General features: G+C 46.0%; 2 protein-coding genes across 3 annotated transcripts; one reads left to right on the plus strand and one right to left on the minus strand.

Annotated features, from left to right (window-relative positions):
* The first annotated feature begins 43,864 nt into the window (after window positions 1-43,864).
* fancl (FA complementation group L) lies at window positions 43,865-67,141 on the plus strand. Its single transcript, XM_070915581.1, has 14 exons — window positions 43,865-43,954; window positions 44,562-44,620; window positions 44,792-44,852; window positions 45,452-45,508; window positions 46,177-46,274; window positions 51,550-51,646; window positions 53,704-53,772; window positions 61,147-61,297; window positions 61,453-61,536; window positions 63,300-63,345; window positions 63,929-64,010; window positions 64,776-64,892; window positions 65,739-65,810; window positions 66,243-67,141. The coding sequence occupies exons 1-14, from the start codon at window positions 43,868-43,870 to the stop codon at window positions 66,276-66,278; spliced, it is 1,116 nt and encodes a 371-aa protein (XP_070771682.1). The 5' UTR covers window positions 43,865-43,867; the 3' UTR covers window positions 66,279-67,141.
* Window positions 66,140-84,282, minus strand: vrk2 (VRK serine/threonine kinase 2). Of its 2 annotated transcripts, XM_070915578.1 has the most exons (13): window positions 84,148-84,282; window positions 83,285-83,419; window positions 82,768-82,823; window positions 79,925-79,994; window positions 79,003-79,090; window positions 77,925-78,126; window positions 77,571-77,703; window positions 72,699-72,819; window positions 72,017-72,075; window positions 69,915-70,135; window positions 67,985-68,128; window positions 66,851-67,033; window positions 66,140-66,642 (listed from the first exon to the last, which is right to left on the minus strand). In XM_070915578.1, exons 2-13 carry the CDS (start codon window positions 83,412-83,414, stop codon window positions 66,322-66,324), a joined length of 1,728 nt encoding a protein of 575 aa, XP_070771679.1. In that variant the 5' UTR covers window positions 83,415-83,419; window positions 84,148-84,282; the 3' UTR covers window positions 66,140-66,321. The 2 variants fall into 2 exon arrangements, with proteins under 2 accessions (XP_070771679.1, XP_070771681.1); XM_070915580.1 differs by lacking the exons at window positions 66,140-66,642; window positions 66,851-67,033 and having other exon boundaries at window positions 67,985-68,124.
* Window positions 84,283-112,500: the final 28,218 nt, after the last annotated feature.

Consider the following 112,500-nt stretch of genomic DNA (forward strand, 5'->3'; position numbering starts at 1 on the left):
AACAAAAAGAAGAGCAAAAGAAGAAGGGGGGGGGGGGCGTTAAGCTGCTAGTCAAGAGAGCCAGATTTACAGTTTCTATTTCTACATTTTCCCCGCGCGGATCGATGGAGGAGTCGGCTCATTTTCTCCCACGTCAATACTGCGGAGCCCGGCGCAGTCCGCTCCCCTCCAACCCGCCTTTCATCCCGGACGCCACGCTGGAGCTCGTGGATGTGCTGGTTTGATGCTCGAGGTGGCGGCTGCCCTCCCCAGCACAGGAGCAGCTCAGGCTCACCTTTCCAATGGTGTAACCTCAGCCGCGTAGAAGGGAAGAGAAGGGAAGGGAGGATGTTGGGGGGGGGGGGGGGGGGGGGGGGAGTGGTTTGGGGCGATATCTGTCTCATTTGTAGTCAGTTGGTGGAACTTTCGAGGACCTTTTTCCCAACTTCCAGGAAGCTAAATGTTGGCCGGCTACTGCCTTTTCCTGCCCCGGTGTCTTGACTATGGAGGTGTCTCGCAGAGGGAGGATGCCTTTTTTTTTTTTTTTTGCCTCGGGAGGTGCACGGTGCCCTCGCCGGCAGCCCTCAGCGCCCCCCACACCCCCCACTCCCTAACGTCGGCTTTAAACCTTAAAAACAGAGCAGGGAGAGGAAGTGGAAGAAAACTGCCCGGCCTGAATCTCGGTGCTCAGGGGCAGCACCCTGACCTCATCTCCTGGGGAGTGAGGTGGTCGTCGAGTCAGGCTGTGGGGGGAGGATGAGCGCGGGGGGGGACTTGGCACGCAACTTTGAGAGTGTGGGTCCAAGGTGCTCACTGGAAATCACGCCCCAGGGCAGCAGCACTACACTCTGTTCACAGGTCTTTCTCTTTGATGCTTGAGCTCCTTTTTGTTTTGTTTTTTTTGTTTTTTTTATTTGATTTGATTTCTTTTATTTATTTATAGTCGGTGAAACCAATGTGTTAAATAAGTTTGAAGGGTCTTTTCTGGGTTAGGGTATGACAAAATCCAAGGATGGAATATTTTATTCATATTACAATGACTTACAAGTAGGTAACTTAAAGAACAAAGTCATCACGCCGCAGAGCCCCTTGTGTCCAAACCAACAGTAAATTCCTTTTCTATAGACCACGCTGACCTTCCTCAGTGTAGCCTCACTAGAATCAACCAGAAGAAAGACATAACACAACTCAGGCAGTTAAACAACAATGAATAAATAAGAATAAAACAATCTACATTAGGCTGCACAAATGAAATAACCTGCCACGTCTTACAGAATTAACAGCAGAGTAAAACATCACCAGGGCAGACGACATGCGCTGCACAACTTTTGGTGCACACGTGTCACTGCGTTGCCTAGCAACCTCGACGCCCTCCTGCACTGTGAGCTACAACCATCGGGGAGTTTGTTTTGCTCGACACAGAAGAAGACACCACTCGAAAGTTTAGGTTCAGGCAGCGAAACGACTCTGTTAAGGTTCGGAAAAGATCACGAGGAGTCACGCTGACTTCCGTAAACTCAAGTGAGTAGTAGGTTCAGAAGGCTTAGGCAACAAAACTGCTTGGTTAAAGGTCAGGAAAAGCCGCGGTGGGACCCACGTAATGTACGTAAGCCACGTACGTAACGTTGCGTGGCTTAAAACTTTCAATAAGACAATGTTGACTTTTTGTTTCAAGCGGTAACAGCCTCCTGGACCTAACTAGTAGGCCTCCACTGGCCCATAGATATATATTTATATATATATGTTTTTCCCATAATGCACTCCGCGGCACCGCAGAGGCGCATGTGCAACATATTGTACTCAGACCCTGACCCCGGATGTCTTCCTAATTAGGCATAAGTGAAGTGTTGTTGTTGTCTCCGAGCGCACCCCCCCCACCCGCCCGCCCTCACCTGCAGCTACCTGCTCAGACGTGGACTCCGGAACAAACCGCCAGCGCTGCCGCACGGGCTCCGGCATGTTTGTGTCTGCCTCCACGCTCCCGTGTGGCCCCCCACACACACACACATACGCTATGAGAGTCTGCCCCCACCTCCAGGCAAACAGATGTCCCCTTTAGCTAGCATGTCCACATTAACACACAAACACACATCCGAGGCAACATGGACGTTCACAAATGACTCTGGAGTGAAGTCCTCCGTCTGGCTCTGTTCTCACCGATCTGGTTCTTTCCGAGTCGCGTTTTTCGGACTCCACGGATGCAGAATTCCAACACGCGACAGTTTGTTACGTTTGCCAGTGTAAGAAACCTAAACCTGACACACACACACACACACCGCAGTTTTAGTGAGCAGGACAACACGGGGCTGGTGTTTGGGAAGAGATACCGTCCGTCAGAACCAGACAGAGCTTGAGAGCACAGCGTTTTCTTTGCCTTTTCAACGTCGCTGTCAGTTCACAGCGATATAAGACAGGGGGGGTTACGCCCTAGAGAGCGACGAGAGCGTCTCCTATAAGAAGCGGCAACGCGTTCCCCAGGTCCCAGGCCGTCAAATACCGACGCTGCTTCGTCACGGCCTCTCAGGGCCTTGAAAGGGCTTTCTGGCAGAAAGGCCTCGCACAGACGTCGAAAGGTACCGCGTGGGTCTGTGCGAGGCCTTTCTGCCAGAAAGCCTTTTCAACACGCGGCTCACGTTGTGAAGCAGCCGCCATTTGGTCGGCTTTCGGCGCCAAAAGCTGCTTGGTTCGGGTTAAAACGAGTACGTTGCGTGGCGCAAGTCGTAACGCAAGTCACCTACGCAACGCTAAGTAACTTCAAACTCTAAATAAGTGGATTGTGTGTCACCAATCCATCCAACCCGCGTGGGCTTTGTCGCTCTTTATACTGCGTCACCTGACACGTGACAAAGCGTCGGCATTTGGACGACCCGAGAAAGACAACGTTCCGGACACAAATATGCTTTTGCTGGAAAAATGGTGCCAAAGAACCTTTTTGCCACCAGAAATGGTATGCATCTCTATTTAAATACACACATTTTCCCTGTCACACACAGAGCCACACTTATTCAGCCCCCCCCACCCCCCCTTCATTTGTGATTTTGCCATTACTGAAGGTTTTATGTGTGTGTGTGTGTGTGTGACAGAGAGAGTGCATTTGTAAGAGAGGCTCGACCTGACAAATGTATTCGGCTCCCAGTAGCCCCGGCCAAAAAAAAAATTCATGTAAAACACCGGTAACTCCCGGTGCTTTTTAAAAAGGGATCGGCAGATACGGGATAATGACGGAGATTTCAGCTTGATTATGGGAGCCCATCCCCATCAAATATTCCGTTCCCTTTTTCACATTCGGGCTTTATGGAAGAAGGAAAAAAAAAAAAAGGAGAAAAAAATCAGAGCAATGTACCTGGAGCTGCAGGAATTCAGGCCCGGGCAATCTATGGAAGAGGCAGAGGAGAAACGGAGGTGAGAAAACATATCTGTGAAGATGAAATGGAGCTCTGTAGTGGTGCAACCTGCAGAAACAACAAAAGAAAATCATTTAGTCTCAAGTTCAGCCTTTTCAATCTTTCGCAATGTGCCAAGTCTTTTGTTGTTCTGGCTCGTACGTCTCACATAAGAGTGGCTCTCGCTCAACCTGGAGGTCCACTGAGAGTTACGATTAGTGAAATACTGGAGAATCTCCGGCCTCTTTGCGTCTCGGAAAATAAAACGTGATAAAAAAAAAATGAACTCTTGTCAAGTTAGGGATGCTAGGTCGTTATTAGAGCACCGCAGCATTAGGAAACGGTCGTACTCAAAGAAACATCTCTCAGCGGCGCTGCTTCTCCTGAAAACAATTATACCTGCCAGTCCTTATGGAGAGCTTCCATTTACAGCCATTTACAAATGGAAGTAAAGAGGCTAAATTCTTACCTTGAGCCACAAATCGCCGCCCTTGGAATGCAGACACGCAGCTCAAATCTGTTGCAGGAATCATTAGCAGTGACGTCTTCAACCGAAGCGAAGTGAGACAAATAGCCCTTCTACAGGTTCTGCAGTCAAAGCAAACATTTGCACTTTGAACCCTCTGGTTCACGACCATATCATTCAATACACGGCTGAATGTTTCTTTGTAATATCTCTTTAACAAAATGGTGTCCAGGATTTTGAGAGATAATTAATTACTTTATGACTGTTTCTATTATTATTTTTATATTCATTTCTCCGCCTTGCCATGTAGTGAAAAGAAATGTTTACCCATCGAACTGAAACGTGCAGACGAGGGTCGGAAGGACAATTTATTTTCTGAAAAAGAGAGACAAAACGCAATCGCGCCGTCGTCGAATTTATTTGTTTTTTGCAGAAATTCTGACACGAACACTTCAAGTGTATTCACTTGTGACTTTCAATGGGTGTCCTTGCACATGCGCCTGCTGCACAGTGCAGTGAACTGCACTGATAAAAAAAAGTTCTGTTCGGGTCTGAAACACCACAGGCCAGCAGCTAGCTAGCGCATGCGTCAAACAACTCGTTTGAGAATACGTGCGGGTCGTTTTTTTTTGGGGGGGGGGGGGTAGTGACAGAAAAAATGCAAAAATAACATTAAAATAGCAAAAACTGTGATGTTGTGATGTTCAAAAAAACGACTGAGCGGAGGAGTGCATCAAATATTGAATGATAAAATACATAATACATAACATAAAAGGGGACTTTTGCCCCATGTTGCGCATCAGAGGGTTAGAAAACAGACAAACACCATTTTTAGGACTCAGTTTGTAATAAAGCACGTTCTGTGTGGGGTGAGAAAGTATCAATATCATCACAAAAGCATAGAAAAACAAAACGACTCCAGTTCATTCTTTAATCGGGAGCTAAAAAACTTTTCTGGTGTTTTAATATGATTTTTTGTTTTGTTTTGGGTTTTTTCTCCCCCCCACCCCATCGTGGCCCCCTAATGTATTCTAAAAATTTCGCGCTCCACTGGGTAGGCGATGAACTCGGCCACCTCCTGCGCGTCACTGGCCCGTCAAAGCGGCGGCGGAAGCTTCCGAGGCTTGATTCACTCCAGGTAAAAAAATTAAGTTCGGTCCTCCTGTATGCAGAGCCCAGACACAAAGGTGGTAAATGGAGTGGAGGTCAACAAGAAGTCAAGGCGACCATCTCCTTTTTATTTCCCTCCGAGCAATTTGGAGCGACACAAACGTCTGCCGCGGGAACCTATTGGATTCATGTTGATAACCTGCAAGATAAATATGCTAAAACATGCCGTCTGCGGGAAGGAGAGGGCGAGCCGAGACAGGGAGAGGGCGAGGGAGGGAAGGGGAAGGGGGCGCAACAGGCACGCGCGTAATCAGAAGTTGCTCGGTAATGTGCAGGCATTCACCCATTGGACGAACATCTTTCACTTTATTAGCATGACAAAGAACACAATCATTTTGGATATGCCTGAACGCCGTTTTTCATTAACTTCCCGATGATTTATTAACAGAAAGTGTCAGGAATGCTGCGAAAGCCTCGGCCAAAAACCAAAAAGAGAAGAAAGAAATTGAACACGAAACAGAGGGCAGGAATAATGCAATCCAAATAAAGAAATGTCATCGTTAGGAGTGGATGGAGAGAGAAAGAGAGAGCCAAAGAGGGGGCTAAAAGAGTAGGGGGGTGTGTGTGTGTGTGGGGGGGGGGGGTGGTGAAGAAGGGGTTAAAAAGGTAGTCGGTTTTATAACAGCGGATCCCGCTCTAAATGTAAAGTATATCCAGTTAATTATGACATTCATTAGGTTTTAACACAGCGCATTCAAACCCGAGACTCCCAGCTGGGAAACATTCTCCAGTCTCCAGCTAATAGGGAACTCCATCAGCCATGTGGGGGTGGGGGGGGGGGGGGGCTTGCATGGTTTTATATGCTGGTATTTTACATGTGGAATTACAGAAAGAGATCAGTGGAGAGTAGAGACTCCGACCCTCTGCCCTCCAAATCAATGTTTTAACTGGTCTTAATTGTTGCTGCCGCTCCCGTCTGAAAAGCTCCATCTCATTCATCGAATTGAAACTCTGCCAGTGACGGACTTGAGAGGACCCTGACTGCCCCCCCCCCCCCCCCCCGACTGCACATGTTGGTGGTACGCAAATAGCGACCCACTGGGCCAAAACCCGGGCCCTCCAGGCCCCCGATGAGCAGTTTCCTACGTGCTTTTCCCCCATAAATCTACTGCAGATGACGATGTCGTCACAGCACTGGATCCCGCGCTTCCCATGATGCATCTTGAGAGTGTAGTCTTTCGTTAGAAGCTCTCTGCCTGGTGTCCGAAGACAAGACAGCAACAAGGGGAGAAAAAAAACAAAACAAAAACCAGCTACGGCTAAACAGCTCTCCTATTGTGAGCACTTGTCTACCGTCTCTACAGTGGGCTGAGGTCACGCCGTGGGATATATATATATATATAGATATATATATTCAGGGTGAGGGCAGGGGAACATGAGCTGAAAACCATATCCATTCCGTCCAGTGTCTCCTGCCGTACAGCGCGAGTAAGTTACGAGCAGGAGGAGGCCTGTTTCGTTTGGATCCCCGTTCGACCGCAGCATGCTTCTTTTTTTTTTTACGAGTACATTTCTCATCGAGTTTCTTGGCTGGTTGCAACAGCTCGTTTCGGTATCCAAAAAAGGTTCCTCCCTCTGCCTGGGAGCCCCCCCACCCCACCCACCCACCGTCATCGCCACGGAAAGAGGGGGAAACTTGACTCTGAGAAGACAAGTGTTTCAAAAAAAAAAAAAAAAAAGGCCGAGCTGATGAACGCCCAGTCCCTCCGAAAGCAAAGAGAAAAAAAAAAACACGGCCAATGGAAATAAGCTCAACAGTGCAATTTAGAGAGCCTTATAAATCAATCCTGGCGAGTACACATATTTCCGCGTGGGGAGAATTTATATGTTTAATTACCGAGCGCAGGTGCCGGGCCCTGGCTTTACTCATTACAGTAAGATATATGAACGGCAGGCAGAGAGAGAGAGAGAGAGACAGAGGGAGAGAGAGAGGCCCGGATAGTGCAGGACAAAAGGGAGGACAAAGTAATTAGCCGGCTCTTATTTAATGGGACCCTTCCTCAAGTCGTTCGCGGCTCCCGTCGCGGCTCCTCGTCCATATGCTTCAATTCAGAAGTCATTTCATAAAGGACCACTGGTGGCAGGTAGCACAGCGGCAATTAACACTGGCGGCGGAGTGGAATCGGCTGGGATTGAAAATGAAGTGTTAAACACTGTGTAATATTTGATTGTCCAGCTTTTCTTACCACAACCCCCCCCCCCCGCCCCCCCCCCCCCCTTTCTCTTCCCTCATAGATGGATTTTCCCAGAGAGATGGAGAGCCAAGCGCTGGGATTCCCTGCTGAGCGGGACTGTGTGCCGCAAATGCCTTTGGCCACAGAGTGGTCGAGGTTGGTTTTGGCCGCGCATGTGTGTGTATTTGGCCAAAGTGTGTGTTTATCCTCCCATGGCCTGTAAGTGGACTTGGCGGTAGACTCTAGCTTTGGCTATCCTGAGCCCGTGTGTGTGTGTGTGTATATGTGAGTATATCTGTGTGTGTTTAGCCCAGTGGCACCTGTGCTGTGTGTAGCGGCCACTATAGACGCTCGCCACTGCACAGCCAGTGTGCCAAGCACAGGCCTGTGCCATCTTACCTCAAGGACTCTGGACTTGTACCAAGCAGGGCCGCGCCAAGGGGGGGGTCAGCACTGTTTCATCTACAGTATGTGTGTGTGTGTGTGTGTGTGTGTGTGTGGTTGCGCCTCAACATGTGTCAGTAGCGCGTGTTTGCGGTGGAGGCAGCACACACACACACACACACACAGCAGAAAGGTGCAACAGCTGTGTGCACCAATCAGTGATGACACACAGGTTGATTGACAGTCAGCAACACACTCTGGAAATAGTTCAAATAAATAAATAAACAAATAAAGAGGAAATGACGGGAAAAAAAAATCAACAAGCAATAAAAAGGAATTCACGAAATGAAAACACAAATGCAGTAAAACAATAAAAAATGACACGAAACCGAATGAATCACTACAAATGTTGATTTAATCAAACGCTTTGTTTCTTTTTAAAGAAAGAAATTAAAATGAACACAAAAATAAATTAAAATGAGAAAACAAACATTAAATGATATTTCTTTCTAAACACACACACACAGTACTGTGATTAGTCAAACACTGTACATCCAGCGTGGGGGCCCTGAGGTGGATCTGGGGCCCTGTCAAAAAAAACTGCTGGCTGTCAATACGAGCACAAAAAATATCAGTAACACGGCGTCAATGTGAGCTTTTATACCCCCCCCCCCCCCCCCCATCACACACTGTGGCCAGTAAACAGCAAAGCAATCCCAAAGAGGACAAGCTTAGCATTCTCTTCCTCCTTCTGTCTACACACACACACACACACCAGTCGTGTTGAGTCAGTCCAGCCAGCCTGGGGGCGTTGCTTGGCCGACACTAAACCAGGGTATCCCTCACTGGACGCCACTTGGCTGCTCCTGACCCCTGTGCACCCGCCGTCTGGCCACAGGCTCGCAGCAATTGGCAGGCCCGCCGTTTTCCCTGGCACATGCCCACCTCTTGAGTTCATAGCTTTTCCGACCCGCGCGTTGAGGGGAATGCAAACATCAGAGGGTGTTAGGCGGGGGGCCACTTTGGCCCGAGGCGGCCGCGCTTCGCAGGCAGACGCCGGTTGTATTACAAACACCTGATGTTCCCAGTCTGTCTCCGAGGCGGGTTGCAGCCGCTGTCCTTTGGCGGTCTGGGCCCACGGTGGACGGCACGTGGATGGCACTGTACACTTGCGCGTCTGTGAAAACAAGCAAATGCTCCGTCATAAGCAGCTTCATCGTTGGGGAAAACTCAAACCGCAGCTGATACGGTAGATGAAACCCTCACTCAGCTCTGGGTGCGTCCACATTGAACCCATCTTTTTCCGGCGGGTTTTTTCGGGGCCTTCCGTCCGCACGAACGAGGCCAAAAAACGAAGCTTTCTCCAGAGTGGGTGGAGCTGAAACTGACGGTGGAACCTTCCGCAGAAGCCCTTTGTCTGTGCAGGTACGACGTGATTGGCAAGTTACGTGCTAGCTCACCCCCTGATTGGTTGTTTGATTCAGACCGGGTCCAGTTTCTTTAAAAGACTAAATACAAAATTTTAAAGGGGCCCTTCAATTAGATACTGTTAGTGACATGCAATGGTCCAAATGAGTTATTTCAACTGAAATTACAATTCAATAATATTGCCTGCTGTAGCTTTAATTTGGAGATTCCTATAAGTCCAAAACTGGGTCTAACTTTCGTTGCAACAACGCTCTTTGCTGTACAGTTAATCACTGATTTGCACTTCACTTGAACGTTAAACCCAACTGTCAACTGCTTTGTCTGTCTTGCTCGTCCCGTCAGCGGCACACACACTTGCTTTCCTATCAGGTGGCCACGCAGTGACCGAATCTCCAGCACGTAGGTAAGACCGAGAAGCGCAGTGGACATCGGCTCAAGCACACACCCACAGCGCTACATCCAAAGAGGCTATTTCCTGGAGGAAATCATAAGTTCGGTAACTTATTATAGTTCGCAGTTCGTAGTTCGGCCCATTCGGTCCTCGCAGCAAGGTCGTGATTGACTTTCACGCAGGAATGCAGGGAATGGACGGTTTCCAGGCTGAAATGCCGATGACGCAGCTGGAACCCTCGCCATTAAGCATCAATATTACGGCTACAGTAGCTCCCCATCAAGCAAAAAACAACGAAACACATTTGAAATTGTTGGGAAATTCTCTCGACAGAGTTCTTGGAATGCCTTTTTTACACACACACACACACACACACACACACCTGCTTTTAACGCTCCGTACTCACCAGGGGAGGGGTGACAGATTAAAGTGATGGAAACAAAGTAGTGAATCTTTACGGCGGGGGTGGGGGGAGGGGGGGGACTTTGAATGTCAGCGAGCATGACGGCCACTGGTTCAGACAGACAGAGAGAGGTGGAGGAAGAGCTGGCACGCATCCCCACCTGGTTGAGAGGGCGGTTGGCACTCCTCCAGTCAGCGTGCACACCCAGGCCGCCATCTCTCCTCCCAGGCCCGGGCCCGCCCAGGCTCCATGCCCCACTTCTTCTCACGCCGGGAGTGGGGGGGGTCAAACAAAGGAGAGGGAGGCCACTTCATGCCTGTGTCAGGTGGTGATATAAGCAACAGACTTAAGTTGAATTACACCAAAACGGAAGTGGAGGTGCAACTTTGTGTGCAAGCCCTGAGCAAGCTTCTGCAAGCCTTGCCGAGTAAAAAGTGAAGGTCAGTGACTCTGATACCTCACCGTTGCTTCCCAGCCGAGATCACACGTTTCTTTTATCGTATTTGTCTCTTGGTCCGCGTTCACCACGTGGCGTCTCTCACCGGCAACTGTGGACTTTGTGGACGTCTAAATCCCAGACGCCTGTGCTCTTTATTTCTCGGGCTTCTGCGCTCACAGAGGAGGCCCGTGACAGGAACGCCTTGTCTGCAGGAGAGGAAAAAGCAGGTACCTTGACATCTTCATTTCTTTCAATACATCAACTTCTCAGCCTCTGTGTAAAAACTGTTTTTTTTTTTTCTCTCTCTCCCCGATACACATTGAAAAACGTGCATGCGCGTGGATGAAAACATGCCTGTTTGATTCTCTTCGGTTTATTTTTGAAGGGAAAAGAAGTGGAGTAAAAAAGTAGGTAGTAAAAGGGTCCAGGGAGACATTGTTTAACTGTTTAAAAGCTTTTTAACTTGTGGTATATTTAAAAAGAAAAAGGCGCCATTTACGCCTCTGAAATTTACATCAGGAAAAGAGAATAGGAAAAAAAAGAAGGCAAAGGTCGAAATCATAAAAGAGAACAAAAGTGATGGAGTATGCAGCCCAACATGGTTCAAGAGATCCCAGAGTTTCCATAGAACTTTAAGGAAACATTTAGAAAATGAGAATGCCCTAGAATATTTCCATTCGATGGAGTGACGTGGTCATAAAAATACTGATTCTCAGGTGGAAATGTTTCACAATATTTCCTAATCACTACCACATAATATAAACCGTCTGACAGTGTGGAGTAAGGTGACTTTAACAACCTTTTTGGGGGGGAAACAAACAGGGATAACTTCATGTTGATGGGGTTGGAAGTGCTAAATCATTTTTGTTCTGAGAAAAGATGTGAAAACATGCGATTACCATCACACACAAAAAAACACACACACACATAAATGATATTGTGCTGAAGCGAAGGAGGGAGGGATAGGGAGAGAAGGAAGGAGGGACAGAAGGAGAAGAGAAAAAGTAGGGGGGGGGTGGGGGGGGTAAAGCTCAGGAGGAGGAGCGATGAATTCCCAAAACTAATCTGAGTATAATCAGGGCACTGCCCCAGTGTCCTAACCCCATCTACACGCACACACACACACACACACACACACACCGGAACGCTTCTGCCTACCCATAACCCCCAGTGTGTGGGCGGTGGTGTTCCCATGACCCACTTAACACATCTGGGTCAGCTGTATTCAAACACCGACTCACACACACACACACACACACACACACACACACACACACGCCTAGCCAGGTACATTAAGACAAATGAACACACACACACACACACACACACACACACACACACAGGTTCACACAAGGCAGACGGACTCCAGTCGTTTCACACCGCTCTCGCACTACTTTGCACTACACGTGCTGTTAAACCGCACCACCGTTCGGGCATCTACATCCCAGAGTCCTTGTTGTTTGTTTGTTTGTTTGTTTGTTTTTGTTTGTTTGTCCTGAGCATTTAAACCAGAGTTGAAATACCAGCAGACTCTTCTAAAGGCCCCCCTGCTTGAGCCGGAGCAAGGGGGCCCCCGCGTACCGCTTCACACTTCACGCCGCACATAAAGAGCACTGCGAGACGAACACCTTGGAGAGCCGGAACGGTTGTTGCTGGTTGTAGCCCTGGATGTAAACTAGCAAGTTTTGTGTCTGTGTGTGTGTGTGTGTGTGTGTGTGTGTGTGTTTTTGTATTTTGGCGCGGTGGGGCCTTTTTTTCTTCTTTTTTTTTTTTTGCAGAGGCAGGAAGCAAGGAAAGGGCACATGAAGAGAGCGGTTAGGCTCTTTAAACGCAGGGTCTAGCGCTGCCTGTATCGCTTCCAAAAATAAAATAAAAAAATGAAAAAAATAAATAAATAATAATAATAAACTTTTGAAGTGTGTTTGTGTTTGAGGCGAGGGAGCAAAGGTGTGCTTTTGCGTTTGAGGCAAAAGGCTGGAGTATCTTAAGTATGTGTGTGTGTGCGTGGAAGTCCCTCTTGCCAGTTTTAAAAACCATCCGTAGCCCAGGTAAATGGCATGCTGTCCTCTGCACATGCCCGGTGGCTTTCTCTTTCTCTTCACAGGGAAGAGTTCAGAGGGCCAGTTAGCACCGTTCACAGCGGACCCCGAGGCTTTACTCAAACACACACACACACACACTGAAATTCATGCACAAATATTTCTTTGAGCACACACACACACACACACGCAGCGCACACAAGGCCACAAACACATTCACACATGCTCAGAGGCTCTCGTAAATTCATGCAGCGGCAGCAGTTGCACATGCATACGCACACATGTGCATACACACACACACACACACACACACACAGAGTTGGCCCGTGGCTAGAGTGTTCAAAAAGGCGTGATATTGAAATCCAGCAGTAGGGAGAACAGTGGGTTTTGCTGAGGTCCATAGCAGGTTATTGATCAAGGTTAGTTTACTGTGAAAACTCTGCCTGTGGCCAAGGGCCATTCACACCAGAGGTGTGTGTGTGTGTGTGTGTGTGTGTGTGTGTGTGTGTGGAGGAAATCTGTGTGTACGGACACATGAGTGCAGATGTCCGTGTGAGAAAGCGTGTAGACGCGCGTGCGTGCGTTTGAGGGTATTTTTGCACTTACATGTATTGAAAGTTTATGAATAAACAGTGCTGCCGTGTTGCATGCAATGTGCCTCCTAACGGAGTTGTTTTTGTGCAGGAGCTCGCTTCCTTTTTCCTCCCAACTGAGCTTGTGCACTGTTTCTTCATCCCAGGTATAAAAGTGTAAAGTACGTACCGGAGAGCGAAGGTCAGACGACTTCATCAACACGCAACCACCGGTCCGTGGTGGTCGACGCGTACTCTGTGAAATTCGTCACAAAAAAAACACCAAACAAACTCAAGGGAACATACGTTTTCAAGTAAGTCTACAGAATCTATCCATGTGCTGTCCTGTCCACCCGTATAGTGTGTGTGACCTTCAGTACCCCTCTCCTGCTAGCTAGCTAGCTAGCTAGCTCCCGTACGTTCTTCAGTCACGTTTGACTGCTTTGAGGGATTAGCTTCCCGGAAAATGTCCACAGTGGAAGAAATGTCAGACATATCTCCAATGGCCAACGAAGTATTTACGCTGTATTACCGGTCTGCAAAAGAAATGGCGGTGGTGTAATAAAATATGCAGGTGGCACCGCGCGTCTTGCCAAAGCACACTGGCCCCCGTAACTCCCAGTTGAAGGCAATTAGCTACTGAAACCATATGTTTTTTTTTCTTCGTCTTCTTTCTTTTAAATTACATATGCCAACAAACCGCGGATGGAAATACCAGATTTAGATGGACGACAATGACAAGGAAACCTCTTTAGGGACTAGCTAAAAAAGCTAACCAGCATTATCACGGACCGTGTTTTTCTATTATCAGTCTGACTGTAGACAAAATTCACTGGGGTATTTTTGATTCAGTACTAAAGAGTAATAAAAAAAAATTGGGGAAATATTTGGGGGTTTTTTGTGCTAAGTTACTCAAAATGTATTGAATCAAATGTGTCTTTGAATCGCAGTGTATCGTATTGTTACACATTTGTAGAATTTTTACATCGGACATGGACCGCGCACTAGAAACGTCTGAAATCATCAAAGACAGAATGTGTTAAGTTTAGTTAATATCATGATGAGTTACAGATGTTTTCACAGTAGTGTCTCAAGCAGTCTTTTTCCGTGGTGCCTCATACATGACTGTGTAAACCCAGAAAGTAAATGTTGGGCTTCCTATGCAGTAGCTCTGGCTCCAAAAAGAAAAGAAATCTGAAGAGAAAAAAAAATCACTATCCAGGCTTCAAATATTCAGTGGTGGCTTTGGGTCTGTCAGAGGTTTAAAGGTCAGAGGAGATGTCTGTCTGTGATGTCTGGAGGAAGAAAGTCAGAGATGCTTTCCCCTCTCTAAATAGTTGCTGCCAAGACGCCCTTGAGCAAGGCTTTTAAGAGCTAATTGCTCAGTATGCACCAGTGGACGACGGGCTGCGGCTGTCGTGGGTGGCTGCAAGTTCACTGCATTAATATGAAGTGTGGACTAGCCGAGTTACCTGACGGACGCCTGTGGTAGTATCGCCAAGCAAGGTGGGGACACAACTTGGACTGGTCAATCAATTTTGCAAGGAAAAACTGTATAGTACATACATACATATATATATATATACATATACACATATATACATATATATTCATATATACACATATATATACACATATATACATTCCCATTCCAATCAGAAGATACAACATTTTGTTGTAATACTGTGACTTTATTCATATATTATAACTTTTTTTTCTCTTGAAATACTGATTATATTGAGCTATAAGTTCACTTGTAACATTATGACTTTCATGTCTTTTTACGCTACTTTATCCTCAAAATCCTAACAGTGAATCTAATACTCAAGGGGTATAAAAAGACAGGGATTGCATATATACTGTATATATTATATGCCAGCATGGTGTGTTTGAGTATCTACTGTACAGTCAAATACCACACACAGATTTACTGCATAGTTGTCCTGTAACTGATACAATAATAGAAACAGATTGACGTGGATATATTTCTAAGATAACACAAGAGTCATTTACGTGAATAATAAGTGGCACTGAACACAAAGCCATATTATTATAGAGTCTTTGAAATGAAAAGGCTCAGAGTTATTTGTGATCTCGAGTGCAGTTGTTTGCCTCATGATGATAACCTGCTGGAGGTCACTGAGCGTCTCCCAGCTAATTTGCCAAAAAAAAAGCACTGTTTATATACCACAAAGCACAAAACCAATTTGGCCTCAACATGGCAAGAGAGGATCAATGAATCCAAGATAACAAATAATCCCATTTTGAAAAAGCCATTCAATCACGGGCTCACAGTGTTATAACAAGTCTCAGTGAAGTCTTTGTGGTGCTGTTAGTCGCCTCCGGAGTTCAGATGTGAGCTTTACGAGCAGAGAGAGGTTCTCCTTCACTGGCGGTGTGGGACTACTCGTGCTTTTTTCATGTTCTGTAAAACTACAAAACTTGGCTGCTACCCTGCTAATCTCTCTGACATACACTACGCACAGAGAAACACACACACACACACACACACGTGTTGGCGTTTCTCTAGCGCTAACAAAAGCAGATGTATGAAATGCGTCTGTTCAGGGCCTCGGAGGCCTGGCATCAAACGACCATCTTATGGAGATTCAACACAAGCACACACTCGCACCTATATACACATCCATATACAAGTGTGTGAAACGGGAGGGGTGGCTTCAGCATGATCTCACACAAGCAGTCAAAATGCGGTTACGTTTACCGCGCACACATCGGAGAAGTCCTCTGTGAGTCCATTTATACACACACACACACAGCCTCATCCATACACATGCACCGCCTTCACAGGAAGGCATATATATGTATGCGGGCTGCTTTTTTCTTCATAAAATGGCACAAAGGTGTCAACGCAGCAAAAAAAAAAAAAAGTTGTGGCCTCCTCTTTCTCTTTTTTTTTTTTTCCACCCCCTGTTTCCCATCCGTTCAAAAAGTGCTTAGATACATTTTAATGTGTAGGCAAGCAACTGTGATGCATGCTCGCCTGCGTACTTTGTGTTGTACCTGGAGGATTAAAAAGTATACCTGCACGGGAGCATCTTCCTCAAGGACTTTCAATTTTGCACAGTCTAAACATAACTAAACATGGCGTCATTTGTTCAGACGCCCCCCCCCCCTCCTGTAGGCATGTATCTTGGGAATACATGGCGTTCTTTTCTTAGGAAACACACAAAAATGCTCCAATGAGGAGTACACCGGGAACCAAACCAATCTTGCGAGCTCATGTTTCATTTGCTCTGGCAGATGCGTCTGATTGGTAGAGTTTACACAAAAAACATGAAACTACAAACCATGCTGTTTCATGTCATCAAAAGCAGAAAGACTGGCAGCAGTCTGGCCGGGCCCAAAGATTGTTAACATTTGCGCAGCATATGACACAAACGCAACAAGGTCTGCTGCTGTGAACAAGCAAGAGTCTTGCACTGGATCACGATTGCTAAAAACTAGGGCTAAAAAAGCTTAATATCAATTAGAAAGCCCCCTATCTGGGAATGCTAAAGAGTTAGCACAGAGCCTGTTCTCAATGTATGCGAAAGGCTTAGCATGGAGTTGGCGGGATTGGCATACAAAAGGAATTCTTTACCTTTATGTGTTAGAAGTTCGGTTTGAAGTTTGCCCAAAGACCACCTGCTGTCTGCAACTCTGATCCACTTGCGGCCGCAATCTTTCCCCCCATTTCTGGGGGCTGTTCAAATGTAGATGACTTTCTCTGGACATCTTGCAGCTGCTTCACGAAGGTCTTCAAGCGGCTCGCCGGTGGAAGGCTGTCCTGCAGGGCAGAGGGAAGACACACTTTATTATGTTATGCAACACGATTCTATGGCTCAAGTGTGCCATTCCAGGCCAGCAGGAAAAGGTCCCTCTACGTAGCGGGCTCACTACTTTTAATCTTTAGGATACACTATCACTCAACACAGTTTGAGCTAAAAACAAGTGTCCACGCAGTGTACTATTGCCCGTGGTCTACCAAGGATGATTTCCTTATGTATGTTTTCTTGATTTTGCTGAACACGTAAGTCGACCTTTGGACCTTGGGGGAATTTCTTTCACCCTGAAGCCGCAACTCAACCACCGGTCTCCTTTTGCAAGTGACAAACAGCCAAAATGTCCTCACTTTGCTGAAAACGCCCTCCCTCTGAAGGTCTGAAATTTAAAATCGTTCTCACAAGGATGGGAGCGAGCGAGCACACGGGCACGCACACACACATGCAGTCCCTCCACCAGCCCCAGCCCACCCCTCTCTCTTCCCGCCTTCCTCTGTCCGGTCAGTGTAATGGATGGTGAATCTGTTGCTTACTCATGCATACAGCTGACAAATTGTCCCTCTCCGATCACGGCCCGCTGCTGTGTGATTTGTGAAAGATGGGACGCGACAGGATGAGTCGGCAGCTCAGATTGGAAAAGGGCACCGAGGATACAAACAAACTAGCCCACGAAAAGGTGCATTTGAAGAAAATTATATATCTGAGGGCTTACAGGCCGCCGCCGTGTGGATGAGCTTGCCTCTGTGTGTGAGTGTATGTATGTCTGGGTAAGACTAGAGATATGCAAGACACGTTTTGGCAATGACCTTGCTGCGTAGTGGACTCAGAATTTCTGTCGGGTGCACGTGTATGTTGGTATATATACAAATTCACAAACACACACACACACACACACACACACAAAAAGAGCTTCACTAACAAAGGCAGAATCTCTGAGGTGCATCGCATGTAGTGGGCTACGATCTGAATTCATTTGACTGGATTCAACTGTGAGATGAGACCACATGATGTGCACCAGTCCCCATTTAAAGTGCATAATGTGACCCACATACAGTCCAGCGGTCCCTGCTTACAGTATGACTTAACCCACATACTACTCACTGCTCCCTGGACCTATTATTATAATTTAACCCATATTCTCTCCAGCAGATTCCACTGTTACCTCTGTTACCGGGAGTTTAGTGTGTACACCAACAACCTGCCCCCCTCTGCTCAGCTCAAAATATCTCTTAAAAACTACACTGAAGCTTGTATGACAATAAAACACAAATGCAACGATGTTAAATGGCCCGCCAGAACGCATACGGTCCATAGCCCAGCTTCCTCTACGGGCCGGTGAGTAAACAGAGTTCTGTGGATCACACGCGGGTTCCAGAACAAAGCGGGGATGATGAGGTCAGTTTGTATTGTGTGGCTACAAAATCCTTAACGTTGCACGAATTATTTAGAGCCGGAAAACGTGGCATGATCAACTTCGTTATTCGGGGTGACTCTCTGTGTGTTTCGGTTTTCTTGGGAACCCCAGGGACTGTCCTCCCGGGAAGCATGACCACGATCCTCATGACCTTAAAAACCTGGTTATTACTGTAACCATGACGAGGAAACTCCCCTAACCTTAATGAAGTAGTCATTTCAACCCAAACCACAATATTTCCCTCAACCTAACCAATAATGTCATACTGTGATTCCTCAGTGATCCTTCCCGGGAACTCCTCTATATTCTTGCCCCCCTTGACAAGGGAGAGTCAAAGGACAGTGGGCCTGCACGCTCAACCTGTGCCCCTGCCTGTGCTTGTGTGCCCCGTGGACTTCTTTTCTGAAATGTCGCCAGTCGCAGCTGAAGGACTGTCCTTGATTGGAAGTCCGCATTTAGCCAAGAACAGTCTAAACGTCCGGAGATGTTCTTGCCCCACCCCAACTTACCAAGGATGTTTTTGCCACTGACCGCCGTGGACTTGGGGCAGACGAGCAACCCAGCGTGAATTCCATCTCAACCAGCGCCCATGGCCGAGGACACGAGCCAAACCCACAGCTGTTATAACGCCTGAAAAGGTGATGCGCGTGGCCTTTAGTTATTTTCAGCGTCTTTAGGCAGCACACTACTGACCCGTGGAAACAATCGCACATACTTTTTTTTTCGCGGGCACGTGATCCTTGAACATCACAGGCCAGCACAGTAGAGCTTTCATAAATTAGCCTGCTTTATGGCGAGCCGCTAGCTGTTAGGAGGAAGTTTAAAAGAGTGTATCACAGATGAAAAAAGACAAAGAAAATAAAGGAGGGAAGGTACAGAGTACAGAGGGGGCGGGAGTGGGGGTGAAAGGGACCCTCGCTAATTCAGAACACTAGACTAGAGCGCCGTGCCAAGTCTGCCTCTCCTCTCTAACCACCCCCACCCCCCCAACAGCCCTTTCCCTTTCAAAGGACCAAAGGGAGGCTGCAGCTTTCTAGTCATAAACATCTCGCGGGTAGGTCTGCACTGGGCCTTTGCCACGTTACACATTTGCTTATTTGAAAAACGGCAATTCTGGCACAAAAATCGGCCTGTCTCCCTCCTCTCTCATTCTCTGTCTGATCGTTCCTCGAGGCCAGAGAGTCGGGGGCTGTGATAGAGATTAGGACAGCAGCGCTCCTGACAAGGCAGCTAAATCTACGCCGGCTGACAAACCTGGCAGTGGTCGTGTTTGGGGAAGGATTGTTTAAAATTAAATTTTTTTAAAAAAAAGAACGAGGGGCTTTGACTAATGGCGAGGAGGAGAGAGGCGAGGAGCCGGGTCAGGAAATGGAGAATTTTGGACGGGGCCAAAATGGTTGATTGGGGAGACTGATCAGTTGTGATTTAAGGCAGATGTAGGGCTCTCGCAGGGCTGGTTCGGGTTTATGAAAGAGTGTGTGTGTGTGTGTCTGTGCCTGCATGCTTGATATATATGTGCGGCGAGTACATCTGCATCTGCATGTGTGGCTGTTTTAAGGCTGACTACACAATTTGTGTACATAAGAGGGTGTCAGTGGTGCGCAGTCCGCAGGGACCCCTCGCAGACAAACAGTTTGCAAAATGCTGAATTCACAACACCTCCAAGAGCCACCGCTTTACCGCGGCGAAACCACGCGCCACCAGTCGCCCCTCGCAGACGCAATATGGTGCCCGCATGCCCGTGACGGGATCCGGATGAGAGCCATGTCGGGTCGGGTTAAAACCTCTCAGGGACAGTTCACTTTGGTTTTGTTGGGATAGTTTCCTCCCCACCGGACGTCAGGAAAAATGTCTTAACAACTATTTTGCTGCCTGCCCCTCACCTGCCTTTTCATTTCCCCCAGTTTCCAGTTTATTACGACTTGGCACTTGCATCTGTGGTAGTTGCCATCGCTTTTTTTTTTTTTTATCGGTTAGGAAAACATTGCTTTGAGCTGGGAACGCGGCGCTAAAACGATCAGCCGGGCGATCAGACGGGGCTGTAAACGAGCCAACAGATTAGCCAGGACTACCTAAAACCACTTTATCTGGAGGCCTAAATGAACGTGAGGGCCCCAAAAGACCTTTTCCCAACTGGTGTTTTCAACCGCATTTCGCGTGCATTCCATCCACTGACGAAGACCGCGAGACCTTGAAAGCATTGGGGGGAAAAACTCGCCAGCGAGTGGCCCTTGGGTTTGTTTGTTTTTGTCAACCGACCCCGGGTGTGATGAACCAAAGTTATACTTAAACTTTGTGGCGGTGGCTGTTGATCGGGAACAGTGTTTCCGAAGCGATGTGCACAGAGAAAAGTCGAGATCGTTTTGGTTTGAAAGCATTTATGATAGAACAAAAACGGAGAAATGTAGCTCTGCAGATCACTCAAAAGCAAAAACAAACCTCTATATTATCATTGGATGTGTTCTGCGTGTGTGTATTGTGACTCTCTCTGGGTCTGTCGTTCTGTCTCTCTGCTTCTCTAACACCCACCGCCTCACAGTTGCAGATTAGGCCGCTTAGCGCTCACCACAGGGCGGGCTAATCACCAAGGAAAGCAAGGGGTTGGGGAGAAGGAGGGGGTTGGGGGGGGGGAAAGGGAAGGGAAGTAGCGCTTAACTGCCCCCCACCTCCCCATCCAACCATCCGACCCCCGCCAATCCCGCCCCCGTACTGCCCGCGGGGCACCGTCACGGTGACAGCGGTGTGACAGTAATCTTCCAGTGACACTTTTCTGTTTTTTTTCCTTTCTTTCTTTTTTCATTTTTTTTAATGGGGTGGGGGGTAAGATGGGGGGGGGGGTCATTGTCAAACCCAGCCCCCCCCATACACACACACACAACACCCCCACCCCGCCCCTACCCAGAGGTACCGTGACACTTAGACGATTGCCCCCCAGGAGAGAGGAGGCAGCAGCGCGGCGGCACAATGCGAGCGTTGCCGGCGCCGGGCACAGCCAGCCGGGAGCGCGGCGATGCCTTTCCTCCCTCGCCTCTAAAAATACTTCCACACAATGCATCTGATAATAGGTTTATGCAATGATGCACCGGCGCATCGGTAATGCTCCCACCCCGACACCACCCGCCACCACCGAGGGAAGAGAGTCAACATGGACAAAGACTGGAGGCAAACGCCAAAGACTGACTGGCAGTGGAGCCGAAACATTAGTGCGTTACTGCACTAATCAATCAGTGCGCACCAGGCCCCTGTTTTTCCCTCTGGGAGTTCGCTGCCCTCAAACTGAGGAGCACCTGATTCAGCTCCATAGCCTCAGCGGGTGGAGACACATGCAAACAGTATCTAAACTCACTTGAACTCTTAAACTCTAAACTGTCTTGAGTATCAATGATATCCAAAACAAGGACCAAATAAGGTTGAAGTCTGATATTGTCAGCAAATCCCCTGTTAGTCCGTCTTTCAAGTCTCTCTGACTGGCACTCAGGCCCCAGGCCCATTGGCTCCTACTTAAATCTTTAAATATGGGTCACAAAGATGTAGCTTAGGTTTTTTTTTTTTTAAAAGGCTCAGTAATTTCCTTAAACAGCCGGGTACTGTCGTTTTTTAACAGACGGTACTCAAACAGGAGGAGAAAGTGCATTTGCTGGGGACTATTTTCAGGTGCGGATTTGTATGAAACATTTGGTGGACTGGCAAGACGTATATTGCGGACCATAAGAAAAATAAACATTAGGGCTGTGTGAAACTGAGAGCATGCAAGGAGAGGGGTCACGGAGAACACACACACACACACACACACACACTGCGCCGAGGAGGAGTGGGAAAAAAAACCACCTGTTTATTGTGCGCGTTTGAATTGTGGCGTGCGCCTGATGAATCCCCCCCCCCCCCCCCCCCCACACACACACACACACACACACACACAGCCGAGCACAATGAGGAGGCGGTGTGTCCACGCATGTGTCGGCAAGCAGAAGGTAGCACACTCCAGACAATAGGACAAGAGCCAGATTTAAGAGCACTGTCGCTCGGTGTGCGCCAAGCATCTCCATAAATCCTAATACACAGTCGTCAACCCCCCCCCCCCCCCCCTCCGTGGAACAAAAAGAAGAAAAGAAAGGCAAAGAAAGGGAGGGAATGAATGCGTTTTCTTCTTATCTATCTGTCTTTCACTCTCCTTCCCCAGCGAGAGAGACAGAAGGGAATAGATGGCTCCCCTCTCCTCGGTGTGGGCTGACAGGGCAGCAGATGGTGGTTTAAGCAGTGAATTTATGAGCGCCACAATCTTAATGTTGCAGAAAGAAAAGAAAAGGACTCGCATCAAACGCCACTGACAAATGCACTTGCTAATATTAATGCACTCCTCATTCATCCAATATGCTGCCTAATTGCTTTTCTGTACACAGTAATATGGCACCTGCTGCTCAAGTCCGGCGCTCGCCGTCAGGAGAGAGGGGGGGGGGGGGGGCGTAGAGACGTGGAAGTGGAGAGAGATGAGAAGGAAAGTGTCTCTCTCTCCCTCTCTCTCTTTCTGCCCCCCCCCCCTCCCTTTTTTTTTTTTTCCTGTGATGGATGCAAGGCTGTGGATCATGCGCCAGACCTGTCAGTGTTCCTAATTAAAATTTTATACTTACAGGCTCGGGGTAGGAAAAAAAAAAAGGTGGAAAGCACTCAGTAAACAATCAGTTATGAGAGGAGAGAGGAAGGGAGAGGCCATCACACACACACACACACACACTCACACACACAAGGTGCGACACACTGAGGCGGCAGCGTCATACCACTGGAAATCTGCGGACTTTATTAGAGCCTGACGAGGCCATCTTGCTCCGCTGATCGAGCCCCCGGATCCAAAAGGGGGGCCTGAAAAGCAGCGAGCCGCCCACCTTGTGCCGCAAAAGAAAAAAAAAAAAGGAGCTCTTTCATGGGCTCTACATGCCAAATGTAATAAAAGCACAAAGGCTGTTAGGCTGCGCGGCTATGTCACCTTCAAAGGCTCCGGCGACTGAAGCGGTTTCGCAGAAATGTTGGGCCGAGCCAGAAAAGTCACAATGTGACCGTAAATATCCTCCCATTGCGGGCAGCGAATGATAGCCACGGCACGCCTAGGCAGGAGTCGGCCGCGAGCTCGTCATTAAACATTAAAAACGATATTTCGATCAGAACTCTATTAAAAACAATCGATGGCGTGCGATTGCACGTGCCGTCATGAATTATTCAGAGCTGACATCTTGCACCATCATCTCCCATCAGGTTGTAAAAAAAAACAAAAAAAAAAACACACACCATCATCTGCCTTACCAGAAGCTGATGTCAACTTTCTTTGGCGCTATTATTATTCTTCTCAGCCGAAAACGGACTGTTTTGTTTTGTTTTGTTTTGTTTTAAAGTCAAGACAGATGAATATCATCGTTCTGGCGCTTTGCATCATGTTTGGGGGTCCATCTGGGGCCCGTGTTCGCCCCCTATAGCCCCACCATTATCTGCCCTCCAGCTGCCGTTAAATGCACTAAATTGTAAAATAATGAGTTTGGAAATTGGCACGCAATTACGGATGCAAATTGAATAAATCCTCCCAAACTATAGATTGTCCCTTCTCCTCACATCAACGCTTAATTGATGCATGTTTGATGGAGACTAGCAGGTATTTCCTCGGGCGGCGGGACGAGAAAACTGAAAATGCATGTTGTTGTTCTTCGAGGCGTCGGAGGCTGCGGGGAGGAAAGAGAAAAGATGAATTGTGATTCGATGGAACAGGAGTGTGCCACTTATGGAATGAAAGGTGCGGCGCGCAAAGCCGCTTGGTGGGTGAGTGATCAATGCGTGTGATGAAGGAGTGCAGTAAATTAAACCAACCAGTCGTGTGAGATCTGATGCTGCAAACATGACCTAACCTCAAAACATGTTTATATATACATATATATACATACATATATATGTATATATATATATTGAGCAACTGTGCCGTAGGTAATGCACGTTTTTATTTTCACAGACTACTAAAAAGGGTGCTGAAAACGTGAAAAATAACAAGCAATAGTTACCGTGTAATAACTTTTAGAGGGAGACGACTCAAGTGCCAAAATGAAAAGGATGAAACATAATAATATCAACACTGAATCATTATTTATTTTGCACCCAATAGGTTAGGAATATGTCGGAAATACAATAGAAACCACCACAAATTTTGAACCATTTGACCAAAAAAACCCAACATTATATTAATGTATAATAATAATGACTTGTATTGTTCTCTACTTCACTCAATCAGATATCTGTTCAATTATACTTTCTGTAAAAAAGAAAATGTATTTCCCAACAACTATTTTTATTATTATTATTATTATTATTATTATTATTGTGATGGCCTACAAATACTCAAATTTAAACATCATTGAGTCTGAAAATTACCGGAAATGAACTTGTGTGTGTGTTTTAACTGTAACATAACCCCCCCCCCCCACACACACACACACACACACACACACACACACACACACATTGTGCAGTGTGTGGCAACCAACGTATTATATATCATAATGCATCCCATGTGAGGCTGGTAACACATTCATATGATAGTATCATGCATTATAACACACTGTATGAGGCTACTAACACATACATGCCGTATAATAGCTCCATTAATAATCACAGTAATTATAAACCTGCCGTATGAGCTTCGTCCGAGAGATGATTATTGTTATTCGCTATACATAAATTCTGATGCTCTGCAGCCTGATTGCAGGGTTCCCCGACGTTCCCCAGCTAAAGGGGGATCAATTATTAATCTCAAAAAACAAAACAGCAGATGCAAGTTGCAATAATGAGGCAGCAGACACTGAAACGTCCGACGCACGGTCAATCACACGGGACTCACTTTGAGCATCTGAGACACACACACGCCTGCTTTTACCTCTCCTCTCCCTGCTGTGTGTGTGTGTGTGTGTGTGTGTGTGTGTGGGCGGATGTTTTGCATGCATTTACCTTGTCCCCGTGTATGTGTGTTTGCGTGTGTGCGCCAGCTAACTCTTTTAATGCGTGAAATGGAGAACACTGTGCACCTGAAGGCACGCGTCAACACGCCGAGTAGCGCGCGTCAGCCCAGGACTTGAGTCACATCCAGCTGTTTTCTCACACACACACACACACACACACATATATTTTTTGACATTTCTGCATGTGAACACAAAAACACATTTGACATAAATAAAGAAATAAAACATTACATTTGCCACCGCCATTCCACCCACTCATTACAACTAACGCAATCAAGTGTGATTTCCCCCATGAGACAAATAACTGGCATTAGTTTAATTATTTCGAAGTCTAAACGGCACCATCACACATTCGGTTTGAATAAAGAATGTGTTCACAGCTACTGAACTGGGGCTGATTCAATAGTGTGATCATAGAAGAGGCTTTCTGTAAAGAGATGAAGCAAAAGGGGGGGAAAAAATAGATTGGGATTAGGTTTGACTTGATGTCTCTTAAATGTACAATCGCGCTTGCAAAAATAAAACATTTTATAACAGTAAGGGGGGGGGGGGGGGGGGGTCACTGCAACCCACCGTGTTGTATAGTTTTTGTAGTTTTAAGGGAGAAACGTAAAAAAATTTTTAAAAAAAAAGGCTCCCTGAATTAATCACCGGCACATTTGCAAGCCGCAGAAAGACCGGGGCATCGGCATCATCATCTTCTTCTTCTTCTTCTTCTTCTTCTTCTTCTATACTACCCACAATCCTTTTCCTGCAAGCCGACTAATTAGCCGCAGAAAGGTCAAGTAAAGTCAGAGTGTGATTAGAGGGAAGGAGGGGAGAAAGGGAGTGAGGGGGAGGAGGGGGGAGGGAAGGAAGGGACGAGAACAGACGAGAAGGAGGCGAAGAAGAAGAAGAAGAAGAAGAAGCTCACATACATCTAGTTTTGGACCTGTGCCAGAACGTCTCCTCTTTATTTTATTTTTTTCATATATTCGCACCCCCCCCCCCCCCCCCTTCCATTTCTCTTCCTTCTTTTGCCCGACTGCGAGCCTTTTTCCTGCAAAACGTTGGCTTCAATTTTTAATGAAATGCTTATGTTGCCGCACCTGGACGCGCTAAGCTAAGCTGGCCCATCAGGTAAGGGTTCCCAGGAGGGTCATTAAAAAGGCAGATCGGACCTGCCTGGGTGCCAGCCTGTGGATGCGTGGGGGGGGGGGGGGGGGGGTTGAGAATCAAGCGCGGTGAAGACGGGTTTGTCTCGGTGCTCTCAGGGAAGGTGTGTGTGCACTTTACAAGTCATATTACATTACGCTTTTTTTTTTTTTTCCCTCCCCACTTTAGCTTATATTTGTAGTCATTATTGCTCGACGCTGCATGATTACCAACTGGAGGTCACGGATAAATTAACAACCACTCTCTGTGTGTGTGTGTGTGTGTGTGTGTGAGTGTGTCAGATGCACATCTGTATGAATGCATTTGTGGTTGTGTGTATGTATGTGTGTGTGTGTGTACGGTTGAGTGCCAAGTGAAAACACGACGGTAGATGCAGGACCGGTGCTATTCCCAGTGAGCCTCCTACGGTGGTCTTGCCGCAGGCTTCTCCCCTGGCTCAATGTTGAGTCAAAACATCTCCTGTGGTAAGAAAAACAACAAAAAAAAATAAATAAAAAAATACGGTAGCGGAGTGCGCTTCCCTGTCAAACAGCAAAACACAGCAACGTGCTGGATGACAATGACAGTGACACTGCACTCCCAACCTTTGGGAATACACTGGAGTGAAGAGCCGGTGTATACTTAGCGTCACAAATCCAAATGATGTACAGTGCGTGTCATTCTGCAGGCTTTTCTAAAGCTAAACATATGCTCTCTCACACACACACACACACACACACACAGACAATGGCTGTACACTTGCCCCTCTACCTGGAATAGCCTGATCCCCGAGGGGAGTGGGGTTTTAAGACATTCAAACACACACTCGCTCTCTCTCTCTCACACTCACACACACAGAGAGAGAGAGACACACAGAGACGCAGGGTAAGTGGACCCGCAGCCTAATGTAGTTTAATCACTCCCAGCACATCCATCAGGGGCTCCAGTAGGGGAGTGGAGTATTTTATCACCACTTTTAAGGGTTATTAGTACAAATACACTGTCACCCTGCATTACCACTGCAGCGCTTTAGGGTGCCATGCCCTCACCACATTCATTACAATCTCTATCAATATCTATCAGAACTAAACGCTCCCTCTTTCTACCCTCCACCCCTTCCGCGTCCTCTCCTCGCACGCCGGCTGCCATTAAAAGATGAAGACTGACTCCCCCCCACCCCTCACCCCTATCCTCCTCCTCCTCCGTCTCCCTTCACCTCCTTTGACGCACACCTCTAAAAGTTTCACTCCATTTATCGTCCGGCGCTCTTCCGGCCCGAGCTGTCGGGAGCGACTTGATGGAGTTTGGCGGCTGGCAAGGACACTGCCAGACGGTGACTTTAAGAGCCCAGTGGTCACTCCCCCAGCCCCCCCCCCCCCCCCCCAAAAAAAGAAAAAAAAAGGAGAAAATTCCAGGATTGGATGACTTCTTTTCAGGCAGGCTGAACACATTATTCACTCCGCGCCATTACCAGGCGTGCAAAGGTGAGAGGATTAAGAGAGATTTGCTTCCCTGTTTTTGATGTGTAAAGTTACTTGAGGAAAGGGACAGTTTGCAGTTTCTGGCCCGGGAAAGGGGGAGCGGGGGATATCAATCAAACAGTATCCGACACCTATGGAGTCCATTACTGACTGGCGAGACTGACATTTTGACAAATTTGAAGGGATGTTCTTGTTCAGGTCTTTTAGGCAATGATAATGTGTAGGGCGTATCTGTGTGTGTGTGTGTGTGTGTGTGTGTGTGTTGCTATGTACCTCAAGGTAGGGCCTATATCATCATTAGACCTTGTGTAATTAGCTGTATATGACAGCTAATGTGGAGCTTAGCACTAGAGTTATAGTTAGTCGCTGCATGTTTTCATACTGTATACAGCTCTTTGTCAATCACAACTCAATCATAAAAGCTATTTAGCAGCCTTCACACTGTAGCAGACTTTTATTTATGCAAACATTTCTCAAAAGGCCAGGGTGGAATGCGTTATGTTTTAATTAATGTCGCTTTGATATCCGTCTTTATGGTGAGGAGAAATGTTAACAAAGACTCCGTGGCTGGAGATGCACTCCACCACTGAGAAAATGTTAATGAGGTTTATCAAATCACAACAGCTAAAAGATGTTTTCAGTTTAGTTGTTAATTACTGAGTTAAATATATATACAGTCAAAGGGTGCAAAAAATAAATAAATTCAAAATCAAATAAAACCCCGGGTTAGCCAAACTTACTTGGAACAGAAAACGAAGGCAAAGTTATTGCCATTGTACGTTACGTCACGTTAGCTTGCTAACCTGGCTGACATTCAAAGTTCAAACTAGCGACAATAGCATGAAACTATCAAAGGAAAAAAAAAAAGTTAGTTAACCTGCTGACCAAAAAAAAAAAAGATAAAGAAGTTATTGCCATTGTAGCTCTTCCCCTGCCACGTTATCCATTAGCTAACTTTCTAGCTTTGCCTCCGCAGTTCCGCTGGGCTACTACGTTAGAAAAGTTAGTCATATCACCTTAGCTAGTTAGCCTGGATGATTTTCCAAGTTCAAACTAGCAACATTAGCGTGTAACTATCAAAGGAAAATAGTCAACTGGACTGCTGACTGTGAAAGAAAAAGAAAAAATAAAGTTGCTGCCATGATAGCTCCTCACCTGCCATTCAAGTGCAGCCGTTAGCTAACGTTCCAGCTCTGACTCCACAGTTCAGCCACTGAAGTTTAGCAACCAAGAGCAGCTCTGCCTCAAAGAAACGTATGTACAGGGGCTATCCAAAATATCTGCCTTTTTTTTTCATCTGTAAGCCTTAACGTTGCAAGATTTGATTCTCCCCACCTACGGGCATGTTAAATACAGAGCTCTGAGTCCTTACTACGTGGCAGCTGTTGGCCACAGGTTCCATGGCTGGGGAAGGTTATTTGGAGGTAAACCCACGCAGCTTTGCTCGCTAAGTGGCACAATTATCGTGCTTACACAGTGTTTACGTCCGTGGCACACACCTGGCACCACTGCCTTGGTGTGCATTACCGTACAAACCAACCTCCAGAAAATGCATACAAGGCCCCAACCTACCCGGAAAAAAAAGAATAAAGGGGAACAATATAAGTTTGGGGTTGATATATAGCAGCTAGCTCCAAATTAAAAAGAGATTACGGAGGGGAACATTAAAATCCCGCTGCCGAAACGGCCTCAAAGCCTGCAGGTAATGAGATTTTCCAACAACAACAAAAAAAAAATCTAGAGTGCCTGTAAACTGTCGGCATGTGTGTACATCTGCATTTACATTCAAGCACGTACACGGAAAGATGGTTTGATGACAGCCTCCACCATCACATGAACTCCATATGTTGTATCCCCCCCACACACACACACACACACACACACAGACAAACATCAGTAAAACCCAACCACTTCAGTCATTTATTTTACAGTTCCTGTGTGTCACTCCCCCCACCCCCCACCCCCATCTGATCAGGTGGCTGTTTATTCTCCTTTAATTATTTTCTTCTTCTTCTTTTTTTTTTTTCTCTCCCAGGATCGTGAAATAAAAATCTATACTTGGATTCCCAGAGCTCTCGTTATCCATTTGCACATATTTTATAGTGCGGTAAAACGGCAGCGTAATGAACGTCGGAATTTGACCCCATGCTGTTCGGGCCATGCAAAGGTCAGGGAAATTAATTTTGCCCACTGTTGCAGGGGAAAGATGGAGAGAGGGAGTCGGAAACAGAGAGGGGCAGCAAGGTTATGGATGCAAAGAGACATCCTGTGTAACTTGAACCTTTTAAACTCGTTATTCAACAGTTGACGAGTTAGTTCGGCGATTCAAAGCGCCCGTGTGTTGCTGCCGCGCATGCATTGCGAGGTTTGAACTTGCAGCCTCACAGACGGGGGAAGTGGATCTTTTTGGTGCTCTCTAAATTCAATTTACCTCCAAAAAAAAAAAAAAAGCGGTTAAGGATGTGTTTTGTGTGTTTTGTGTGTTTTGTGCGCGAAGCACCTCGAGCACTGCTGTCATCCTTTTGAGAACAAAAGCACTCGACGTTACAAGCCGGTCCAAGCCGAGTTCTGCCCTGTTATTTATGGAGAACGAGGAGTGTATGGATTAAACAGATGATGCCAAGACGAACAACAACAACAAAAAAAAAAGAAAAAAGAAAAAAAAAAAAAAGAAGAAGAAGCCATGATTCATTTCCCAAACCATGGAAAAGGGCCAAAGGACAAACAAATCAATGGCAGTTTGGATGATATCTGGCCCCAAGCATTGACAGGCCCTGGAGTGTTTGGCATGAATGTAAATGTGAAAAGTGCAGTTTTCTTTATGTGCAGCGAGGCAGGCCAAAGCTACAATATATGCCATTTTGTCCTGATTAACGTTGCTCAATACGTGCATTTTGAGGCAGCTGTAGTAGTAGCAAAGCTCCGTGTGCTAAATGCATATATTTCCCTCCTCTTTCGGACCGAACGGATCGAGCAGCGGGGGGGGGGGGGGGGAGTGATGCTGATGATTTTAAGAGACAACAGTGAGATCCATCAAATTAGAAACCAGCCAAAACAATCAAATAATGCACTGGATAAATGATGTCATACTGTAAAATCTATGGCTTATTGTCTGGGCAGAGGGCCAACTCGCATTGCTACACTGGTTATGCAAAGCGGCAGGGACGCTTCGAACGTGAGCCAGTCGTCAATACGGGCCCGCTCCCGTTATTCGATGTAAATGTGATGTGTGTTTTGTGTGCTCACGGCGGCCCCCGTTGAAAGCCACATGTGAAGGGGGGGGGGGGGGGGCGAGGAAGAGGAGGAAAGAGAGGAGAGGGGAGGAAGAGCGGCAAGGAGACGAGCCCTGGCTGGCTGCCACTCATCTGGGCACCTTCTCTAAGCGGGGCAGAAAATCAAACACGCCAGGAAAGAATTAAAGGAGAAAGAGAGGGAGAGAAGGGGGGGGGGGGGGTTAGAGAGAGAAAGAAAAATGATTTTTTTTTTTTTTTTTCTTATAAATAGCAGGGCTTGCCAGAAGGCAGAGGAAATGAGAGCAAGTGAGCGCTGGAAAAGAAGGGCTTGAGCTTGACACGGGGCTTAAAATTGAGAGGGGGCGGGAAGAAGGGACCTACTGCGCGAAAATGTCTCCAACCAAAGCAAGGATTAGTGTTCCAACCTCCTCCACCGCCAAGATCCGCCAGTACAACTAATCACCTTCACAGCTTCTCTCCCTCTCTCTCCCTCTTCTTTTCCCTCTCTGTCCTTTTTTTTTTTCACTCTTTGCAATCCCCTCTTCTTCTTCTTTTTCTTCTTCTTCCCTCATTTTTTTCTTCCTCTTCCTCTCCTTCCCTCTCCCCTTGCCTCTCCACTCTCCTCTGCTCTTTTAAAGTATCACTTCGCCCCTCTCATCGTCATTATGGCTAAAATTAAAGCAGAGTATGTTCTGCCAAGAACGATTAGCCACCGCAGCCTAACCGGGTGCAGTGAGGTGCTCTGGGTTTTTTATTTTTTTGTTGGGGGGGGGGGGGGGGGTTCGGTCGATGCAGCGCACAGGGGTGCACGGCGCATTACCAGGCGCAGGAACACACTGCGAACTTCAAACGGCATCTACATACATACATGATGACAAGGGATGTCGCAGATAAATCCCCCCCACACACCCACACACTCCTCACCATCCTCTCCCTTGCTTTTCTGTCTGTCAATCCCCCCCCCCCCCCCACCACCACCACCTTCTCCACCTGTCAGTCCATCCTTCCCCTCCTTTCTCCTCTCTCTTCCTTCCCTGTCGCGCCGCCATCCATTTCCTCTCCCCCGACGAGGCTCCTCACAAAGATGGCGACGGCGACAAGAACGACGGCGCATAAACATAAACAAGTCAAATTGATCACACAGGAGATGAGCCAGGCGCTGGATTTTTTTTTAGGGGGGGGGGGGGGCATGAAATAGACAGGAGCGATTAAGCTCCTTTCTTTCTCTCACTTCTTTCTCTCTTTCTCCCAAGCTCGATCTGTCTTTCCCTCTTGTAGAAGGTGGTGGTGGTGAGGGGGGGTGGGGGGGGGGGGCGCAGTTGCAGAACCATCCTGAAGAAAGAGCCACTTCATAAGCAGATGCCTGGCATACGATTGCAGCCGGGGGAGTGTGTGAATTCATTCTCCTCCGCTATAAATACACGCCGTGTCTCTGTATAGGTGCAGGCGCAAAATGTAATTAGGCAGTGAGGCAGAAAAGCAAGCTGCCTTTCTCCGTGTTTGCATATTTTGTCCACAAATAATGCACTACAAAGGCAGCGAGAGGAGAAATCTCTCCTGAATATTCATTTACAAAATAGCGGTTTGCTGATAAGGCCGAGGTATGTGATAATCAATTAGCTAAATGTTCTGCAAAATAAAATAAAAAATTATTTAAAAAAAAAACCCTGGCAAAGGAGGAATCAAGGCGGCGATGTTATAAAAGAGAGACGCGTGCGTGCAACAGAGTGTACGTTGGCGAGGCGGAATGGCGAAGTCTTTCTGCGCGCGAATATCCAATAGCGCATTAGCCTAGATAAAATGTCACAAAGAGCGGGGGTGGGTGGGTGGGGGGGTTGGGGTTGTATTCCTAATGAGTTTGTTTGTTTTTCGAATGTTCGTGCAATGAGGAGGAGTTCGCTTCACATGCGGTGCGCCTAAACGTACCTGCTGCTGCTGCCCGCGTGGTGCGCGTGGGGGTTTGGAATATTAAGATGCAGATAGTGCAGATGGAGTCGAGAGCTGCACAAACGAACTGTGTGTGTGTGTGTGTGTGAGAGTTGGGGGAGGTCAGCGCGGGGGTGTAGGGAGGATACCCCGTACCGCAAGTCCGTTTTGTTTTGCCGAGCAACAAATTGGAGCGGCTCAAAATCACGGCGACGGCTGGATTCTGAACGTTTTGTCCCTGCGCTCCGTGGACTTTGAAGAACCAAAGCCAGTGTTTTCTTAATTCATTGATTAGACGTCGATAGGCTGACAGAACTATGAAACGTGCCCATCACAATTCCCAAAAGCCACGTCTTCAGTGTGTGTGTGTGTGTGTGTGTGTTTTATCCAGCCAAGAGTCCAGAACCTAAGGATATTCGGTTCATAATGCTCAATGTTTGAGCCCTGCGCTGCATGTACTTTGCCGAACACGAGGACGCGTGCAATGCGAGCGATCTCCGTAGCACCGATCTTCCCGATTCATTGATTTATTGTGTGGAGAAAAAAAAAAAAAAAAAGCCCAAACAGCCCCAAGGTGATGCCCAAGGATATTAAACACACTGGAATCGTTTGAGAGGCAGAAAAACTAAGAAAGTTTTTTGAAGCTTTTGCGCTTCACTAGTGTCCCAAGCGGTCGATTGATTATCGCGATGGCTGCTGACGAACTTTCTGTCGATCAGCTGATTGATTGTTTCTGCTCTGCACATGAATGCGAGTCATTTCCTGCTGGGCTCCACCAGTCTAATTGTGCAGCATGTCCAACGTAATTAAATTGTTCTACAGGCGGTGTGACAGTAATATGCATTGCAGTTGTTGCCACCGAACTAATCACAATACATGTAATTAGGCCCTGTGTCTGCTAATAACTGCTAACAAACACTAGTGTTGAGATATGAGCAATAAGAGGACTTAATGTCACCACCAAGGCTCTCCTGTCTCTCCTCCGGGCCTGGTGGCCCCCTGTTGCCGTGCAGGACACGTCGCCCTCTACTGGCCAGAGCGTGAATTACAGCTGACCCTGCCTCCTGCAGCCGACCTGGCAGGGAACAAAGAGGCAGCGCTGTGCCAAAGAGGCCTATCACTCGCTCCTGCGGCGGGGAGGAGAGCGAGGAAGAGGAGGGAAGGTTTCCAGAAGGGGGGGGGCAGGGTTAAGAGGGCTCCGCTGTACTGGAGCAATGCAGCTGTGCTCTGCGGTCGACTCCCAGCCAAACGGGGGCAAACTGTTTCAGCGTGTGTGTGTGTGTGTGTGCGTGTGGGGAGGGAAGAGTAGGAGGGGTGACGAGGTGGGGTGGGTGGTGGTTGTTGGCACCGAGGGGTGGGCTGGTAAGACATCTGTCATCCTATCATCAATGCTGTCACATCATAGAACAAATGGGCTGTGGGATTTTAACAGTCCCCCCCCCCCCCCCCCAAAAAAAACCAAGGAATGGCAAAAGGTACCAGTTAGCATGTGATCTATTACTGCTCTTTTGTGCCTTTTTTTCGATGAGCGTCGGCCACCGTGCCTCACCTCATCAAAGGGGGTGACGGCGAAAAGGGTGGGAAGCAGTTCCAAAGTGTGTGTGTGTGTGTGGGGGGGGGGCTTGTCTTGCCGAATCGAAACCAGAATTTGAAAACCAGCTCAGCATCATGAAGCCGCTCTGCGTGCGAACGTCCCTGGCTGAGGCCCAAAGCAGCGACGAGGGGGTTCCGGAACTCCCACTTCCGAGCGAGGACGAAGACTGAGAGAAGGGAGTGAGAGTGGCACATTTAATCCCACCCCCACCCCCCTACCCCACCGCAGCACCGCCAACCCCTTTTGTTTTTCTGAAGCTGGCCGCCGCACCGAGGCAGGGTCCTCCATAATGACACCTTGACTGTGAAGAACTTCATCCACTCCGCCGCTCTCTATCTCGTGACAAGGCGGCGGGCTTTGTTGCCGGGAGAGTGGAGGAGGGCTTTGAACTGCAGACTGACAGCACAGGGGAAGCCGTTCCAGGCCTAAATGTAAATTACTATTACTTACACGTTTAACCCAGCACCTACAACACCCCCCCCCCCCCTCCCAGCTCCTGCACACACCTCACCCCACCCTCTTCCCTGTTCACTGGCTTGCACTAGGCTATGGAAGGAGGATAGTTGTGGTGGTGGTTGTGGTGGTGGTGGGGGGGGGGGACAATTCTGAAATCATGTTGCCCTCTTTTGGTGGGTGTTTGCAACTGCACCCCACTGTCCTCTCACCTCAAAGGCAACAACTCAGCCCTGGCTTCCTCTTTACATCTTTGCATTAAATGTGCGAGTGCACACTGAATGTGCGGCACGAAGGACCCACGTTCCGGGCCGAGGTGTACAAAATCTGGAGGGCGATTCAGAAATGCACGAGATTCAAGCCACCGGTGGCTACAAAAAAGAAAAAACTCCAAAAAACTCGACATTACAGTCCCTCCGTCGCCTGTCCGGGAATCAGCCGCACGCGGGATTAGCGGCGGGGCCTGCCTCCTGCCTGCCTTCACCTCGTCCCCTCACACGTCGCAGCCTCATTTTCTCGCCATCTTGTCGCGTTCGCCCGCTACTCAGCCAGGTGAAAGAGACATCATTAAAACGGCCAGGAGGGCAGATTAGGAACAGCGACGACAACACAGACAACGTCGACTGACTGCAGGCTGCACATGCAACGAAAAGAGTATAAATGATGTGTATGTATGTGTAGTGTAGGAAGGGGGGACGTTAGACTTAGTACTTTTACGAAATTTCTGTCACTCAAAAAAAATCCAAAAATGAATTATGATTCATGATTATGAATGAATACCCTGTCTCGTCTATTTTCATGCGGTTCAGAAGGACGCAAGAAATGAAGCAGAGCAACACACAACTGAAAAAGTGAACTTCAAATCCAACCGGTGCCAGGGACCGAGGAGCGGCGGAGAGCTGCTGCAGATGTGAGAGAACAGGTTGGAAACAGGTAAGATGACCCAGCTCGATCGCCCGCCGATGGGATTTTAAGTACGGCTTCTTCTCGTGTTCTGCTGCGGATCTTGTTTTGTTTTGTTCCCCCCCCCCCCCCCCCCCCCCGCCACTCCACGCGACACGCACAGAGCCGAGCACGCCAGGCAGAGCTCCGAGCCATTTCCCACTAGATGCATCTCGACTGAATCAATAGGGCCCCCACAGCATATCATTAGACATAAGTATTATAATTACTTGTGTTATTAATTTTGCCTTAATACCAGGGATAATATGATATGTAATTCAACCCTGTTGAGGGAAGAGAAAATAAGATAATCACAAATGCATCTCTTATGAAAATCAATGCTGAAATGGATATTCCAATAACGCCAAAGCACTGCCCCTCTGTGTGTGTGTGTGTGTGTGTGTGTGTGTGTGTGTTTTATTTTGTTTTTTTCCCCTCATGCATATCAACCAATCATTTTCTGCATTCATCTGGAAAAAAAAAAAAAAAGAATATATATACATATATATATATATATATATATATATATATATATATATAAATATGTCCGACATATTTCACGCGGGCGCCCCTGTCCGAGGCAAAACAATATGGATTTGTGTCGCCGCGCAAACAATTTTAATAAAAAGCTATTGATTGGGGATCGAGCAGCTAGCCTGTGGGCGCGGAGCACCAGACCCCAGTGGGCCCAGATCATTAATGTCCTCAACTGCTGGCTTCACTGGCGCAAATTTGTTCAATAAGGGTCTGGCACGCATTTCTTTCGGGGCGGGTGGGTGGTGGGTGGTGGGGGGTAATTTTGATACAGCCATGCCGAGCTGTTTGCGGCTGCTCCACAGGCCACAAGCCTGAGACACATTCGAGGAGGGCGTTGTGCTTTTGCTCCTTTAATTCCAGTTCACAACAAACGCGCTGATTGCGTGTGATTTCCTGAAAAGTTTGCGTAGCGACGTGACTGAATGCACCTGAACGCGCCTCACTGCTGGAGCCTGCGGGCGCACACCTGGAGACCGGGCAGGTCTGGTCTGAGGAACGTGCATAGTAATAGGAGGTAGGAGAGCCACAGCAATCCGTGGCTGCTTTCCCACACATGCCGTACAGCTTGGCACCAACAGACATCCTCCTGACGGGGGGGGGGGGCAAAACACACTCTCACATCCTCTGCTTTATGTCAAACCTCGACCAGAAATGTGTGCAGCCACAATATCTACATCCAGGCAGAACCACACTGGCGTATACTTTCTTGAGCAGGTATCAAAAGCCTTGGCGCAGCGAGACAGTTTTAATTACCAGGTACTTTCCTTATGCTTATGATTTCAATTTCTCCCCGCAAAGCTGGTAATGATATTCAAAACGCCTGCTGGCAACTCCGACTCCTTATTCTCCCCCTGTCTTTTCCTTTCCACTAAGATGTGAATACCCCAGTTTATAGGCTTATTTGTCCTCCAGTCACTTTGTAAAATCTTTATTCTGCCGAAGATATCTTTTTAAATGCGAGCCTCGCTGGAAGGAATGGCAATAAAGGTTTTAGGGAGGGTGGGAGAAGGGTGGGGTGGGGAGATCAATGCAGAATGTATTAGCCTGCACTACCGAGACCGACTTCAATAATAAAAGCATTGATCCTTTAAAGTGAAGCTTATTTCTGAGGGCCGGCACGGTAAAGGAGGATGGTCCAATTCCAATACTGCACGGGGCCAGATGGAGAATCACAGCAGGCTATCTCACCTAACCCCCCCACCCCCCATAAAAAAAAAAAATCACATTGTATTTCAAACCCATATTAGATTCAGTCGCAGAATTACTGAGGAATTCTTGTTGAAATGCATAATGGAGGAGCATGTCCAATAATACGGCATATGGAATAACATATTCAATTGGCACTACTTAAGCTGTGCCAAGTACAAACGAGGGTGGGTGGGGGGGGGGGGGGGTAGGACATGGAAGGAAGAGACTAAAGTTAAATGATGTGGTAGGTAGGTAGGTTTTTTTTTTTTTTTTTCTCTTTCGGAGGAGGACATTTCCATTGTTGCTGTCATTTGGCTCATCCGTGCAGCTCAGGGGGATAGATGCAGAACGCATGCCGCCCGCTTTCCTTTTCAAATGTCTTGTCTCAAAAACAGGGGAGCTGCTGAATATTTCCCCACTTTGCCCATTGGCCACCGGACGCCCCAGACCTGTGCAGCCGGCGTCTCGGCTGCACGGCCGTCGGTAGGGAAACGCCGCGCAGCAATCAAGCGGAAGGGCCTGGTGTGTGTGTGTGTGTGTGTGTGTGTGTGTGTGTGTGTGACAAGCCCACTCCACCGTGTGCCTAACAAGCACACTTCACACACTAATCAGCTCGAGTGGACTTGCGTTGCATCTGTATCCATTTTCTTTTTTTTTTGTTGGCTTCCGCCTCACGGAGGGGGGGGGGGGGGGGGGGATTATGAAATGATCTGGATGGTATCAGTAGGTGAGGTTACATGTAATGGGTACGTTGAGGTGTAGTGAGGAAAACGGACGGCTCAAGATAAAACACGGCCCTTAAATGCAAAGTGGGGGTCAGAGGTGACCAGAGAGGAAGTACATGCAATGTGCTTTTATCTTCATTTTTTCCTCAGCCAACTCCAGCCTGCATTGATCTCCTTATGCCCCCCCCACCCCACCCCCCCGAATGCTTTGCTTTCCCTCACAGGGCTGCCAAACCCACACATTAAACACAATAACACGCCGCAAATTAGGCCCGAGACTATAAATAATCGGAGTCGGCAGTGAGGCTGCAGCTAATTGCTTTCCCTATCCATGAATCTGTTGATTGTTTTTGTTTTTTTTGTCGTCCCCCCCCCCCCCCACCACAATTTATCGTTTAATCTATGAAATGTCACAAAAACTGACAGTCCAAAACTCAGATTACACTTCTAAAGAAAATATAATTCCCACAGCAAACGCAGTCAAATGTAGTTCATTTTGCACATAAAGTTGCACAAAATGTCAGTCATTCGCAGCCTAAATCAAAAAACACTAAATAGTTTCAGCGACAGCCTGTAGTGGTCTAATGCTAGCATAAACACACACACTCACACTCACACACACACACACGTCGTGACCCCCAGTTCCACCTAATGTCTCCGCCACCCATCGAGGGATGGGGTGGGTGGGCGGCAGGACAGACACCCGCCTCCTGTAATCCCATCAACTCATGTCAGACAGCAGTCTGGATACAAGCCTATCTGCGAGGCCTGTAATCCACGGCTAAGACTTCACACACCGCGCTCCCACTTATCTGGAAACACACACACACACACACACACACACACACACATACACACTCATAAACATACTTGGGAGAGAAAAGTGATAGTTGCTGCTTCACTCAATTTGTCCCTGTCAGAACGATATTCTTTGCGGTAATTTCTATAAAGGGGAGAATCAGCATGAACGCGACAAAATGTTGTCACGCCAGTGTGTGTGTGTGTGTGTGTGTGTGTGTGTGCCAGGTAATAAGCACTGATGCATGCATTAGATTTGTTTTAAAAAGGCTCCTAAAATTAGAAACTTCAAATTTGGATAATATGTACAGTAGAGGCTACAAAGAAGAAAGGGGAGGGGGGGATGTATGTCATATTTCCTGTTAATATGTCAGTTAGTCCTTTATGCAGTGCGGCAGGTGCAGAAAGAAAGACACATTACTATTTTGTGTACTAACATCTAAGAAATTTCTGACACATTACAGATGTTTCCCCATAAAAACCAAACATTTTGTCTGTTAAGAACACACACACACACACACACACACACACAAAGAATCTGACTTGTTGGAAATTCATGTCTTGAGATAGAAATGAGAATAAAAGCTGCAAAAGCCTCATCATGCAGCATGTTATTCAGATTACACACACACACAAAAGAAAGAAAGTACAAGTAGCCTGCATATTCAAAATGGTGCTCGGAAAAAGGACAAAAACACGAGATCATTTACAAGTGGGCACGCACACATCGCTGCGTGTCTTCACCACACTCCGCTGTCAGGCCGTTCAATCAATCACTGGTCCCAGGGAACAATATAGCCCCATTATCATTCAGATACATGCAAAACGCCACAAAGAGAGAGGAGAGAACAAGGAAAAAGAGAGAGAGAGAGAGAGAGAGGCGTCGGACAAGGCACCCCTGCTCATGTCTTGCTTCAAAGAGAGGGAGGGAGGAAGAGGGAGGGAGAGAGAGAGAGAGAGAGAGAGAGAGAGAGAGAGAGACGTAGGGTGCAGGACCCACACGGTGTAGTTCCATCCAATTGCATTCCAGAGAAGTGACCACGGCCAGTGATAAACAAAGCGCCATAGATCACTCCTCTCCCAGACGGAGCCCGGCGCTGGAGGCAGCGGAAGACAGAGAGACAGAGAGAGAGAGAGAGAGAGAGAGAGAGACCGGAGACGACAGAGAGCTCACCGCCTATATGCATCTGCCCCCTTCTGCTGTCCTCTGATGCTACATTTTGACGCTTTTTAAAAAAATTTATAATAATAATAATAATTTTTTTTTTTGGTTTGGTTTTTTTTGGCAACTGGAATGCCATCAGACTGCCTCGCAGATTTGCTCTCCGTGACAAGAACGGGAGAGCAGAGCCGGAGAGGGAGGGAAGAGTGCTGCTGCTGCTGCTGCTGCTGCTGCTTCCTTCTCCCACTGCCACTCTGCATCGCATTCAAAACAAAAAAACAAACCAAAAAATTGTTCCCATTTCCCTAAGAGAACAGCAACAACAACAACAACAACAACAAAAAAAAAAAAGGCATTCAACACTTACCCACTTCCCAGACTCAAGACTCAGTGTTGACTTGAGCCCGGCGCGCACGAGTCACAACAGAACCCTCAGATATTCCTCCAAAAAAAAAAAGCAGATGTGAGTGTGTGTGAGGGTTCTCCCTCTTTTTTTTTTTTCTTTTTTTTTTTTTTTTGCAAGCCTGCCTGCCTCTGTTTTGCATCCATCCATTTTTTTGTTGTTGTTGTTGTTGTTTTTCTCTTTACAGCTTTGAAGCAAGGTGGATGACAAAAACATCAATCTCTCCAGGCACATTGTGTGGCATGCACGCTTTGACACACTCCCCCCACCAGCTCCATGCAGTATATAATCACACGGTTTTGCCACCCCCCCCCCACCACCTCCACCTCCCTGCATTCTCTCCTCGCGGCTCCACGCGTGAACATGGGCTCAGAGGGAAGCTGAAGGACAAGTGTGCATTGTTGGAGTGCGCTTTTGTTGTAATCATGTTTTGATTGGATTAGAATGGGAATTTGCTGTATCTCCAGAGTTCCATTTGCCATACGTTGAGGCAGTTTTATGCACGCTGCTTAAGAGGCTGGGGGGGGGGGTTGGAGTGCATTGGCTGATGGATGCAAGTCAGCAGCAGACAATGAGCATGAGCCGGAATCATAAGGTGTCCTTTTGATTTGGTTTTCCCTCTTTAAATCACCTTGTAGCCTCATTTGTGTTTGTGTGCATTCAAAGGTTCTCCCTAGCCCCAAGCAAGAACCTGCTGGTTAATCCTGAACAGGTCCGAGACAAGTCCGAGCATCTTCGGGATCAAGTCAAGAGTCCGAATGGGGGCCAGGTCCGAGCGGAGACATCACACAAAAGCTCCAGATTGAATCAAGACCAAGAAGCATACCATTGTCTTAAAGCTGCGCTAATCAATCCTTTTTTTAAATTTTTTATCAACAATGGCGTCGCTCTTGAACGCAGAGCCATCACCAACTCTGCAAAGAGCGTTTTAGCATCTTTCGGCTCTTTGTTTCAACTTTTAGTTCACTCTCGCCGACTCTCGTCGACCTTGTTTCCATGAAAACGCTCTCATAAGCTTGCTGAGAGCCACCTGCCCAGCACCAAACAGCAGACTTGACAAATGCTAGCGGCTAGCTGGCGAGCACGGTTTAGCATTTGGTGGTCAAAAAAAAAGAAAAAAGCTCTCGTGAACGAAACGCAGCTATCTGCCGCCGTCTGAGTAAATATGGATTGAGTTAGCGAACACATTAATGAACAAAAACGGTCCTGGAAGCAACGTGAGCATTGACGTTCAATGATCCGTCTGTGCCAATAACCGTTTGTGGTGTTAGATATCAAAACCTGCCATATTAATCAAGTCATATGGCTGACCATTTCCTCGATTTAAAGCAACGTACTGCTCTATTACATGACGAGATTAGAGCAGGTGGGTTGCAGCAACCCTTAGTGTTGCCTTGTGCCTTTACTGTCGGTTCTAGAGGGAGTCCCTCGGCCTTTAAAAAGTTCCAAATGTGATCGGAACAAGAAACAGTAAAGCGCATTTGAAGTCTAGACCAACAGCAAAACACTCAGCATTGTGTCAAGTTCAGCTGAGAGGTCCCTCTAGAGAAAAGAAAGGATATAATGTGAAAGCATGAATCCTTACGCGCTTTTGTGAACATGTGGTTGAAGTTTGCGTTCATTCAAAATGTACGACGTACTTCATGAGACCGCATCCTCCACCAGCGCAGTCCCTCGTCCGACACTGGTTCAATCTCCTTCATAAGCGGTTCATTTGATAGCATACGAAGACACAGATATATCATCTGAGCAGGAGTCACGGCCCCAGTCGGGGTAACCTAGAGAGAGACAGCATGTCATCGAATACCTAAACTCTGCAACATCCTGGTCTCCTGATCCCACATGCAGTGGATGAGACAGCACCGGGCGCTTGCCACTGAAAAGTGTAGGAAAGTGGCTCTGATCCACACCAACTCAGAGTTGGGGAAGTTTACCCGACATGCGTTTGGCTCTAAATCCTCGAGGATGCGGGCCGAGTGGCTGGTTTGGCAAATGTGCATCGAATCAACCGCCCCATCTTCCGATAAAGAGCAGCAAGCGTCTCGATGGGGAGGCTGCGGTGGCGGAGACGGCGAGGCAGTGCCAGACTGAGCTACCTGCCTCCGAGTTATGTGTTCAGCGAAACCTCTTCCATGTTAATTGATGAAATGAAAAATACAGATAGTTTCGAAGGGACGGGAATCATTCTTCCATGTCTGCCTTTACTCCCACACACTAAAGTGTGTTGTCAACTTTATTACGACATTACTCCACAAAAAACAATAAAAGTGAAAGCGAGACAGAAGTGAGAGAGATACTTAATGAGGGACATTTATAAACTGAGGATGACACCTAAAACACCTCAAGACGAGTATTTGGAATTTGCATAAATCTATATCCCTTTGTTATGGGGGGCGGGGGGTTCTTTATCCTATTAATATCTTAATTCTATTGCAATTTCACAGCTTTAGGCCACAAGTAAGCTCACTCTGCTTTTACCTGATATCACATATTGTGGCATACTTTTTCTTAGCAGCATAATTCGACCTTGCTGTGGCTAGTTCATCTTTCAGTCAGCTTTCAGTCACAGTCACAACTTCTCCTTTTCAAGAACAACCCGTGCTTTAACCGAAGCAGTAATAACCTGAGCAGGGGACAGATGTAAGCCCAGTAAGAGGCAGAAGAGTAAAGGAAGCCTTATTCACTTCCTAGTGACTATAAACTGCTCTGAAAAGTCATTTTTTCGCAGCTATTCCGGTGTTCTGTTTCTTTATACGCGGTCTAGCTTGTGGTGCGTTCAAATGCTCCCCTGTGACACAACATTCTCCAGAAGTTCTCAATCAGGCTCTGCATTAAAGTGCATTTTTGCACACATAATGACTAAACAGACCTTGTAATAATTACAACTCACAGTTAAACAGTGAATATACAACCACATGATACGAAAGTAAAACTTATTTACGCACTCTGACATCCAAACGTCACACCAACAAGTGTCTGGTTTGAATTTCCGATCGTTTCATACGTCCCTGAAGGCAGCCGCCCGACGTCACCCGGTTTGCTTTTCATGGCGGGATGTGGGGCTCTCAGCCTCGACTCTGCGAACCGAGTTCCGGCTAAAACCAAGAGACGTGTCGGTGCATTCTGCGATTCAACGGCCTTAACCGAGACACCTAAGTGCAACTCTTTACTTCAAAATATTAAAGTCACTGCCAGGCTAGCTAACGCTGGCTACGGAAGTCACTTTAGTCCCTCCTGGTTTGACAGCTGGCTGAAGGTTTGACGTTAGGATTAGTGCGATGGAGGGCTCACTGGCAAAAGACAACCCGCTGCTTTTACCTCTCAACAAGGACAAAACAGTCTATGACGGATTCATCACGGTCAAGGCGAGTTCGTTAGCCAGTGGAGCGTTCCTCCTAGTTAAAACAACGAGTCTCCGAACTGCATTCGAAAATGTGTCCATTGACTGATTCCTCGCGATGGACACATAAACATGCGTGATAGAATGCAACTTAACGACATTTCCCGAGTGTCTACGAGCCGCTGGTAAATTCGGCATACGTCTTATCCTCGGACACTCTAGTCAACTGTTATTATTGATTTAGCACACTCAACTGTTACGTACCACCAAGTTACGTCGCGTCATGCTTGACGTTATATCAGCGTTACAACTGCAAAACGCAATGTTTAAATAGAGCATTTGTTGCTCGCTCTGCGTGATGTGTGCTGAATTAAAGAGTTGACGCTGTTGATTCAAATGCGGCGCAACGTTACGCTTATGACCAATGTGCACATTTGCCAGTACGCGCAGACACTTAAATGTTCAAAATTTCTCAGTGGAGTTTGGCAGGCCGCGTGTTCCCGTCCCTCTGAGTCAGTTTTAGAGTATGTAAGACTGGCTAACGTTAGCACTCCTGACTGAAACGACATAACTACTAACAATATTGCTTCGTGCCTGTCACGTCGTTTACTTTCACGCTGTGATTCTCATAGGGACAAGACTTCAGAATGAGAATAGTACTGCCACCGGATCGCCAGCTGAAACGGGCCAGGTACAGGTGATCATCTCACCTTCTCTTCACAAGACACCTATAGCTCAGGCATAATGATGCACACATTTCAAGCTAAGTGTGCCATCAAGGTTTGTGCCCAGCTGTAAGCCACAGTATGTGTTTCAGTTACTATTTGAGTTGCTGTAACGGTGCATAACTTTGTTCTTGCAGGCTGCACTGCTGTGGGCAGTTAAAACACCTGTTGCGTGGGTATGAGCACATAGTGAAGCAGGTAAAACTCCACACACAGCACCAAACCCTGTGTTGCATTTTTGTATTTTTGCTGCAAATGTGTGTGTGTGTGTCTGCCAGCTCTTACTGAGATCAGGCTGTTTGTTCAGTGTTATATATGTATGTATATAGACATATATATATATATATATATAAACATATATAAAACATATATATATGTTTTAGGGTTTTTTTGTCATGTCATTTTGGCTCCTGTTGTGTTCTGCGCATCAGCCTGGCATGGCCCTCGTCCTCGCTGTCACCCGTCAGGCTGGCCTCACTCAGAGGCGGAGAAAAAAAATATTTTTCACTGTTTAATTAACATCGCCTGGAAAATGTCCCTATTTGTTATGTGGCCCCTCAGGGTTATTTGGATGAGATTGATATTTCACCCCGGGCTGCAAAGTTCATTATTTTCACAGCCTTTAAGCTATCATTAATTATTAAAGCTGGTGGCAGCCCCCATTAATCACAAACACTGTGTTTGATTTGAATGGCTGGCTAGAGGAGGGAAGGAGGGGGGGTGGGAGAAATAGACACTGTCACTTCATTATCCTCCCATTCAAGGATGTCTTTTCTCTCTTGTTTGACTCCTCGCAGAGGCTGCAGCAGTCGGCTGATCTTGTCAGTTTCATTCTGGAGCTGAGGACCGTCTTGGTAAGGAGGGAGAATGACACAGTGGTTAGCACGGTCACTTTGACATTGTTGCTTTATGAATGAGAAGTAAATGGAAGCCTTCAGGCGCTATCAATAGCCTTGATTTTTAGAGGCACACATATGTTTTGTTAGATTAATGAAAAGTGTAACGGCCTGCGCGCTCGCCACCGAGCGCGGGCTTAAAGGGTAATTCCGGCGTTTTTGAACCTTTTGTACGTAGTTTTGGGTGTAAATGACTCGTAGGAACAAAGCGTTTGGGAATTAGTCTGTTAGATCGCCTTGTCCGGCAGCCGTGAAACAGGCTGCAGCGGCTGCAGCATAATCCTTGGGGGCAACTGCGCCCGCCAAAGTGCGTCCACTAAAGGTGCTTGTTTTTTTGCCAGTGACAGGCTCAGACTGTGTATTCTAAGTGTCTCACAGCATTATGGAAAGGAATCCCTACAGAGATACACCTACTTGACCAAGTCCAAAACTTTCTTTACCTCATTCACAGCCCAAAATATGTAAAATAAAAACCCAAACAAAAACAAACAAACAAAAAAAGGTATACAAACACTGGAATTACCCTTTAAGACTTACTGACCCTGAGTCAGTTTTTCCGGTGGGGAAGTCGTGGTGTGTGTGTGACGTGCATAGTGAACTAAGAAGCACTCCCTCCGCTGTTGCAGGAAGTGGGTCAGAAGAGCCGTCCGGAGTGCTGCTCCGTCCCGCCCCCGCAGTTTTACTCTCAGCTCATCTCCGAGATGGAGACCCTCGGGTGGCTCAAGTAAGTGACTACTGGGAGCACTGACGCCGCGCCCGGAACCAGGTTTTGTAGAGGAACGCTCGGCGATTAGATTGACGATCGCATCGACCATCAACAGCTGAAGAGACCGTTGAAGCCCCTGTTGACTTTTAAGATGATTATTCTTTATTTATTTCTTCCGCCAGTGGGGCAAAAAGCATTTATGAACAATCTTAATTAGCACGCTGTGTTAATCCACTAGTAATTTAATTTAAGTGCATTTAAATGAGATATTTGATTTAAGTGAAGTACTGAAATATAATGTTAAGCCATCTAAACCAGCCTTCCGTTGCCTTCACATTAGGGTGGCAACAAAATATTGTTGTTGTTTTTTCATCTGCAGCCTTGCGGAGTGGGACGTGACACATTCCGATTTTTCTTTTTGTCCGAGCAGCGGCCCAAAATTAGCATACGCGTTGTGGTCACCCTTCACCGTTTTTGTTTTGTTCGCTATGTGTCTTGGCCAGTTTTCCGGCTGAAATGAAGTTTTTTTTTTTTTTCTTTCTAAGTTTTAATTTTTCTCTATTTGGGCAGTGAGCACCAGCGAGTGTCCTTAAAACTAACACGAGGCGCTCTGCTGTTACTGCTGCAAATGCCTCAGCCGCTAGTTCCCTAAACGGACCACATGCATGTCCATAAATCACCTGCCGGGGGAGTGAAAGTTGGTGTCATACGGTGCCTTGTTTCAGCGTGGCACTCAGATTTCACGCTCTGCGCGCTGGCTGAGCATGAATGGGCCGGAGTGCACGTCTACTCGCCGTTTGTAGCTTGTTTTCTGCGCCGATCCAGGTAGCGACTCTTTTTGGTTTCGCAGTAGAAGTCTGTGGGCCAAACAATAGGCAACTGTAAAGACACTCACAAGCCAGAGACGAGGAGAAGTTATTGTCGTTACTGATATCAGAGTTCTTTTCTTTTTGACTTGTGTGTATTTTCCCCAGAGGTAAGATTACCATACCCAGATGTATATATGGCTACAAACCTCCGCTTATATGTAGCACTCCTTGTTTTACCCCCCCCCACCCAGCAGTGTAAACTGATTGGAGGAGCCCGCAACAATACAGCTCCACACTAACAAATGGCTCTTAATGACTTCCTTATTTTTAGTTATTGAGTTATAGTTAAATCCAGGTCACATTTAATAACTCTCGGCCCACGTGCCGCCGTCGTCTCCACCCGTCAGGAGAGAGGGGGGGGTTAGTAGGAAGATATCTGTTCTCCCCCAGCTTGGATTAAGCCTCGACTACTACACTCATTTTCCACTCTCCTATTAATGACCGCGGCCACAATTATGATATTAGCAAAATGCAAATGGCTCTAATTGAAGACACTCAGGTTTTAATAGGCGAAGGAGAACGTGTGTGTGTTGGGGGGGGGGTGGGGGGGTGAAGGTATGCTTTATACGGGAAATGGGACCAACATCATTTTCAGTGTCGTGTTACGGTTAGGAGGCATTACACACAGTGGGCCTCAATCTCCAAAGCACTCGAGATTCGCTTAGCGTCTTAATTGGTATGGGCCGCGCTAATAGCCACCAGGGGTTTTCAGCTGTAATTCTGTCTACTGATTGGGTAAGGCCAGGTAAGTGAGGCCCCCCCCCCCCATGCATCTCCATTTCTACATTTGAGAGTGTGGTCATCTTAATTGGCTGGAGGTGGCACGCCGTGTGTTTTTAATTAATGGAAAATGAGGTCAAGTGGGTCAGCCGCCACCGCTCGGTCGCCCCCTGGAAGCTCCGGGGGCGGCTCAGCACTCCACGTCACTGCTCTTCCGGGAGGAGGGGGGGGGTGTTACGTTATTAGGCCGGCTAATAAATGACTCCTGTGATCATGTGATCTAAATACAGTCACACAGTGTTGGGATTTTTACTGTTGCGTCCAGTAAGTAATGAGAATATCCTGGTTGGCACAGTTCGACTGCAAACCCGGCTAATTAATATATAGGTGTCTGTGTGTGTGTGTGTGTTTTTTTGCACATACGTTGTTTGTGTACATGTGACTTACACTGTCCTCCATTTCCTTGTGCATTTTGTCATATTTGCACATGAATTTCTCATTTCTCAACGCGCACGAGCACCACACGTGTTGACCTCACCGTTCATTAATCACATTATGGACACACACGCACACACACACAGGAGCGCCAATGTGCGTGGTCGCGCGCCGTCTGGAAGCGGCTCACTTGGCTGTGGAGTTGCAAATGGGATGCTCTCATCAGTCTTCCCGGCGGGACGTCTGACTGTCACGCTGTTTCCATCATGGCCATGTATCAGGTCAGCGTGCAAGAAAGGGACGCGGAGTGGGATCGGTGTGATCATGATATGCATTTGTGTAAGTAGATGACACTTAAGCACCGTCGCCCTTCGCCGCCGTTTGATTGCAAGCGGACACTTTTTACCAATCAGGCACGTCAGACATCATTCCATCACTCCCCCATCAAGTGTGTGTGTGTGTGTGTGTGTGTGTGTGTGTGTGTGTGTGTGTCGTCGCTCCTCTCTAACACACCCCATAAATCCTCCGCAGATATACGGCTGCGTCAGCCTCGGCACAGAGCATCCATCGCGACGTACAGTAAATCTGGAGGGGGACCGTCCAAAGCCCTTTGTCTCGGATCAGTCTTTTGTCTCCAGGTCTCGGTAGACTTGAGGAGGACTTGAGGGAGGGGAGGTGGAGGAAGTGACTCCTTCGTGGCGTGCCGGAGCGGTAAATCTGACCGCGGTGTTGGTGCGTGCTCGGGCCACAGTCGGTGTTTTGTCCTCAGCCTCAATAGGTTATAATTAGCTCAGGAAGGAGGGGTGGGGGTCTGATTTACAGGTTGACTCAAGCTGGAAAATGTGAACCCACCTTAAGGTCACTGGGAGATATTTTATGAAAGTCCAACTCCTGGAACTGCAAAAGTCATTATAGTGTTAATATAAAATTATTTTACTCAAATACCGACAGTGTTTAGTCCCGTGTCTTTAAGCAAACTCCAAACCCATTACCCATTACCCTATTTCCACCTGGTGCTAGCACGTGTTCTGTACGTGTTCTATCAAGTTCTGAAGGCAGAGCTGGTGGATTTTACAAACATCCCAAGTCTCAGGAATTAAAGTAGGATACTCTTGAGGGCCTGCCACGATGTGTAAGGTGAGGGTCATGTGACTGGCGGAGTCCGACACGGGCAACGCAAAAAAAACCAAGCTGAATATGACACACACGTTTGGCATATATATATATATATATATATATATATATATATATATATATACACTATATTGCCAAAAGTATTCACTCACCCATCCAAATAATTGAAATCAGGTGTTCCAATCACTTCCATGGCCACAGGTGTATAAAATCATGCACCAAGGCATGCAGACTGCTTCTACAAACATTTGTGATAGGATGCCACCTGTGCAAGTCCAGTTGTGAAATTTCCTCGCTCCTAAATATTCCACAGTCAACTGTCAGTGGTATTATAACAAAGTGGAAGCGATTGGGAATGACAGCAACTCAGCCACGAAGTGGTAGGCCACGTAAAATGACGGAGCGGGGTCAGCGGATGCTGAGGCGCATAGTGCGCAGAGGTCGCCAACTTTCTGCAGAGTCAATCGCTACAGACCTCTAAACTTCATGTGGCCTTCAGATTAGCTCAAGAACAGTGCGTAGAGAGCTTCATGGAATGGGTTTCCATGGCCGAGCAGCTGCATCCAAGCTATACATCACCAAGTGCAATGCAAAGCGTCGGATGCAGTGGTGTAAAGCACGCCGCCACTGGACTCTAGAGCAGCGGAGACGCGTTCTCTGGAGTGACGAATCGCGCTTCACCACCTGGCGATCTGATGGACGAGTCTGGGTTTGGCGGTTGCCAGGAGAACGGTACTTGTCTGACTGCATTGTGCGAAGTGTAAAGTTTGGTGGAGGGGGGATTATGGTGTGGGGTTGTTTTTCAGGAGCTGAGCTTGGCCCCTTAGTTCCAGTGAAAGGAACTCTGAATGCTTCAGCATACCAAGAGATTTTGGACAATTCCATGCTCCCAACTTTGTGGGAACAGTTTGGGGACGGCCCCTTCCTGTTCCAACATGACTGTGCACCAGTGCACAAAGCAAGGTCCATAAAGACATGGATGAGAGAGTTTGGTGTGGATGAACTTGACTGGCCTGAACAGAGTCCTTACCTCAACCCGATAGAACACCTTTGGGATGAATTAAAGCGGAGACTGAGAGCCAGGCCTTCTCGTCCAACATCAGTGTGTGACCTCACAAATGCGCTTCTGGAAGAATGGTCAAAAATTCCCATAAACACTTCCCAGAAGAGTTGAAGCTGTTATAGCTGCAAAGGGTGGACCGACGTCATATTAAACCCTATGGATTAAGAATGGGATGTCACTTAAGTTCATATGCGAGTCAAGGCAGGTGAGCCAATACTTTTGGCAATATAGTGTATATATATATATATACACATATATATACACATACATATATACATATAGCTCTGTTTTGGTCTCCACCAACTCCTGAGCTAGTTGCTAACTTTATCCGTGTGTGCCGTTTGGCCGCTTGCTGCTGCTCAAAACCCAGACCGAGGAAATGACTGAAGGCAGGGTAAGTGCTAACCTGTTCGGTAGCAGGGTTAGAACGTGTCTGACAGGGTTTCGTGTTCGTTTTGAATTGTTACGTGAATGCAATTCATTTGATTGAAGTGTCCCTCTGTTCATCAGTATTGTTGTTTGAATGCGTCCTTGATGATATTGCGTCAGGAAAGATGCACTCCCTCCAGCTCCTCTGCCTCAGCCAGATGATGTGATGTCCGATGAGTTACCGTTGTGCAGTCAGTGTGTGTGTGTTTGCTTCCAGTTTTATTAGAAAGCATTAAGATCCGGGGGGGGGGGGGTTTCTGTGGTGACTCGGCGTGAAAACAATGCTCTCGGCGTGATTTGGGTTTGTTGTATTCTTCCATTAGAGCGTTTTAAAAAAGGCACTTGCTGGAGACGAATACAAATAAAAAGGGCCTGTTTTTTGGAGGGGGGGGGGGGGGGTGAATGTGGAGCTGTAGCCTGATGCAATGTCACCGCATTGATACCCCGAGTGATAAATCTATAGGCAGAGCCGATGTCTCAATATTGCTGTCTGTGCCTGTGATTAACGATGGATGATGGCTGCTGTCCGTTTCACGGCGTTGTGTGTGTGTTTGTGTGTGTGTGTGTGCGCTCGTTCTCTGTGAATGGATGTTGATTTACTGCGTGCGTGTGTGTGTGTGTGTGTGCGTGCGTCCGTCTCCAGGCTGCTCTCCATTGACACGGAGTTCCGAACGCTGAGGCTGAAGGCGGAAGACTCCTCCGGAAGGCAGCACATTCTCACTGTTAAACTCAAGCCTAAGGTGAGACACACACACACACACATACACACACACTCTCTCTCTCCTGCACGCACAGAAACGCACACACACAGTTTACCGCGAGGATAATTTTCACACTGTAAATTATTCATCATCAAATGGAACACTCTGCGGCTTGACGTTGACCTACAGCCAATCCAAATCCAAACAGTCCGACTTCGCCAAACGCATACGGGGTGACGTTCAATTTGCTGATAGCAAATCAGCGGTTTACATCTGCACCCCTAAATCTGGGTCAAACTGGAGAGGATGTGGAGAGGCATGATAACCCGCTGTGACTGAGATGTAGCACAGATAAAACATCTCCACACAGACCTCAGCGTGATGGGAAAACTCTTCCTTCTGTGCATAAAAAAAAAAAAAAAAACCCAACACACCCACCACTCATCTGCATAGCTGCCGCCTCTGCCCGCTGCTATTTGGGAGAGGCGTGCGGAAGGTAAAGGTAGGCTGGTGAAAACGGCAGCGCAACACGGGGCCGTTTGAAATGTTCGCATGTCACGGATCTCCAAATTGTCTGATGAGAGGCGACCAGTGATGTTTTGTTCCAGGGAACTGATTTCAGTGCTGAATTCGTAGATGCATCTAGACTGGACTCGCATGCTGAAAATTGAAAGTTGAAAGTTGGCTCGGGGGAACCCCTCACGAGCTCCCAGGGCCCCCATTGTAAGAGCCGCCGCTCCTCCTAGTAAAAGAATATCAATCAAAAAAAAAAAAGACGTATAATCGGACGTTACTGTTAACCTTTTTAAGGGATGATTCCAAGTGTATTTCAACTGGGGCTCTAATTTTTGTAGTTCTGGTTTTTAGTGATGTCGCCGCGTTTCCACATCTCGGCTGTTGTTCTAGAAAGTTCAATTCTGGTTTTAGTGATAGAAATGATGGCCAAAACTAGAGAAAAAAAAAGGAGAGGAAACGACCCAGTAGATATATTTTCTGTCTGTATAAGGCTGACTCAAAGTTTCTTTGGTCAGACATTTACATTGAAATGACAGTTACATTATTACAATTACAAGAATGAAGGAATGGGCCCCCATCCTTCATTAAATAGACCCTCCCTCCCAGTCGTCTTGATAAGATCACAGATCGCAATTGTGGCTAAAGTGTACAATTTTAAGAAATACTTTTAAGTACATTTTACTCTGGTTCAAGTCAGGTGCAGGTTTTCTGAAACTCTTTGTAGAACTTCAGTCGGAGTGGAGCGTCTAGTAGCTGGCAGGAGTGCGAGTATCTCACAGTGGGGTTCGCGTATTCTGGGCATGGTGGGTGAGTGGCTTGGTGAGGTGGTGCTTACCTAAGCCCAGATGACATCCACCCAGGGTAGGGTGGTGGGACCCCACTCTGTGCCCACCTGCCCGCCTGCCCCCGCCCCCCCCTCTGGCACCGGGTAAAAATAGCTTGGGAGTGCTCCGGCAGCTGCTTCCACCAGATCCGGCGCCAGGCCGTCCCTCACCGGGCACAGCTAGGGAGGAGGCAGCGAGCGCTGGCATGGACACACGGAGGCTTGGATGGCAGGGGAGTGAGGGAGGAGGACGAAGAGTAACTTTGTGGACAAGGTGAAGGGGGGGGGGCGCGAAATCTGGCTTATGCGTACCGACCAAAGCTTCTCATCAAGGGCTTAAGGAGGTTTTGGCAACGTATTAAAGCACTAATGCCAGGGTTTACTGTGAAATTCTCTAATAAAAGACGCAATTCAAATAATGAGCACTTAATAAATGTCAGTTGCTAATAAAGGCCTGGCAAAAAAAAACATTGAGGAGGGGTGGAATTACCTGTATAATGATGGCTCGCCTGATTTAATTCAGCATAATGTGTTCTCACAGTACTAATTGAATGTTGACTAAGCCACCCCCCCCCTTAAACTAGCTGCGGCTAAGCTAGCTGATTGCGCTAACGTTAGCTCGTCAGGGAATCTCTCATTGAAACGGCAAATCACGAGCGTGTAGTGTGGTGCCTCGCCTCAGGAGATCATTTAGCCTTTCCATTCAAATGAGGTCTTCCTTTAAGATGCACAACCGTCCCATCTTCTGCACCCACAGCACCCTGCAGAGGCTCCCGAATGCTCAGCCGACCTGCCGGTCCCCCTGGCCATAACCTGGACGCCACAGGTACGCACACCCGCGCACCTCTACGCCCGCAAGTTGTTGTTGCTCGCCCCGCAGATGATGTTTGTCCATTTGTCGTGAAAATTGTAGAATTTGTCTACTTTCTGGTACTTGAAGGACAGGGCTTAAAAGCTGATCAAAGGTCAGCGTTGGCTGGCTAGTACTCGTGATGTGTCACCAACCCTAACCAGGGTTCCGGCTGTTAAGTCACGGGAAATCGGCCTAGAGTCTGTCACATTATTATGTATTTGTCAAACACTTGATTTGATGGTATTTTCAGATTCGCCTTGTTTTTGATTCGACTTCAGAGCCTTTTAATGTTTGGTAATGTGACGTTTTGAGACTCAAGCTGTGATTAAGGGCTACGCAAATACACTAGACTCATCCTATTGCCACCCATTGCATAATAATGTGACAGAACACTTCTCCACCTGCTGTATGAAGACGTTTTTTTTTCCTTTCTGCAGCCCACTATAATTGGCATAAAACTGTTTTGATGTAAAACCAGCTGTGGGCTCTTTGTATCTCTTTGCTTCCTCGTTATTGTTGTTTGCCGTCGTGCTTTGCTTCTTTCACTCCGGCTCTCCTTTTCATCCCTGTCACTGCCTCTGAGTCTGTGTGTGCCACTTACACTCGCGTGCGCGCGCACACACACACACACACACACACACACACACACACACACACACACACACACACGTCTTGTTTTTTTTGTTTTTTTACACTCACACCAACAGTGCCTTTGTCCATCATAAAAACTACTGCTCCATATCTGAGCATTGCTGGACCGTTCTTGCTGTCAGTGTGTGTGTGTGTGTGTGTGTGTGTGTGTGTGTGTGTGTGTGTGTGTGTGTGTGTGTGTGTGTGTGTGTGTGTGTGTGTGTGTGTGTGTGTGTGTGTGTGTAGAGTGACTGTGTAGGCAAGAGAGGAGAGAACAGTGAGAAAGAGAATTTGAGCAGAGAGATGCTAATGTGCAGGCATATCCGTGTGTGTGTGTGTGTGTGTGTGTGTGTGTGTGTGTGTGATACATGGCAGGCGTACAGTGAGGACCAGCTTAGAACAGCGCTACCGTATGGAGCCTGTCTGCCTGCTGGGCCGTTGATGGATCTCTCCCACACTGCAACATGAAGTGTATGTGTGTGTGTATGTGCTTGCATCTGTGCCAAGTGTGTTTTTCTGTCTGATGTGTGAAGTGTGTGTGTGTGTGTGTGTGTGTGTGTGTGTGTGTGTGTGTGTGTGTGTGTGTGTGTGTGTGGGGGGGGGGGGGGGGGGGGGGGGGGGGGGGGGGGGGGGGGGCCTGTCTGTCGGCAGTCCTGACATGTTCATTTGAATGAGTAATTATTGCCTGCTCTGTTGCAGGGCCAAGACATGCCACTCTGTGCATTTGTGTGGAACTAGAATGGGAAGAGAAATAAACCTGTGTGTGTGTGTGTGTGTGTGTGTGTGTGGTTTGTGTTCTTTGTGCTTGCAGACGATACAAAGGTGATTTTTTTTTAACAACCAAAAACTGCACGAATTAAGAAACTGAGGAGGTTTCAGTGTGAATAAAAAGGTGCCAGCTGAGCCACTGTTGAACGCACATCATAGCTTGACTCAGAATCCTGCCTCTGTGTGTGTGTGTGTGTGTGTGTGTGTGTGTGTGTGTGTGTGTGTGTGTGTGTGTGTGTGTGTGTTGTCTTGTCTTGTCTATCCAAGCAACACATATATAGTGTTTTTGAAGGTCATGGCTGATACTGTAGGTGCGAAACTAACCTATGGTCTTCATTATCAATCAATAAATGAGGCTACCGTTTAATTTTGGGATCCAGTCAAACTTTAACATCGATAAGAAACGAAGCGGCAAAAGAAACTATCATTTCTCCAGTAAAAATAAGCGTCATTTTCTAAAGATGACTTTTCTCGGAATTGGATGATTAAACAGTTATTTGATGGGTTGCTTCAACCCCCAGCCGTTAGTATTGAGTTTAATGTTTTATCTTTTTTCAACTTGACCACTTTTAATTTGCGGAAAAGTGTCGGAGGAGTTGGTTTTTATTTTATTTATTTATTTATTTTTTTTCTCCAGAATGTGGACTAAAGCATTATTTGTTACTGGCGAGCTCCTCGAGGCAGGTTTCACTGCAGATTTGACGCGCTCAAGTGAATCCTCCCACACCCGCTCTCAGACGATTTCTTTGGTCATGACAAATGTCATAAAGGCGCAAAAATACACACATATATCATTAAAATGCTCAAGAGAACAAATTATTTTAGCATAACACAGGAAAGAGAGCAACATCTGTACCCGACCGATTCCCTTTCCAGTCCTGTAGGATATATATATACATATATATATACACATATACGTATATGTGTGTATATATATATATACATATATGTGTGTGTGTGTATATATATATATATATATATGCCACATTGATAGGAGTATTTTAAACACTTAACTGATATTATTCTTATTGTTAGCTACAAAAAAAAAAAAAGATGGCAAACATAACACATCATTAACGCATAGTCAAGATAGTACCATTAAACATTTGTCCAGACTGTCATGGCCGTCTCAGAAGGACAACGCTAATTGATATATAAGTAATAAACAAATGTATATTTAATATATATAACCATATACAACTTTAGAGATCAAACATCTAAACTTCCCTTGAGTGAGAAAATGAAATGAGAAAAAAGTAAAATAAATGCTTCATGCGTGCTGCCTCCAACTCCTCTATGGAGAATACGGGAACGTTGGCGCACTCAACAGCAGATTAGAGCACATTCATCATGAAATGCCGCGTTAAGTGATTTGTGATTTTTAAGATTATCATTATTTTATTTTTAACAATAATGAGTGAGTAATTCCTTCTTTTTTCTCTCTCTCTCTCTCTCTCCCGTGAATCAGAAGCTGCTCAGCGAGAGAAGAATTGAAAACGCGTTCAAAGCAGTAAAAGTTCAAATAGCGTGCATGTAAAGAGGAGTGGGTTCTTTCAGCCGGGCTGCTTTTTTTTTTTTTTTTTTAAGAGCTAAATTGGGGTCAGTCAGAGATAGCATAAATAGATAATATCTCGGCTCAGGCTCCGTCTCTTTCGTACTTTCTTCCAGCCCTCCGCTCTCACTCGTGTTGCTCTCACAGATACAGCAGGAATTCAATTACCAGCTCTTCTTCCTTCTTTTTTTTTTTTTTCCCTCTTTTCCTCCTCCTCCTTCTTCTTTCTGCACTGGGCCTAGCGTAGTTATCCTGAGCTGTAACCGTAATCATGCCACTGGCATTAATTGGGCTTAATTGCCGAGGCTCTCAGCACCTGGACGATGCTTAATTGTGTGCACTGTGCTGGCACAATGACCCATAATTTTTGGTTCATTTTTTTTTACCCCCCTAATTTTTTCCCTCTCATTCCATCTGTATTGCTCTCAGTCACCTCTATCAGCCTCCCTTTCTCTTCTGTCTGTCTGTCTGTCTGTCTGTCTTTCTGTCTGTCTGTCTATGCGCACGCCTTAAAGTTTTTACAGTTTCGACCAACTGGTCAATTGCTATCTGCTCTGTCAGTTCACGTCTGGTTGCCTCAAATAAGATGTGGAAAGTCCTCATGCGTTTGGTTGTATCAAAAACTAAAAATTCAGCTTCTCATTGTGCTAATCATAAACTAATAATAGGATTAATAATAACAATACATTGGATACAAAGGATTTAATATTTTGGCCCATAAAATATCAGAAAACCATGAAAAATGTACCTCATTTTCCCAGAGTGCAAATTGACGTATTCAAGTTACTTGTTTTGTCCAAAGATCTTTTATAGAGTTAGTGATAGAGTTTACTATCAATAAAACACTAACGCAACATTTGAGAAGCTGGAATCAGAGAATGTTTAGCATTTGTAGCCATGCTAGCGTCACTTTGGTCCAGACTGAAATATATACAGTGCATCCGGAAAGTATTCACAGCGCTTCACTTTTTCCACATTTTGTTATGTTGCAGCCTTATACCAAAATGGATTAAATTCATTTTTTCCTCAAAATTCTACACACAACACCCCATAATGACAATGTGAAAAAAGTTTATTTGAGATTTTTGCAAATTTATTAAAAATAAAAAGCCTGAGAAATCACATGTACATAAGTATTCACAGCCTTTGCTCAATACTTTGTTGATGCACCTTTGGCAGCAATTACAGCCTCAAGTCTTTTTGAATATGATGCCACAAGCTTGGCACACCTATCTTTGGGCAGTTTCACCCATTCCTCTTTGCAGCACCTCTCAAGCTCCATCAGGTTGGATGGGAAGCGTCGGTGCACACTCTGTACTTTGCTGCATTCATCTTTCCCTCTATCCTGACTAGTCTCCCAGTTCCTGCCGCTGAAAAACATCCCCACAGCATGATGCTGCCACCACCATGCTTCACTGTAGGGATGGTATTGGCCTGGTGATGAGCGGTGCCTGGTTTCCTCCAAACGTGACGCCTGGCATTCACACCAAAGAGTTCAATCTTTGTCTCATCAGACCAGAGAATTTTGTTTCTCATGGTCTGAGAGTCCTTCAGGTGCCTTTTGGCAAACTCCAGGCGGGCTGCTATGTGCCTTTTACTAAGGAGTGGCTTCCGTCTGGCCACTCTACCATACAGGCCTGATTGGTGGATTGCTGCAGAGATGGTTGTCCTTCTGGAAGGTTCTCCTCTCTCCACAGAGGAACTCTGGAGCTCTGACAGAGTGACCATCGGGTTCTTGGTCACCTCCCTGACTAAGGCCCTTCTCCCCCGATTACTCAGTTTAGATGGCCGGCCAGCTCTAGGAAGAGTCCTGGTGGTTCCGAACTTCTTCCACTTACAGATGATGGAGGCCACTGTGCTCATTGGGACCTTCAAAGCAGCAGAAATTTTTCTGTAACCTTCCCCAGATTTGTGCCTCGAGACAATCCTGTCTCGGAGGTCTACAGACAATTCCTTTGACTTCATGCTTGGTTTGTGCTCTGACATGCACTGTCAACTGTGGGACCTTATATAGACAGGTGTGTGCCTTTCCAAATCATGTCCAATCAACTGAATTTACCACAGGTGGACTCCAATTAAGCTGCAGAAACATCTCAAGGATGATCAGTGGAAACAGGATGCACCTGAGCTCAATTTTGAGCTTCATGGCAAAGGCTGTGAATACTTATGTACATGTGATTTCTTAGTTTTTTATTTTTAATAAATTTGCAAAAATTTCAAAAAAAACTTTTTTCACATTGTCATTATGGGGTGTTGTGTGTAGAATTTTGAGGAAAAAAATTAATTTAATCCATTTTGGAATAAGGGTGTAACATAACAAAATGTGGAAAAAGTGAAGCGCCGTGAATACTTTCCGGATGCACTGTATATCAACCACTGTGGGATAGATTGCCAAGAAATGTGGTAAAGACATTCATGTTTCCCTAAGGATAGAAAAGTATGTATGTATGTATGTATGTGCCAGAAAAGTATGTGTGTGTTTATGTATGTATGGAGGTGATCAATTCTGTCTCTAATAGTTAGAATTTTATCATTGAAGAAGCTCATGAAGTCATCACTGCTGAGGGTTATATATCCTCTGGCTTTACAGAGGGCCTTCCTATAAGTTTTAAGACTATCTTGCCAAATTAAACGTGATTCCTCCAGTTTGGTGGAGCGCCATTTCCTTTCAAGTTTCTGCACCGTTTGCTGTAATTTGCGGGTTTGGGTGTTATATCACGGAGCTGACTTCTATCTTTGTCTTATTATCTTCTTTTTTAGAGGGGCAATAGAGTCAAATGTCAATCGCGTTGAGCCTGCAGCACTGTCAACAACATTGTCTATTTGAGAGGGACGAAGGTTAGCATAGGAGTCCTCAGTTGTATTGAGACATGGCACTGAATTAAATGCCGATGGAATCACTTCCTTAAATTTAGCTACAGCACTATCAGATAGATATCCGGTGTAGGCTTTTTTGCCAGTAATAGCAATTCAAAAGTTATTAAATTAAAAAAAAAATCAGAAAACAAAGGATTCTATGGAAAGACTATTAGATGTTCGATTTCAAGTCCAGGGAGTCATTACCGCCGACGTGAATAACAATCTTACTGTATTTACGCTTATCCTTAGCCAGCAGTTTTAAATTTGATTCAGTGTCGCCCCCTCTGGCCCCAGGAACACATTTCACTGTGGTCGCTGGTGTCGCTAACTTCACGTTTCTGACTGGAGCTGCCAATTACCAGAATCTGATTCTCAGCGGGTGTGTCGCTGAGCGGGGAGAACCTGTTAGAAACGTGAAGTGGCTGGTGGTGAACCGTGGGCTTCTGCTGAGGGCCATGCTTCTTTCGGACAGTCACCCAGCCTCTCTGGGTGCTCGGGAACTGCCAGGGGACGGCTAGCGGGAGCTGCACTGAGTCGGTCGCTAAATAAACTACATTTATTACATTTACCATTATCACTAAAGGAGGCGGGGGAGTAACTAAACATCTGACGCACCGAGCAGGAGAGTGAGAAGGAGAGAGAGACGCCACCGCTAGCTGCTAGGCTAATGTATCAAACAGAGTAGTGTGTAAACAAAAAGTCGCTAATCAGTGTTAAGCAGAACTAGTGTACGTTTAAGTGGTTAGCGGCTGATTAGCCGCTGTAATGAAATATTTAACAAGCAAATTTAACTTGTTTGAGCTTAGAGCAGGCAAACACCAGTGACACAGAAACCGGAAGTGAAGCAATACGCTTACCGCAGTACGCCAGTACGTCAGCCGTGTGGTATGTCTGCATGTATGTGCCAGAAATGTATGTGTGTATGTGGTTTTGAGTGAAATGTCCCGACAACTGTTTGATGGATTGTCATGCTATTTAATACACACATTCATGCCCCCTAACTGTGGTCGACTAGCTTCTAATAGCGCCATCATCAGCCATCAGTTTGTCCAGTACTTAGCTGCATGACCAAATACCTGCAAAACTAAAGACATTCCCATCAGCCTCAGCTGTACGTAGCATGCTAACATGCAAACGTGGTAAAGCATGCTAACGTTAGCATCTAACTCAAAGCACAGCTGTGCCTAAATACAGCCTGAGAGAGCTGCAAGCGGGGCTAAAGACTCTTACGCCGTGTTGCATTGAACACGTACTTTACACGCTCTACTCCGACTGGACAGTTTTCTGACGTAGCCGCCGTACTCCATGCAAGGAAGTTGTTCATTTCTTGCAGTATAGTTTGTTTCCCCAAGTTTCTTTTTTTTATTTATTTTTTTACTTTGGACAAAGCCAAGCTAGCTGTTCTCCCCTGCTTCCAGTCTTTAAGCTAAGCTAGGCTAATTGCCTTCTGGCTCCAGCTCTGTACTTAAGGCAAAAAGTGTCTTTCTTTCTAGTTTTGTTAAGTGACCGTTGTGCTTGTTCTGGTCTGGTTTTGTCAGAGTACCCTGAGCCATCTCCACAGCCAGTTCCTGCTGGTTTTGGAGTCCCTGACCGAGTTCTGGGACGTCCTGGACGAGATCGACGGTAAAACCTGGATCCTGGAGCCGGAAAAACCCAGGCGGTCGGACACCATGAGGCGGATCGCCATCGGTACGGTGCACGCGAAGGACAAAGACGAGTCGGGACGGTTTATATATGGAACCCAGTATCACATGCTGTCTCGTTGGACTTAACAGGTTGATGATGATCTGAACCGATCCAACACTAAATAAATAATATCACTGTCTGTGTATCTGTGTGCGCAGAAAACAACGTATCCATCAAAGTGGAGGTGGATCCCAGACACCCCAAGATGCTGCCAGAGTGCTGCCTGCTGGGAGCCGAGCACGGTGGGTAGGACCCCAGAGACATGGCAACACTTGAAAGTGTGTTTTCAGGCGCCGCAAGAGCATGAGAAGTGTATCTGCACTGATACACACCCCGAACCTGACACACTGTATTAAAGCATGTGAAATCATCTGCTCATTATAATGCAGTTATCAGGTGCCCATGAGGTCTGTGAGCTTCTTAAGGTGCTTTTAGGAACCACAGGCGAGGCACCGAAGGTGACAGCCACCGATGAAACCGGTTTTTCACGGTCAACTTGACTGACAGACAGTAAGCAAGTCGTTTCGGATTATCCATTCTGTCCCTTCCGAAGGTCAAACGGGGAGACTAAGTTTGTTTTTAAAAGTGGGGCTGACAACCAGAAAAATAAAATAAAACTGTATAATAACCTAGCACACGACGCATTAGAATGACACTGGTCTTTGTGCTTTCCAGAAGTCTAATAAGAACAAAAAATGTCTTATTTAACACTGAACATTATTTAATTTCATTGATGGAGAACTGAGAGATTAAGCTGTATCTACATCTACGCAAACAGCTGTTCTTGTCTCAGAGACTGTTGCTTTTTTTTTTTTTTTTTTAAATTAGGTTAACAAAAATCACTGTGAATTAAAAAACTTTTTTTTTTTCTTTCAGTGCTGCGTTTGGCCTCGACGAGCTGCTTCACTCAGGTTAGGGCAGCGCCTATGTGGCCTGAGAGGCGAAACCCAGGGCCAAAAAAAAAAACAGTACAGTAATCGCTGCTCACAAAGCAGCTAGTAATATTGCTTGGAAAACATGCTAATAATGGACTCGGATGAATGTTTTTACATCTGGATTTTGGCAGCTTTGAGGTCAGAGGACAGTGATTAGTGAGCTTTTAGTGAGAAAAATCAAACAAACTGGAAAAGTGTTTTGATTTGTAAACGGCGCAAACCGAGGCGTTTAAGATCATCACATTGATAAATTAGATCAGACATTTTGCCGTTATAAGTGCTGGTTGTGGATCTAGATATTTAACCTAATCGATTAATGCGTTGATTATTTCTTGAGTTAATCATGTAGTCTGTAAAGTGCCAGGAATTACTGAAAAATGCCCCAGAGCTCAAAGTGAAGTTTTAAAGTTTTGCCAACTAACTGCAGATGTTTGGCATGTTTTCTTAGATTAGTTACACAATGAATCAATTCATGGATGGATTGTTTCATCACGCATGGACACACCACTGTGTCCTGAGGCCCAGTGATCAGAGAGACCATGGGGCGTTTCCTCGTGTCCCCACTTCCACCAGGCTGCTCGTGTTGACTGTTGTCTGTCCGTCACGCCAGAGGACTTCACTCTCACCACGCCGGCTTTCCGGCGTTCTATTTAAGTCCCTCGTCAATTTGTCGGCCATCGTTTCTGCAAACCCCCCCCCCCCAAAAAAAAGGTTGCGCGACTCCTAGCCTGTTGCCTAGCAATGCGACTCAAAAGATATTAAACGCATGCACTCTTCAGCCGCCGAGACGGGAGGCAGGCGGCGACCCTCAAATACGAGGGGTTGCACAGAAATATTGTTTTTCTTTTTTTTTTTTTTTTTTATTCTTTTTGCATGTAGGAATAACAGAAGTGATGTGAGAGACAAAGCTCCCCTGTGGAACAGAGGAGGCCGTGGTGGTTCATATCTGACAGCGCTGTTGTCGGCGTTTGAGGGTACGCAGAGTCTAATTTTCTGAGGGCTTATATACAATAAGAAGTGTGTGTGTGTGTGTGTGTGTGTGTCCCTTTCTTTGTGTTTTGTTGCTGCAGTGGTGACTCCGCTGAGGAATAAGCTGAACGCCAACATGCACTTGTGGTAAGGCCCTCTGCACCAACAAGCTTCTTTTTTTTTTTTTTTTAAACTGGGGTCTCGGACTGGGCGATAATGCAATGGAATGGTTTTTTTGGCCTTTAGCAGAGTCACGTCATGACGTAATTATCTCATTGTTATTTTCTAATCACTTCTGTTGTCAAGCTGTAATTAAAAAAAAAAAAAAATCAACAAATGAGGTTGTTTAAGGTTATACACATAAAGTATATCACTGTAGATTATTTTATGTGATTTTTGCATTGTCCCCGACTTCCTTACGAAACTAGCTCTCCACCCCAAGGCCATTGATTCCCATTAAAGATGACGTTTTAGCTCAACCAAACACACCTTTTTAAAATAAAGTACAGATTTTAAAATTTCACCACAGGTTGTGACATTTGCTTCCCTGCGTGACGCGCGTGAGGGAAAGCCTCCCTCCGCCACTGTTCAGTTTGAAGCAGCAGAAACATTTTTTTTTTATCTCTTAAACCAATGCTGAAAGTCTCCTAATCATCCCCCAGTGTCTTTGCAGGCTCATTTGCATGTGGTTAATTAGTGTGTGAAGGAGCTGTCTGTGGTCTGCTGGCAGGAACCCGGACTCCGGTGTCTTGCACAACCTCCGGGATGTTTTGGAGATCGAATTCCCGTCACCTGCCACCCACGAAAAATCTGTATGTCACACAGTTTGCCCCCCCCCCCACCCTTTCCATTTCAAACATGTCCGTTCCCATCACGATTACCTCGAGGTGCTGTGTGTGTGCGTGTTTTCATCTATGCATGCACACTCCTGTTTGTGTGTCTGTTTGAGCTTTAAGTTATAAGGGGGCGGACATACGCTACTGTCTATTTCCATATTTCCCTTCCTTTTCTCTCGGTTTTGTTTTTCCATGAGGTGGGCACAAATTCTCCTGTAATTGGGTTGTTTACAGAAAAGATCATTAGAATAACAAAGATAGCCGAATTCTCGGCACTATCAAATCGCTTTAATCACGCAAAAAACCATTTATCTCTCTCTCTCTCTCTCTTTTCAACACTCGTTCTTTTTCCCCTCCCCTCTCCGCGGATGGGTTAAAAGGGCGTCGTGTTTATCCGCTGTCGCCGCGGTGATTAATGCCTCAGCTTCATTAACATTCAGAGGAGTGCAAAAAAAGTTGAGTTGACCAGATGTTGATTTTTTTTTTTTTTTTTTTTTTTTACCTGCCATCCCTCTCTTAATGGATAGCTCCGGAAAAAAACAGGAGCTTCTCATTACGCCAAAATGCAAACGAGAGCAGAGAGAAAAGGTGTGTGTTGAGTGTGTGATGGTGGGGCTGGAGAGAGAGAAGGGGGGGTGGGTGTGATGTTAGCACGGGGTTTTAACTAGAAGGTTGTTTAACACTAAGTGGTTACAGTGGAGGCCCTGCCCAAATCTTAAGTGTGTGATTGTGTGTGTGTAGAGCTTCAGCGCCGAGTGTGGGATCTGTTACTCCTATCGTCTTGACGCTGCGATCCCTGATCAGGTGTGTAATGACCCTCGCTGTGGCCAGCCCTTCCACCAGGCCTGTCTCTATGAGGTATGTGTGCGTACACACACACACACACACACACACACACACACACACACACACACACACAAAATATGGTAACTTTGACTTTATTGATAGTAGAGCTAACTTCTCTACACCTGCAGTGTGAGACGGTTGCTATACATTTGTAGTCTCAAGCCCTGACGGCACGTCAGTTAAAGTTCCCCTTTAACCCCAATAGATCTCATACGTGACACGTGCTTGCGTAAGCTTGAACCAACCGTTTTCAACCAATCACATCACGACATCCGACCCATCAATCTCTCTCAAAAGCTAAACACCCATTAATTAGCTAGCAACAGCGTTCGTATCAAGCAAATGTGTCACGGTACGTTCAAAATGCCGTTTGGTCTCGACTTTAAGGAAGGAAAAGAAGACGGGCCTTTTCAGGTTGGGTTACTGATGTTTTTAGCGTTCTGCGAGCCGGATTGTTAGCCAGGGAACACACTCTCCCGTCAGCATCCGAGCTGAGTCACGGCACACACGTGCACACACACACTCACACACTTTCTGCTTGTGGAGAGATTGTCGAGGTGGACTGGAGCTGCTTCACGACACAAAGGGAATGAGCTCCGTCTGCCTGAGCAGGGACTACTTTATTTATGTACTCTGTATTCAGCGAGACTGAGATCTCTTTAAAGCGAGCAGGAGGATCGCCCTTAAAATGCTTCAAAGTATCGGATAATCTTGAATATACCTTTAAAGTGTGCAGTAATGAGTGTGCATTGAAACATCCGTTATTATCACTTGACACCGCTGCGTCAGATCCAAGGTAGTTTGATGAAGTAGTCTTTTCTCTTGTGTCCCTCCCCTCCCCCCACCTCCCCCTCACAGTGGCTGCGAGCGCTCCCCTCCAGCAGGCAGAGCTTCAACATTGTTTTTGGAGAGTGTCCTTACTGCGGCAAGGTACGTTCTGCAGCTCGCGGTGTGACTGACAGCTGCCTCCGCGGCCCTTCACGAAGACCTTCACTGCAGAGTCAGATATTCGGCATACTTAATTAGCGTGGCTCTATACATCATGTAGCCTTCTCGGGGCTGAAAAGGCTGCCGAGTGTGTGCACAACAATATGCCGCATTCAGCGCTTTTTAAAAAAATATATATATATATTTTAACTTAAGCTGCTCCTTGTGTGATAAAAGGAGTACATAAAGTGTGCGATACTGGATATCTGTGAATACAGCGCCATTGATTCAAAGTCAGAGTTTTCTTTATGAGTTTTTATTGTATGTGGGAGTCCTTCGTCTATAGTCCAGTCACAAAGTGATGCTTCACACCGCGTTTAACGATAATGAACATTTAATGAGCTGAGTAAACTGAGGCTTCTCCTTCTATTTCAGCCTATTACCGTGAAAATGGCGGGCCAGAAGTCCTGAGGAGGCTCCGACCCCGGTGCTAAATCCCCACCCCCACACCTGCTCAGAAGTCCGTTTTAAATGCACTTTGGCAAACTCCAAGAACGGCACCCAAGAAAAGAAAGACAACCACATAGACAAGCCAGGAGAACAGTCCCCTCCTCTGCGTGGGACCAGCTGCCTGTTCACCAAAGCCGCCCCAGTGCTCGTAACAGAGGTGGACGTGGCCCGCTCTGTGGTGGGGCAGCCTTTCACCCCACCTTTCCCTGTAGCCCGTGTGTGTTTGGTCCTCGTTGTCGCAGTCCGTCAGAGTGGGTGGAGTCGCCGTTCCCGTCTTCCCCCCGAGGTCGTCCGCTTTCCTGCCGGTCCGTTTGGATGTAGCTTTCTGTCGAAGAGGGCAATTCAAGCGTTTTGCTCTTTTAGAACTGTACTGCGCTGGATGCGAATAACTTTTGAACCTTCTTGAGAAGTCACAACAACAAGTCTGAAGGTTTTAAAACATCTTTATAAAGGGACATTTTGGAGCCGTTTTAACGACAAACATGCAGTCCTACATAAAGGAGCCTGGCCGCTCTCGTATCTTGGCCTCACACCTGTTTAGGCTGAGCTCTGGGGCCTATCGGAGGGCCTCTCAGATAGCATGCAGGAATGGGTCTGGGTCTTGGCTCCTCCTCCTCCTCCTCCTCTTCTTCACTGTCATCTTCCTCATAAGTCACCACATGGTCAGGCCTTGGCCTCAGTGATCTGCCGGCAGCAGGCAAAACTCCATCTTTCTTCTGAGAGGGAAAATAGGGAAAAAAATAGCACCGCTTCATTGATTTATCTGCATTATGTGTAATTACATGATGAACATGTGTTCTGAAAAAAAGGCTTCTTTTGAAATAAAAATTGTGATGAATTGTAATAACTGTGTCCCATAACACGTCTCCGCACGAGCGCATCCTGGCATGTTGTGAAAGTAAGAAAGTAGGGTCTTATATTCATATTATATGAGCAAACTGCCCCCACCCATCCAACCTCAAGATGGGTGAATGTCAACTGTTAACAAATCTTAAAGCTACACCAGGCAATATTATTGAATTATAATTTTGGTTGAAATAACTCATTTTGACCATTGCATGTCACTAATATCTAATTGAAGGGCTCCTCTGTGAGCCCCCTTTTGTATTTAGTTTAAAAAAAACAAAAAAACAGGACCAGGTCTGAACCAACCAAATGCTTCCTCCCAGTGTGAGCCCACTGATCTGAACCACAGATGACTCCATTATCAGTATATCTATATATGCACCACGCCATTAATGGAGCCAACGTGAAAGTTGCTAGTTTTAGCTGCAGTGGATCCAGCTAGCCATAAATTGTGTTTAAGTTCCAAGTTAAGAGTCATTGTTTAATAATGTTACTGGGGGAACACAACAAGAGTAATTGACAACTGATTACAATTAGAAAACACTGCCAGCTTCGTCAGGGATCTTCTCCTTGTGCTTACGTGAAGTCGCCGAACATTACCGAAGCTAATGTTTTATGCTAAAATTGACATTAAAAGGCTCATTCTTCGCTTGTATTTTTGCACGGGAAAAAAAGGTCCACTTGGTAGATTTCTTCCCAAAACGTCCAGATGGGTCGGAAAGCTTCCGAAGAAATCGAGTAAGTGGACCTTGAGTTCACGATGGCATTTGAAAGAGTCACTGACGAGGTCACTGGATGTTTACTGCAGAGTCGTTTCTTACCATTTGCGACCGGGGTTTAGTGAGGGGCGGTCCTCTTACGTAGCGGGCCGGCACCGGTTTAGTCTTCATCTCCTCTCCGTGCTCATCATCCGCCTCTGTAGGATCAGCCTTGGGTTTGGAGGACCCTCTGGCTCGTCCTGCTTTCTGTGGAGACAACGGCTGGATGATTTAATCGCTGCCTCCCGAGCTTTCTCTCAGCATTCCTGCTCCTTCAGCCACTGAACTCTCACTTTCATGATCAACCCCATAACATTAGTAAAAGCTGCTTTTGCATAGCAACTTAATTCAGATGACACTAAACAGTTTGACGAGTTTCTCTTAAACAGAACTTTGCCTGGCTACATAACCATAATCATCCGTAAAATAATAATATATTTACACAACACCAGCGGCAGATGATTCAGTGAACATGCCCGCTGAATGGCCTTTATCTCGGCTGACATTTACTCTCCTCACTAAACCGCCTGTAAATGGCCACTTCTGTTTAACTAGGGATCAAACTGGCCAGCACTTTAGCATGGAAATGAAATGACACAAGGAGAGGAGAGGAAATCAGCAGCATAATTGGAGACACCCTGTGCGCTGGGGGAGAGGGTGTGTGTGTGTGTGTGTCATCAGCGCCTTCAAATTGGGCCATTGAGAGGGCCGTTCGCCGGGGCCGCCGAGGGGTCGAGAGGCGATTCCGATGGTGCATTTGAGGAGAATCACGGTCCTCCTCCAGCTTTAGACCTGCACACCCCTGGTTGACATACTCATTGGTGGGGGTCAGGGGCAGGTTAACCCCTCCCCTCCCTTCACTGCTGTCACGTTCCTCCACTCTGGGGTTAAGAGACTCAACAAAGGAAACCAGGATCTTTGTGACCAACGCTGAAGTTGCTGAATGTTCGCCGGCTGTAAAAATATTCCATGTCAAATATTCAAATACCCCCCCCGATTCTCCCTGCATTCATGTTTTGAATCAACGCCTGTGATCAAACTGATTAATAAAACACATCAACAGATTGTCCCTTGACATCACTATATGTACATTACACTCTAGCATTTCCCTTCCAAGTCTAATTATTGTAATGTTACTTTATAATCTACTGTATGTGCTCCATACTCGGTGGTGACTGTTCCTCGGGACGGGGTCTGAGCATCAGGGGCAAACCGGATGACGTCCCGAGAATGACACAGTTAGCAGCGCTTCACAAGCATGTTTGATACTGTCTTGACTTGGAGAGGACCACTTAAAACAGAAAAGGGGAGACGCCAAACCATGATGCATAAATCTAAGGCCACTCGTACGCCAATTCAGTTAAAAGTTTAGAGTACGTCCACATTAAGCCGATTCAATTTGTAAACATGTCTTTTTCCCTCTGTCCAGATTAAAACTGTGTTTTTCGGTGGCTGCGGGGCAGTAAAGTTAAGAAGACAACCTTTAGTCGCCTCTAACTTTCTCTATGATTGTCAATACGGCTGAATACACAGCAGAGCCGTTGACTATCGAAGCCCTGAGAGGCAAGTGAGAAGAGAAAATCACCGGAAAACAATTCTGGTGATCCATTTTCTAAGTCTGATCTAAACTTAAGAACAGGTTTTTTACGGGTTTTTTCAGTTTTAAATTACTTTTTTTTTTTTTTTTTGTATTTGATCTGTGAAAACGGGTGAAAAAAGTTTTTTGCGTGTAATACAAGAGGCTGCGGTGCACCCACTACCCAACTATGTTTTAAAATTGGACCAAAAGCATTCACGGTTTCTTCCAGGTGAGTTTGCATTAGTCCGTGCAGTCTAAACACAAGGTGCGTAGAGTAACATTGGCAGATCAGCGCCAATTGAAATACATTTCTAGCCGAGAGACACAGACTTGCTGACACACTATATATCCAGCGTATTCATTTGATTTTGTCAGATGATGTCGCGACCATGAGATATTAATCTCACTCCTTACCGGATGTTGGCTGTGATGTGCAGTTTTGTTGTGGGTTCCGGTGTTTCTCTGTTGACAGAGGGGATCTTGCACCCTGGCGGTTGACTCCCCCGCAGGTCCTCGAGGCACGGAGTCAAGTCTTCCTGTGGCAGCCCTGCCCAAGAGGTCTTTGAGGAGCTGGTAGTCCGGCTTATTTTGATAGTCCAGAGTTTTCACATAAAGGAGGAATTCGGCCACCTCGTCTGGAGACAGGGACGGAGGGAACGTCAAACATCTGTTGCACAGCTATTATCAGACATTGGTTTGAATTTACTACCTGAGACATACTTTTTATTTATTTATTTATTTGTTTTTTAGGCACCAGCGTCAGTAACGATGCACACTGCTCTGCACAAGAAATAATTTCTGTTCGACTTGAGTCATGCAGCAGCAAAGGCAGGATGAACCTGAAGGTCTCACAGTCCAGATAATACGCTGCCTGGCAATGTATCTCCCCACAGAGAGTAGATTAGGCATGCGCACAGCTACGGATATGCATTGTGTGTGTATGTGTGCGTGTGTGTCATCACACACCGGCCAGGCGACGTGTATGACACATACTGCAGTAAAACTTGTATCTCTCTCTCTCTCTCTCTCTCTCTCTCTCTCACACACACACACACACACACACACTTAGTTGATGCATACCCTGGCTCTTATCTGAGGCGGGCAGCCGGGCCTTGTCAGCAGAGGAGCACCCGGTCCCAACCATACATCACACACGCTAAGCCCTCACACAGATGTGACCTCTCCTTATAAAGGAGGAGAGATATATAGAATTATTATTTTTTTTTTTTTAAAAACACGACAAACTTTGAAAGGCATGTCAATGGGACGGCTGTTTAATTGGTACAAAGTTACTCGGGAGCTCCGGGTGACTGAGGGAGAGACGGAGCGTTTCATTCCGGGCGGAAAGCCTCGGCAGAATGATTTGGTCTTCATGTAGTCTGGGCCGTCGTGCAGCCTTGCTACGACACACTCCTGGACGATAATGCCGGTTCACGTCAGGTACGCTTCGGCCACGTTGAAACCGACATTAGCCCAGGGTGAAGAAGCTAAGGCTGTCCCGAATACCATTATCCCATTATTTTAGCGTGTGATCACACACTGAAGAACATCATACGTTTGGTAACCCTACTGTCATATATGTGGTCCAACCGTAACTTGGTGTTGTTGCAGTTGTATTACTGGATCAGCTTTTCCTCTGCAGCGGGTCTCATCCAAATACTTTCCACTCTAAAATGGCAGTTTTTAAGAAGAACTGCAGCTTAATGCAGCTTAGTGCAGAAGACCACCCTCATGTTACAACATGAATGTTGTGGCTGCGTTTGTTACATGTCGTTTCCCTCTCGCTGCCCACGGTAATGAACTCACATCGACCCCGTGAGGACGCTCATGCGCAACGAATATAAGAAGGGTAATATCAGGCAATTTGAATAAACACCGTTTGAAATTCATGCCGAGAAATCCTTGGAAAATAGTGATAAATTCAATTTTGTGCCTGGTTGTGAGGTTTTACTACTTTATTTTGTTTGGCAGATGAGAACAACAACTTTTAGTTTGATTACTAAAAAGGTACAATCATCTAATTGCAGCGAGGCTCCCAAAAGAGCGGACAGCCACCTCCCTGCTCTTCCACGAGAGCTGGGATGTGATGTGTTGAAAGACGCGTTTCCTGATTTTGTATAGAACCTTCTACAAAACGGGGCGTGACCCAACTTGCATTCAAAAAGTGCAGTCCGTATGATTTGAATTGTAGCTCGTCCCTCTGTCTTCATTTCAGCTGCCAGCTGTTGTGTGCTCATTGGACAAAACAGCCAAAGGTGTTTTTTTGTTTTTTTTTAAAGGACTGGAAACCTTGTCTGAAATATTGGCGTACAACAGCTATTACCCATATGCCCCGTGCGTGTCAGCCCAGTATATAGATTAGTCTCGGCCCTGGCCTTTACTCTGGATCTCCGTCAGAAGAGCAGAAGTTGAGATGCAGGCATTCCTCGACTCTCCTCTACAGGCTTGCCGTCCTATTTCCAAAGTCTCAATTTTAACCTAAGAGGAGTAAATGATGCCCTGCGGCCCGGGCTTACCTGTGCCGGATCCGCTCACAGACAGCTGCTGGACTGAGTCTGGCAGATTATCCATGAGTCTGAGGGAGGAGTGAGAGGAGAGACAAGAGCGAGGAGGTGAGGACAGAAACATTATGAGAGATGGAGTTCAGGGGTAGACAGTAAGGTGGGAAGAACGCAGCTGAATCTGAGTCAAAGCTATATAGCTACACTACCCCAACTCTACTTTTTTTTTTTTTAATGCTGTGTTGTTGCACTGTTAACCCAAATAGTACCCACAGGCTCTATTATGTATGCACAAATTAAAAGTATACGTCTTCGAAAAGAAAAATGCAGTTAGGACCCATCCCGCCACTCCCCGAAGAGTGGCTGCACGTTACATTATGAGCACGGACGTAGAGAAGGTGGTTTCTGGACTACAGTTTTGAAGCCTCGAGTTTAGTGTTTTGGCCGTCGCCATCTTGTTTTTTTTGGGACCAGAAGTGGCCATGTTTGGACAAGAGGGTGGAGCCCGAGGACACTGTGCCATTTTCTCATAGACTTCTATACAATCTGACTTCTTTTTGCAACCAGTGGAGTCGCGCCCCCCTCCCCCTGCTGGCCATTAGAAAGAATGCAGGTTTTAGGCACTTCCGCATTGGCTTCACTTTTCAGACACGCAGGCTGGTGCTTGTGAGGAGACATGTACAAGGTGACTACGTACCTGGCCTTGGCCTCCTGGACCTGAGTAGGGTTCTTGAGAACATTGTCCCAAGGCAGAGAGCCACATAACCAGTGAAGGAGACAAAATCCCAAAATCTGGAGGTCGCCGCGTCTAGATGGAGCTATAAAAAGAGGCAAGATGAGAAATGTTCGGCTGCCATTAATAATCTTTTTACGTGTTTCTTTTACCCATCACAAGTTTCAGTTTCAACAGTGAGATTGCATACTGTAGAATAGTATGATGATGGTGGTGGTGGGGGTCTCAGTTTGCGCTCCCCCCCCCCCCCCCCCCCCCCCCCTTTTTCTTCTTACAGAGCCCTCCTGATTTTATGAAACCAGATACCCGTGGCCTTTGACATGATCCAGACAGGTTTGCTTCGACGCTCCGAACCTTAAGCCATTTTTATATCCAAATTTGAAATGTACAGACAAGCCGATTCCCATCCAATTCCGTATCAATGAGCAAGACTCGAGCCATGCCAGGGGGCTCGGTGAGGCTGCCGTGCTCATTAAAAGAAAAACTTTATATCTCAAGTTGAGATATAAAGTTTACTTTTGATCATTAGCGGCCGTTCTGGAGTAAATGCCAAAGTAGCAGTGGTTGGTTTTGTGGCTGTTTTAGAATTTGGTTTGTATCGCTGCTGCTTTTCCTCGCCATGTGGGAAGAATTACATTTCTGTCCAAAAAGGTTCAGCTGTGGACAAAATGTTTTAAAAGTACTCTGAAGAACCACTGTGCTCAACATAGGCTATGCTTTACACCTAGGTATTTCATGATTACACACAGCTGTGTAGCTGCACTGTGAAGGTCACAAATCATAACAAAAAAAACAAAACAAAAAAAACACTTCAGGGATTTGATCAGGAACAATATCATTTAATATTAGGGAATTTAATACTTGAAAAATTGTTGGCATGACACCAGTGTGATTTCCCATTTCCCGATGACTTCTTTAAGGACAAGTCTGGAGTGTGTTTGCGTCTTATTGTGAGTGTGTGTGATTGCACGGGTCTACATTAATGTGTGAGGTCTATCAATACTTGTCGACCGAGTCCATCCAGAGGGGTCGAGCCCGGGGAGTTTTAGCAGCTCAATACTGTAACGGCCGCCGCATGTCTCCGGAGAAATTACCTATCGACTGGCTCCATCAGAGGGGAGAAATCTCCTCCCTGAGCCCCCCGGCCGGCATTGATCCTCCCCAGCCAACAGGCTGGCCTAAAGAGGAAGCGTGGTCACTGCCGCACAGGACCAGATTACGTGGAATGGGTGGGCAGTAATTTGATTGCACGTTAACAAATTTGTAGTTCACTTAAAAAAAAAAAAAAAGAATATCGAGACGCAGGGATGTGTTGATCACGAGAGTGCACAAACGTGAAAGGAAATCTCTGGGAAGACCACACTGCTTGGACACAGCAGGGAGGATAAGCGATCAATGACGGATGATCAGAATGGGAGAGGTGGTTAAAGACCGGATGTTGACACAGGCTGTATCGGCAGGGCCTTGAGGAGAGTGATGCTAGCTGATGTCCTTACATGGTGGCACCAGAAACCCTCCAGTAACTCGACTTTGAGGCTATGAATTCATGCAGGGGTGTCTAAAGGCATTTTCTTTTCAACTTTAAGGTCCCATATTATGCTCATTTCAGCTCTATATATATTTCTCTATTCTGGGACTCCTTATTTATCTTCTACTGGACCTTTATGCAGTCCCTCAGTTCCCCGTCTGTGCTGTGCCTGGGGGGCATGGCTGAGTGCTGTGACATCACGACCTTACAGAAGTCCCGACGGCTCGTTTAAAAGACACGGTTTCTGAATACGGGCTGTGTGCTTTTCTCCCCTGAGCGTTTTGATACTTTCACAGTATTTACACAGCACCGAGACCCGCTTTATAATCCAACAAGACATGGACATCTCACTTTCTACAATATGGGACCTTTAAAATATGTTTAAATATCAAATATTCTTCCTTATCCAAACTGAGGATCTAATGCCAAAACAAAACGACATGGGGCGTCGAACATTGGAAACGAGTGTTGGGCCCAACCATTTCACATTGGAAGACAACCAACGCTCTCGCCTGTCTAGTTTGACAACTTCTACGCCGTTTCACGAGGCAACCAATAGGAGCGGCGCTCTTCAGTGCACAACTGTAGGCATGGCGGAGCAAAAAAAAAACAGAAAAAAAGATGAATCATAGCATCATACCAAGTGACGAAGTGATAACATATGCGAACATCCGGTATTGGTGCTGTCAGCTCCGACGTGTAGCCTTGCAGTCGTGTTTTTTTTTTTTGGCCAATGGATGAATCAATGATTGCTTAATGTGGCTAATCTGATCAGTGATCATTCCAAGCGGCAGGACAGAGGACGTCATGCGTTGCACAGACTGTAATGCTAGAAATAAATGTATGAACTATCGGATACGTTAGATGCAGTGAAAATATCAAAGTGTTTCTACTATACGTTAGCTCCAAATATGAAACTGCCATTGTCTGCTGTGCTACGTCTCAACAACTCTGATAATGAGAGTTAGGTCTGTTTGCCCTTGTGGATGTAAAATATGCATTAAGTCACCATCGCAGTGTGGCTTCCTATTGTTGTAAATAATTACACACCACTTCATTGCTACTGAGAGCCCGTTGAAGGAGAATAAAGATGAAAAATACATGCGATACTGACACTGGGAAAAAAAGAAAAAGAAAAAAGTGTTGCAACTCCCAGAGCACCATAATAGATTAACAATTAAAAAGATCAACAACTACATTAAGCGCTGCTGCCCTCTGTGCGTGCTCTGGGCACGGTATCGGAGCTCATAATGGTGTTTTGTGCGTCTGCTCTTCTGTGTTTAATGTGTTTTGCCCTCATGTGAGGGATGACACGGGACAGCGCGCAGAGGTACGCGTGTGCGTACACATACACACGTCAACAGCCCTCAAAGGGAGGTTGGACATGCTTGAAAAACACACACACGCACAGTACATAAATACAGAACACCCACATAAACACACACGCGCACATTCTCTACATGCTTTAGACGGGGAGGGGAGGCGGCGGCGGTGTTGTTGTTAATTATCTGCTATTGTTATTCAGATTCCCTAAAGCGCGCTGCAGTGTCACACTCTTAACCCTCCTGCTTCACAGTCTTGTCGTTCGGAGACGGTCTTCTGTCCGCTGGACGCCCACCGAATGCCGGTAATTACACCGTTTAGCTTCAGGTTCAAAAGGCCTGCCAGGCGGCAGCTGCGTTCGCCAAAGCCTCGCCATGGCAACCTGTCAACATATCTTGCGGGGGGGGGGGGGATTGGTGCCATCAGGTCAGAGAAGGGCAGACCAGGGTGGTCCTCGGTCGCAGCGGAAAACCCTCCAACACTTGTCTGTTTTTAAGCAAGCATGTGTTCGTCAGTTCTTTGAAGGACTAGTGTAATACAGGCAAGGATAGCTCCAATAAGAGCACCTGGTGGAGATGGATGTAGATGTAGAAGAGGAAAAAAGGTTTCCCTCCCCCTTTCAAAATGATATTAAAATTGACATGACTTCCATTCGAAAGGTACTGCTGACAGGACATTTTCTGCCCCTCTTTTACTCATCGATCGCGCTGATAGAAACGCTGCCGTGGCGATTAGGCACCCTGAGCCATGCTAACTCACAGTATCGAACTGGAAGGGGGAGTGGAGTCGGTCGGCTGTGGAGCTCGGAGAGGTTATCTGTGGCCCAGGCCTCTCTCTAACCAAACATCAAAGTCCTTTAATTAATGGGGGATGAATACATGATGCAGGTTATGACTTCAGCTAATTAGGGAATTGTTAAACAGAGACGGGTACCGGGGGGGGGGGGGGGGGCGGGGGGGGGGGGGCGTATGGAGAATCGATGGTCGATGAAGAGAGGGAGCATGTAGGCAATTTGCCAGTTAATGTGTTCCCAATATCAGCCAAGGGAGGGAGGCGGAGGGTGGCGGGACAGAGAGCCTATTTTACATGTATTGACAAACAAAGACTGCAAACTAAAAAGGGCACAGATTCTAGAAGGGTTAACATAGATACTGTAATAACACCTAAATACTGGCAAATTGTGAATACCTGCCTGTGTGTTTCAAATTGACCGGCGGAAGGACCTCTTTAACCGAAGTGAACCCAAGCCATTTTTCATCTCGCTGTGTCTTTTTAAGTCGCCTGCTGTCAGTCAACTGCTGCGACCTGAGGTCAAGGAATGAAACACGGAGCTCAGTCTTCGAGCCAACGTGGATGAGAGGCTCCTCGAGTGCTCGGAGAAAAATGTCAATTTGAACATCTACAATTACATGACCACTGCTGATGGAGATCAATGATCGTCGAAGGCTTCAGAGCAGCTACTACAGGGACCTAGTATGGGATTCCAGGACTTTTTCCAAGCCACTTTCCTTCATGTATGTGGGGTATAAGCAACTGTAGACCACTTATTGCCCCTCTAGTTAAGTACTTCAGAGTGTCCTCTTATCGTGATTTCAATTCCTAGTTGAATTCCTAGATTTTTTTTATATCTCTACTTTATGTTAAAGTAGGCCAGTAATAATTACGGTCTGGACTTCGGGTGAAAATGTGCCGAAGAGGTGCCATGACGTGTGGAAAATAGCTATGGATTCAATTTGCACAGGGCTACTGTATGTTAATTTAACTGAGCACTTAAGATAAAAGATAAAAGAAGAGTCCAGTTTCAGCTTGCTACAGTTGTTACTGTGGAGTATCTGGGAAATGGTTGTAAATGCTGGTCTTCCTGAATACACGTGCAGCGGCTCGACATTGATCTACACATGATATTCATATCAACTGACCGTCCACATGCCATGCCCCCCACACCCACACACACGGAACCGCTTCTCTGGTGCTTATCTGCTTACCAACTCCTTTGTGGGCGTCAAGGCTGGTGTACTCGATGGTTCCATTGTGGCCCTTCTTGGGGTTTTCCTTGTATTCTTTGTGGACTCCATCAGGACAGTATCTGTAGGACAGCCCATAGTCTGCTAGGTAGACCTACAGCACCGAACAACACACACACACACACACACACTCCGAATTACAAAGCCTTTCAACAAATACGAGTGAATTTATCTTGTCTTCTTAGACACATAATCCTGTAAATGGATGGCTGATAACTCACCACTTGCATTATTAATATAATGTGCACACAGAACCATAGCCCTCACTTGCCCTCACTTGCCCTCACTTTTAGAGGAGGTCTACAGTGGACTGACCTGTTCAGGGTCTCTGTGACCCAGCATGAGGTTGGCGGCTTTAATGTCGGCATGGACATACTCGTTCTCATGAATAAACTCCAGCACAGCCACCAGTCCTCGACCAAGTTGGAGCGCGGTGGACTTCTGCAGGCGACCTCCGTTGCTTTTGCAGACTTTCTCGAGGTCACTGCCCAGTCGGTCCATGGCCATGAAGCGGTACCTGAGCGGTGGAGGAACAGGTAACAAGGAGGTTTGAATCAGACATTTAGCACCAAGAAAACTCATCAAAAACTGCCACCAATAATCTGTGCCTTACCAAGGCAGAGATGTAAAAATGGGGAAAAGGCTGATTTTTAACATAATGCTCACAAGCAAAAGCTATAAAATATCTAACATGGTTGATATAATTACAGACTTCTCAAAGAGTTTAGCATTAAGTAAGACAGTCAGGGAAAAAGAAGATCTCATAGCAACAGAACGTGGACAAATACTGACACTTGTAGGTGTAAAGTGCCACTTTGAACCCATTCCAAGGCAAAGATGTAATAATCGACATATGAGAGAGATCTTTGCTTCAAATTCTCACTCGTGGTCAAAAGAAACACACAAAATGTGGGCCACTAAAAGCTACCCTTGAGAGTTAGCTCCCCGACCCAGCTGTGGCTGGAAGGCGACAGCCTTGAAACTTGACTTCAAAGCAGGTAAATAAACTCTTGGTAGAGCAGAATTTACCTGGTCTACAACGTGGCAAACATAAATGCTGATGCCCACTGGCTCTTGTGTAGAACGCAAAACAAAACCCAGCTTGGCCCAGCAGGTCATTACGTTTACGCTTCAAATACTTGACATAGTGTGAAGTAGTTTTTTTTTTTTTGGTTTTCAAGTGCCTCAGCATTTCCCACGTGACATTAAAAACTGTTCATCAAATCATCTCAATCCGGCCCGCATTGGGATCGGGATTGGGTTATGCTCCGTATCTCAGGTCAAGGATGGCGAGGGAAGGCTCGCTAGCTACTGGTGCTGGTGTTGTTGTAATCTAGTCATCTTCTGATCATCTGGTAACATGTTGCCCACCAAGCGCTGGCCGCGTCAATACCTGAGGTCATTGTATTCAGCGAGCCCTGATCCCCAGTACGTTGGGATGCCCAGGAAGTCCAGTTTCCTGCTCCTCTTCCATCTCTGCACTGGAACAAGATCAGAAGAGGAATAGTCACGTGAATGTGTGTGCGCTCATTTGTGTTTTTCACACTCCTGGCTGTACTTTATATTGGGTGCCTAGGAAGGCTGAACGACTTAAACCATCAACTAAATTCAAACTCTGCAACTGTACTGAGAACGCAGAAACCCTGGTGCCTGAAGGGAGGTGGCAACTACAAAAACCTTCGGTGAGAGTCGGATGATCCCCCTAACCTTGACCTAACCCCGGGTCTAAAACCTCCGCTTTTCCAAGAGGAATCTGAGCAAAAAACCCTAAACTCTATGAAATGTAGGGAAATGTTTTGTTCAGAATTGTTATTTGCCCTTGTAAGTGTAATAATGCATGCATGCAAATATCAATCTTACAGTATTGAGGGTATATACACACACACACACACACACACACACACACACACACACACACACACACACACACACACACACACACACACACACACACACACACACACACACACACAGAGGCCCCAGACAAAGCTAGCAGTGAGCCTGGCTCAGGGCTTCATGGCGGCTGGCCTGACTGGCGCTCAACCAGGCTGGCAGGTGGTCAGGGGCTCATCGGAGGCTCGGGCCATCATTACGTTCGAGTGGCTTCCTCTCCAAACGGAGGCGTTGGAGAGCTCAGACAAGCACGGAGAGGGGTGGGGGGGGGCTAACTGCCACTGAGGTGCATGTTTGCTTTGGCTTATTATTAATTACTGTGCGGCAGGCGGCAAAGCCTCTGTGTCTGCGGCCACTTCATCAGTCAAACACACTCGTGCTCCAGTGAGCTGCCGGGACGCTGGACGGGCGGTGCTACTCACTGCTCTCCGGTTTGGCTGCCCTCTGGTAGAACTTGAGCTCTGAGAACAGGGGGCCATTCTCCTGGTACTCCTGCACACACAAGCACAGACTTGTAACCATTTCGTTGCCACTGGTTAAAGAAGCCCTTGGCCAGACACAAACAAACATGATTTGGTATACATCACAAAGCGGGATAGGTCATTCTAATCAGCGTCATCCATGCTTGTGCAAATAAAACTGGCTGTGCATTCTGTCCCTTTTTTTAAGCTTCCTTCCCATTGTCTCTTCCCTTGAATCAAAGAGGGACTCTCCAAAATACCTTGATGGAACATGGCATTTCCATTTAGATTAAATGAAGTGAAAGACGAATCCCTCTTCTCTTCATTCCTTTGTTTTGCCCCCCCCCCCCTTCAACCAAGGGCGTAAATACCTGTAAACATTAAGTATGTCACACAATACCTTCTGATGCAATGAGGGAGACAAATTGCCTTGCATACAAATGTAAGACTAATTAGCTTGCACATTTAAGAATGCTTGAGCGAGTTAGGGGCCATTAACTCATTTACATGCGATTGATTTATCAGACAACTTACAGTACCTCGTGGTATATGCTAGAGCGTTAAAGGGAGGTCTAACCTCAGCGCAGTATAAACCGCTGTGCAGCGTTTTGGTTACTTCCTGGATCGTACATACACACACACATATACATATATATATATATATATATATATATATATATATATATATATATATACACACAGTGCTGTGAAAAAGTATTTGCCCCCTTCCTGATTTCTTATATTTTTGCATATTTGTCACACTTAAATGTTTCAGATCATCAAACAAATTTTAAGATAACCCGAGTAAATACAAAATGCAGTTTTTAAATGATGATTTCATTTATTCAGGGGAAAAAACTATCCAAACCTACCTGGCCCTATGTGAAAAAGAAATTGCCCCCCCTTGTTAAATCATGAATTAACTGTGATTAACCACATTTTTTGGAAAGCTGAGTTCAATTTCACTAGCCACACCCAGGCCTGATTACTGCCAGACCTGTTGAATCACGAAATCACTTAAATAGAGCCTGTCTGACAAAATGAAGCAGGCTGAAAGATCTCAAAAAGCAAAACATCATGGCGAGGTCTAAAGAAATTCAAGAACAGATGAGAAACAAAGTCACTGACATCTATCAGTCTGGAAAGGGTTACAAAGCCATTCTAAGGCTTTGGGACTCCAGCGAACCACGGTGAGAGCCATTATCCACAAATGGAGAAAACTTGGAACAGTGGTGAACCTTCCCAGGGGTGGCCAGCCTACCAAAATTACTCCACGAGTGCATCGACGACTCATCCAGGAGGTCACAAAAGAACCAAGAACAACATCTAAAGAACTGCAGGCCTCACTTGCCTCAGTTAAGGTCAGGGTCCATGATTCAACAATAAGAAAGAGACTGGGCAAAAATGGCATCCATGGGAGAGTTCCAAGGCGAAAACCACTGCTGACCAAAAAGAACACAAAGGCTCGTCTCACATTTGCCAAAAAACATCTTGATGATCCCCAAGACTTTTGGGAAAATATTCTGTGGACTGATGAGACAAAAGTTGAACTTTTTGGAAGGTGTGTGTCTCGTTACATCTGGCGTAAAGCTAACACAACATTTCATAAAAAGAACATCATACCAACAGTCAAACATGGTGGTGGTAGTGTGATGGTCTGGGGCTGCTTTGCTGCTTCAGGACCTGGACAACTTGCCATAATTGATGGAACCATGAATTCTGGTATCTACCAGAAAATCCTGAAGGAGAATGTCCGGCCATCAGTTCGAGACCTCAAGCTCAAGCGCACTTGGGTTATGCAGCAGGACAATGACCCGAAACACACCAGCAAGTCCACCTCTGAATGGCTTAAAAAAAACAAAATGAAGATTTTTGGAGTGGCCTAGTCAAAGTCCAGACTTAAATCCAATTGAGATGCTGTGGCACGACCTTAAACAGGCCGTTCATGCTCGAAAACCCTCCAATGTGGCTGAATTAAAACAATTCTGCAAAGAAGAGTGGGCCAAAATTCCTCCACAGCGATGAAAAAGACTCATTGCCAGTTATGGCAAACGCTTGATTGCAGTTGTTGCCGCCGAGGGTGGCACAACCAGTTATTAGGTCTAGGGGGCAATTACTTTTTCACATAGGACCAGGTAGATTTGGATAGCTTTTTTCCCTTAATAAAATGAAATCATCATTTAAAAACTGCATTTTGCATTTACTCTGGTTATCTTTGTCTAATATAAAAATGTGTTTGATGATCTGAAACATTTAAGCGTGACAAATATGCAAAAATATAAGAAATCAGGAAGGGGGCAAATACTTTTTCACAGCACTGTATATGCATGTGTCAACACCACCTGAAGCAACATCGCCCCCTGCATTGTTTTTAAAAGCAGTTTTCAGTCTGAACACCTGCTTACTTAGCCAAAGCCAGTGGTTTATTTTTAAAAGTTAGTCTTTTTAGCAGGAAATTCCGTCTTTTTGTTGTTCCTTGCTGAGATGAGGCCGAGGTCTAGTGACACAAAGAGGGAGAGAGGGAACTGCTGAAGTCCACTTTATAAAATCACAGGTGTCACTTGCACGAAAGGGTGTTGCAATGTCATCGCAGTGACTTCAAACGAAATCACGTGATGTTTGGTGAAGTTGTGAAACAAAAGAACAGGAAGCATCACTTTGTTGTACATGCATTATTTTCCCGTAACCAGGGTAACCGCTGCCTTCTGCTTCCAGCGCAGAGTGCAGTGAGGGCACCTTGCAGTACGCACTGACATTTCAAACAAGTGATGGATAGGCTGTGTGTGCGACACGAATGCACTCACCACTTTTATGACAAAGTCAGTGTCTGCTGCAACAGGTCTGTCCACGTCCTGGGAGGCTTTGAGACAACAAGAGATCGACAAGATGAGACAAAGCGTAGGCTGTGGCATGTTATGTTAAGTCTTGGACTAGATCGGGAACTTTGGATTTACAAAATGTGTCCAACACCAGGAAGAAATGAACAAAACTCTGTATTGAGCACTAATGGATTTGTAAATGGTGAAATTCTAGCTGATTTGAAAGGTCTTCATAGATTAGAGGAAGCGGGGGGGGGTCTGTTACAAAATACACAACAAGTTGAAGAGTTGACATTCTTGTGGCAATCTGATCAATCAAACAGCTTCCACAACAAAAACGGATCAGAAACAGTGTGTGTCTCCAGGCGGAGAAAGAGGGGGAGTTATTCCGCTAGTCTGCATGCGTACTCATGCACTTATGTGACGAAAGCACTTTTATGAGCACAGTTATGAGTGTGAAGATACAGAGGGTGTGTGTCATCAGACACAGTGTGCTCATTACCGAGATAGATCAGCCCACAGCCACCTTGACCAATGATTTTCCCCAGCCTCCATTTCTTCTTCTCGGTGTCGGCCAGCACGAAGCCCTCTGGGAGTGGTTTGGGCAACGCCCTCTTTCTTGGCGGTGCCATGAAAACTGAGCAAGTTCCGGGGAAAAAAGATGCGCAAGAAAACATTAGAAAAATATCAACCTACGCTGGGAGAATAATATGTTTTCTGGCGTGGCTTAGATCCCAAATCCTCTCGACGAAACCTTTTGATACAAAATGTGAGGGAAGTAATGATTTAATTATATACAGTAATGTCTTTCGCTTCAGCTTAATATGAAAACATCACCTGGCCTAGCTGGTGCAACAGGTATTGTTTCTACACTTCCATGTACTCTGTTCCACAAGTTAAAGGCAACATCCACAAACAGCATTAAAAAAAAAAAAAAATCAGTCAGCTTTAAGCGTCTGACGTAAGAATGCACAGAATGCATCCTTAAAGAACTTAAATTTGGGAATTTAAGTTAGCTTGTTGTCCAGTGTGCGGGACAGTACTTTAGTAGCCACACGACTGTTCTTATAAGCCACAAACCTATTTTAAAATTGGTCAACTTGAAGAGTGGCTCTTCGGGATGAAGGGGTATGTCTGGCATGTCCAGCTCGCTACGCAACTTTGAGGTTGTTTGTTAACGTTATTGCCTTGAAACACAAGAATGGCGACTTAAAACGAACGTAAAACAACAGAGGACCGTTGAACACACAGGCAGTTAGCTGATACGCGGTCGTTGAGGGTTTAAACAGCTCTGGTTTGCACCCAACTAGTTAGCGGCTTACTTAATTAGCTAACGTTACTGAGAAGCTCTTTAATATGACTCACATGCTAAAAATAGGCGCCGGTCTCCGAAGGGAACCCAAGCCGTGCGTCGTCAGTTGAGCATTCTGTGGAGAAACATGTCGAAAAGCTGTCGTAATAAGTAATTGATACAGCGTGTGAAGCCCGGAGTGTTCAGCCTTCTTCCATAAACCGTTCCTAAATGGCTCGGTGCGAAACCGAAACAAATCTTCATCACTTCCTGAAAGTTGTCCCTCCCGCTACGCCGCACAGCCAATGGCTTGCACGGAACAGTTTCTCGTCAATCCAATAGCCAATGGGGAAGCGGTAGCGATTGCCCCTCGTGGCTCTGGTCCCGCCCGCTACGCCGGACAGCCGATGGCATGCAAGGAAAAGTTTCCCAACAACCCAGTGGCCAATAGGGAAGCAGTAGAGACGGGAACATGCGGTATTATGTACATGTGATTCATTATTTGAGGAATTAAATGGCTTATGCGTTAATTATGTATTATGTATATAAGTTATATCTTAGCAATAATTTCTTAGAGAGTCTTAGGTACATTCTTAATATACAGATCGGACAATCTATGAGCAAGAGCAACATAAAGGGCACCTAACAAGCACCGTTTACATAAAGAGAGATTAACTATATGATAGTACTCTCTATCATCCAGATCAAAAAAATCATCAACATGCATACTAGCCTGTGAAAGCAGCTGATAACAGCAGCTCATCCAGAACAGACAGAAGGGATTCATGTGATGGTCCGGGAAATCATGATACCAGTATATCAAAATACAGTTTCAAGTTATTTACTTTTCTTGGATTCTGACTTTAAAACTATGTTTGTGACTTTTTGCTGTTCAGCATTCGCAAATGAACTGCATCCAACTGTGTTTGAGGGGGGGGGGGGGGGTGGCATGTGGCAACGTAGCCTGAGCATTTGTACAAACAGGAACAGATGTAAGGTGCAACCTAGCCTTGGATGATCGTTATGCACTCAGCGGCTGGTGCAAAATCTTCACTATGTTCACTGTAACGGTTGTCAGCATAATGGTTTTTCTTCAATGCCACGATCGTTAAACTCAATCAAGTTGTCACAATGTCATGTGAAGTGATGGCATTGGGTTCCATTCTACAGCATTTTCAAAAGCATAAAGGCAGCTCCGTAAAGATATCACGACGATTTAACCCGTGACAATGGAAATATTTTCATTCAAAAATACCATTGAGCACATACCAACAAATCATTGGAAGAAATCTCACACTAACTCATTTGTATATTAGCTCACCCAAACCTAAGCGGCAGAGACGGTGCTGTCATTGATCAGCATCATTTCATTCTGAATATAGTAATAAATGCTGTTTACAGCCAGTATGTGTCCTTCGCTCGCAATAGGATGCAAGTCTGCCCCTGTGCTAAAAGAGTCTGCTTCATTCATTCATTTAATTATTCAGTCATATTCAAAATAAATGTTTCATTTAAAGGCCTAATTATCGCTGAGGTTTCCCTGCCATCCAAAAAATGTGGGTCACCCTGAGCAGATCATTCCGAGGATTACACTCCTGAGTGTTTCTCATGTTTTGGCATGACAATAGTTAAACTGTATTGAGGATGATGTTACAGGTAAATTCAGTTTAAAAAGATGTCCTCCTTTGTATCAGCCGTGTGAAAAATGTATCAGTCAAGCCTCCAGCACAGCTGGTGCTGAGGGTGTCGTCCAGAAATTCCAGTTTTCACACAGATCCGAGTACACCCTTGTTACGCTCGGTACTAAAGTGGACTCCACATATGCATGAATACTCCAAATAGTGATCAATAAGGTCAGCCGGTGTTAGCAGCAGCATGCAGTAAAACAGAAACAGAGGTGGTACTGGATTCTGACATGGGACTGGGCTTTCAAGGCAGCCTCTTGTATACTGCTTATTCAACTTACTTACACAAATCAATAACAGTTTGTTTTCAGGAGTTCAGGCGTCCCCTGTTGTAACCCAGCTTGATCTCCGTTTTGCTGTACAACGTGGTCAATACCACGCCTGGCTAATGAACACAGGCTGCAGGAACAAATGGAAACGCCGAAACCGGCGGTGGACAGGAACTCACGCATTTCGCTCCACTCATCGCTCCCAATCAAGCTTGCTTTATTCCGATGAAAGGAGAGGGAAAAATGCCTTCCCTTGTTGCTCCTGTCGGCGTGCACCTGCAGTGAGCCTATCGATCTACAGGCACCCTCAGGGCCTAATTTAAGACTCAAGGATTCTGCTATGAAAGGAAGAAAATAAAACATCACTGGTTGAACATCAGGTAGTCATGAGGATGACTGGGGGGGGGGGGGGCTGGGTCTGCTTTGGATTGAAGATGAGCTCTAAGTCATGTGCGCTGTTTGTCTGAAGATCAATGGAACAACACTTACAATGAATGTGGCCTAATTATCGCAACTATAGAGCATATGGTATACATGAGTACCTGCTATTAACCGAGCTTATATCTAATTGGCTCAGGAATGCTTTTTAATTGCATAGTCCTTCCCTAACATCTTTTTACAAATGTGCACATCATCAATTCAGTGTGGTGTTACTGTAATACGTTCATTTTGCTGGTAATACAGCCCTGCAAGGTGTCCTTACGGAGTTCTTTCGCTTCCCCGGAAAGGTATCCATGGACAGACTTGAACCTGCGGGCCACTGGCTTCCCATTTGAACATCTAAGCACTTAAAAGGGCACTCCAGTGATACTACCCATGAAGATCAGTTTATTTGTAATATATCTTCTTTGGCTGGGACGATCTAAGGCAAAGATGTAAGACGTTGCGTTACGGGAAATGTAGGGACTAAAATTCAGGATAACCTGGCATCTGCCGCTTTGATTCGGGCCATTCTTATTTCACTCATCTATTGCGAGTCTCCCATCTTTATGGAACACTAAATCACTGGAGTACCCCATTGTTGAAGTCCGTCCGAGAGCCCACCCTAAAGAGATTGGGGGGACAAATTCCGCAGTGCTCTTACCTGTGCATACAATACATTCCAAGGTTCGGCTAAAGCTAATGGGAGGCTTCAGCAGTCCGAGGTAGTCAATCAAATCGGTGTCTTTTTACAGTTTGGTGCTACTTACTTACTCTGGTGCCTGTACACTAAACTAAAAGCTGCGCCCACTGACCTTATCTGGCTATACAGTAGCTGGAGGTGCTGGATGAATGGCTGTTTCCTGAAGTACAGTACATGCTGAAGCACGTGACTCCTCCTGAAACCACAAGTGGTTGTTTTCACATTACGGTTTGTGAGATACATTAGCAAGGGGTGCTGAGGGGTGCTGCAGACCCAGGTTCCTGAGTGCACGGTAAGATCCGTGTGAGTTGCTGGTAGGTGTGTTTTTGAACTTTGTAGATAGTCAGTCGAGCGGTTTCACCCTGCGGCCGTGTTTTCCAAAATTGAACTGCTCCTTGAAGCAGTTCTCCACGAAAAGAGACTCTTATCTTCAATGGGACCAACAGAGGTTAAATGACTGAATAAAGTCACTGTCCTTGTCCAGAAGGATGCCGCTGTACGGCCTCACACCCAGTCGATCCAAAAGTCACCGATGTTAACTTCATTGATCCTGTAACCTCTCACTGTCGTCCAGGTTTTAACCCTCGCCTCCTGCCGTCTCTCTACCGTTTTGTCTCTCTCTGTTGCCTCCTCTCTTTTCACTTGCCCTCTACCTCCCTTGCTCTCTCTCCTCCCCTCCCTCCGCCGACTCGGCCACCTCTCACCCGGGGTAATTGCTCTGTGAGCTCGGCAGTGTCGTTTAGGCCTGCACTGTTTCCTCTCCCCGACTCTCATAGTCTGGGCTTGGTGACTCCAATCTCAGCGAGGGCGTGACACCATTTTGTGTAACTGGCCCTCGTGATGGAGATGGCATAATTGTCCTAATTAGGGGGGGGTGGCGGCGAGGATCGGGGCGGCCGCGGCTCTGACCCACCCCGGCCCGAGTCCATATGGTGGGAGGCTGATAATGAGCCAGTTAATGTGATGTGTCCATCAGTAAGAGATACTCAGTATGGACGTTGTGCCAAAGAGATGGAGGAGGTTTTACTCTCTTTGCCCTCTTTTCTATTTCCTCCCTCTTGCTCACTCATGCACACACACACACATTTACATTTTGACTCCATTAAAAAACTTGACAAAATTCACCCCAAAAAAAAAACCTGATGTATTTATGTACTTAATTACCTACAGTAGTCGTACCTGTCAGCACATTAGTGGGCGTCACATTTTGTAAGTAATTACGGACATTCTGCCCCCGTATCCTAAACGACATTTTCAAACTGTTTCATTTTATGAATCATTTGTTCCTGGCCTTGTCTCTCAGCTCCCATCATGCAGCTGTGTCACTATTTCATGTTGTGACTGTTCCGTTTATGAATATGAGATGTATTGCCAGTTCAAATGAAAGTAATACAAATCTAATGGCCAGTAATGAGATGCTGTTTCGCCATTATTGGACGTGGGCTGGGTCTATGCCAATGTGTGTGTGTGTGTGTGTGTGTGTGCATTCTCAATGCTGTGTATGATTTGATGCTAATAAAACCATACTTTCTGCTTCAGGGAGCAAGCACTGACCAGGATTCAGATTAGGCCTTAATGGCTTCCAGGCCTGGGGCTAAATTGAAATGTAAAACCCCAAACCAAACATCATTTATTCCTTACGTTTTTGTGATGTGGCCCAGCAAGTGGAAATTGGAGACATGTAGCTGTTTAACTGTAATTTGCTTTGTTTCATGCAAAACATTGCGTTGAAGAGGCCGCGCCACGCGGACGAAGACGCACGTCTGAATTTGCATTGCGATGCTATGACTGCTCTCTTCTGCTAATCTGCGTCCACTCAGCAGCCTCCTTCCCAATGAATCTAAGCAGTTTAAGCATTCATGAGTTGGTTTTTTTTTTCCTCCTCTGGCGCGCATAAGCCAGACAAACACTGTACTGAAGACAGGTTTTGAAAATACAGGATTCATGTAGACTATTTGCACCTGAACCTGAATCTAAATGAATGCTCTGGACTGTTTCATGTTTTATTGTTATCTTCTTATTATTGGTGGCAGCAGCAGTGGTAGAAAGCACCTGAGTACCTTCACTCAAGTGCTGTACTTGAATACAGTTTTGAGGTACTTGTGCTTTACTTGAGTATTTCCATTTTCTGCTAATTTATACTTGTACTTTTATCGATTAATAATACCACATTTAATCAACAGTATTATTATAGGTGAGACTTATGTAAAAGACTTATTGGTTTATTTAAATTCACAAGCTATCCAGCAGTATATATGTAGTCCTATTAACTCCACCTTTACCAGCCAATAAAGTGATGTACACATTAATTCATCAATTATTATAATACAATAATATAATATACACTATTCTGAAATAGGCCTCCTGCATAGTGACTACTTGGTACGTATATTTTGATGCTATTACTTACATTTCGACACTGTGGTGTGGACACTGGGTAGTAGTAGCGATAGTAATGTGTGAAGATCAATTAAAATGTTGCAGTGGAGTCAATTCAGCTCGGAGGCTTGTCATAAACAACCAGTGAGGATCAATTCTGCAATAAAATCATAATGCATCATATCCATCACATTAGAGGTGGACAACTCCGACTGGACTAGATTTCAACACCAGTGTTGTTGGCCTGACAGATCTGCCAATCAATACACTGGTCAGTAGATCACATTTGAGTCTGGGGCCACCCGAGCATTTGACCACCGGTGGCACTATGGGAATCTCATGGGCTTTTTCCGCTACCGCCAATGGGCCTGCTACTCCCTCGCTACGAGGTGGGGGAAACCAGTTACCGCCGAACAAAATCACGACCTGTCCTAATCCCGGCTCCGGAACGGAGGAACAACCGGGACAGCAGAGATTCCGCGCATCTTCCGTTGCAGACTGAAAACTCCTCTGTTCAGACCGCGCCTTGGCCCATTAAAAGAAAAAACCTGATGTACTTGCCTGATGTGTTGTAATATAAGCTAGCTAATGTAAGGCCAAGGGGTAGCATATCACCAGCTAACTACATCATTTTGTGGGCTTACAATGACCCATTGTTTGAGAAATGACAAAGAATTTCAAGTCAATGTAAACTGCTTTTGTACAGTGCTGGATTGGAAAGCTTGACAGGCGTAATTTAGCAAAGGGTCAGTTTGTCCCAGCTATTACCACAGTACCACAACAACAACAAAAAAAGATTTCCCCCTCTGTCTTCCATTATTCAAAGGAGGTCCATAAAACTATTACTGGCACACCTCGACCTCGCAAACAACGTCAGCGTTGCACACGAAGGCTGACTGTAGCCACCCGAGACACCCAATATCAATCATCTCTTCGGACAATGGTCGATACAAAGCCACTGGTGGCTCTTCGGTCGAACGTTTCTTCATCAGTCGGTGGGGGCGCACACGTGGAGAAAAAGTGAAAAGAGCAGATTGAACAAAATATGTTGTCTTGTTGCATGGGGGGGGGAGGGGGGCGTGGAAGGTCGGATGCACTGAAGAAGAGTACAAAATGATACAGCACATTCACAGCTTTGATGCATTCACTTGGATGACCTTGGCCAAGGCGACAAGTCCAGTGTTAACCTGAGGAGTGAGAAATAACGTAAATAAATAACGTGAGAAAGACATTACATGGAACACTTTTCGTCGGCCTCTGTCCCGTCTCACCTTGAGCAACACGGATTGGACATGGTTTACAGCCGAGGCTTGACCATATACTTCCTTCCACTCTTCACTCTTCACTCTTCTATGTGGCTTTGTCTGGCAGTTCACGGCCTCCCGTCACTTGCTGCATTTCATTCAACAAAGCAGTCACACGCCCTCTCTGTACCCTCCGAGTCCGAGTTGAGCGTTAACTAAAGTAAAATTGGCCTGGAGAAAATTCCGGCGTCCTATGACTTGTAGTATTTCATGTATTTAATACTGCAGTTTGAAATAGACCGCCGACCAAGACAGAATATGTCTTCTTCTGGACACACGTGACTCTTAACTTTTGGAATTTGAGAAGCCGACCGAAACATTTTCGCCCTTATAGGTTGGTGCACAAAATCCTACCTTTTATTGCGAAGTCATTAGAATATAAATCACTTGTTTTGTACCGAGCAGTTAGTATATTTATAGTGGCTGTAATTATTCCGTTTTGCAGGATTAAATAGACGGATCATTAGTATGATGATGTTTACCTTCTGCTGACTTGTTCGAAGCAAACAGGCAGCTTCAATATCTTGTTAATAGACAGAACTCCTGCCGTGGCATTTTGTTTAGACATTTTGAAGTATTTTCATCAGTTGTTGAAGAACATTAAACCTAAAACTTTGTATGTTTTTTTTGTGTGCGTGTGTGTTTGAAAGTCTCTCAAAGCGGCTTATTAACATTATCCTTAACTGGTCCTTAGGGATCTTGAGAGCCATAAATCAAGCAGTAAACAGCACCCAGCGATGCTAATTTTGTCTTTAAGTCATTTTAACCATGTGTCATCCTCGCGTTCTAATTGCTCCTGAGGGGGGAGTCTTAGAAGACATGATTCAGATATTATTCAGCACAAAGCTGGTTAGGTCTACAAAATGTTAATTAACCTAGTAACACAAGTTGGTTAACCTGATAACTGAGGCATGGTTAGTTGTGCCATTAGCTAATATTGCAATGTACATGGGTCTTTGTATGCTTTTCTTATATTACCCACGTTATATTAACAGACATGTAAATGATTCCAATATCACATTTTACGTATTGCTGCACTGAATGTTGTTCTGAGCAAAAATGCTAATATCCTGCTATCATGCTAACATGACCGTGACATCAATGCTGACATGCAGATGCATGCAAGTATAGTGTTTATCATCGGCATGCTATGTCAACATTTGCTGCTAACATTTGCGTTATGTTAGCAGCAAATGTGTTAGCATGCCAATATTGTTAGCATGCTAACAATGTTAGCATGGAGACACAAAAGCAGGTGAGACCGATGGGAATGTGATTCGCTGTTTTTTTAAGTGTTAGCCTATGGTGGCTAACTCAAACTTTAGATTGATATTGCCGTGTAACAGACATTACTAAGCTACTGTTGCGCAACATTCTGGTGTTTACTTAGTTCAGATAGGTCAAAGACAAAGGACAAAATTCCTCGAGGGGAATCAACGAAGTGAAGTAGATGTTTTCACATTCTACATTTAAATGACCAGGAGGATGTTGAGGAGGAATTTGTGTGCGCAGAAAGTCAGAGAAACGTAGTTACAGCTTGAGTATTCCATACGTGCCGGAGGTCAGGCAACTCTGCTTTTCTTCTCTAATTTGAAATGGAGAAAAGATAAGCACTTGCAGGCATCCTATCTGAACGCAGATAGCTCTGTATGCAAAATATGCAGGTACGTATTGCAAGACACATACACACGATGTGAAAGTTCAATGAGTCAATGAAGTGTTGGCATAACACTTGCGCCTCCAAAGTGTCTGCACATTCAAGGAAACATTTTCTTGTGGGAATGTGTGAATAAGTATGAAAAGGCATGGCGGACGTCGGTGTAAACATTGTGTGAGCTCTTGGAAAATGAACAATCTTGAGCTGAAACTTGCAAACATACAGAATGTGGAAACGCTGTGCACATATTTCACTTTTAGCATGTGTTTCCTGCGCACCTGAAGCTCCTTCACACGCCTCACAAACGGGGGGGGAGAGAGAGGCTGCGGGCCTGCGAGCCGTTCGCACTAACAAGACTCACCTATTCTACCTCCTCCCGGCAACACAGAGCGTCCAACTCAACAACAAAGGAACACTGCTGGCAGAGAAGAATTTATTGATTTATTCTTTATGCTAACTAGAGTTTGCAGTTGCACAAACAAACAGCACTTTGCTTTTCTTTTGTTTCATCCCAAGTCCCGCCCCTAAATCATTCTGACCCCGATAAACAATATACTTTTGAAAATACAAAAGCATCTCTGATGTTGATCCCAAAGTTTCTATCTAATTTATGCGTGTGTGTGTGTGTGTGGATTACAGGGGATGCAGAGATCCGGCCCTACTGTTCTCTCACCTGGGGCTCCTAACTAGCTCGGAGAGTACCGTCATACGGCTCGCAGGTACCGCAGGGCAATTACACAACTATCATTTGCCGGAGACTACCTTTGTCTTTGATGTTGTTCCTCAAACAACAATGCCTTCCTCCTCTTCATCCCCCACCGGTGCTCGCGGAGTGTTAATTACAACGGCGATTACCATCTGCATCCAAACCACTGTTTCCCCAACGGTGGGCTGGGATCGCGATGTGGGTCGCACATAGTTCGGGAGAGGACTTCAAGTTGGGTAGAAAGTGGACTTTCATGTCAGCCGATGGGGTGATATTTGGTTTTGAATATTAAAAACGGAGCCGGAAAATAATGTTGACATGAAACACGTGAAGATTATTGTACAAATCAGACTATTTGACAGAAGCACAAGCCATTTCCTCCTGTTTGTCATGTGAAAAGGTGAACCAACTGTTGCAATAAGTTCAAGTAAAACCAAAACAATGAGCTGAAAGGCACCAAAATCTACGTAGAGCCCACGGGAAAGGCAGAGGTGGTGATTTTCTTTGTTTCTTATTATTATCCATAGCCATTTGATCCATTGTTTATTAATATAAAAAAGGTTGATTAGTGCAGCTTTAAGGTTAGGGACCTGTTGATAAATTTAACTTGACACAGCCTGACTTAGGAACTGAATCCAGATAACTGGAGTTCAGTGTCAATATGTGCAGTAGTGGCACAACAACGCGGCCGAATAGTCTTTTTTGCTTTGGAAGGTTCCTAACTGATTGAAATGACCTGGAAGTGACAAGAGCCAGTCGAATTCTCTAAATGCTAAGGAAAGGTGCTTCGCTGCTTCCTTTCTTATCTACTTTAGCATGGGGTACACCGGACCATCCTTTATGAAAGGAAAGGAGACAATGCCGTCCCACAATTCCTTGCGGCAGCACATTTAAAGGAACCACGGCAGACCGCGTCAATAACATCTCGTCGCACCATTACGTAGCCTAGTGTAAGTGCAGTCGGATGTCCTTTCCTGAGTCCTTATGAATTGTCCTCCACCTTGACCTCATGGCGTTTTTCCATCTGCTGCAGTTTCCAGATGTGGTCCATACCTCTCTTGGTCCGGACGTTGTGTCATTCTCCCCAGAAGACAAGAAGGTAATCCCGGTGGACCTTACAGAGGCGTCCCTGCAGGGGAAGGAGGGGTGCGAATAATTCGCGATGATCACTCTGGGGCCAGCAGACCATCTATACCAGGGGTGCCCAAAAAAAAAGGTAGTGTGGGTAGATCGCATGGCATTAAAAAAATAGACGTCAGCCTATCATCCATCCTCACTATGAAATTTGTCACTTGATTGACATACAGGGCAGCCAGTCTGACATCTGATCTTTTCTGACACATGGGTCACCACGCATGCGCGTACAAGCGCGCCAAGTGCGGCAAAACTCTAGCAAGCTACCGAGTTTATTAAGTCCAAATACCGTTCCACCTTGACTGATGATCATTTGGAAGTGTGCTACTGTCCGGACTATGCATCCCTGGCTGATTCCATTCAGTGCAAGTCATTGTCAGTAAGGTAATGACAAAAAATGTACAGAGTTATATTGCAATATGGGTTCATGCAGTTATGCAAGGTACACCAACATATATTGTACATATAAAGAATACTCAATATATTTATGAATAAATATTTGCTTTTTTATAGTAGGTCGATCATTTTGACTTGGTCATTTTATAAGTAGCTCGCATGTTGAAAAAGTGTGTGCACCCCTGATCTATACGAACATAAGACCGATCATATTATCATAAAGTGTCGGTTTCAGTCGGGAAAGGTTGTAATAGATCCAATAAAACGCCGGGGTAAACGGAGTTATGCTTGGTTTACCTTCCATTATAGACACACACACACACAAACACATCACTTTGTCACCTCGATGCCAAGAACAGATATGCCCAAGTTTGTTTTTTTTTTGTTTTTTTCCCTTCCCTTTTAGGCTGAGCACATCGCCAGCACAGTGGGAATGCATTATTCAAATAGATCTTTGTTACTCCTCCAAGATGATTGTGGCACAATCAGCCATGAAATAAGTTTGCTGTTTTAAAAGTGTTATTCCCCCTCCAGGTCTCTCAGGTGTAGCTTTGTATTCAGGTCGGCTTGCCGGCGCCAAAAATCAATCTCAATCAAAGGTGGCGAGGAGTTTATCATAAATTATCATGAAAAGGGTTCCCACTCAGTAGATGCTTAATTACAATCTCATTTGAATAAGTTTGCATATTAATGAGTTTGGAATGAAAATGGTTTGTGGGGTTTGTGATGGGGGGCCGCGGGGTAACCCACGGCGATAATGACGGCCCTTTAAAATGTATGCGATATTATTGCTGGTGGAGAGCCGCACACTTTTTTCTCTCTCTCGCTCTCTCTTTCACACACACACACACAAACACACACGCACGCGCACGCAAGCACTCGTGGAAACACACACGCTCAAACACACCTGCGGAAGAGACACACACACACACACACACACTCACGCGCACGCAGGCTGCACACACATTAAGGCAGCGAGCACACGCACACTCAGGGGCGTTATAATATGATTAATGGGGGAGTGTCTCTGACATTAATAAACTATAACAAAATTAAAGACTTCATTAGTCTCAACTTGGGCTCAGCGTTTGGTCACACGGTGAATCAGCGCTGTGTGATATTTGCCTCGCACGACTTTTCCCCCTTTTTTTTCTCCCCCCTCCCCTTCCTTTTTCCACGCCGCAAAAAGTTTACTCGGAAGCCCTCCTGCCTCCTTTCAGGGACACTTCACGCGTAAAGTCGGTCAACAGCGGGCATCGAGTTGTGGACATTTACTGTCTAAGAACCTGACTTTAAAGGAGAGCGCACTGTGTCAGATCAGAGACGTATCTTTAAAAAAGCAACATTACAAGCTCTTCTGTTTGTGTGTGCTCACGCTTCACGTACTGCCGCTGTCCAGTGAAATGGGTTTCCGAAATGTCCACTTTCATGGTTGTTTGAAGCTTCGTGACAGTTTTCGGATGATTCGATTATTTGGATGCGCTTGAGAGGTTATTTATTGTCCTTTATTGGAGAGCGACAGCTGCAGAGAGAAGGGCCCAGGCTGGAACTCACGGCAGTAAGGGCTCGGCCTTAATGGTACCAGGGGCATCTTAACACACACCAGAGTTCTGCCCCAAAAATGACGTTTCCACCTGACAATTTCATGTCCGCGCAGAAGAAACGAAGCATTGACACATTTCCCTCTTGTCTTTTTCAACCCGTAAAAGAGCATTTAATCCTTTAGGGCTTTTTTTTTAAATGCAAAATATGACATATTCTCAATGAAAGTCATTACGTCTCGGGGTCCAGTTTAGTCTCAGCTTACCCCACTTCAGCCAAACCTTCCCTTTAAACTACGGACACACGCCAGCACAGGTGATCCCAACTTCCCCCACTCCTCCTCTGCAAATAACAACAAGGGCGAAGCGTGGGTGGCGTCCTAACGCGGGACGCCATACTTGCCAGACTTCGTGAAACGAGCTGCATTTAATAAGCAATACCTTTAAACAAGATCCACCCCCCCCCCACCCCCCCACCCCCAACCCCCGTCCTTCCCAAGAATGTATATTAATAAAGACAGCACCACCTTTGGCAGCACTCACTGTTTTGTGAATGTGTTTCTGAGTGTTCACGCCTGTCAGCACCCATACACGGAGTCTTAGAGAGTTTATCCCTGCTGCTAATCTGCGATGACCCATTTATCTGCTGCTCTGTGGGGAAATAACGCGACGCGACGGAAAGAAAGCCGAGTCTTCCGAGCGCCCGTCATCGACGCCGTGAGAGAGAGAGACAGAGAGAGAGAGAGAGAGAAACCACGATTAATATTTGGGGACTTGATGTCAGAATTGATCAAAACGTGTGTGTGTGTGTGTGTGTGTGTCAATCGAATTTGGATCCATGTTAAGGAAGCGGAATTTCTCGGGACAGAATTAGAACTGTACTGCATTCCCAATCGATCTTGTGATCTGGCTCTTGTGGACGTTTGGCCTGCACATGGTATTTCCAGACTAATATATATATATATATATTCAATTTGCAGGCGAGCGTCCAAGTAGCGGCAACAGTCACAAACTAACACGACATGATTAATTCTACATTTCGCACGGACATCCTTGGACTGGTGAGGTTATTTTCGCATGACTCCTTTTGTTTTAAGACTACGATGCTACAATTTTTAAGGCTTTTAAGGCTGCAGTGTCATATTTGCGACACTTGGAGCGAATTTGTTAATTGTGTATGAGGGCAGATGGTACAAACAAAGCACACGTCTTATAAAATAACTGCGGCGTGAGGAAAGAATGGAACCAGAAGTCAAAGATCTCTGCGTGCCACCGTTAGCTATAGAAACAGACAGGTTTAATAGGCTCCCAGAAGAGGAGAGGCTGTGCTTGTTAAGTTATTTAGGTGGGACTGAAGATGCCCATTTTATGTTTTTTGTTTTTTTTCATCACATTTGCCACGTGATGTTACACGCAACAAGTGTTGTGATGTACTTTTCGGACATTCTTGTGTGTTTATTGATGTGAAGCTTCTGTCGCTGGTGTCTAAACAGTCAGTGAATGATCGATAACACTGTGCGACGTAGCTGCAATCATATTCAAATCCCTACAGTGTGTAATAGAACACTTATTACGCGCTTATACATGGCGGCGGCGCTCCAAAACAGCCTTGTTTTTCAGAAGCAAGAGACGCTCAAAATAAGTAGAGTAGAGAATACGTGATTCCTGCAGTTGCTCTGAGAAATGCAAATCACCACAGTGCAATCTTTCACAGACAGGTTCCCAAAACTCGGGACGACGCGTCGCGCTTGGAAACGGGAGTTTAAAAATAAATAAATAAATAGATAAAATAAAATGTCTCGACTCAAGGCCCCCTTACTTGATTTCCACCTGTCGGCCCTCGGCTGCATCTCATGGGCTCCAACAGGCATATGGAGTTTGCTCAGTTGTCATGGAGGGTGAGGAAGACGTCGTCGCGGATGAATAAATACTTCATTAACAAAGATAAGTGAAGTACTATAATAGTATAATGAACTAACGTAACATAAATACTTTCATATTTGTGTAAAGGCGTTTTCTGGGATTACATTCATTACCTGCTGCAGATGCTTCATGCTGCGACATCCTTAAATTACATGATGCTAAGTGTTGCATTATTAATACAAGCATTACTCTGCTGCTGTGCTGTACTTTCAGTAATGTTGTGCAAAAGCCAGGTTTGACCTCATGCGCGGGATCCAACGAGCTGACGCGAACGCAACTGCAACGATTGCTTCGCTGCATGCGAGTGTGACAGTTTGCACTTTGTGCAGGAAATGAGTCATGAAGTCACGCCGGGGCCGGACGGAACGCCTCGCTTGTGAAGTTCACCAACAGTCGATGGAGATTGATTTACAAATGCATTTTTCCCCCCACCTTGGCCCGTCTGAAATGGCGAGAAAAACCAGTAACGGGCGCGTTTATCCCCCACTCCATCCCTACTTATTAGGACCGCCATGAGGTCATAATGAGCGCTCTGTAAACATTATGTAACACTTGATAAGACAGGATGCGCCATGCAACGCCGTGAGTGGAGCGTCGCCTTTTATTCGCCACAGGAAGCGTTGTGGTTAGTGCAGCTCGATTGTTGTGAGCAACTTGCTTGTTCCACCCCCTTGTAAATGGAACAATACAGCTGTCAGTGTCACGGCGCTGTGTGTGTGTGTGTGTGTGTGTGTAAGTTTGGACAGGAGCTCGGCACTGCCTGGGAGACCTTGGGCTCTCAAGAAAAGAAAGAGAGGAGTGGAGGCAGGAGAGGGAGGGAGAGCGCACGGTGTCCAATCCGGCGGTGGAGGGGATCACTCATCCTTGGTGCAACAGCAGAGACTAGTGGCGGAAGGCGGCAAACCCAGTCCCCCCCCCCCCCCCCATTTTCCATTTTGCCTTTTCATTCTCGTCATCTTTGTTTACCTCTCCTCTCAGTCGCTCTCCGGTTGTTGCCCCCCCCCCCCCGCCGTATTCACCTCCCAGACTTGACCTTTCCCCTGTTTGCAAGATTATTACAGCTACAATTACTACAGATGACGCCAAGGGAAGAGGAGAGTGTGTGTGCCCTTACACACACACACACACACACACACACACACAAAGCAGCTTTTTAGTTGCTAATTTTCTTTCACACAATTTCATAAGAGCTGTTGGGGCAAATGCATTTTCATTTTTCCACTTTTTCCTGCTGACACGGTTCAGATAGTAGCTTTGACCTCTGACCTCAGAATATTGTAAAACCGTGTTTGTGAATGAGGGGGGGAAAAAAAACCAAAAACCAAAAACACCTTCAAATTCACCTCAAACAAATTATTTTTTTGGCCAGCCTTTGTATCGCTCGACACACAGGAACGCGAATCGCCGCATTTTCGACAGTGCATTCGGTGAGGCGCGCTGACGAGCAGGAGCCAAGCAGACGGGAGGTGGGGAGTGTTCAGCTGTGTGGAAGAATCTGAGCTTAATCAGAGCTGAGGGCAAGCAGATTAATTACACCACGATTTATACACACAACACCTAAAGTACACGCTCCGTGTTCACACACACACACACACACACACACACGTGAGCTGAAGTAGACACCGGTGGCCCTGGCTAATAAAGACGGCATGCTAATGAGCGAAGTGTAGCCCCTGTTACGCCAAAAAAAGAAAAAAAAAGAAAACAGCCGCGGAGCAAATAATTCATAAAGACATATTGATCTGCGAGTAGAGACGTTAAGCCTCCATTAAGGGCAACAAAAGGAAAGCATCATGCTTCATCAACGGGAGAAGCTGAGGGGAGAAATGCAAGATCACAGACAGATTGTCATTAAGGACGTCATGTGACACCCTCGCACGTGCACGCCCTCGTCACGTTTGCACTCACGCACGCCTGATCACAATGACAGCGACACACACACACACACACACACAGAAAAGTGGATGCCCTCACACTGTTACACAGAGGTAGAGGAGGGGAGAGGGAGAGAGAGGAAAAGGCAATAATGAAAGATTAAGAGGAGGGGAAGGAGAACAAGGAGGGAGGGCTCCTCTAATAAATCAGAAAAGAAAAAAAACACACGCCGCTGCCGTTTGTTTGGTGACGGACTCCGGCTGAGCTTTTTACGAGTGCGCTGTGATGCCGCAGCACGCCGCACGAATACTAAATCTCTCCTGCTAAACGGCCGCGCGCCACGTGGCCGACGGGACGGGAACTTGTGCGCGTGGACTCAAAGGGACACGAAAGCTTTGGATTAAAGGGTTAGTGGACCCAAACTGTCTCTTACCTTCAGTGGTATCCAGCCACATAGAAAACTTTTGATTTCATTTGACTGGGCTCTGTGATGTCACCCGGTGGTGCGACGGCGCGTTAGGGGCCCTTGTAGGTAGTCGTGAGGAAGGCGAGTAATATTCAGAGGAAAGAAAAATGAGATTAAAGTTGTAAATTTACAAGAAAGGAAGTCACAAATGTACTAGAAAAAAACTCATACTATTGAATCTTTTTGTGTCATACTTTCCTGATTTTATCGCATCTCCTCACTGATATGTTACCTTATGTTTGGGTGTCAGACTTTGCTTTGTCGTATTGTAACTATTCTGGATGAATGTCCATGTGTGTATAAGTTGACGCCGGGGGGTGGGGGGGGGGGGGGTGAAGCCTATGTATGAGTGTGCCTGATGAAACGTCAAAGCTGCACTGTAACGTCGATGTCAGAAACAACGTCCCTGTTACGTTTACATTCACAGAGATAAGGTGTCAACAGTTTTCTAGGGACCATTTATTATATTGAAATTTGCATGGCGGCACACCGCTGGGGTCAAGGCTCCCGATGCACTTTATTGCCAATGTGTGTACATGGACAACCTCGAGAACCTCGTTCCTCGAGGATTTCTGATCTCACACAATATAAAAACAACAAACCGGCGCGATGTTCGGGGAGGTTACGACATCGTTCATGTCGACTTCACGTCAGGAAGAAAATCCATGGCGCAGACTGGTTTTTCTCGCCCAGACTTTGTGCCATTGTTGTCGCCGCGGCATCTCCCGGGCAAGTAGCGCTCATTTCAGAGGACACATAGAACCAAGGCTCCAAGGGATTGCAGGATTACGTGGGGTAGCCATCATGAACACACAAATGTGTAGTTAAAAGCATGTATGTAAAAAGCTTAAGTCTAGGTGTATGAACAGTGGATCCGACCCAGAGAGAATTATCGCTTGACACTGAGGTTCCCCTCAGCTCAGTGGACCCTTTGAGCGTTTTTCAACACGTTGTTTTTGGTTTACGGAACACCGCTTTTATGGTTTCGAGTCTCACCGATCTCATTTCCAAGCAGCAGCAGGCCAAACATTTAAACCTCAATGTACACTACCTAGCCGTTAGTGAGTAGCCGGTGGAACGTAGTGAAGGAATTGGCCGATGAAGAGCCAGATGTTTTCTCAGGAGTTGGTGGAGACCGAAACAGAGCTAAAAGGTAGAGTGAATGTCGGACTTAGAGGTTCGAAGAGTCCCTAGAGACGCGACTCCAAATGAACGCCAGTGTTGCTCCACGTCTGCTGGATATGCAAAACCTGTTTGCCAGCACATTTACATGATCATTTCAGTGCTTTAAAATAAACACTACTTTCATTATTCACGACTGTCAGGAGTACCCAAGAGCCTTGGAAAGACTTGCAAAATATTTTGTTACTCATCCAAATGATTGCAGCTTTTTTCCCAGATACTCACTATGAATGTTTCTGTTTTGTAGGTAATGTCTTGTAATTGCTGGAAAGGTGTGTGCTGTTCACTTGAGACAGGGCCCAAAGAATTGCAAGTATTTGGTGATTTATCTCATTCATCCCTTCAATGAGCTGCGTCTCCGCCGCGGTGGAAAAGCCTTAAATGAGGACGGACTCTTCACGCATTAGAGATGGCTGGCCAACACTGGTGAGATATTGCTTTTAGCGTGCAGTGATTTGAGTGCGCATTGTTCAGAGCAGTCGGGTGATGAAGTGGCATCCTTTTAAGGGAGGAACAAAAAGAAGTTAAAACCTATTAAACGAGAAAGCAATGTCATCAAAAAGCCTTTCTGCATGTGTGAGTGTGAGTACAAAGCTTGTTCAGGAGGTATGCACAGTATTTACACAAAACTATTTCTCCATCTTCACACGTGTATGCACACACACACACACACACACACACACACACACACACACACACACAGTCTTTGGCTTCTCTTTGGTGCATCCGAACGATTGAGATTGCCCTGGCAGAGGTCCAAACCTTGTTTGGGGTTTAGCCCATGCTGAGAGAGAAGAGCAGAAGCAGAGAGTGATACACTTCATCCCGGCTCTCATTAGACAACTCGGGGAACACGTCAAACTGCAATTTGTTTCCCTTGCATCCAATAAAGAGCTCATTCACTGGTCAATCAGTCACCACAGCGGCTAGTCAGATTAAACCCAGCAGAGGTTGACAGGAAGAAAAGAAAACCGGAGGGGAAAACGGGCTTCGAGGAGAGCTGTGGAGAGGGCAGCCGCGGCAAAAGAAACAAAGATGATAATGCTGCACATGTTGAAAGATATGGTCCCGTTTACTGGATGAGTGATGAGAGAACACCACCTGGTGAACCATACACTGTAGCGCTTCATGCTGACGCCTTAGACCAGATTACGGCACGACGGCGTTTGCAAAGATGGGGACACGACAAACATAGGAAATGAGAAAGCCTGGATGCAAAAGTCATTTGAAATCATACGTTGCTGTCAGCGTCGCATATACGAGACTAGAACTCGGCTTTTTTTTACTTGAAAACTGTAGGTGATAATACAGCGACTACACACAGCAAATAATTATTCTGCTGTTTACTGGGGACAAAAATCTGGATAGCTCCCAGTTATTGAGGCAAGGTACATGTGTTTGTCCCGTACCGTGCAGGACGTTTCGGATTGGTATGTAAGTGTTGGTAAGTGTGAGAGTCTCTCAGCCAATGGCTTGGCAGTGCTACACCACACTTAGCACGGTTAGCCTCAGGATGTACAACGCGAATGTCATTTAGATCTATAGCTTGGAGGCCTTATGTCTCTCACCTACAGTTACGGTGGTCGCGTTTCTATTCAGTTGTTCGAGCGAATTTTAAGCAACCTCTTGAAACGCCGCAAAAAAAAAGAAAAAAGAATCAGGCACGTTTCCCTGTCAATTGGCTTGGAGCAAGTTAACTAGGCTAAGCGTAGTTTCTTCAGAAGTTGGCGCTTTACGCATGGCTGTACTCTGCCAGAACACAGAGAAGAAGAGGTACAGGTTTGTGGACCTCCCTTTTTTCGACAAAGGCAACAACCCACCCCGAAGCGAGCGCAATCCAGGACGTTTTATCGAATTTCCGTACAGCTTTTCGATCGCGATACTTGCAAAATGCTCATAAATGTAAGTATACGGTATCACAACAAGTGGAACACCGGACAAACGGTATCGGACTAGACGAGAAATTTGTGCTCACTTGTCGAACTGAAGTCGGAATACGGCTCCGGATACACAAGCATTCAAAACAAGGGTCATTCCAAGTAAGCGCCCCGAAATAACATGCACCCGCAAGCTCAAAATGTCACCTTCACACACCTAATATCTCGTAATGTAATATTTCTATATTTGCATGAAATCTGCTGAACACATTCATGCTCCCCAGAGGCTGAAATATTTCTGATAGAGGCCGAATTCTTTGATATTGATAGAGCCAAAACTTTCCCCAGGCACGCTCAAAAGTGGTAAAGCGTCACTAAAATGTTGACGTATTCCTTTAAGAAATTACTTTTACAATCGGTAACGCGCACTTCTCTATCACGAGTTCCCTTTTTTTTTTTGTTTTGGTCTTCACGCAGCCCCACAACAGTACGTCTCGCGTCCCAAATGCACGAATGCGACCAAAACACTTTCATACGCATTCCTTGAACCAGAACTCTGACAACATTGTCTGCTAACAGTAACGCTTTAGCTATTTAGCTACACTGAACACATGACGTATGTGAACACTACATTTATAAGTAACCATACTATATATCGGCTACTTAAACGCTTTGGGGTCTTGACCACCCCGTCTGCATTTATTTTGTCGGTACCAGCGAGATACTAACTTACCCATATCACACGAACTCTGTGACGGGTCCAAAAACTTAAGACACGATCTCACACGATCTCAAACTGTTTCTGAAGTGGCTTTCATTTTATTTCCAATACACAAGATTCCATTACAAGACAGTAAAAGGAATGGTACCTCGTGCCTCCCTACAGCGTTTGTTACAGAAATGCTGCAGTAGGCTTTATCTCCCCCAAACTGAAGTAATTCATTCCAGTTCAAAACAAACGTGTTACATTTACTGTACATACTTGCATAAGAGAGTTACGGATATAGCTATGCAACAGTGCAAGTCCAACCCTGAAGAACAGTCCTTCCAAAGAACACCCCCCCCCACCCCGAGAGGAGAGTACGAAATGGTGTTGCTTCGCCGAAGCTGCTCTAGTGTTCAAGCTTGAGTTAAGGGGTGCAATATGTGTGGAAAGAAGAGAGTGAGGGTGAGACTGGGGAATGTTCAGGTGTGTCACATGCCACAGCGGTGAAGTGTGGAGGTCACATCTATGAATGTGTGTCTGATGTGTGTGTGTGTGTTTGAGTGCTTTTATGTTGGTGTGTGTGTGTGTGTGTGTGTGTGCGGGAGTGAAGCTACTTGTTTCTTGTTTCTGCATGTGTGTGTCCCCTGCATTCTTTTTTTGTTTGTTTGTGTATTTGTTTGTATGTTTATGTGCATAATTCTGTTGTACACTTCTGTCTGTGTGTGTGTGTGTGTGTGTGTGTGTGTGTGTGTGTGTGTGTGTGCGTGCGTGACTGGCTGTTGTCCTTGTCAGAACACCTGCTGTCTCCTCCCCTCCCTTCTCTCTCCTCCTTTCTTTCTTTCCGACACTTCATCAATTCACACATACACACACACACACACACACACTATAAAAAGATCCCATACACACTTGGAAACACAAATACATGTAATTCAGATATATGCACACACACACACACACACACACACACTGCAGGGGACTTTCCTTGTAGTCATGTCTCTACTGTATATAGTCAGATGGATTCAGCACACTCCTGCAAACCATACATTGTCACATCCAAAGCAGACACACTGAAGACAGACAGACAGACACACACACACACACACACACACACACACACACCCAGCTAGACCTCCACCGTTTCCCTTTGTTTTCTATTCCGGTGCCAACTTCTTTCCCCCTTTTTCCCCTGTTTTTCCACCTTCCGCCTTTCTCCCACTCCCCCTACATCTCCCTCTCCTGCCCCCCCCCCCCCCCCTCCTCCATCCATCCATCCTTCCATCTCTCCCTCCCTCTCTCATTACCTTAATTAGATCCAGCAGATGAACATCGTCTAGTCTGTTGGGGAGGAGGCTAGGCCTCGGTGATGCAATAAGGCTCATTTGCATCGGCAAAGTTAATTGCGGGAGCGGAGCAGGTGTATGGCAATAATGATCATCACACATGACACTCACCTGTGACCGGCGGCGTACGTGACACACACACACACACACACACACACAGACACACAGACACACACATGCCCGTAGCCACGTGTTTCGGCAACGTGCATATTGGGTTTTAAACACACACACACGCACGCATCAGGAAATGGGAAAAATCTCAACGCACACATGCGCGCCCATACGCAATGCCACCAAGTTTTTTTTTATTTTTTTATTTCCAAACGAATCCCCAAATTCCTTCTGGTAATATCCTATTGGAAGACGGCCACAGACATTCTTATCCCAACGACGCCCGGTAGGCAAGTGAAATATCAGTAAAATATGAAGAGCACATGAAATGAGAAATGGTAAATAAAAGTCTGGCATGCAGCGTGTGAGTGTGTGTGTGTGTGTGTGTGTGGTAAAATGTGGCAGCAGGGACATAAACAAGGTGCTGTTGGACAGAGATCAAAAATACCAAGAGTGCCGTGGTGTCTTTGTGCCGCACATCCCAGAGACTGTGTGGCCAGTTAGCATGGTTAGCATGGGGGCTGTTGTGAATCACAACCGCACCCGTTTACTGGAATTGTACGCCAGTTAATGGCAGGAGGTTGAGAGTGGCAGGTGTCTAGGAGGCCTTATTGGATGGTTGGCGAACTTAATAATGGTGCGTCGTCAACAGAACGCGCAACTGGGACGCGCCATTTCACCGACAGCTAGCTACGTTTTGTCATTAACACGCCAGCCAGCCGCAATAACTGGTGAAGTTAGCTTGGGCGCTAACGTGGGCAATACGTTCAAACTGTTTACTCAAGGCCATTCTCAGTACTGTCGACAAAATAGTCAAAGTTAAATTAAATAAATAAATAAAAAGTAAATAAATCAAAGTTCCCCAGAGTTGAGAAAGGAAGCGCCATTTCCCACTCCCTTCAATTCAAGCCAGCACGACTGATGAATTCAAGCACGTTCAGAGTTCACTTTTGTTCAGCCTTGCCTTGCAAATAGAAACAGCAATTCACCGCGTTTGGAAATGGAGAAATCATTGTCGCGGCAACGTCCCATCACTTTGTCCAGCGTATCCTGCTACAAGACTACAGCTTTGCAGCTTCGCTCCCATGCACTGTTTTAAGTGTTTTTATTACCGGCAACAGAGCCGTCCGTGACTTTTTCTCGGATTGAGTGAAGGGCAGTTTGATTGCAAGTACAAAAATGTGCCCATACCTGAACTCTTTTTGTAGTTACTTGACAGGAAATGGAAAAAGGAAGGCAAAGTGTTTTTTTCCAGTGGCTCGACGAGACACATCTCAACTCAAGGTCCACGTATGACGCACTTGTCTGTTGTGCCGAAGAATAAGGAACGTTTTATGTTTGTCAAAATCTGTCACATCAAGAAGTCAAGAAAAGTGTTAAATCTAGAAAAGCTGTTGACTTGTTTTCGGCCACCCTTCGCCGAGAGCGCTCTGTTTTCTGAGACCTTCTGCACATTCTCCTCTCTGCTTGTTTACGTGACTTCATCGTGTTTCCTCGCTTTACTCCTGCTTTTACAGGTGATGACGGTAAAATAGCAAGGTCGGATTATAATTGGATGAAATAAAGAACTCTGACACAGGAGCAGCTACTCTGCGGCCCGTAAAACACCACTGACGTCATTGTTTCGGCCTGCAGAGGAGTTCCAGCCTCGGCATCGAGCATCGCTGTCAAGGAAAGGAAACTTGACGGGCTTGTCATTGCCGTCCGACCTGAATAATTTACAGACCTTGAAGTGAGGATCACACTTGTGTGTTTTTGCCAGGTTGAGGGCTTGGCGATGTGGCTCACACTTGTGTTTTGCCAGGTCGGGATGGACAGGGTGGTGGTGGTGGCGGCGGCTGCTGCACCTACGCCAACAGTGTAAGATGGATTTCGCTGTGCATATTTAACACTGCTGGATTCATCACCGTTCCGAGCCATATTTAGATGCACTGAGGTGTGGCGTCACACACACACACACACACTTAAGAAGCAGAGTTTATAATTCAACAGGAACAGGGGGCAGAGAGAGAACATGTGAGGTGCTATTTCTACTCATTACAATATGTTCCAGGCTAACATGGATGCACGTGAAAACCGATCTTTCTCACTGTGTTTTTTACACTAAGTTGAGATTCCCATAATTGAAAACTGAGCTTTTCCAAAAAAAAAAAAAAAAAGGTCGTCCGGAGCTTTTCAAAAGTGGTACAAGTATGATTGTAAGCTTTTACAGAACATTGACGAGGACTCCCACGCGGTGCCAGTGCTACAGCAAGAAGTCAACAATGCTGCGCCTTATCTAGCGGGTTTATGAGCCTCGAGGAAATTTGTGCGCTTGTGTGTGGAGACAAACCAAATATCCAAATGGCGCGCAAAAAAAGGAAGCGATTGCAGAGCCTAGGATGACCTAGCCGAACTTTACGCTTCTGAGAGGGCCGACAAGATGATCCACGTATGGCATTAGATGACACAAGACTGCAGGAAAACAGGCAGCTGTAGGTGTTCAGTTCCATCAGGGCCTTGCTTGAACTCTTTCTATTAATGCCTGCAGTCTCAGAAAGATTACCTGTTCCACGCACACACACGCACACACACACACACACACACACGCACACACAAACACTTATTTCAAAAGTGTTAAACCCTTAAAGCACAAAGAGCTGAGACACGTGGCTGCACCCCCCCCCCCCCCCCCCCAGCAGCGTTGTGTCGTGGAGGGAGAAGCGAGGCAGAGCGGAGCTGCCTCAGCCCGCTGGTTTAAGTGCGAGAATTCGAGGCTTGTCAAAGCGAAAATGTGATGATCGCGCCAGATGGCGAGTTTTTTTTTCCCACGTCACTTCAAAGAGGCAGGGACGGTGCTTTGTAGGCATTCTGCCGGCCCGCTTCTCCTTTTCATGTGCGGGTCAGAGCGGGTCGGCGATGCTCTGCCTGAGCCTCTTCATTAGACTCCTATTCCGTTCGTTATAGATTGCGGTTTTAATTGTCTCTGGGTACCGTACACATATTGCATTTCAGGCGGAGTTGCGCTTTCCGTCGCATCAACACTTTGCTTGGGGAAACAAAATGGTGGAATTAATTTGGAAAAAAAGTCGAGGACTTTCGTCACTAGTTGGTGTGGCATCTGGCGAGTTGAACTACCTCGGAGAGAGCGCTCACTTTTCGTTTGAGGAGGAACAATTGACAGCCTGCCGGTCGTTACACTAACAGTGCAGTGTGGCTGGGCGGGCATTTCTGTCAGATTCGGAAACCTTCGGCAAGGTCGCACATTCAAATTATTTGTGAACAGACCACAACGACACACACTCGCCACTCTGTCCCCGCATTGTTAGTTTGACGGCCTCGCTTCTGGATCGGCCTCCTACAATGCACCACTGCGTATGTGACATACAGAGGAGTCTCCGTTTGATATTTATTATAGTTTTTATTTCTTTGCAGTGTGGCGTGCGCACACACACACACAAAAAGACCATAAAAGTGGAAAAAAAAAAGGGAAGGAGATTGAAAATGAAGTCTCTTCCTCGCCTTATGTTGACCCATCAGTCAAACAGAGGAAAATAATTTCCCTGAGAAGAACCACACAAACCACAAGTAAACAAGCTCTTCCTCCTTTTAATGCATTATTTATGGAAAGCAGGAGAAGGGAGGAGGTAGAGGAGTGTATGGGGGGGGGGCAGCTGAGTTGTGTGTGTGCAGTATTGTCTATGATGTCCTTTGTGTATTATTCATGACTGCTGCAGCGTCCCTGTCTGGTTAACATACTGTAACTCTGCGTTCAAGACGCAGTCAGTGCCGCTGATTAGTGTCCGCTCTCCGGGAGGAATCCAATTCAGATGACCCTCGCCGAGTGTACTGATCAATGCAAAGAGAAACGTCAGGCGGCATCGTATTCATATGACAGATGGACAGCGTGCTGATTGGACAGTATTTCGTTTTTTTTGATCAAAGGCAAATATTGGTCCAGTGCATCAGAAATCTGTTTTTCTTTTTGAAATGTTGCTGCTTAAAAAGGGTTAGTTCCTCTGGATCGGGGCTACGTTTCCCCGGTGCCTTTGCTGTCCCTGTTGCATCCACTGTCCGCTTCCTACGGGGTGGTGATTCCACCTCACATTGTAAAAGTAACACTCAGGAGGTGACCCCAAGAGCAGAACCACTCAGGACAGGCCCATCCATGTTGGACAGCCTTACAGGGGAACTCCACTGATTGATCAAAAGTCTGGTGCAGGTCTCCAGAAAGGAGCTGTGGGAAGTCTGATAACTTTCTCCCTCCCAGTGTAAGGTCAGTCCAAAGCAGTCAGCCAAGAGGGCTAGGCGGGGGCCCAAGAAAAAGCTAAGTTCAGTGGTGGTGGACAGGTGTGGACTGACAAGGTCTGTCGAGTTCATGAAACGGCAGGGGCTGGAAAGTGAGAGGTTGTGGGGCTGAAGGGGACGAAAACGGAACAGGGCAGGTGTTACCGTGACACCCCTTACTGACTGTACACTGGGGGTCAGGAGTGTGGGCCTGCCCTCGGTCATGGAGCACCATCCCCATTACAACAACCTGGTCATCCACGTTAACGTCAGTCAAAAACAACGTCAAATTAAAAAAGCGCAAACTTCCAGATGTTACTTTTTCCCCAGATGGGGAGCACACACAACTACACTTTCACTTGAGTATTATAATCGTGTCCATTCCCCCCCCCCCCAGGTTTAGGACCATCTAATCCTCTCCGTAATGCCTGAGTCATTTGGTGGGAGCCGGAGGAGGACGTTATTTTTGGAGGTGCGCGTTGGTTTGCTTCTGCAGGCTTCTAGGTAAAGTCACTGGGGCTGTGTTGCTATGATTAGCAGTGTTGCAGACTGAGGGAGGGGGGGGGGGGGACAGCAGTAGCAGGCATTAGCTGTGTTTGCACAGCTGTTAAAGTAATGCTACCTCATTCCTCTGCTCCAGTGGCGGGGGCCTGCAAGCTGCAGGGATGATAGCACGCTGTCCTCCCGGGGCTCTCGTCACTTCAGTCCTCCCACTGTCATGAATTTGAATTTTCTCGTTTCCTCAGTGTATTTGGCTTGCTTTAGCTGCGGCCGTCTTCCTCAGTATTTTACTTGTGAAAAAGGACTGCGTATATCCCTCCACCCTTTCTTCTGCATGTCGTCACTCTATCAGCAGTGCTGGGCCTGCTAATGACAAAATTTAAAGCTGCACTCATCCACATTTTTGTATTCGCAGTGGGTTAAAGGACTATGTGTATCTGAGCTTTTAGCATTTTAGCTTCTTCTAGCTAATTTCTTTATTTTTTCTGTCAACCTTTTCTTTTTTCCTGCCCAGCAACAAACAGCAGACAGACAAAGTTAGCTAGCTATGAGACTAACTAGTAAACAAAGTGCGCGGAGCATTTAGCATGCTAACAAGCGAGGTATGTTTCCCAAGGAGTTGGTGGAGACCAAAACAGAGCTAAAAGGGGAGTGAATATTGGAGTTACCCTTGTGGCCGGAAACACAACTCCACATGAAAGCTAATAGCTGTGTCTGGAGGATTTTAAATATGCAATTCTTTGCTAACACGTTTGGCATAACAACTTTAAAGTCTTACTATGCCAGGTGTTATGTTTTCAGATTGTTTTGCGACGTTAAGTAGCCAAAAAAAATAAATAAAATGCAGCAGCATTAAGTACTTCTTACTTGTCATTAATACCAAAAGTAATTTATGCTAGTCCTAGCCGTGAAAAGACTATATTTCTGGGCACGTTACCGGCCCAAAAGCGGTAGCCTTCTTCCTCGTAGAAGTTATTGGAAACTAAATAACATGGGGTTGTCCAATTGTTACACATTCGTGTTATAATTTCAGGCATATAATCAAAGCTGTAGCACACCTGAATGACTTCCCTTTCTACCATTTCTCATTAAAGTAGAGCTAACACTTCCAACCAGCGAAATTAAGCTAACTTGGGTCATATAAATTAGCTAACCGTGGGAGGAAGACAACAAATTTATAGTTTTAGGGAGTTTTCTTTGGTAACTGTAATAGGATTAGTGAAATTGAAATAGTAAATTAGAGAAATTATTACAGCAATATATTGTTCAGTACCAAGCCAGCTCTGATGCCCTCCATCATCTCCATCGCTCTTTGCATAGATTATATTTTAAAGGGGAATATCTCTCACTTATTGGCTTTTTAACTGGCTTTCATCCTCATGTCTATGACATGGAAGTTGGCTCTCTGCGCGGTCTGACACCGTCTGTTTTAGCTAATTTGGCTCTGTATTGACGCACTAATGAGAGATTGGGACATCGACACCGGGTTCAGGGTGTGCAATGACTCATAGAGAAAAATGGCCCATCACGAGAACCGTTACCGCTCTCATTCCACCTTTGAGCCAGGGAGTTTAGTTTTTCTCATTAAATGAATAACATCACAGTATTACCCTGTTCAGAGGCATTATAAAATCTTATATTTCCCAGAGCTGCTGAAATAAAAGGACTCGCTGTCAAATTTTGGTCCACTCCAACTCTTACTGTAACCAAGAGGGTGACATAGCCAGCCAGGAAGGATTGAGATGAGCAGGATAAAAAACAAGGAGGAGGGGGGGGGCTGATAGAAACAGATCGGTGTGCTAATGCTAATTTCCTCGCGTTCATCCCCGTTGATGGGGGGATAAACAGGAAGCGTTGTGGTAAATTCCGCCTGAAGAGTGTGATTGCTGACAGGCCTGACCTCTGCGCTCTCGCCATGTTTCCCCATAACTCACAATTAACGCTGACATTAGAGCATCCCGAGAGGCCCCGTCCGGCTTTATT

Source organism: Enoplosus armatus, chromosome 12, assembly GCF_043641665.1.
Source record: "Enoplosus armatus isolate fEnoArm2 chromosome 12, fEnoArm2.hap1, whole genome shotgun sequence".
Lineage (NCBI taxonomy): Eukaryota > Metazoa > Chordata > Actinopteri > Centrarchiformes > Enoplosidae > Enoplosus > Enoplosus armatus.

Bases quoted from the DNA above. Each gene is read 5' to 3' on its own strand.
- fancl (XM_070915581.1), top strand. From the start codon at position 43,868: ATGGAGGGCTCACTGGCAAAAGACAACCCGCTGCTTTTACCTCTCAAC. The intron at 44,621-44,791 runs GTACAGGTGATC...TTGTTCTTGCAG, and splicing joins CGCCAGCTGAAACGGGCCAG to GCTGCACTGCTGTGGGCAGT. The intron at 63,346-63,928 runs GTAAGGCCCTCT...GTCTGCTGGCAG, and splicing joins AACGCCAACATGCACTTGTG to GAACCCGGACTCCGGTGTCT.
- vrk2 (XM_070915578.1), bottom strand. From the start codon at position 83,414: ATGGCACCGCCAAGAAAGAGGGCGTTGCCCAAACCACTCCCAGAGGGC. The intron at 72,076-72,698 runs GTACGTAGTCAC...CTCCTCCCTCAG, and splicing joins GTCCAGGAGGCCAAGGCCAG to ACTCATGGATAATCTGCCAG. The intron at 68,129-69,914 runs GTAAGGAGTGAG...TTGTCTCCACAG, and splicing joins CACATCACAGCCAACATCCG to AAAGCAGGACGAGCCAGAGG.